Source organism: Neoarius graeffei, chromosome 11 (assembly GCF_027579695.1).
Source record: "Neoarius graeffei isolate fNeoGra1 chromosome 11, fNeoGra1.pri, whole genome shotgun sequence".
Taxonomy (NCBI): Eukaryota; Metazoa; Chordata; class Actinopteri; order Siluriformes; family Ariidae; genus Neoarius; species Neoarius graeffei.
In genome coordinates, this window is record NC_083579.1 from 30706269 (window position 1) to 30850447 (window position 144179).

General features: G+C 41.1%; 2 protein-coding genes and 1 long non-coding RNA gene across 6 annotated transcripts in view; 1 reads left to right on the forward strand and 2 right to left on the reverse strand.

Moving 5' to 3' along the window:
- Positions 1–36250: 36250 nt before the first annotated feature.
- On the reverse strand, positions 36251–105553 carry bcl11ba (BCL11 transcription factor B a). 4 transcript variants are annotated; one of them, XM_060933707.1, is made up of 4 exons: positions 104545–105553; positions 83015–83398; positions 40022–41719; positions 36251–37438 (listed from the first exon to the last, which is right to left on the reverse strand). In XM_060933707.1, exons 1-4 carry the CDS (start codon positions 104615–104617, stop codon positions 37380–37382), a joined length of 2214 nt encoding a protein of 737 aa, XP_060789690.1. In that variant the 5' UTR covers positions 104618–105553; the 3' UTR covers positions 36251–37379. The 4 variants fall into 4 exon arrangements, with proteins under 4 accessions (XP_060789690.1, XP_060789691.1, XP_060789689.1 ...); XM_060933708.1 differs by having other exon boundaries at positions 36251–38314; XM_060933706.1 differs by having other exon boundaries at positions 36251–38314; positions 39866–41719.
- On the forward strand, positions 98471–100925 carry LOC132894204 (uncharacterized). The gene is made up of 2 exons (XR_009655631.1): positions 98471–98890; positions 100130–100925. It is a non-coding gene; the product is annotated as an uncharacterized LOC132894204 (long non-coding RNA).
- A 36027-nt stretch (positions 105554–141580) lies between the features above and the next one.
- setd3 (SET domain containing 3, actin histidine methyltransferase) overlaps positions 141581–144179 on the reverse strand; it is an 88787-nt gene continuing 86188 nt past the window's right edge. Inside the window, 1 exon segment of the mRNA XM_060933709.1 lies at positions 141581–144179. This exon segment is cut by the window's right edge and continues 847 nt beyond it. The gene's annotated coding sequence lies outside the window, so the exon portion shown is untranslated.

Consider the following 144179-nt stretch of genomic DNA (forward strand, 5'->3'; position numbering starts at 1 on the left):
AGAGGAGAGACCACTTTGTAGGTGCCCAATGTGCCTGTGAACTTCTCACAAAATGCATCTAAATCTTTGCAGTTTGAACATTCTTGGGCCATGAATGCAACATAAATCCACCTTCTGTCATGTTGCTGCACCTGCCAGCAACACATCTACGTGGCATGGCGATAAATTAGCTCAAAATGGAAGCTCGAAGTTGCAGTCAGCTCTGTGTTTTAGTATAGCGGAAATGGTGATGAGATCAATAGCCTTCCTGCAGTGACGTCAGAAGTCATTCACTCAGAACGCTACTTATATGAATCATTTTAATTGTAAAAATGACGATATTAGATTTATTGTTAATGCTTAAAACTATTCCTGTGCCATCCTTGAGGTCTCAAGGCATTTATAAACAAAAAGTGAGGCCATGGTTCTGCGTATCTACTTTAAGGACCCAACAGAGGGGCTCTAGCAGTATTGGGATTTGAACTCTTTCAGAATCTTCTAGTGCTAAGTTACCACTTCTAACCCTCAATCAACTGCTCAACCAGAACCTCTACACTCCAGCCAAACTCTTCCAATGTTCAATTCACATTTTAACGTTTCCATTAAAAATTATTTTACGACACAAAACTCTGCTTAATAAAGCCGTTTGAGAGGTTAATGTTGGGAAATTGCACAGAAAACGACTGGACTGTCTCTGTATATGCCTCATGGATGTATTTTGCATATGTTTGTGTTCCTAGAGGGAGCATTTATAATAACCCACAGTTTTGTGGGCCTTTTTATCCAGTCTCCAGATTGAGGTCCTGCTTTAAGTTTACACCACAGGTCAGGATGGATCTGTTGTTGGAACTGTGTCCAAAAAAAAAAGAAAGAAAGAACATGGACATGCCATACGAACAGGCAAAATGAAAATATTATGCTTTCTTTCTTTATCACCGACACATTAATTTGACTGTCGGACCCTGCAATCAGGCAGCGCCGGCTCCGAAGGGGGTCAATGCCCAAACCTATCAACTGCTGTGATGTGAAATTTGAAAATGTGACAAGCGCCAGAGAAAGCATTGACTCTCTCCAGAGCACGAGCTTACCCAGCCCTTTGAATGGACCACAGGAAGCCCCTTCATGGCTCCAGCAAACACAGTCATCCACATGTTTTCCGACTGGCTCTGAGTGACGCAAGCTGACTTACGAGATAGAAAGGAGGGAAGTTTCCCCTCAGAAAGCCATGACAGAGGCTCAAAAGGCAACAGGGTGTAGAGGGTTGACCTAAATAACAAGCCACAGTAAAACCAGAGCCCTGTGGAGCCCAGTGTTCTTCAAGCCTGTGGCTCAGGATTCAAACTCCGAAGGCCTGTAGGGCGCGCGCGTGTGTGTGTGAGGGTGTGTGAGAGGGAGTTGACAGGGCCTGCTTGGCTCAGCATTCTGTGTCAAGTTACCAAACACGCCTTACATGGCCAAATTCTCCGACCAGCCTATGATCAAAAGTCCACCAAATGAGAGAGAACTGGCAGCTGAAGTTCAAGAGCTGTGATAAGTCAATGTTCATCCAAAATGCAGAGACAAAGAGATGGCAAGATCAGGGCTGAAAGCTGGGTGGCCAGGTCTGAGAGACAAAAAAAATATTAAAACCTGCCAAAACGTGATTCCAATACCAGAATTACATCTGTCTCATCTAAACCATATACACTTCTTTTAAAATCCAGAACAATGACTAGATTTTACTGGAGTTACCATGTACCAGTAACGCAATACTATAAGTGAGGAATAAAGCACTTGGAGTATGCTGCTTTAGGAAATTAATCAGCAACAGAGTGGTGTGATGACTCTTAGTGCCCTTATTACACCACATCATGAAGTGTTTTTATACCTCATATACAACACTCATTTCTCAACTATTTGATTATATCCTTATTAAACAAAAATGCATCATAATTTTTGTCTGTTTATAGTTACTTTTTTTTACATGTTTTGGAACATCCAAGAAACAAGTAATCGCTTACATTCTCGCAGCAAGAAACAGTCATTTCCTCGGCAGCTGACAGTGGAGACTCCGTCCATAAATGTTACATAAATATGTTAAATTCATGTGTAAGTTGTGACTATAGAAACGTATTTGTATTCAAATGAGCTCATTAATCAACACCTTCTGACCAATCAGAATCGAGAATTTGACATGGCATTGAGAAACTAGATCAACAATATGAGGTAATTATTGAATTTGATATAAAATATGATTTTCCTAGGGGTGGCACGGTGGTGTAGTGGTTAGCGCTGTCGCCTCACAGCAAGAAGGTCCGGGTTTGAGCCCCGTGGCCAGCAAGGGCCTTTCTGTGCGGAGTTTGCATGTTCTCCCCGTGTCCGCATGGGTTTCCTCCAGGTGCTCCGGTTTCCCCCACAGTCCAAAGACATGCAGGTTAGGTTAACTGGTGACTCTAAATTGACCGTAGATGTGAGTGTGAATGGTTGTCTGTGTCTATGTGTCAGCCCTGAGGTGACCTGGCGACTTGTCCAGGGTGTACCCTGCCTTTCGCCCGTAGTCAGCTGGGATAGGCTCCAGCTTGCCTGTGACCCTGTAGAACAGGATAAAGCGGCTAGAGATAATGAGATGAGATGAGACAGTAATTTCATAAAAGTAATGTTATTTTTGAAATTATGGGAATGATCAAACATTTTGGATTGATCATAAACAGTGCAAAAGGCAAAATTCTTGTGCAAGTATATGTAAGATATTACATGGTGGCGTGAAGATATGAAGTTTATCTTTGAGTGGTGAACATAATTTTCAACATTAGAAAATAAACTTCATATCTTTACACCACCGTGTAATGTTCTTTATATTATATGGACACATCCACACACACAAAAACCCACAAGTTAATCAAAAGAAGTTTAATAATGAACTGGTTCACCATTTTGACAACAAGTGTCTTGTGAGCAGGAAAACACTGGGAGTGATGTCATCAGGGAGAAATATGAGGAAATATTATACATACAGGAAACTTTTTCCATGAAATAAAAACATGTTCTATTCCCTTCTAGCGGGTTTCATTCATTTGGTTTGATAGCTTACAATATTGTTAGCATATCACTTATCCTACATATATTACGCCACTCTACCCAATGGAGAATGAGCATGTAATATTGTTACAATTTTGGATGTTGTCAAAACAACATGATGTCACATGTCAGAGCATGAATATCCAATGACAAAACTTTACTGCTGTGCATGTGCATAATCATTTCTTTGTCCGCCGGGAAAGAGAAAAGACGAGGCTAATCCAGTGCTACTGCTAGGATTAGCTACAGTATGTTATAATTAAGCATTAAATAAATAAGCTGAAAACTGAAACTAAAAACACATTGAACACCCGAAAGACTACCAAAACTTCATTAGATGTTCTTCACGCATATTTACAAGAGAAAATCATACCAACGGACATCGGAAAACTGGAAAAGAGACACATCGGAGATGTAAAACTTCTGTTCTAGCAAGTGACTGTGACAATTTGTAAACAAACATGGCCACCAGGTTTGCTTCATTAAAAGCAGAAGATTTTGAGAGATTTTTGGCTGCCAGTTCGCTCCATTGTGTGTAGTTGTTGATGTTGATTTTAAAAGTAACTAAGTAAATTACAGAGAGAAATGAATACTTAAGTCTAAGTGAAAAATACTATGGTGAGTGTGCATGGAAGAAGACTCTGGAGACAGAAATCTTAGTTTCTCAGTCGTTAGCCTGTGCTACTTGCTCTCGATAGCACTGGATTGACTGCGCTAGCGTTGGCCTTTGCTAACACTACTGCGGAATGCTATACTGGCTGGAAGGTGGCTTCACTTCTGCGCTAACAGCACTGAGTCATGGCCTCAGTTAGCGTTGGCCTTTGAGAATGCTGATATGAAGAGAGTATGTATAATAATAATAATAAAAAGAAGATAGGCTGGCTTTTTCATGGTATATCAGATATATTCCATTCAGCTAACACATCTTCAACTCATTCAATATCATGCTAACTGAATGGAATATATCTGATATACTACTCAAAGCCAACCAACATTATTTAAATATGTCACTCAGATTCGCGATGTATTTCGTATGAAAAATACAAGGTTTTCAACATGAGAAGATAAACTTCATATCTTCAAGCCAACATGTGATTTTCTTTTTATTATATCGACACATTCACAAACAAAAGGTACCCAATTTTATCAAAACAATTTATCAATTTCCTCATGAGTAAAGATATTGGAAAATATGTTACTCGATGTCTCGGATGTAGTTCGTATGAAAATTACGAGTAGCGTATTTCCCAGTAAAACATGCATTAGGGTGACCAGACATCCCGGTTTTACCAGGACAGTCCCGATTTGGGGTTGTGTGTCCCAAGTCCCGACAAAAGTCTGTCGGGACACAGATATGTCCCGGTTTTCACCACTCGCGAAGTTTGCGACTGAGCAGCGTGGGAATCGGAGAAATGTCTGCATTTACTATTTTGATGAATTGACAGGAATCGCAAACTTTCCTGGTTACTGCCCCCTGGCCCTGTGGCATGGGTGTTTATTTAGCCACATTATTCCAGACAACAGAACGTGTTGCCATGCAACAATAAAATAAACATTAACTGGCGCGAATGTTCTTTGTCTAGCAGCTAGCAGCAGTAATGCCGCAGCAATTATGCCGAAAAGAAAATGTACCTTTTCCAAAGATTTACAGGGCACCTACCCCTTCCTCCGAGAGGTGCAGAACAATGCGCACGAAGCCTACTGCACACAATGTAAGTGCTTTGTTCTTGTACTGAGTTGGGTAGCCTATGTTGCAAATGCTATGCACTCCTGTGGGGGCTTTCCTCGGGCTGTCGCCCCTCTCCTCCTTTATTGCTGTTTTGTTTGAGTGTATATTTACGGAAGCCGCAAGAGGCCCTTCATATAATCTTTTTTTATTCACCTTGTTATCCCGAGATAACGACATAATTAATTCAGGATCTCGAGAAAACAACACAATTAATTCGAGATCTCGAGAAAACAAAACCGTTATTCCGAGATCTCAAGAAAACAAAACCGTTATTCCGAGATCTCGAGAAAACAAAACCGTTATTCCGAGATCTCGAGAAAACAAAACAATTATTTCATGATCTCAGCTGGATCACTGTATCTCCGTCAGTAGAGACGAAGACGGGCCAGTCTTCTGCGGAGGTGCCGTGGACTAATTTTGAAATTATCCCTTATTAAAAGACTTAATGCAATCTCTCCCTGTGTCAACCCCTGATCAAAATATTGCCTTATTAGGTGATCGATTATTCCAGACATTCTAATGACGAAAGTTGCGTCTATACAGAATGAGAAATAGCCCCAAACTCAGCATATCACAAGTCTCTTGGCGCACCTGAATGAACCATTTCTCAGCTGTTTTCTCGAGATCTCGGAATAAAGGTTTTGTTTTCTCGAGATCTCGAATTAGTTGTGTTGTTTTCCCAAGATCCTGAATTAATTACGTCGTTATCTCGGGATAACAAGGTGAATAAAAAAAAAGGATTATACGAAGGGCCTCTCTCGGCTTCCGTAGTATATATTCTCAAATCACTTGTCTCTTTTTTGTTTCTGTTTAACATACCATTCTGACAGTTTGGCCATATTGCTGCGTTGAACAGCTTGTTGCACCTTCCATTAAAGTGTTCACTTTTGTACACACCTTCTTGCTTTATTCATTCAGTTGTGGGGAATGGTTAGTAAGGTTGAGTCTGACCTAGGCTATGTTGAGGTCACATAATTATCTACTTTTTAAGTTCATACTATAGTGCATACAATTTTAGAGATATAGCCTACATGTGCATATGCATTCTTCTTGGTGTTCTCACAAACAGGTGAAATAAATCAGTTTAAATTTGGCCTATGGACATAGCCTGGCCTATTCTCAGCCATTACAAAATCTGTTGTCTGACCATAATTTAACTGATCTGTATACCACTATGCTACTAGATAACAAAATGCCTGTTTGTTTTATTTCATGTGAGATGTTGATAAATGTGAGCTTCAACAAAATGATAAGAGCACCTCTCTGAGTGTCACGTTTACGTAAAAAAAAAGGTGCGCGTGCACGACCATGGTCGCACACAAAAGTGTCCCGGTTTCAGACTAGGGAAATCTGGTCACCCTAACATGCATGTCAATATAAAAAAAAAGTGTCGTACATCAGATCATACACACTGAAGTAATTCCTCATTAACACTGAGATCACACTAGTGTTTCATGGGCTTACTAGTTACAGTGTGTGTGTGTGTGTGTGTGTGTGTGTGTGTGTGTGTGTGTGTGTGTGTGTGTGTGTGTGTGTGGAATGAAAGGAGATGGCAAAAGTTTTGGTCAGGGTGCCATCAGCCCACGGCTAAAGCTCTCCGGTGTAGAAGTGGGAACGACAGAAAATTAATAGACAACAACATTTTTTGTATGTATTTTCTGCAAGACAGGTTTACGCTTATCAAGGCCATCTGGTCTTAATAGAACATCAATTGATGTGAACAGGAACAGAGAACAATTTGTTTTCTCGCTGGGGGGCACACACACACACACACACACACACACACACACTTTGAGCAAAAGAAAAAAAAATATCAGTTGGCAGTGCAGTATGGTGGTTTGTCAGTAGGAAGACCAGAGGCTACCTGGATCCCGTGTGTGTGTGTGTGTGTGTGTCCATGTCCTCTTGGGTTGCAAGTGAATGAAGTGGATGCATTCTGTTAAAATGGCAAGCTGACTTACTCAACATAATTAGCTAAGCAAAACAGTTAGCTAAGCACTTCCTTGTGCTAGTGTTAGTTATTAGTGAGTTACCATATAACTAGCCGACATTAACTAAGTAGTTACTGTAACTAAGTTCTTTAGCTAATGTTATGTTATATTCCATTGTATAAGACTCCTAGAAATTAAAAAGAAAATCATGGAGCCTTTTAAGAAATTAAACAAAAATGCTAGCAAGCTAGGAAATGTTAAGCTATAGCTTGGCTAGCCATGTTTGCTAGCAAGCTAGCTGATGTTAGGTAAACTGTTAGGGCCAGATAAGAATATTCACTTACAGTTAGCACTTGGATGGTGTGTGTGTGTGTGTGTGTGTTTATACTTCTGTTCATTTGTGAATTTCAAATTAAATCTGTGTACAATGTTGATTTATATATATATATATATATATATATATATATATATATATATATATATATATATATATGTGTGTGTGTGTGTGTGTTCGTTCTTGTGCATATTTGCACGTGTATGTGTGTCTGTTCATATGTAAATATGTATTTGTCAGTGTACACACTTTTTTTTGTTTGTTTGTTTGTTTGTTTGTTTTTATATGTATATATGATGTGTGTGTGTGTGTGTGTGTGTGTGTGTGTGTGTGTGTGTGTGTGTGTGTGCACATCCAGGCGTCTGCTGAGGCGCTTGGCATTGTCTGAGGGTGTGTGTGTGTGTTGGGGGGTTGAATACTCTCAGCCAGCTGGCATCCCGAACTCTTTGTACAGCCTGGCTTTTCATATTGTCTGCTCAGTTTACAAATAAACATGGCGAGGGACAGGGCCTACAGCAAACACATCACTGTCCCCGTTGTCCCCGCTGTCCCTGCCATCTCCACCGTCAATTTCCAGAGCTTTCTTTTTACTTCTTTCTGATGTCCAAAAAAAAAAACACACACACATGAACATCCTGCAAGATGGAGGGCGATACTTAGGATTCAGGCTCGTGGTTTATATTGCGTTTCTACCACAGTGCTGTCGAAATCTCAATTCTGATTGGTCAGAAAGGGTTGATTTGTTTTCTGTCACAGCAGCTCTGACAGTAGCGCAGTAATTCAAACATAGGTTTATATTAATGTGCACATTATAATGTAATATGTTATTGTTTCTATCATAACAGCTCATTCATACAGACTTGTATGGAAAAGAATTTCTGACTAATAACAAAGATTGTTCAAAATGTGATGTTATTTAACAAAGATACAATTCTGTGTTTCTGTGTCTCTAGTGTCAGTGTTTTGCAACAGTCAGTAAATTTTCCTACATGGGAACATTTTCTTTTACTCACTGTGGTTTCTTTGTAACATAAAAGCTTGGTTTTTATTTTTTATTTTTATCTTTGTCTTATTAACGTCAAGAGAGAGGGAAAGACTGTTTACAGCTGCTGTGAGTGTTTATAGGAACTAACTTGTCATGCTACATTAAATGTAACAATAAATGGATAAAAAGTATGACGTGCCATTCAGAAAAAATTATAATCGTTAGGAGAAATTAAACATGTGCAGTTATAGTAAAATAATCAACTTCAGGGCAGTAACAGTGACTCTATTTCATCACACTTTGATTAATTTCTTATTACAGCCCAATACAAAGTGTTTTATTTCTTACTTTGGTTCCGGGTCCTCAGATAGCACTACAGCAAGACCATTAATGTCCAGATAGGACTTGACAAAAGACCTTTTGATTCAAACACTCTCCTTTAACCTACTCCAAGCACACACACACACACACACACACACACACACCTTTTGCTATACAACCACACACACAGCTTTTTTTAAAGTGAAATAATAGATAGCCGGGTGCATGGTAACCAAACGAGCTACTTTGCCTTAATTACCCCAGGATGAGTGAGTGGCCCCCAAAGCAATCATCTTTGTTTGTTAAAACAGCCGTTATCTGCTTCGGCGCGGCCCATAAATAAAACATGGCCGAGATTACAATGTCATGTTACAGAGGACTCCAGACCCTGGGAACTGATCGCACCAGAATGAAGAAAAACATCCCAAAGCAATGAGAATGTACGCACACACACACACACACACACACAGACAAGCTTGTGTGTTATCTGATGGAGGCGTGTGGCTCCTGTCAATGCTGACGCTCACTGTGTTTCTGCACATGTAAATAACCTTTTTGCGGTTATTCAAGTTCACTCTCTTGCCATTTGTTTATTTTATTACATCGGACTGAGGGATGGAGCGTTGCAGGGATGGAGGGATGTCGGGACGTGTATGGCCTCCTGCTTCAGGCGGGGAAAAGCAATAAATAACGACCTTTCATCTGGAATTAGAATCACCAAAGTGTTTCCATGGCTCGACTCCGCCGCACTTATTTATCACAGCAGGGGGGTGTCACGTCATATGCCGGACATATGGATCCTGGATTCTGCCCTGGTCTGGGATGCAGGGAAAGTGTGTGATAATGCAAAAGGGAGGCTAAAGCTCATTTGTCTTGTTTTTGTTGTGAACAAAGAGAAACATATGACTTAAATATAAACATTTGTGAAACTGAGCCGAGTGTCGAGTAACACAGACAAACACATGAATGTTTAGCTGTTTTCATTCATTTGCTTAGGAAAACTAGCCAACATTCATAGTTAGTTCGGTTTTTCTTTGTTAAGTATTATTATATAAATATGGTTGTTTATATTTACTTACTATGAGACTTGTTGAAAATATTTCTATGTCTGTTTAATATTGAAAGCTAACTCACAGCTCATTTGTTTACACTGTTGCTATTAAAGGAAAACAAAAAAATTGTTCATCATCAAAATAATGAGAAATCTATAATAAAAGTAGTGGAGACATTGGTGCAAATGCTGGACTCAAAGGCTCAGAATCCAATGGAGCTATAAGTATAAATACTTTTATTCTATCCACATTCACTGGATATGAGCAATTGCGTGCTCTGATTGGCTACTCTGCTACTAGGATATCAGATCATATACTATGAGTAGAGAAAAACAAAATGGTGGAGTGCATCAAGTCAGATATATCACTTTGTTATCAAGTATTTAAAAGAAATAGAAATAGCTCAAAGAATATTGTTTTATCCTACCAGTATCTCCTGTTCCACACTCCATCCCAGTTGGTGGCAGTAATGCACCTTTAAGTTGGTTTGCCAACCACCAAAAAAAACCTAAAGAAGAAGAAAAAAATGGCCGACTGTGTTGCTGAACTAACTGAGGATGAAATAAAAACTCTACTCGAAAATAAAAAACCCAAAAAATAAAAAAGCAACAAAATATGGAATGAAAGTATTTGATGGTAAGAATGTATCTTTTTTATTTTTCAAAAATTATTATGATAGCCTTTTTCACAAATTGCTCCTGTCATTTCACCAGTTTGTTTACATTCTAAGCAGAAATTATTTTGTCGGATGTTTTGTATAAAGTTTTTATTTGTCAAATTTGCAAAAAATAAAAATGCTCTGTTTCTCAAAATCCAGTGAATATGGATAGAATAAAACAGTTATTCCACACAATCTCATCGTACATGACTTATAGCTAACTCGGTGCTACCCGCCTCATCGGCTATTAGCTCATGTACGACTCGATTTCATGGAATAACTGTTAAATATATGAGTATTGATATATTAGTATCTTTGTGTGTAGTGCGTTGTGGCTGTTAGAATTTATTGTGAATTTCCAATAAAAAGAGAGTCACAAAATTTCTCCATTTTCTCATACCTGAACCTTACATAGATCAGGTTCTAAGTTTTGTCAAATATGCTAATTTGCACTTTCATTGCATCCCATTTATTAATATTCCATATGAATAAATATTTTTGTACATCAAACTATTTGCAAACTAACCATACAAAAGTTCACACTGGTTATGCTGATTTTGCACATCATCATGTACATATGCTGATCATTTAAATTTGCAAGTATACTCACTGTGCTAGCCACACCCACAAAACTCCATAAAAGACAAAGCTCCCAGACAGTAGCGATATAGATGACTTGCAACCACATGAACAAAATGTGCTACATCATGAGTGTCCGCCATGATGGTGGATATACAAGCAACTAGGATGGCAGCCACTGAAAGCATGTTTGCAAACAATGCTGAATTTTCTCAGTATTACCACAATTTGAATGGTCGAGCAAAGAGTCAATAAAAAGAGAAGATAGATATGTGTGGTTTTGACCCATATTCTTTAAAAACGTCAGACTTTTCTGAAGATAAAATGCTTCTGGGTGGCACGGTGGTGTGGGCGGCACAGTGGTGTAAGTGGTTAGCACCACTACATTCGAGGTTTTCCGCAAAATATGATTTGCTGATGCACTCAATCATGGTGCAAATGCTCAGAAAAATCAATGAAAAAAAGTTACTTTTTCTATGGGAAAGTACTTATGACAAAAACAACAGTTCACAAAATATATCAACATACAAATTCATCACATAAAAAAAGAAAAATGCCCCTGGTGTGTAAACGCCTTAATGCTTCTTTTTATAGGGCGCCATTACTTTTGTCCTAATTCAATGGCAAGTCTTATTTATCTTAATTTATAGATTTGTTTTGGATCACTTGGTTTCAAGTCATTAATTTGAAATGACTTAGTTTCACAAGATTTTCCTGAAACTGGTACGTTATTGAAATTAGTAAGCGTTTGAAGTGTGATGGCACCATTTGCATTTGCATCGACTACGCCTGATGAGAATTTGAAACTGGTCGAGGTTGACATTAGTGAGTCCTGTTATTTAGGAGTGAACTTCGTGAATGCTCCTGTGAACGATGTTACGAAGAAACCCCTTCATATCCAGCTTGATAAAAAAAAAAGACCCAGTGGTTGTACATCAAACTGACTACAACCTCGTGCTAAAAACATTTCTGCATTGTAATCAGTGTTTGAAAATCTGCATTGCAGATTTCGGTAACTTGATCAAAATGGCCGTCGGTGGTCAGATTGCGGAAACAAGCTCCAGCCTGTGATGTGCTGTAAACCGATTCACAATCACAGTGGATGAATCCAATCAGTGAGGGGTGGTGAAACAATCTAGGTCACTTTTCAAAATGACTGCCACAGGCAATAAGATTAAGGAGCGCAGCAATTCGGGGGGAAGATGCTGCACTAACCTCGGCCTGAAAGCACGACTTTGTGTCTGCTCTTGCTCTATCTCTTGCACTCTCTCTCTCTCTCTCTCTCTCTCTCTCTCACATGCACTTATATTTCCTGCTCATCTCATTTTTTTATGATGATGACATGAAAACGAGGGCATTATGTATCTTTGTATCAAAAGTAGATTGATTTCAAATAGAAAACTTTTTCTTTCCTACTTCCACACACACACACTCTCTCTCTTTTCTCATTTCTAAAGCTTAACTTCATTGTCTCAAAAACCTTTTTTTCTTTCATCTTAAGACAAAGATTTATGTAAATCTTCAGGCCCGGCGTTAATGCGTGGCGCACTGTGAGAAATAGCATCCCTAAATCGCCGTATTGTTGTTGAAAATGACAAGGCAGCCTCCTAATCCCACAATGCGATCATCCAAATGTGTCATAATGCTCTGTGTAGGCAGGCGAATCTGAATATCAAAAAGGCACCTCGCACCTCGTCGGTGCCTTCGGTTGCTCACAGATGTGTGTGTGTGTGTGTATCTGTGTGTAAGTGTGTTTTTAAAGAACAGAAAGCATTTTCACTTAAGGAGAGAAATAAGTGAATTTTGACTCACTGCTATGGTGTAATCTGAAGAAATTCTTTTCAGTAACTTTTCAGTGACACTTTGCTACTCTCTCTATGTGGAGTTTTGCATGTTCTCCATATCCATAGAGGTTTCCATCTGGGTTCTCCGGTTTCCTCCGACCTTACAAAAAGTACTTGAATTGGCAACATAACATTTTGTTCACAGCAGTTTCCTGACCATTTTTTATTAAAGAAAGACATGTTACACTTTTTATCCAGTTATACTTCCATTTAATGTTATGGAACGTCCTCGAGACTTGATAGTTCGTGTTACCGCTTATGTTACAGCAGCTATAAACAGCTGATAAACTGGAAAGCATAAACTCATCTGTGTGGAAGATATGGAAAAGTTACAGTGGTGCTTGAAAGTTTGTGAACCCTTTAGAATTTTCTATATTTCTGCATAAATATGACCTAAAACATCATCAGATTTTCACACAAGTCCTAAAAGTGGATAAAGAGAACCCAGTTAAACAAATGAGACAAAAATATTATACTTGGTCATTTATTTATTGAGGAAAATGATCCAATATTACATATCTGTGAGTGGCAAAAGTATGTGAACCTAGCAATTAATTTGAAGGTGAAATTAGAGTCAGGTGTTTTCAATCAATGGGATGACAATCAGGTGTGAGTGGGCACCCTGTTTTATTTAAAGAACAGGGATCTATCAAAGTCTGAGCTTCACAACACATTTGTGGAAGTGTATCATGGCACAAACAAAGGAGATTTCTGAGGACCTCAGAAAAAGCATTGTTGATGCTCATCAGGCTGGAAAAGTTTACAAAACCATCTCTAAAGAGTTTGGACTCCACCAATCCACAGTCAGACAGATTGTGTACAAATGGAGGAAATTCAAGACCGTTGTTACCCTCCCCAGGAGTGGTCGACCAACAAAGCTCGCTCCAAGAGCAAGGCGTGTGATAGTCGGCGAGGTCACAAAGGACCCCAGGGTAACTTCTAAGCAACTGAAGGCCTCTCTCACATTAGCTAATGTTAATGTTCATGAGTCCACCATCAGGAGAACACTGAACAACAATGGTGTGCATGGCAGGGTTGCAAAGAGAAAGCCACTGCTCTCCAAAAAGAACATTGCTGCTCATCTGCAGTTTGTTAAAAATCATTTGGACAAGCCAGAAGGCTATTGGAAAAATGTTTTGTGGACGGATGAGACCAAAATAGAACTTTTTGGTTTAAATGAGAAGCGTTATGTTTGGAGAAAGGAAAATACTGCATTCCAGCATAAGAACCTTATCCCATCTGTGAAACATGATGGTGGTAGTATCATGGTCTGGGCCTGTTTTGCTGCATCTGGGCCAGGACGGCTTGCCATCATTGATGGAACAATGAATTCTGAATTATACCAGCAAATTCTAAAGGAAAATGTCAGGACATCTGTCCATGAACTGATTCTCAAGAGAAGGTGGGTCATGCAGCAAGACAACGACCCTAAGCACACAAGTCGTTCTACCAAAGAATGGTTAAAGAAGATTAAAGTTAATGTTTTGGAATGGCCAAGTCAAAGTCCTGACCTTAATCCAATCGAAATGTTGTGGAAGGACCTGAAGCAAGCAGTTCATGTGAGGAAACCCACCAACATCCCAGAGTTGAAGCTGTTCTGTATGGAGGAATGGACTAAAATTTCTCCCAGCCGGTGTGCAGGACTGATCAACAGTTACTGGAAATGTTTAGTTGCATTTATTGCTGCACAAGGGGGTCACACCCCAGATACTGAAAGCAAAGGTTCACATACTTTTGCCACTCACAGATATGTAATATTGGATCATTTTCCTCAATAAATAAATGACCAAGTACAATATTTTTGTCTCATTTGTTTAACTGGGTTCTCTTTATCTGCTTTTAGGACTTGTGTGAAAATCTGATGATGTTTTAGGTCATATTTATGCAGAAATATAGAAAATTCTAAAGGGTTCACAAACTTTCAAGTACCACTGTACCTCTGTTACAAAGTGCTCATAATGGAGACTCTTTCCATAAATGCTCCAGTAGCCTTGCATTAGCATAAACTACAAAAGGTGCTGCTGTAGAAAATGAATCAACACCTTCTGACCAATCAAAACAGAATTGTGGTACACTAATTGAATATATTGGGTGGTACAGTGGTGTAGTAGTTAGCACTGTCACATCACAGGAAGAAGGTTCTGGGTTGGGCGGCACGGTGGTGTAGTGGTTAGCGCTGTCGCTTCACAGCAAGAAGGTCCGGGTTCGAGCCCCGTGGCCGGCGAGGGCCTTTCTGTGCGGAGTTTGCATATTCTCCCCGTGTCCGCGTGGGTTTCCTCCGGGTGCTCCGGTTTCCCCCACAGTCCAAAGACATGCAGGTTAGGTTAACTGGTGACCCTAAATTGAGCGTAGGTGTGAATGTGAGTGTGAATGGTTGTCTGTGTCTATGTGTCAGCCCTGTGATGACCTGGCGACTTGTCCAGGGTGTACCCCGCCTTTCGCCCGTAGTCAGCTGGGATAGGCTCCAGCTTGCCTGCGACCCTGTAGAACAGGATAAAGCGGCTAGAGATAATGAGATGAGATGAGATGAGGTTCTGGGTTCGAGCCCCGTGGCCGGCGAGGGCCTTTCTGTGTGGAGTTTGCATGTTCTCCCCGTGTCCGTGTGGGTTTCCTCCAGGTGCTCCGGTTTCCCCCACAGTCCAAAGACATGCAGGTTAGGCTAATTGGTTGCTCTAAATTGACCGTAGGTGTGAATGTGAGTGTGAATGGTTATTTGTCTCTATGTGTCAGCCCTGTGATGACCTGGTAACTTGTCCAAGGTGTACCCCACCTTTCGCCCATAGTCAGCTGGGATAGACTCCAGCTTGCCTGTGACCCTGTACAGGATAAGCGATTACAGATAATGGATGGATTAATGGATGGGTAGCACAGTGGTGCAGTGTTTAGCACTGTCACCTCACAGCAAGAAGGTTCTGGGTTTGAGCCCAGCAGCCAACAGGGGCTTGCATGTTCTTCCCGTGTCTGCATGGGTTTCCTCCAGGTGCTCCGGTTTCCCCCACAGTCCAAAGACATGCAGGTTAGGTTAACATGGGGTAGCCATATTCAACCCAGTTGGGCTGAAGTGCCCTTGCGCAATGGGTACCTAACCCCCAACTGCTTCCTGGGTGCTATAGCATAGCTGCCCACTGCTCTGGGTATGTATGTCTGCTCATTGCTCACTTGCATGTTCATGTGTGTGTTTACTGTTTCAAATGGGTTAAATTTCACTCTGTGTTTAAGTCTGTGCTTGAATGTATGTGTGACAAATAAACGCTTCTTGTCTTGGCTTCTTCCAATTGGCACCAATTAGATTTTTGTTGATTGTTAGTGAAAGTCAGATTGTTAAGAAAATTTAGTCACCCTGCTTCATATCATGCCTTGCCAAGCAAGAGTATCACTACTACTCCTACATGTGGTTGTTGAAAACCTGTCGAAATCAGTCGATGGAAGACACTCATGGGTTTTTTTTCATTCACATCAGCAGTCGTTTTTCACAGCTTCAGTTGGAGACGGCACATTCGTCAAGGCCTCAAATTGATTTGAATGTCTTTGATTAGTTTTCTTGTCATTTGTCATGCTGTCAGACGGAAACGAAGGGAAAAATGAGGGGAGAGGGAGAGAGAGAGAGAGAGCTTTTTTGGAAACAGCCATGAAACAGCCATGCCAATCAATTGGACAAGGACAAGTTGGGTGAATAATAGTGGTAATAATTACAACCCAAGTCTGGGGATTCCCCTGATTCGCCATGACTCCCTCATTGAACCGTCCTCCACTGAGACTCTATTTCTCTCCCAGCGTAATTAGGTGAGTCGTCTCATCGTCAACGTCATTCCATCTCCTCCCCCTCCTCCCCCCCGATTTTTCCCCTACTATCCACTTTGAGAGTACTTTTATTTACTCACACTCTCTTTGAAAAGGCTTCCCTGTCCAACAGTAAATTCCTGCGCCGTCGCTTTTTCAGGCCCGCTGGGGGATTTTGCGCAGGAGAATAGCCACGTTGATCTGGATGTCTTAAGAAGTATCGTACCTGTCAGCACACACTCTCTGTAAACCAAAAAGAAAAAAAAAACGGGGCACTTGAAGTTTTCTTTTAATGAGAGGGGAGGTCTGGTACGCCATCACGGCTCAGCACGAAATAATTCCATACCGTCTGAATGCGTCGCACGTGTGACTTTTAATCCTGCTGCTGTTTATGTAATGAAAGCAAGCAAAAGCAGGTTAATGAGAGGCTGGGTTACATTTTAGACACACACACACATTTCAGTCATACTATAGGTTACACATGTGAATGGAGAAGCAGTGTGTACACACAAAATAGTCTGCCAGCATTATTTCTTCACCACACACACACACACACACACACACACACACACACACACATATATTGCCTCAGTTTGACACTCACTTTTCTTGTTATCATGTGAATGGATAGACTAATAGAAATACAGGCCTCTTCGGTCAGATTAAATGAAATATTAACAGCCTCAGTTCACTTTTCCTCGCCTATCACATTGCCAGATTTGACAAACACTTCTTTCCTGTGTGAAGATACAGTCACAGTTATTGACCTTATATTGCACCCGGCTGATTTTTTTTTCTTTTGTCATGGTTGAAAAACATTTTAATCACTGCATTTCATGCTCATAGCCTTAATCAGACACGTATTTAATTTATTTTTTATTATTGGCCTCATATGGGGGCGGCATGGTGGTGTAGTGGTTAGCACTGTCACCTCACAGCAAGAAGCTTCTGGGTTCGAGCCCAGTGGCCGGCGAGGGCCCTTCTGTGTGGAGTTTGCATGTTCTCCCCATGTCTGCGTGGGTTTCCTCCGGGTGCTCCAGTTTCCCCCACAGTCCAAAGACATGCAGGTTAGGCTAATCGGTGGCTCTAAATTGGCCGTAGATGTGAGTGTGAGTGTGAATGGTTGTTTGTCTCTATGTATCAGCCCTGTGATGACCTGGTGACTTGTCCAGGGTGTACCCCGCCTCTCACCCATAGTCAGCTGGGATAGGCTCCAGCTTGCCCACGACCTTGCACAGGATAAGCGGCTATGGATAATGGATGGATGGAATGGCCTCATATGGTACATCCATTGTAATTTTATAATCTCACACTTAATAATAAATGCACAACAATTTTCACGACTCAATATGAAAAGATACACAGGTTACAGTTAGGGTTGGGGAGTTGTGTTCATAAATCTAATCATTCTAAATTTTCCCCCCCCAAAAAGGCTCATTATGTCATTTCAAAAAGGACTGTTATAAATAACCAACCTTTTTCAATAAAAGAAGAAGCATGACATGTTCCCTAAGAACAACCAGAGAATAGCCACATGTTGATTTGAATTACTGTCACCATACTGAACGTGATTATTTTCCAATAACAGCAGAAGGGTTTTATTCCTCTTATACTATAGCGATGTGCTTTTACAGTGGTTATGATTAGTTATTTATTTTAAATTGACACACCATGCATTTTAGCGATTTATATACTCCCCGGCCACTTTATTAGGAACACCCATGCACCTGCTGTTGTATGCAGTTCTCTAATCAATCAATCCCTTGATGCATCAAATCCTGCAGATAAAAATCAAGAGCTTCAGTTAATGTTCACTTCAAACATCAGAATGGGAAAAACTGTGATCTCAAAGTGTGACTTTCTTTCACTGTGGCATGGGTGTTGGTTTGAGCCAGATGGACTGGTTTGAGTATTTCAGAAACTGCTGATCTCCTGGGGTTTTCACACACAACAGTCTCTAGAGTTTACACAGAATGGTGCGAAAAACAAAAAACACTGAGTGAGTGAGTGAGTGAGTGAGTGAGTGAGTGAGTGAGTGAGTGAGTGAGTGAGTGAGTGAGTGACAGTTCTGTGGGTGGAAACAAATGCCTTATTGAAAAGAGAGAGCAAAGGAAAATGGCCAGTGGTGGGTTTCCCAAAAGCCTCTTAATGCATCTTAACTAGGAGAGAGTATTCATTGTGCTGCTCGCTCTACCATTTAATGATGATCTTTGTGCTACGATGCTTTTGGGAAGCCCACCCCTGATTGGTTCAAGCTGCCAGGAAGGATATCCATCCATTTTGGCATATGACTACAGTGATGTGGCCACTCTGATGGCTTCAGCCATCATGGTGTCTAGGGAACATTACAGTAGTGGTTTCCCATTGCCTTCTACTGGATTATTATAGAGATTTTTTCCTCTCAACTATTCACATGCACATTCACACCTATGGACAATTTAGAGCCACCAATTAGCCTAACCTGCATGTCTTTGTACTGTGGGGGAAACCGGAGCACCCAGAGGGGACCCACACAGACATGGGGAGAACATGCAAACTCCACACAGAAAGGCCCCCACCAACTGCTGGGCTCAAACCCAGAACCTTCTTGCTGTGAGGCGACAGTGCTAACCACTACACCACCATGCTGCCAGGAAGGATATAGTAACTCATAAAATCACTCTTTACAACTGTGGTGAGCAGAAAAGGATCTCAGCCTGCAACAGCAGAAGAACACATTGGGTTCCAGTCCTGCAGCCAAGAACAGGAGTCTTAGAATCAACAATAAGTTCCTATTAAAGTGGCTGGTGAGTGTAGTTACATTTAATGTTGTGGAATATCCATGAAACATTACTTCCTTGCATTATAGCAGCTATAAACGGTTGTTCCTTCACCACCCTCGCTTTTATTTCTATCTTTTAAAGTTAATCAGACAAAAAAAAAATCCAGTTTGTCATGATACTGAGAAATCATGTCATGTCATGTCATGTCATGTCATGTCATGTCCGGTGCCAGACTGCATTTCCGAGCTAAGCTTCCAGACTATGTTTCTCAGAGTGCACCGCAGACTGCAGACACCTGGCTTTATCTTGCTTGGTGAGTATCTCATGGATAAAAGCCTGAGTGTTCCATGTTTCTTTGTCTCACCTTCACCAATATCCATGTCATTTTGCCAGTGATCATGACCTTGTTTCCTCCATGCCATTTTGCCCATGCTTATGCCTTAGGTGGTGTTTACATTAGACCGTATCCGTCTCGTTTTCGTCGCGGATGCACTGTCCATTCACATTAAAACGCCGGGAAACGACTCCACAGGCGGAACAACTTGAATCCGCCAGGGCCCACGTATTCAACCCAGTTCGTATCTGATCCGGTGCTGTGTAAACATTGAGATACGAGGAAACGCAGTGCTGAGCTCTAGCTGACGTCGTCATTGGACAACGTCACTGTGACATCCACCTTCCTGATTCGCTGGCGTTGTTCATGCCACGTTGGTCATGTGACGCGACTGCTGAAAAATGGTGAGGACTTCACTTCCTGCTATTGTTTCCGCCTTGTATCACCTTTTTGTTTTTCATTAAAGAGTATAAAAGTATGAATATAATGCTTTGCTTTGTCATTCTTAATGTTGTTCATGGTAAGATGAAAATACTGCCCATTGTGTAGTTATGATTGTCTTTTGGCTTGCCATCCTTCCACTTGCAAGTGGTGAGTGACTTGCGCATGCCCGATATGCACTGGAATCACACACACAGCGGCTCAGTCCTGAATCACTGCTCGTGCGCTTCACTCGCGCGCTCTGTGAGCTGCGCAGGGCCGGAGTGCGCACCCTCCAGAGGGCACTCGCTGTTCAGGGCGGAGTGATTTGGAGCACAGCCGCTGAGGAGGAAGCGCTGAGCCGCACTGACACATTTCAACTTGCGTGCCGTCTAATTAGTCATGTGATTAGCGTATCCATGTATTGGCGTTGCTGTGTGCACGCGAATCGTGTATTGGCATTGCTGTGTGCACGCGAATCGTTTTAAAAACGTTAATCTGATGATCCGCTGATACGTTCTAATGTAAACACCACCTTAGTTTATTAGTTTTCATGTTTACTTGATGTGTGTACTTTAAATAAGTACTCTGCATTTTGCATCCCCCTCCAATCCTGACACCATAAAGCGGAAACTCCACCATGTCCTCCACTGTGGACCTTCCCATGTCTTAGGGGTTTTTTAAGGAAAACTTATTGACCACTGCATTGATACAGGAGACTCCTTTTTAAAACGTGAAACCAGAGGTGGACAGTAACGAAATACATTTACTTGAGGACTGTACACTTTTTGAGTATCTGTACTTTACTTAAGTATTATTTTTTTGAAAATTCTGACTTTAACTTCATTACATTTTAAAGACAAATATCATACTTTTCACTCCACGACATTTCTGTCAAGGTCGTCGTTACTCATTACTTTGAAGCAGCTTTGAAAGTGAGTGTTTTTACTTTTCTTTTCTAAAACGTGATTGGTTTTTTCGCAAGTGACACTGAGACAGCGCATCAGTAATCACTAGGGTCACATCACATCCATAGACTGTATAAAATCAAGTTCAGTGATTTTCTCAGCAGCGTTATTTAACACGATCAGTTGATGGCAGAATGGAAGGAGGCGGATTTTCTGGGGAATGCACGCACTCATTGCTATAGCTGTAACCCATGTTTCGGTTTTCTGAAAGGATTAAAGATAGGTTTTGTTTTAAATGTTTGCTTTGTTTACCTAAAACGAACCACATCACATCCTACAAAAACTTGCCGTCTATCCTGTGGAAGCATATTGAGATATGTAAACATTTTATTCCAAGAGAAAGCTTGCAGTGAAGTTGTCTGTGCTTTTAGAGCTAGCGATAACGTTGCAATAACTATGCAGTCTGGTTAGTCAAATGACTTTCTATGGATTTGCCTGCCAAGTTGCCGTAGCCTTGTCTACAGCTAACGTTAACACATAGCTAGTTAACTTGGACACTGTTAGTTAGTATGTAAACACGGAGTTACGCTAACATGAATAATGTTAACTTATCTGAAGTCCTTTCAGAAATACGTTTTAGCATAATCTTGCCAAATAAACAATGTAGAAATCTTTCTTTTCTTGTAACATTAGATACCCAATATGATTTAGAGTATGAAAATAGTTTGCTAGCATGTCAGGTGGAGCGTCACTGACTAGCTAGCTTAACATAAACCACTATGATGCACAGTATGCATTCCCCCCCCATTATCTCTAGCCGCTTTATCCTTCTACAGGGTCGCAGGCAAGCTGGAGCCTATCCCAGCTGACTACGGGCGAAAGGCGGGGTACACCCTGGACAAGTCGCCAGGTCATCACAGGGCTGACACATAGACACAGACAACCATTCACACTCACATTCACACCTACGGTCAATTTAGAGTCACCAGTTAACCTAACCTGCATGTCTTTGGACTGTGGGGGAAACCGGAGCACCCGGAGGAAACCCACGCGGACACGGGGAGAACATGCAAACTCCACACAGAAAGGCCCTCGCCGGCCACGGGGCTTGAACCCGGACCTTCTTGCTGTGAGGCGACAGTGCTAACCACTACACCACTGTGCCGCCCCACAGCATGCATTAAGTTTGTGAATTCACAAAATAATCCAGTCAGTTGCTTCAGAGGTTTTGTAAGCGTTGTGTCAACAATACAACAATGCGTTGACAGAAAATATACTTTTAATACTTAAGTATTTTTAAAAGCAAGTACTTTAACTTAAGTAAAAAATTGACTGTACAGCTTTCACTTGTATCGGAGTAACATTTGACCAGTGGGATCTGTACTTTGACTTAAGTAATGAACTTGGGTACTTTGTCCACCTCTGTATGAAACACAGAATGTTGTTTGTTGTGAAATAACATCACATTTTTAAAAATCAGTTTATTATTAGTTATACAAGTCCCTGTGACTGAGCTGTTACTATAGAAACAATAAGCTTTCCCTCTGTGACAAAGTGCTAACACTGGAGACTCCTTCCATAAATATTAAATAAATGTGAACCCACTCTCAGAGCTGCCATTATAGAAAATGAATCAAGATCTGAGCGATCAAAATCGAGAATTCTGTAGAAAGAAAGTGGATCAGACAACACAACGAGGACTCTGAGTTCCTCTGCTCACTTGGACTCGTCCTGGTGCCTACTGGCTTACACATGACTCGAGTGGAATGTGAGGAGAAAGCCAGATTCGCCCTTTCTCACTCTCTCTCTCTCTCTCTCTCTCTCACTTTACTGGGAATAATCCCCCCTATGGGGCACTTCAAAGTGCAGGCCAGTCAGGGATAAGCTTAATTACCCTTTTGCCTTGAAACCGATGCCAAATCAAGACTCGTCCTGATTCTCGTTTCTGTCTCAACATGCCTCATTTTGAACCTGGCTTCTATTTTCCCATGTTTGTTTTTGGAGGTTGGGTAAAATAAAAAAATTTTTTAAATAATAAACTTGACCTCAAATCCATCACAAAGGATTTTCACAGGTGTCTTCTCATTTAAGAGTGCCTTTTGTTTTCATTGAATTAAAGATTTGCGCCTCTCGTTCTGTTGATTTATGAGAAGCAATTTTCCAGCCAACGATGAAGTTAGAGTCAATAACCAGAGGGGAAAACTATTTTTTTTTAAATTAAATAAAAACATAACTGTATAGGTGTGACAGTATGATGTGATTTATGACCCACAGTGCTTTTGTGCTTTTTAAGATGAGAAAAAAAAATGGTCTACTTTGGTATGTCAAATTCTTCTCTCTTCCTCTCCTGTTGGATGAGAACGTAGAACTTTTTTTTTTTTTGCTGAGTGAAGTGTGAAAGCCCAGTAGGCTAAGCTGGGATGATGTTTGATGGCTGACCAAGGGGAACGGCGTATTTAACACCGCCGAGAGTTGAGCATGAACAGGGGCTTAATAATAGGATGAGTGCTAATTCAGAGCCTGCCAGCCATCGGGCACCTGCAGAGCCCAGCGTCACTCAGAGAAGATCCATGTCCCTCCATCTCACACTCACACACGAGGTACTTTCTACAAAATGGCCTCAGAATGGCTCTCATGCTCTGTCAATGAGTGTTAACATTTCAAATGTTGTTTTTTTTTCTTTTTGCTTCGACCTCAGGAGGGTTCAGTTTGTGAATTCCAGAAAAACATCACAACACACACACACACACACACACACACACACAAGATTCATCCCAGCTCTGCTCTGCTCACTTTCCCTTATTTATATGTTATTGTCTCCAAAGTAACAATTTACACCGGTGTACAGCGAACACTCCATACACACCTACTGGCAACTTTATTAGGAACACCCATCTACCTGCTGTTTCATGCAGTCATCTAATCAGCCAATCCCTTAACAGCAGCATAATGCATAAAATCATCCATCCATAACCCCTTATCCTGTTCAGGGACGTGGGCAAGCTGGAGCCTATCCCAGCTGACTATGGGCGAGAGGCGGGGTACACCCTGTACAAGTCGCCAGATCATCACAGGGCTGACGCATAGAGACAAACAACCATTCACACTCACATTCACACCTACGGTCAATTTAGAGCCACTAATTAGCCTAGCCTGCATGTCTTTGGACTGTCGGGGAAACCGGAGCACCCGGAGGAAACCCACACAGACACGTGGAGAACATGCAAACTCCACACAGAAAGGCCCCCGTCGGCCACTGGGCTTAAACTCAGAACCTTCTTCCTGTGATGTGACAGTGCTAACCACTACACCACCATGCTGCCGTTACCAAGAAACCACAAAGTTCAAACTTTCTGAGTGGAAAACTTACGAACTCCTATAAAGCACTGATACTGGAGACTCATTCTATCTATAGATGTTAAACAAACATTTCCTTAGAGATGAAAAATTTACCGTATCAACAAAAACACAATTGTTTATTGAATAACAACACTTCAAACATCTGAATGGGAAAAGTTGTGATCTCACAGTGTGACTTTCACTGTGGCATGGGTGTTGGTTTGAGCCAGATGGACTGGTTTGAGTATTTCAGAAACTGCTGATCTCCTGGGGTTTTCACACACAACAGTCTCTAGAGTTTACACAGAATGGTGCGAATAACAAAATACACTGTGTCAGTTCTGTGGGTGGAAACAAGCGCCTTGTTGATAAGAGAGGTCAGAGGAAAATGCCCAGATTGGTTTGAGCTGCCAGGAAGGATATAGTAACTCATATATAATCACTCTTTACAGCCGTGGTGAGCAGAAAAGCATCTCAGCATGCAACAGCAGAAGAACACATCACGTCACATTTCACGTCAACTACTGCACAGAGCTTTATAAATGATCTCCCAGAGTTATCAACTTTGATTGGGTCACTGTCAACCCCCTCAGAACTTCATCAGGCAAATGAATGCTTAGAGTCAACGTTCCGCTATACTTTAGATAATGTAGCTCCTCTTAAAAGGAAAATGATTAGAGAGAAAAAATTAGCACCCTGGTATAATGATGACACTCGCACTTTAAAACAGACCACTCTTACATTGGAACGTAAATAGCATCAAACAAAATTGGTAGCATTCAAATTAGCGTAGAAGGAGAGCTTCCTGAAGTATAGAAAAGCTCTTAGTGCTGCTAGATCCACATATCTCTCCTCCCTAATAGAAGATAACAAAAATAATCCTACATTCCTATTTAATACTGTATCAAAATTAACCAGGAAAAAGACCACTATAGACACCTGCAGTATGTTGTAGCAACAACTTCATGAATTTTTTCATTGACAAAATTGAAAATAATCTCTGACAAAAAATTCAAATTACTAATTTAAGGTCAGACAATGTAAGTGACAAGTTAAGTAACCCTGTAGATAACACTATAACTGTATCAGATCAGCAATTAGAATGTTTTACTTCCCTTAGAGAAATCAAACTAATTTCATTCATCTCCGCATAAAAATCCTCAACTTGTATACTAGATCCCTCACCTACACATCTATTCAAACAGATAATACCTGAAGTAATTGAGCCGCTTCTAAAAATAATGAATTCTTCTCTAAAGATTGGCTACCCAAATACTTTAAACTAGCAGTTATCAAACCCCTGATTAAAAAACCTGACCAAATTATCGGCCAATATCAAACCTCCCCTTTATCTCCAAGATTCTAGAAAAAGCTGTCACACAGCAGTTATGCTCATATCTACATAGGAATAACATCTATGAAATGTATCAGTCAGGATTTAGACCTCATCGTAGCACAGAGACAGCACTGGTTAAAGTAGTAAATGACCTACTGTTGGCATCTGATCAGGGCTGTGTCTCGCTGCTTGTGTTGCTTGATCTTAATGCAGCATTTGATACCAGTGATCATTCCATTCTCTTGGATAGACTAGAAAATGTTGTGGGAGTTAAAGGAATGACTCTCTCCTGGCTCAGGTCTTATTTAACTGATTGTTATCAGTATGTTGATGTAAATGGTGATTTTTCTAGACATACTGAGGTAAAGTTTGGTGTTCCACAAGGTTCTGTCTTAGGCCCACTGCTTTTTTCTTTATATATGTTACCTGTGGGTGATATTATTCATAGGCATGGTATTAGTTTCCACTATTATGCTGATGACACACAGTTGTATGTTTCTGCAAAACCAGATGAGACACGCCAGCTTAATAGAATTGAGAAATGTGTAAAGAACATGAGACACTGGATGCTTGTGAATTTCCTTCTGCTTAACTCTGACAAGACAGAAGTACTTGTACTAGGACCACATGCAGCTAGAAGTAGGTTTTCTGATTACTCAGTAACTCTGGCTGGCCTTTCTGTTTCTTCACGTGCAGTAGTAAAAGACCTCGGGGTGATTATTGACCCCAGTCTTTCATTTGAAACTTATTACCCGGATAGCTTTCTTTCATCTTAGAAATATTGCTAAGATAAACAATTTAAGGTCACTACACGACGCAGAAAAACTAGTTCATGCTTTTGTTACCTCCAGGTTGAATTATCATAATGCCTTACTGTCTGGATGTTCCAATAAGTGCATTAACAAACTCCAGTTAGTTCAAAATGCAGCAGCAAAAGCCCTTACTAGAACTAGAAAATATGACCACATCACCCCTGTCATATCCACACTGCATTGGCTCCCAATCAAATTCCATATTGTTTATAAAATACTATGACTGGCCTTTAAAGCACTGAATGGTCTCGCACCACAGTACCTGAGTGAACTTCTGGTCCTTTATGACCCGCCACGCCTACTTAGATCAAAAGGTGCAGGCTATCTGCTGGTACCTCGTATAGTGAAGGCTACATCAGGGGGCAGAGCCTTTTCTTACAAAGCCCCACAGTTATAGAACAGCCTTCCAAGTAATGTTCGGTAATCAGACACAGTCTCAATGTTTAAGTCTAGGCTGAAAACATATCTGTTTAGTCAAGCCTTTTGTTAATAGTGTTTGAGGTAAAGGTGTAGATCTGAAGGGTCCTTAGGCATAGAGTGTTTTGGAAAACTGGGATGTATGGATGCTGTCAGTCCCCCACTCACTTGCTCACTCGAGTTTGTTGACAGTGTAGTGGCTGGCTGCTTTATGTCCCGGGGCTCCCTCATGGCTGTGTTGCCTTCTGGCTCTCCCCTTTTAGTTATGCTGTCATAGTTAGTTTTGCCAGAGTCCCTATTTGCACTCAGCGCAAAATGTATCCTGTTCTTACTCATCAGGTGACACTGGGCATACCTAACAACCTGCGTTTTCGCTCTCTTTCTCCCCTCCCCCACACTCTGTCTGTCCCTCTGAGTTACATGTTGATCCTGAGACCGAGATGCTGACCTCTTCTGCTCCTCAGACCTGTCTCATCCATCCTGATGCCCTACGTCTGGCTGGAGTCTCATCATATCACTCCTGTGGAGGACAGTCCCATATGGACGATTGAAAGTCACACTTGGAAGATGCTCTGGACGCTTACAGTAATGCTTTTGTGGCTGAGGACTACAATTAACTTGCTAACTTTAGGACTGCAGTTGTCATGAACAGTTTTGCACTCAAGTTTCCATCAATGAACAGTTTATAACTTCAACAAAACAGACTTAATGTTAAAACTGTTAATGTTATAATCATCTTATCATCCAAATGAGGATGGAACAATCTCCCTAAAGAGATAAAGAGCTGTTCAAGTCTGGGTTTATTTAACACTATGATTAAGAATCATAAATTTGTATTGTAATTTTCATTTAGGCTTTGCTTTTAATTTACATTAATTTGTTTTTTTTTTATTTGAGATTTTATTTTGAGGGCCATGTGTAAATTATCTACAGGTATTTAGTGCTACCCTCAATAAAGAAAGAATAAAAAAAAAAGATGGGTTCCCTTTTGAGTCTGGTTCCTCTCAAGGTTTCTTCCTCATGTCGTCTGAGGGTGTTTTTCCTTGCCACCATTGCCACAGGCTGCTCATTGGGGATAGATTAGGGCTAAAATTAGCTCATGTTTAAAGTCATTAAAATTCTGTAAAGCTGCTTTACGACAATGTCTATTGTTAAAAGCGCTATAAAAATAAGTTTGACTTGACACATTGGGTTCCACTCCTGCAGCCAAGAACAGGAATCTCATCTCATCTCATTTTCATTATCTCTAGCCGCTTTATCCTTCTACAGGGTCGCAGGCAAGCTGGAGCCTATCCCAGCTGACTACGGGCGAAAGGCGGGGTACGCCCTGGACAAGTCGCCAGGTCATCACAGGGCTGACACATAGACACAGACAACCATTCACACTCACATTCACACCTACGGTCAATTTAGAGTCACCAGTTAACCTAACCTGCATGTCTTTGGACTGTGGGGGAAACCGGAGCACCCGGAGGAAACCCACGCGGACACGGGGGGAACATGCAAACTCCACACAGAAAGGCCCTCGCCGGCCCCGGGGCTCGAACCCAGGACCTTCTTGCTGTGAGGCGACAGCGCTAACCACTACACCACCGTGCCGCCCCAGAACAGGAATCTTAGACTCAAAAACAACTTCCTATTAAAGTAGTCAGTGAGTGTTGATGTACATATACATTGGATATTTTCTGGTGACTTTTCTGTAAGGACATTTACAGAAAGAGTCTCTAGTGTCGGCGTCAGTAAAGCAGTAAAGTTTTATATTTTCAGAATGGAGGCATTTACACTTTATATGATAAGCTGTGCTGTTTTTTTGTATTATAAATTTATTATTAATTTGCTGAAAAAGAGACTGAGATGGTTTTTAGCTGCTGTAATGTAAGTGAGAACAGGCACTAACATGATTCATGGATTTAAATGTAACTATAAATGCATAAAAATAATTCATTCATAAAAAATTTGCTGTGCTATCCGAGAAATAAAAACTTCAGGATGGAACTCTGCTTTGCATTTGGTTGCATCACACGACCGTTTGTGTTTTCTTTCAACAGCAGGCCTCTCTGTGTTTTATTCCTTAGTGATGTGTTGCATCAGTCTCTGGACAGTATGTGTCACTTGCTATCAGCATTGGAGTGTAGTGTTTTTGTTATTTACACTATAATAATAACTACATTTAGCCACTATTTAGTGAAGACATGTACTGCACGCTCCTGTCTGGGGCTGCATCTGTATATGCACACTTCCATACTATTAGGACACAAAAAGTATGTAGGGTGTCCAAGTACTCAGTAGGTATTTAATAGTAGTCAAATGGTACCTAGATGATCTACTACATCTGTAGTATGCAAACATACCACATTACGCTATCCAATAATTCAACTGGAGCCTCCGAGTAACCAAAGAAAAAGAATTCCCCTAAGGAAAATAGAAAAAAGCAAATTCCTTGTACAAATGTAGCAGGAATTGTTTAATCACTTCTGCTGTTGCATTTTTTTTTCCACATCATCTGTGAACATCCAGGTCAAAGGATAGGTAAGATGGTGGCAGAGTACATCCGAATTGTGTCTTTACGCCTCGCTTGCATACTCACAGAACATATTACAGTTATGGTCAGGTGGTAGGTACTTAAAGGGCTGATGACACGAACATGACTCTCTATGCAATTTCTTAAATAAACTATACAACATGGCAAACATGTTAGATTTCTGTTATAATTACATGAAAAGAAGCTGTTGTTACGCGAATATCCAACTTTTAATTGCACAGCACAAGAAAACTGGGTCCGTGGCTCGCAGCCATGCTGTGACTTCAGCGGAAGAACACGCTGCGGTTCACTGGCTGTTCTACTCAATGGAAATGGCGCATGAAAACGCCGGTGAACTCTCTAGTGCTAGCTCTTCCTCTGAACAAAAGAACAACCAAATACTGGTACTTTAAGCAGTGATCATGATGGCATGATTTTATCTGATTTTAAATAAATGAGATTGATAATAATGTGAATGTTCACAACTAGTACATACAAACTCTGCAGCTTCTGATTCAGCAGCTGCGTCATACTCCGCAAAAACATCAGCAAGAACCTACAATATAAATGGAAATGCAATACACTAAGCTCAAATGACTTTTGGAAAGTATAATTTCTAAATTTTTTCTACATATTCTTGAAGTCGGTCATTGGGGTACTTGCTACCGTTCCCTAACAACGCATGGCAAAGGGTAAAGTGTAGTGTTGCTACGAGTACTTGCTAAAGCCTCCGGTGGAAGATCCTCAATGTGCTGATAAGACATACAGTTCTATATAACACACAAGTGTCACGATAATCACAAAACAGATGCAAATTGTTAAAATACCTAATTTTTAAGCAATCATGTATTGATCTCTTGCGAACAGAATCTATGATAGCCTACCCTCTTTACCCTTTGCCTCTCGTTGCTAGGCGGCAGTTACATGAAAGCTGCAAGCTTTCACAAGCAAATACATGACTGATATCATGCCAACTTTATGATTACATTTATGATTATCATGAATGTGTACTCTATGATGTGTACTCTATGAGCGCTCTGGAGCGAGTGACTTCCAAGATGGCCGCGCAGACCGCATGGTTACTATTTTTAGCATCATGTCGGAGCACTCTATAGCTCTACGTACCTTTATCTTATGTCATTTCTCAACACATGTTCTGACAGGAGGACTGTCTTTGGAGGAGTCGCCTTGTCCCAGGCGACTGCTGGATCCGGCATAGCTACTAGTAGACCCCCTCCGGAATACTGTAGGCACTGCTGATGGTAGCAACACACGTTTGTGCTGAACTGAACACCCAAGAGATTCTTTTAAGCTGGGAAGGGTGTCAAAACAATCCAAATCGAAGTGTTCAGAGCACAGGACGGATGTTGGTGAGGGCTCCCACTTGTCACGAGTGCGCCTGACTTGCTTCACCCACTTCGCATGCAGCTCGGGATCTCTGGGAAACTTGAATAAACTTATCCCATCCTTGTGGGTTTTGGAGCAAAAGCCGGCAACACAACGCGAAGGCATAATAACTATATATATATATATATATATATATATATATATATATATATATATATATATATATATATATATATATATAAAATGTATAATGTATAATAATAATACTAATAATGATAAACTGAACACCTGTCACATCAACAACAAACTGGTAAGTTAGGAGGAAGATTCTTTCGCTGACGTCATATAGCTCCTCCTCCTCATTCGTCTCCTGGGTGCTGCAGCCCCGTCAAATTTGCCCAAATAGCCGCGTTTTTTATCATAACTTGTAAAATAGGCGCCTTCGTGAATTATTATATGGATCATCGGGAATTACTTTTTATGTTATAAAACATCGCCAAAGATGTCAAAAACGTGTCATCAGCCCTTTAACAATCTTCAGTACATACTGAGAATCAGATACAGCCTATGCTTCCAGACTATATTACCCATCAGCCCCTGCACATCACATGGGTTTGTCTCACTTAGCCACCCTCACCCATGTCTCATTATACCTCATTCAGCACCTTATTTACATTCAGTTCACAATAGGTTCCTTTGTCTAGCTTCTGTCCTTCTTTGTCATCTTTTACTTATGTCACGGTTTTTGTTCTTGAATTCTTTCTTGCTCATGGTCAGAGTTTATCTTTGTTCGTTTCACGTGTTCAGCAGCTTCTTATTAAAATATTCTGCACTTGTTTCAACCTCCATCTCCGTCTCCACTCTACTTACCCAACAGATGCCAGTCCTGATGAATCACTGTTGAAATTTTCATAAAATTATGATTAAAACATTCAATGTATCTGTGTTTTTAGTATCTTGCCATTTGTTCATTTGTTGGTATGTTCGAGTATTTACATGTTATTTTACTATGGCTGTAGAGTATAATATTATCTACAGGCTTTTTGTAAAATGTAATGTATTTTAGTGGAAGAAAGATCCATACTTAAAAGAATATGGTCATGGAGCGGCCTGATTTTCAATGGCTTTTGCGACTGTACGACATCTGTACATATGTGCATGTACCACCAAAGGGAACCCGATCATAAGTGCCAGGAAACGTATCTCATAAACACTTCACCACCTGACAGCAAAATTTATATCTTTATTTACATAAGATAAATGGTTTTTTATCCAGCATTTATTTTTAACTTGCTTTTTAAAAAAATAACATGGGATTATTTACTAACACATTTTACACTCATCGGGAACTCCACTTTTAGGCAGTGCCTCTATATATTCTATCCACATTCACTGGATATGAGTAATCGTGCTCCCTGATTGGCTGATCTAGTACTAGGATATCAGGTCATATACCGTGAGTATAGAAAAACAAAATGGGGGAGCTTGTTGCTGAACCAACCGAGGACAAAATAAAAACTTTACTCAAGGCCGTTTTGGATAAAGTTTTTATTTATTGAATTTGCAAAAAATAAAAATGCTCTGTTTCTCAAAATCCAGTGAATGTGGACAGAATAAAACAGTTATTCCACTCAGTCTCATCGTACATAGTTTGTAGCCAACTCGATGCTACATGACTCGTCAGATATCAACTGATGTATGACTCGATTTCGTGAAATAACTGTTTACACACACACACACACACACACACATACACACACACCATATCAGTCAAAAGTTTGGACACACCTGATTCAATGGTTTTTCTTTATTTTTATGAATTAAAAGTCACTTCATGCCTTATAGTAATGATGGATGCTGTTTCTCTTTACTTACAGTTGAGCGGTTTCTGAAATAATATGGATGACTACAGCTGTGGAATAGGGCTATTTACTGTATTTTTATTATTTACTATTTACTGTTTGGTTTGAAATGCATTCAGAAGGCAAGAAACTGCATTAATTAACTTTTGACGAGGCACCTGTTAATTGAAAAGCGTTCCAGGTGACTACCTCATGAAGCGGGTTAAGATAATGCCAATAGTGTGTAAAGTGTCATCAAGGTAAACGCTGGCTACTTTGAAAAATCTAAAATATGAAACGTATTTTGGGGTTTTAAACACTTTTTTACTCTGTGTGTGTGTGTATACAGTAAAAAAGTATGTGTATACTCATGCAACTCAAAAAATTAGAATATTGTGAAAAAGTTCAATTTTTTAAATTTGATTCTATATTCATTACATGTAAATTGAAATATTTCAAGCCTTTTTTGTTTTAATTTTGCTGATTATAGTTTATAGCTCATGGCTTACAGCTCAAATCCAGTGTCTCAAATTATTAGAATATTTCATTTCGAGTTTGAGTAAAATAGTATAAATACCATGTATCTCAGTCTAGTTCAGTACATGCAACTACAATCATGGGGAAGACTGCTGACTTGACAGTTTTCCAGACAATGATCATCGACACCCTCCACAAGGAGGGTAAGCCACAGAAGGTCATTGCTGAAAAGGCTGACTGGAAAAGGTGCACAACCAACAGGGATGAGGACAGCCTTGAGAGGATTGTCAAGAAAAGTCGATTCAAGAACTTGGGAGAGCTTCACAAGGAGTGGGCTGAGACTGGTGTCAGAGCATCAAGAGCCACCACACACAGACATCTTCAGGAAAGGGGCTACAACCGTCACATTCCTCATATCAAGCCACTCCTGAACCAGCGACAATGTCAGAAGTGTCTTACCTGGGCTAAGGAGAGAAAGAACTGGACTGTTGCTCAGTGATCCAAAGTCCTCTTTTCAGATGAAAGTAAATTTTGCATTTCATTTGGAAATCAAGGTCCTAGAGTCTGGAGGAAGAGTGGAGAGGCACAGAATCCAAGGTGTTTGAAGTCCTGTGTGAAATTTCCACAGTCTGTGATGATTTGGGGTGCCATGTCAGCTGCTGGTGTTGGTCCACTGTGTTTATTCAAGTCCACGCAGCTGTCTGCCAGGTGATTTTAGAGCACTTCATGCTTCCATCTGCTAACAAGCTTTATGAAGATGCTGATTTCCTTTTCCAGTAGGAGTTAGCAGCTGCCCACAGTGCCAACATTACTACCAAATGGTTTGCTGACCATGATATTACTGTGCTTGATTGACCCAGCCAACTCGTCTGACCTGAACCCCAGACAGAATCTATGGAGTATTGTCAAGAGGAAGATGAAAAACACCCGACCCAAAAATATAGACGAGCTGAAAGCCGCTATCAAAGCAACCTGGGCTTCAGTAACACCTCAGCAGTGTTACTGAAGGCTGATCACCTCCATGTCATGCAACATTGATGCAGTAATTTATGGTAAAGGAGCCCCAAAAAAGTATTGAGTGTATAAATGAACACTAAATGATACTTTTCAGAAGTTGGACATTTCTGTATTGTAAATACTTTTTTGACTAATTTTAGGAAATATTCTAATAATTTGAGATACTGGATCTCTAATGATTTTCATGAGCTATAAGACATAATCATCAACATTAAAGCAAAAAAAGGCTTGAACGTTTTCACTTTAGGTGTAATGAATATAGAATATATGAAAGTTTACCTTTTTGCGTTAAATTACAAAAAAATTAACTTTTTGAAGACATGCTATTTTTTTTTATGCGTGTGTGTGTGTGTATATATATATATATATATATATATATATATATATATATATACACACACACACACACACACACACACACACACACACACAGAAGTTTACATACAGTGACATGAATGTCATCTTGGATATGAATGTCATGGCAATATTTGGGATTTCAGTAGCTTCTTTGAACTGTTCCTTTTCTGTGGCAGAATGATTGTACAGTATGCATCTTTAATTTAAAAAGAAACACTAAAATTTGGTGCACAAGTTTTAATTTAATTTGGGTTTTCTGAAATCAACACATGGTCAAAATTATACATATTGGGTCAAAAAAATACATATACTCACTTAGATTATTAATTCAGAGGTGCTGAAACTTCCAAAATGTCTTTTATCTTGCCAAGGCTGAGGTCTCTTAACTTCCTTTTAGTGATCATGATTGACTACAGCTGGTAGCTTCTCTGTGCCTTCATAAAAAGGGTTTGTTTACAGCACTCATTGGATTGACCAACACACAATACAATGGGAAAGTCCAAGGAGCTCAGTGCAGATCTGAGAATGAGGATCGCAGATGTACATAACTCCAGAATGTCTCTTGGAGCCATTTCTAAACAACTGCAAATTCCAAGATCAGTTCAAACAATTGTATCCAAGTTATTGTGAGTTGAAGTCACTTTACCAAGCCAGTTTCCTTCAAGAAAACCCAAACTGTCACCCTCAGCTGAAAGGAAATTGGTTTGGATGGTCAGGAACAACCTGGGAATCACCATGGCACAGCCCTGCCATGAACTGGAAGCTGATGGATCACTGTCTACAGTTCAGTGAGTTTTACATCATAATGGACTAAGAGGCTGCTATCCAAGAAATAACCCCCTGCTCCAAAATTCACACCTTCAAGCTTAACTAAAGTTTGAAGCTGACCACACGGACAAAGAAAAAGCCTTCTGGAGGATAGCTGTATGGTCAGATGAGACAAAGATTGAGTTGTTTGGCCACAATGACCACCATGTACAGAGGGACACTATACCAGCTGGTGGTGGTGGTAGGATCATCATGCTCTGGGGCTGTTTTGCTGCCAGTGGAACTGGTTCATTGCACAACGTGGATGGAATAATGAAGAAGGAGGACTACCTCAGAATTCCTCAGCATAAACCATCAGAAACTTGAACACGACTTGGGACTTGGGAGTTACAACAGGACAATGAACCCAAACACACATCAGAGCTGGTTGTGGAGGATAAAACAGGCTAACATTAAGCTTAAAACAAGTCCTGACTTCAACCCTATTGAAAATATATAGATCGTGTTTATAAGTCAAGTCCATGCCAAGAAAAAAAAAACCCTTAATTGAACTCTACCAATTCTACCATAAAAAGTTGTGAAATATCCAACCAGAATTCTGCCAGAAGCTTGTTCATGGTAAACAAAAATGTTTGGTCAAGGTGAATCTTGCAAAGAGACATTTTACCCAAATATTAGGTGTGCTATCTGTATGTTTTTGACCCTGTATGTATAATTTTGACCCTGTGTTGATTTCAGAAAACCCAAAGAAAATTAAAACTTGTGAACCAAATTCTAGTGTTTTTTTTTTAAATTAAAGATGTATACTGTACATTCTGCCACAGTAAAAGAACAATTCAAAGAAATTACTGAAAGACCAAATATTGAAATATTGCCATGACATTCATATCCAGGATGACATTCATGTCACTGTATGTAAACTTCTGACCACAACTATGTGTGTGTGTGTGTGTGTGTGTATGTGTATATATATATATATATATATATATATATATATATATATATATATATATATATATATATATATAGGGAGACATACCCATGCCATGACTGATGTTTCTGTGTGAGTGTGGTCGGTGTGAGTGACTCCTCATTGTCTCCTCTGGTTCAAGGCAAAGACTTTCATTGTATGTAGAAGTAAATCTCATAAACTGGTACATGTATATGTGCCTATGTCTATGTCCTGTAAATCAAATCTATTGTTCTACTGTATTCATAGATCAATAGAGAGATAGAGAGATCTTGATATCAGTCTGTCTAGACACCCGCAAGTGTGCATTGAGTGAGTGAAGTTAAAGTGTTTTTTACTTGTTGGAAAGAAAATGATGACACAAAAGAGCAAAAATGAGTTAGACAAGTAAAACAGTTTGTATTTGTGCTCTATTCTTCTCATGCTAAGAGAGCTGCACGTTGCAGGCTCCGTACAGAACCGCATTTTTACACTCAGAATCGAACACACAGGGCTGGGGGTGGAGGGGCGAACAGGTAAAAGACAGGCTGCTCCCTGGGCCACTCCCAACACACACAAAGAAAAGCAAAAAGCAAAAAGTCTGGGTAAGCATTTAAAAAAAATATTTACAACCAATATAATAGTGAGCAAAAACATTTACTGTCATATATGCAGCTACAGTAAAAGGCTGTTGAACAACCTTTTAATCCCTTCTTTACAGATTTCATATTCAGAAATGTAAAATGCTTCCCGTTTTATCCTGCCGAACATGTAAAAATGGATCTACCGTGGCAGCTCGGGGGCGACGTCGCATCACAAGGTCCAAACATTTCAAGCCCCGTTACAAAGACGTATATTGTCTTTAAGAGAATCCATTCCAACTTAAATAAAAACATACAGATAAAGATTGTTTGTTTTTTTTTCCTGCAAAGTATTAATGTTTGGGGGAATCATCCAGACATCATCATCATCATCATCATCATCACAGGCCCCTCAGCCTATGAGCTCCATTTTTGCAGTTCACTTTTTAATTAATTTGTCTTTATTTTCTCACACCCAAGGCAGAAAGCTACGAAAAACTCAAGACTTTTACAGTTACAGTGACAAAAAAATAAAATAAAATAAAAATAAAATAATCGAGACCCACCGTTTAAATTGGACTGCAAAATTAAACAAAAAAATATTTTAAAAACTTTTTTTCTTTTTTTTTTTTCTTTTGTAAAATGCCCAGGCATTCTGCAATATTACAAATACTGGTATACTTTTACAGTAAACAAGAAAAAAATGTAATATATATATATATATTTATATTTATATATTTATATATATATACTAAAACCCCGTCACCAAAAAACCAATATACACATAGCCACTGTGGCAATGAAACTTTATAAGCAAAAAGAAAAAAAAGAAAAACAACCAAAGACAAAAAAATACTTGTTTGTTTAAAACACAAATACACAGAAATATCATTTTACCCTTGTACTTGTTTCAATACTGTAAACGTATTTTAAGACAGAGTGCACTAAAGTCTTTTTTTTTTAGTTTCTGTAGTTCCTGATGTTCGTCCAGTCTCTTCCTTGTCTATTTGTAGCAAAAAAAGAAGGAAAGAAAAGAGAAAAAATGTGTAAAAAAAAAAAATTCCGGAAAACAATGTACAGTTTTTACCAAGGGATTCCATTGTATCCTGAATTGAAGAAATATACATATATACGTCTATAATGTGTGTGTGTTTGTGCTATATGTACATACGCATATATATCTCCAAACACATACACATCACTATTGTGCTGTTTACTCTTTATCAAGAATCTTTTTTCAAGAATTATGTATGATCGCTGATTCGTTCATTTTTTAGAAGCAGATTACATCTACGGACGTTAGTTTTTCTTTTTGCACAAAAAAACGTTGCATTTTGTCTTTTGCGAGACAATAAATAGGAAGATCAGTATTCAAGGCACACTCATGTCAAATTGATCCGGCAGTACAAAAACCGTCCAAATAAATTAATTTCACTTTTATAGTGCCAGTGCTGTGAAAGCCAAGCCTTGCAACACGGGCACTTGAATCTCAGATGATCCTTTTCGCAAAACTAAAAATCCTTTTTCCGCGTAATTTCTTGCTCAGAAGCCGTTTTCTCCATGAAGTCGTGAATGCACAAAACAAATCATAAAGTGCGGGGACGAACTGCAAAGAGATGCGGCTGATTTCTCTCTTCTTTTTCTTCTTCTGTCTTTTTTTTTAACCATGATATCTCCTCGATTCTATAAATTGTTGGCCCTTGTGTGGTAATATAAGAATCGAGGGTGTGATTTAGCTGATGGGAGTGATCGTTGAGGAAAAAAAGTAGGGGAGGAAGGAAAGGAAAGGAAAGGAAAGGAAAGGAAAGGGGAGCTTTAAAAAATTCAGCTGCACATTCTTTATGCGTGTTGCTACTTCAACTACACATCACAGGAAGTCCTGAATGAGAAGAGAGAAAGAAAAAAAGTCTTACTGTTTTCGCTTAAACATATTAAAACATTTTTTTTTCCGTGCATACGACTTGTGTGTGTATGTATTCACCTTTACAGTACATTATAAATTTAATTCTCAAAATGATTGCAAATTGGTATATACATAAAAATGCACTTTGACATATAATTAATGAGTGTATGACTGAATCTTTCCGCTAATCTGGCTAAATCAGTTCAACATTTCGCTCGAACGTTCATCAACGTACATTAAATCATTAGAATCATCAGAGGTGCTAGCTAAGGTAATAAATAGTATTTCTCCTGCATAATCTTCGATATCAACCCATATAAGACCGTATGGCTATCTGTGGAATGTCAGTGTGGTTATAATTAGCCACATTTATGTAAAAACCTGGCGGTAATCATAGCTAGGTAGGTAGTCGTGTTGATAGTCGGAGTTCGCTCTAGCCATCCTGCTCAGGAAATGTCAGAGCAAACGACTCGGAGAAACGAGCAACCAAAGAGTCAATATTAGAAAAGAGAAAAGAAATAAACCTTTTGTCATTAATTAAGGTTGTACACCTTTAGCATCTGAGCAAGAACTGAAGCAATTTTTTTTGCTTGATTGGTCTTGTCTGGATTGGTACTTAGTACCAGAACTACCTTCCCTCTCTGCATTACGTAGAACCCGAGCTCCACAATCCCCCAGATTTACCGTCACGTACGACATTCAGTGCTACATTTCCAATTAGATTGACACGTATGAAATCAGTTCATGCTACAAAGTCGAAGGATTGTTGTCCGCTTATATCCTAATATGAATAATCAAACAAACAAACAAACAGCAAAAAAAAAAGCTAGCTTTCTCAGTTTCTTTAAAAATCGAAGATTGAACCCGGCTTCTCTTCAAGAAATTACATGTAGCTTAAATATACAATTTCATGAGCAGCGGCCTAAAGATCTCTCAAATTGTACTCTGTTGTGGATAAAAATTAAATCTCAGATTTTTGTTTTGTCTGGGTTTAAAAACAACATTTTCAAAAAATCACAGCATTTGAATTTAAAAATAAGACAATTAACAAAATAAAGGAAAGAAAAATGCACCTGCACATGCCAAAACATTACGAAATCCAATAAATACAGAAATTATTGCACAGTTAAAGGCTCCATTTAAACATCATCTAATTTGTCCATTGTTAGACTGAAAGACTGAAAAAAAATGCCAAATTAGGCAGTTTAGACCCGCTCCAATTTCCCTTAGCTTCTGTCTTTTTTATTCTCAGATGGCAGTTTCTTAGGCGAATCTAATTCAAATTATTATTATTATTATTATTATTATTATTTGAAAAGAAAAACAAACAGAGTATCCAGCTACCCTTTTTTATATTCAAGAAATTGTGAGGCAAAATGGGTAATCTGGCTTAGCTTCTCTCAGCTTGTTCAATTTTGACCTCGTTCGTCATCAAATGTTCACCATGCCACTTTTTCATGTGTTTCTCTAGCGTGCTGTAGACGCTAAAGGGCATTTGGCAAATGTCACAGCGGTACACTTCCTTACCGAGCTGCCCGTGCGTCTTCATGTGGCGGGTGAGCTTGCTGCTCTGTGCGCAGGCATAGTTGCACAGCTCACACTTGTAGGGCCTCTCACCCGTGTGGCTGCGCCGGTGCACCGTCAAGTTGCTGCAGTTCTTAAAAACCTTGCCACAGAACTCACATGTGTCGCTGCGCCGGCTCTCTTTAGAGCTAGGACGTCCTGGTCCCGGGCCCCCAGACAGATGAGGCGTGCTACCACCACTGGCAGTGCCACTGCGTCCAGAAAGGCCCCCATCTAACAGGTCCCCAGGAGGAGTGGAGAACCGCAGGCTGCCGTTTTCTGACGAGTGCTCGGAGGAGGTGGCAAAAGGCGATTGTCTGGAATCGGTGAAGCCGAGGAAGGGGTCTTTGATGAAGTGCCGTGATGCTGCATAACCCACCAGCCACTGGGAGTAGACGTTCTCTGAGGGGATTAGAGATGCTGGGGGCATGTCCAAGTCTTTCTCTATTTTGATCCTTTTGGAGGAGTTGGAGAGGCTGGGACTGGTGATAGGGGTGGGCTTGCGGGGGAACAGGCCTGAGAAAGAATCGCCCGAGCCACAGTTCCTGCCATTCACAGTGGCCCGCGCCACGTGATCCATTTCCTCCACCACAGAGTCCTCATCTCCTGTGTCTCTCTGTCCATCAGAGCCCCTCTTTGAGAAGGGAAGCCTTTTACGATTGTCAACAATCAAGTTATTGTACTGCTGAATAGAGTTCAGCCCCACATTGTCTACCATTTTACCCAGGGTGAGGCTCTTCTCATCATTTGGAGGTTTGGAGCCATTCTCCCTGTTACGACTTAACTCTGAGTCCATACTGAAGTTTGACTCAGGCCTACTCTCATTCTCCAGTTCCTCCTCCTCTTCATCCTCTTCCTCTTCTTCATTGTCTGGCCCTAGTCCCTCACCTTGGAAGTCACCATCCCTGTTCTTCATGGGATCTCCTGTGACATCGCTAGTGCCTGGCTCAGGTGAACTGGTGGCAGAGAGACCATCATCTGAGCGACCTGTCACTGAGCTGGGCTTGTGCATGTGTGTCTTCATGTGGCGCTTCAGCTTGCTGGCCTGAGAACAGGCGTGATCACACAGCTGGCACTTATAAGGCTTCTCTCCTGTGTGGCTTCGCCGGTGCACTATCAGGTTGCTCTGGAACTTGAAAGTCTTCCCACAGAATTCACAGGATTTGCTCTTGTCCTGTGTCTGAGGTGGTGTGGTGCTGTTTGGGGGCATTGGTGGCAGTGGAGGGGTGTTCAGGAAGGGTGACTTGCGGTTAGGCTGGAAGGGGTTAGGATTGAGCAGACGGTGCATAGGGTTGGCACGACTGGGTGAGAGTGGAGGGGTGGAGTTGTTGCCCGCCAGTTCTCGCAGACGGCGCGAGAAATCCATGGACTGGGTCTCCATGGCCATGGGTGTCAAGCGCATCACTCTCTCGAAGGCACTGGGATGCTGGGAAATCAAACCCATTTCCTCAGCGCTAAGGCGTTCCAAGCGATGGGGATCTAGGTGGTGACGTGGAGGGGGGCTAACAAAGGGGGGTGTGTTTGGGAGACGGTTCTCAACGAAGCTCGGTGTGGGTTCTCGGAGCAGCGGCCCTGTCATCCGGAGCAGATGGAAGGGGTTGCTGTCCCCTAAGAAGTTGGTCAGAGGGGACTGTGATATTGACTCAGCACCAATAGGAGGAGGAAGAGTGATTCGTGGAGTAAGTGAAGTGTTGGAGCCATTGGGTTCTAGGTAGATGCGAATCCCATGGGTGTTCTGGGCGTGTTGCAGGAGGAACCAGGCGCTGGGGAAGGGTTGCTTGCATGTTGTGCATATGTAGCTTGAAGGTTCATCTCTACCTGCAAGCAAGAAGAAGACAAGAAAAAAGAAGCTTTTAGTCATTTGTATCTAAATGAAGAAGGATTTAACAACACTGTTAAACACTGAAAAATTCTGTGTGTGCTAGCACGACTTTGAAATGAGGTGTGCGGTCTCAGAGCAAAGCCATGGGATGTTTCAAAGAACAAGCTTTGCTCTGGGGCATTTGACATGCTTCAAAATTTGCCTCATACCCTGGGCAATAGGCATGGTCTCACTCATCCCGCTGCCCTGTGAAGAGCACTGCACACACTTGACAAGCTCATGACAAGAGCATTTCCATACTCGGGCTCTGATGGGTTAGCACTGTGGGAACATGACATCTCCTATAGCAACTCGTCTTTAATCTTCCCCCTCGCAAATGACGGAATTATTAGTGCTGCACGTTCTAAACTCGGAAACCCCTCAGAGCATCGAGGCCGACCTAGGATGCCAAAGTAATATGGCACTAAATTGCAAAAGAACAACTTAAAGTGTGATTTAAGGGACTCTTATCACTATCAAACAAATAAGCTTGTCCCCTCTAGGAAACAAATAAAAAAAGACCAAGAAAATGGGTCCATCAAGATAAATGGTTTCTAATAAAGAAGGGAAAATACTTGCTGAGATTTAAGAGGCATGGGGCGGGGGGGGATTCTTGCTAAGTTTGTTATTCAGTGTCAAGGTCTTTGGCATTTAAAGTAGCTTAAGGGTATTATTTACTCTTCCATTAAGAATTTCTTTGATTTTTTTTCTGTTATTGCTTCCTCTGAAAAGACGTCCACCCTTTTAATAACACCACATTAGCGGAACTTTTTAACCAAACACGCTGTTCTCTTGAGTATAAAATATTGCTCGGAAACAATTCCTCGGCATGGTGTGGAATGGCAAATTAACCAGCAAATTGACCTCACACTCTTCCTTCTAGCATTTTAAAAGCAATTATTTGTTAAAATTAAAAACCCCAGTCACAGTGTTTTGATGTGTTTTTGCAAAACGGTTGCATTCCAGTAGGGGAGGAAAATCATGATCAGATCTTTAATATGTGTGTATGTGTGTGTGGTGTGAGCATGTTAACAGGGGCACTACTAGCCCCCTTCTGCACCTTTAACTACACATGACTAATTGATGAAGGTGCAGGACGAGTGCACAGGTCCACCATTGCAAAGGGGACTCGTTACAGCGGCAGCACAAACAAGGCCTCTGTAGCGAGCGTACAGTGAAAAAGGATGCTAAACAGTCAGGCTCACTCCTGAGGGACTGCTAAGGGGGAAAAAAGGACACACAGAGTGGAAATGGTAATTGTGCGCCCGGAAACGAGTTCCATTTATTTACAAAATGAAAGCTTGGTGTTCTGACCTAATGCGCCAATTTAATACATGCAGGAAAACATATGCTGCTGTAATTGTTCGGGTGTTTGATTCTGCGTGCGTGTTTATGAGTGTTTTCCTTGAATGCACTACTCTCTGTGTGTGTGTGTGTGTGTGTGTGTGTCTGTGTGTGTGCGCGCACGACCAGAACAATAGGACCACAGTGCACACTCAGCTGAGAGGAGTAAGGACAGGGCTGGTTGACTCAGATCCATTGTGCAGGATCAGAAAGAGCAGATCAGCTGAATGGCTCGGCTCTGGCCTTTTGCGTTCCTCTACACGCCGCTTGCAAACAGCGAGAGAAAACCTGACATGCCACTACAATACAGGTTTACGACCCTGACATTGTGTACGTCATTTGAGCAAGAAAGAAAAAATGAAATAACAGAACATTTTATGTACCAAAGCTTTTCACCTAGGATAAACACATAATGATGTAAAAGAGTGTTTTAAAGATAAGTATAAGCAATATATCCTGTATAAAATATGAAGAAATGTTACTTTAAAAAAGTGCTATTTTCAATAAATATCATGCAGAAATTATATATTAGTTTATAGGAACTATTCTATAAAATATTCCTTTCTACTTGTAAGTAGATTTTTTTTTATTGACATTATACAGAAATATTTCTTGAAAATGTTGCATTCTCTTGAACTATAATGTCATCATTATCTGGAATTTTACTCCGTTTGTATCCTTGACTGAGAAATGAAAATGAAACGCAAAAGTTTTCCAACTCATTATGTGCCCGATTAGTGTTAGGGAGAGTGAAGAACACAGCTGTTCGCCTCTGCAGTGTGTCCTGTCCTCTATAGAGTTCGACTTAATTACAGTGGACGGAGCATACGCTTACACACAAAGGCCATCTTTTCTTTTTTTTTTCTTATAAGAATCACACACACACACACACACACACACACACACACTTGAAAATTCACACACTATTCAGCTATTCCGCCTTCTTGTTGTTTTATGGCTGAGGCTTTGAAAAGATAATACTCCATGTAAAGGAGGCCTGGACATCTTGAAAACAAGCTGTCTTTGTATCTTGTGTGTGTGTGTGTGTGTGTGTGTGTGTGTGTGTGTGTGTGTGTGTGTGTGTGTGTGTGTGTGTTTCATAAAGCACTTAGTTATATACTACTAGTTTAACTTCTTTCAGACCAAACAGAAGTCATCAGGGAGCCGAATGTTCATTTTTGCCCCACAATTAAGACGAATCAGCGGCCGCTGCCTGCGATGGTAGTTTTGTGGCCACGGGTTTATTGAGGAGTGTTCAGCGTCTGCCCTCCCGGGGGGGAATCGCAGTCCGACGCAGATGGCAAATAAAGTATGCAGCCTGAGGCGAGAGCACATTATGCTAATTCTAATGTCAGCTGTACTTTAATATACAGCTCTATTTAATCACCCCATTATTTCGCATTTCCATATGAAAAAAAGAAAAGCGGAGAGAGGGAAAAACCTGCACTGCATCCTGAAGACCGCATCGTCTCCCCGTGGTCTTTGTGTCAACACACGGTGCTGTAATTTTGTTGGGTTTTTTGGGGGGTTTTTAACCACCCAGTCTTGTACTAACACACCCACACCCACCCACACACCCACATACACATATATATATTATGCATAAACATGCAAACACATGCAGGAACAAATGCACTGACATGCATATATATTCACCTGCATGTTCTACGTTTATCCAGGATGGAAGCAAAACCTGTGTGTGTGTGTGTGTGTGTGTGTGTGTGTGTGTGTGTGTTATATATATATATATATATATATATATATATATATATATATATATATATATATATATATATCACAAAAAACAGTATATAGCTTCCCGTTCAGTTCTATAATATGACTGGGCACCATGCACTTCCTTGAGTAATGAGTGTTGTTTTCAGGTATTTTAACTTCTTTTTTTTAGCATTAAAAGCATAAAAACAAAATGAAAAAAGCAAACGAGCTCCTTTCTACTCCTTAGCTCTAAAAAGCAAAAATCAGAAGAAAGAAAAGATTGACAAGATGGAGGCCAAGGCGCTAATTCCTCCTCCTAGCATCACAAACATGGGATCATGATAACGGAAGTACCAAGACGCCATTTGCATTTCTCAAAAAAAAAACCCAAAAAACTTCACTTCTTCTATGTAACTCTGGCTAATTATTGGTATGATTTCCACTGCCTTGTTTTTTGTTTTTATAAAATTAAGATGAAAAAAAGACACCTGCCGATATGCGGCTTGCTCACTGATTGTTGTTTATATCAGACATAATAACTAGACTTTAATAAATGAGATTTTTTTTTTAAAAACCCTGAAATTGTTACTGCATCCAAATTCAATCGCTGATCCAAGACCGAGCTCGTGAGGAAGGTGTTTTCATTTTCATTCATTTGCCAGATTGTTGTATATTGTAATAGTTTTGGAGAGAGAAAAAATGGAAGGGATTTGTAACGCGAGGACAAAAGAGGAGAAATCTCCTGGAATTTCAGATTTCCACACAATGAAGCCTGCTTCGAAACTGAATAAAGAGGCGGAGGGAAAAGGGGATATAGCATCCTTTAATGAGGTGCTCATTGGCTGACATTGGTTTTTACTACGGGGACTTCATTTAGGCTGTCATTAAGCTATTATCTAGCGTAAAGAATTTCGCCGTGCTGTAAGTAGCGTGTTGGGTCTGGAAGCCTTTTCTCTCTCTATTAGTGGAAGCGTGCCGCGCTGGCCTGGACTGCTGCCTGTGTTTTGTTTGGCTGTGGTTCACACACGGCTTTGGCAAGAGCCTCGTTGGACGGCTTACAGAGAAAAGAGGGAAAAGCGAGTGCAGGAGAGAGAGAGAGAGAGAGAGAGAGGATTTCTCAGTAGCTCGTTGGACCTATAAGGGAGCTGAGCTTCCTGCTTTTGGCATTTACACTTATGGCATCCAAATTTCCAACAGAAACGCCTGTACAGTAAAAACAGATCCATGCCTCCGAGAGAGCTGCCTCCAAAATACAAGTGCTTCATCATGGTTCGGTTTCATTTTCATCTATTTAAATGGATTTATTTATTTATTTATTTATTTATTTATAAGATATGCATCAGGATAAGGTGCTAATGTCATTGTCATTAAAGATCATTTGTGAAAAAAATTAGTTTAGCAAATCATCATACTATAATTGGATATGCAATAATAATAATAATAATTCCTCTTATCAAGGCAGTTATTAATAATTCACCATTGTGTTTACATTTAATCGTTAAACCAAAATTATGTTCAATCAGCAATCGCAGAAATGACTCAGAAAATGTTTTTTGGATTATTTTGTTGCCAAACTTGAGGTTGAAAAAATGTTCAGAAAAGAAACGGAGTTGGAAAAAGTAACTTGTTGAGACAGGGTGTGTCTGTGTTCCCCATTACTTTTCCATGATATTGATGATGTTGAGTAGCAATAAATTTAAACAATTAGCTATGTATATAGCCTATGTCACATGATCTTACGGGGTTTTTTTTTACATGATAATATGTGATCACGTGAAAAGAATGTGAAGATACATTTCAACATGTCAGTCGAATAATTAAAAAATACATGTAGCATACGGTATTAGTGATCGTGTGAAAAATGACCATGTAAAAATAGAATCATGTCAGGAAACCAAATGTGGAAATAAATGTGTGCAAAGCATCACATATGGAATAAATGAATCATGTGTGTAGAATCACACGTGGAAATAAATGAATTGTGCAAAGCATCACATATGGAATAAAGAATCACATGTGGAATTAATGAATCGTGTGCAAAGAATCATTTGGAAATGAATGAATCGTGTGAAGAATCGCATGTGGAAATAACTGAATCATGTGCAAAGAATCACTTGTGGAATTAATGAATTGTGTACAAAGAATCGTGTGGAAATTAATGAATCATGTGAAGAATCACGTGGAAATAAATGAATCGTGTGCGAAGAATCGCATGTGTAATAAATGAATTGTGTGCAAAGAATCACATGTGGAATAAACGAATCGTGTAAAATAAAAATAACTTATTTAAAATAAATAAATAAAACACACCATTCTTGTGGAATTAAATGAATCATGTCAATTATTTGGGAACATTTGAAATACATTTGAAAGTTCCACATGAAAAAGTGAAGTGTCTAAAAAAAAAAAATCACGTGTGAATCATGTAATTATTTATATATGTGATTCACGACTGGAGCTAGTGTAATGCAGAATGAGGGAGGTGTTTTTTTTTCTCTCTCTCTCTCTCTCTCTCTCAGGCTGTTTTGTATTGATTAAGTGCAGTCTGCGGCCCTTAATGATCATTTACTGTGATTCCTCATCACGAGCCTCTGGATGACTATAGAGCCGAATTATTATTAGTGTGGACACTGTGCTTGGAAATTAAGTTAGATTCTCCTCGGACAGATGTGCAGAAAGACGCCCGTCCCGTTAATTGGGCTGAAGCTGCTGTTTGTTGTGTGAACAGACACCACAGCAGCAGCCCAGATCTCTGAAAATTGAAGAGTCTACTTTGAGACAAAACACTTGTGCATCATGGTTTATTCCTAGCCATCTCCTTTCATTTTGAGCTAAACAGTCGAAGACTTAATTGCTGTTCTTCCAAGGAGTAAAAACGAAAACGCAGGTAGCAAGTCGAGTTGATGTTGCGACTGCAGGGTTTCCGCGCTTGGCACTTCACTCGAACGCTCTCGTACTATAAGAGAAGAGGTGGGTGGTGCGCGTCGACACCGCACGGCATTGTGGGTGCTCCCCTGCTGTTCCTCCCCGGAGTACTGTGATGTGCACTCTTCAAAAGGGCTCGTGTCACCGTCGCTGCCTCATTTAAAGTCAGACTCCCCTGCATTTGCATCTCACAGCGTCTTACAGGACGTGCCATATGTCGTCCAAAAAAAAGACAATGCTCACAAATAAATTGGCAGCACTACCCATCCCCCTATTCGTGCTGAAAAAAAAAACGTGTCTAGGAAGAAGAAACTGTTTAAAAATTGTGCACTTCAACTCCAGAATACTTAGCATTCATTTTGCGAGTTTCACTCAGGCCTCGTGCCTCATGCAGGGACGTCACACCACCTCACAGCCCTGTCTCATAGTGCAATAACAAATAAAAAAATGCTCATTACCAAATGATTTCAGTTTTCTCTATGATTCAATTTGTGGTAATTACAGCGGCCCGTGCTAATAAAATTACGCCACAGAACGCGAAGGTCAACTACCAGTTAGGCGTGTTCATTTTCATCTCGGTGTATTCATCCTCGGCGCCTAATGGCCCAATTTTCTCCCCTCGCTCTTCAATAAATATTGCTGGAATTACAGGTTAAATAGCTAAATTAAATCATGCCTATTATGGTAGGCTGTACGGCTCGGTGAGGGAAACAGGCTTAGCACTCCATGGACAATTACCAGGGAAGTGCCAATCGCCAGACAGTTGACGATTAATGTCAGGGACATAAAATTCTAACGTTCATTTTCTCCACAGTCGCCGAAAAAGGAGAGAAATCTATTCAGAGCTCTTTACTGCATAAAATCTGACTAAAAACTGAACGTCACACCAAGAATAAAGTGCCGATGCAAGATACATGCTGTTGAATTCTCCATTCTGATTGGACAATGGTCAGCTCTGACAGTCCGTCTAATACGTTATCATTTCTGTAGTAACATCAATTCACCGGGACTTGTATGGTGTACGATGTACACTAATAATAAACAGATTAAAATGTTGTTATTTAACATTTAAGGAAGGAGTCTCCAGTGTCAGAATGACTGACAGACACATTTGAGTTTGTGTTTCTTGAGAACGTGATAAGCTGTGGGGGGTTTTGTTTGTTTGTTTGTTTGTTTGTTTGTTTGTTTGTTTGTTTTTGTCTTTACATTCAAGCGAGAAGAAAAGAAAGAGGTTGGTGAAGGAATGACTGTTTATAGCTGCTATAACGTACGTGATAAGTGTTTCACAACATCAAATATATATATTATAATTTTTTTAAACAGCATATGTAACCATAAATGGATAAAAATTGATTTTTAAAAATGATACGTTTTTCTTGAATAAATTCACTGGGCAAATTGGTGTGGTATAAAACAGTTCCAGGACACTCCAGGAACAGGAAGTCTGGATTATTTTCCTGTAACTGACCACCCCGGAGTGTGTTTTATTCCTTACTTAACTAGAAGCTTAACTTCTGTAAGAAAGTCCACATATTTAGAGACATGTTCAAATACCAGGCAGTGGCCTATTTTAATTGCTCAGGATGAATTTTGTTCCATGCGCTCTAATGACCAGGGCTGCTCATGGCAGCTGTAAAAGGTGCAGGCTGCTAACAGGGCTAGAAGGTAATTCCTGTAATGACTGGCGTTACCAGCAGCCGATAGACTACTGATTTGGTGTGTTCATTCATCCCTGCTCTCTGAGCAGAGCACCAGTCAGTCTGTTTGTGGAGAGCGCCTCTCATTATCCTCCTCCTCAGCCCTTGCCGCTTAATTAATATCTTAACCTTTTGAGTTAGTTTTGGGGACTCGCGGCCTTTCATGCCAGCGAAACCAGGAAAAAGAGAAGGGGAAAAAAATTGGGCACATGGGATGGCAAACTCGCACTTCAAAACTGGACATCCTGTTAACCAGGACTTATTCAGATAACCTTGGAATTTTCCCGAGCGTTAGAAGCTCTCGTCTTTAAGGCACCGCTGTTTTTCTTTGAACTGCCTGCCGTTTGCACACCGAGGGTCTTAAATTATTAAGGTTGAGATTGTATTCATTATATTTCACAGCCTGGGAACACTAAGAAGGCTTCAAACACTCTTACTGCTACTCATGGTGGTGGATTGGGAAGTGAAAAAAGTGTGGAAAAAGCTGATCAATAATCAGAAACATATCGTTGATTTTATATACCTGTGCGTATTAAAAATAATCATCATCATAATAATAACTTGTAGATTGATGAATGATGTCCGGTGTGTGATTGAGTAGACCTGGAGGAGAAAGGAAAGGCCTGGCCACTCTCCACGCTCTCATCACGCCTCCGATGCTCCATATTTGATGGAGTCAATGTCATGACAAACTGATTTGCATTTAGAACAAAGATGACACAAGCCCTAGGCCTGCGGTGCCTCCCTGGCGTCCGCCCGGCTGGTGGAAAGTTTCCTGACATTTCTTGCATTATTAAGCCAGGGGCTTCATTACCATGTGTGTGATCTGGAAGTCTCTCAGGCCTCTAATTCCTCACCTTGAATTGCTAATGTCTTGTTTATGACTATCATAGCAAATCCGAGGCAACAATTACATGCAAATCAGTTTCGAGCCACATTGTGCCACCGTGAACAAAGCAGGCCGATTCATACACATGCCCGGTCTAATATACACACAGAGGCTGAGAAAAAAAATGTCATCAGCTTTTAGAGATGGCGTATCAATTAACACGAGTGATATGGAAAATACTGAAGGTTAAAGTTTACAGATGAGGTTTGTGAGCAAACATTCTTTTCTCATCCAACGCATCATTATTTATATATATTTATTTATTTATTTATTTTTATTCTATCCACATTCAGCGCGTGCTCTGATTGGCTACTCTACTACTAGGCTATCAGCTCATATACCGTGAGTAGAGAAAAACAAAATGGCAGAGCCAACCGTGGACAAAATAAAAACTCTACTCAAAAACAAAACCCCAAAAAATACAAAAAAGCAACAAAATATGGAATAAAAGTATTTGATGGTAAGAACATATCTTTTTGTATTTTTTCAAGAATTATTATTGAAGCATTTTTCACAAATTGCGACTGTCATTTCTCCAGTTTATTTACATTCTAAGCGGAAATGATTTTGTTGGATGTTTTGTATAAAGTTTTTATTTCTCGATTTTGCAAAAAATAAAAATGCTCTGTTTCTCAAAATCCCGTCAATCTCAATCTTGTCATACATGGCTTATAGCCAACTCGGTGCTACGCGCCTCATTGGCTATCAACTCATGTACAACTTGATTTCATGGAATAACTGTTTTATATATAATACATACAAACATAATAATAATAATAATAGCTAGAGGTAGCTGCTAACTGGCTGAATAGCAAAATATATAAACATTTGAAATATTTTTTATTGGGATATAAATGAATATGAATCACGAATTACAATTTTTTCTAAGTTTACGCCACTGAACACCAAACATTTGTGCTTACGCAACCCAGACAATGGCATAAACAGAACATTTTCTTTAATCGCAGGTCTGTCATTTGCCATTTCCGCCAATCTCCATCTTAAGATGTAGCAATATCATCCATCAAGTCCCACCCACTAGCTATTCAATCCAATTTCATTCAGTTTCGCCATTTTGAACAACAGATATTGTTACAAAGCAGCTTTCGAGGAATCCAGATGTAGATTCAGATCCAAATTAACCAGAGGAAACAGCGATGAGGAAAATCTCACAATAACCTGTGCTCTCCGTGTCAGAATATACAACGAAGACCCACTAACGGCAGACCTGCGATTAAAGAAAATGTTCTGTTTACATCATTGTCCAGGTTGGGTCAACACAAACATCCTTCAAAGCGAGTCTGAGATACGAAGGATATTGTGTTTGTTTTGTTTACGTTTCAGCATCACCACGAACATAATTGTAGCTACCCCGTGAGTTTTGCATGAGTTTGGATCTACACTCACAGAATTTTGAGATTTCAGTCAGGTTGAAACAACTGCTACATCATCCATTGTCTATCTACCACCCATCCTAAGACTCACTATCAAAGAATTCTTTTACGATGTGCGATTTTTGTTTATGATGAATCGTACAGTGTAAAGTGTAAAGTTGGCTTGATGTTCTTTTTCAGAAAGCACTTCTACCGGATTCAAACATGTTGATCAGGTGAACGCTTTTCTCAAGCACGCGTAAATAGATTCTGGGGGGAAAGGGAAAAAAGTGTCTGATACACACGTCTTTCCCTTCGTCAGATTCCTGCACTATCGGAATAGCTTAAGGGCCGAGCGTGGTAGTGCGCGACAGAGACACTCACTAGTCAGTAGGCGGATCCGAAGGGGCTCTCGGCGACGGAGCAAAGAATCATGGGTGATTTACTAAGTGTAAATGAGGCGACGGAATCTGGAAGCAGCTGTTTTTACAGCCTGTTAGACACACTAGCGCAAACTTGGAGTGGACAGCACGCAGCTATTTCCCACACACAACATCTGTTTTACATTCTCCTCCCTCCAACTGGCCAAATCCCTCGACTAGATCCGCGACTGGACATATTCACTCCGGGAAGAGCAACACACACACACACACACACACACACACACACACACACACACACACATGCTTTTGCTGCCTAGACAGTGTCTTGACCTCCATAACCACACACACACACACACACACACACACACACACACACACACCAACAGCCAGACATCGACCCTGACAGTTGATTTGCTGTCTGTTTTCTTTTTCTTCTACTTCTTTTTTCACCACAAGACTCGCTTTTCAGCTATAATATTTTTATGACCTCATTTTGTAAGATCAGACCATTTACATTTACAGCAGTATATAATTTTTATACAATACACAATAACATAATGATGCCGTTTGTTACAATTTATTGGGGTGTCGAGCTTATTCAAGTCACCACACACCCTCACCACGTCTGCTCTTTCGTTCTCTCTTTCTTTCTCTTCTATTTCTTGCTTTCATTTCTGACAGCCAAAGTGCTGGACCACGAGTGCCGACATTTATGATTGTCTACGTTAAAGCTAACAAAGACGATTTCTGTATCTTCTCTGTTTTCCCTCTTTTTCTCTTTTTTCCTTTCTTTTGAGCTGGCTCGGTCTCCTCACGTGAGATTAGAAGAGGCAGGGATTAAGCGGGAGGTGGAAGAGGTGGTGTACAGGGATGAGGGGCGTTGGGGGTTTTTTTGTTTTTTTTTTAACTAACACTGAGCAGCTTAGTGAAATCTGAATGAATTAAATTCATTACACTCGTGCCTGGTGACAGGAAAGTGGCAGAGCCGAGAGAGGAATTAAGCACCTAGACAGAAAGCTCATCGTCTGCTGGGTTACTGGGGGAAAGTAAATCACATTTCTGATCTCTATCTCGAAGTGTAGAAATAAAATTCTCAAATCACATCACGAAAATGTTTTTCATTTCACTCTTTTTCCACTCAATGTCCACCAAAAAGCCTTCAAGCTCCTATATCTATAATCTACATTCCAGTTTCCTTTATAAATCTTATCAATGCTTGAGTGGAAACATTAAATTATATCGTTCAAATAATTTTTAAAACCATTTCTTTTTTTTAATCAGATTTTTTTCTATGTTCATATCCAAAAATCCCTGTTTATGAATCTGAAATTTTCTTTAATTCAGTATGCAAATATATATGCAAATGTATTTAAGTACTAGAACTTTTCTAAAATTGCATTTGTATATGCAAATGAGGCTGTGTTTAATTAAAATTAAAACAGCCTCATTTGCATAAACAAATGTAATTTTAAAAAAGTTCTAGTACTTAAATGTAACTTTAAAAAAGACCTTGTAATTATATTAGGAATCAAGTGGCTGAGCATCATTTACCATTTTAAAAAGCGGTCCTGTTCACCTGTAGTCTCGATCATATGCGTGTGGGGGGTGACACCTTTCAACAGACTTTATGGACGTTTTAAGGGTCACTGGTTTGTACTGGAGGCCAATATCAGCAGCTTGGGGTAAAAAAAAAGGGGGGGGGGCTGTTTCATGTTAACAAATTAAACAGATTAGATGTGAAAGTGCCAGACAAGACTTAGAGACTGAGTCTTGTCAGAAAAGTGGGAAAGAGACAGGAAGTGGACAGACGGAAGGATATGGGTAGCCTTTTTTTCCTCCCTAATCCTGCCCACACACACACGCACACACACACGTTGAGCTTTGAGGCAGACTACCACACCTACAGGTCTCTACCTGCCCCATGAATATGAGCAAAAAATCAACTCAGGGCAAAAATTGCACTCATTAAAAAGTGGCTTCATGTTCTCGTCCATTTTATTATCCTATTTCCTCATTGAAAAGACGTAATTAACAAGTTCACTGTGCAGTGTACTAAATGTACTGTGATACTGTCGTGTCGAAGGCAGGGGTTAGACTAAAGTCCGGATATGGACTGAGAAACTATTACGGAACTGAGTACTTGAAAAAAATACTGCATGAGAGCCAATTAACGTAAGTAAAAAACTGACGTTCAGCAACTCTAGTATTGTAAACATGAACCAGCTTGTCTTCTCTAGGTAGATCTTCAGTTGGAGTTTAACCAATCACATTAATTTATGTAAATTATTTAGCTGAAGGAAGCTAATCAGACCAGAGACTAGCTACAGGACTACAGACATGAACTCAGACAGGGGAGATGTTTTCATTTTAGTCTTATTAGCGATTTTTTTTTTTTTGACAGAACGTTTAAAGAGGGCTGCACAGTGGTGTAGTGGTTAGCGCTGTCGCCTCACAGCAAGAAGGTTCTGGGTTCGAGCCCCATGGCCGGCGAGGGCCTTTCTGTGTGGAGTTTGCATGTTCTCCCCGTGTCCGCGTGGGTTTCCTCCGGGTGCTCCAGTTTCCCCCACAGTCCAAAGACATGCAGGTTAGGTTAACTGGTGACTCTAAATTGAGCGTAGGTGTGAATGTGAGTGTGAATGGTTGTCTGTGTCTATGTGTCAGCCCTGTGATGACCTGGCGACTTGTCCAGGGTGTACCCCGCCTTTCGCCCGTAGTCAGCTGGGATAGGCTCCAGCTTGCCTGCGACCCTGTAGAACAGGATAAAGCGGCTAGAGATGATGAGATGAGAACATTTGAAGAACCATGCATTATAAAATGGACATATCTGATCTGTTCAGACTATGTGACACTAGTCAAAAGCGGTAACGTGACGCGCCACTACGAAACGAAATGACTTGTCGAACTGTCTTATTTCTAGCTACGTAGAAGCTAATCATGAACATCTAAGACTTAAAAGGTAGTATTCAGTCATGTTTGCTGATAATCTGGATGTTTGTAAGCAAGGGATTGTATGTAACTCTACTTTAACAAATTTTAATTCAGTACCCCTGGTCTAGAGTCTAATTGCTGATAACTAAAATTTTTCCACCACTAAATCCCTTTTCCACCAACAGGGAACAAATTCCGTTGGTTCACACAACAAATTGTGAACCGTTCAGAGCATTTCAACCAAAAATAAATTGTTTCCAAACCTAAAACTTTCCCTTTGTCTGAAATCACTCACTCATTCACTACTCCCTACTCCCTATATAGGGAATTACTATGTAGAGGACTATCTCGTGAGTTCATTGGTAAAATGAAAAAATGCTTTCAGACACTAGTCCATCATGCTGATATTTACGTCATTACTGTCGCACAATTAAAATGTGCCAGATCAGTCGGCTGGTGGGTTTTCAAAATAATAAATAGATGCATGTATTTTTGTGATAAATCCATATTATACTGAGCGTATTTCCCACATTAATCTTTCAGGGTTTTTTTTTAATCAAGGCTGAATACTTTCTTCTTTGCTGCTGCCTTTTATTCAATCAAATTTGAGACTTTTAATTTGATTTCTTTCAGTGCGACCGCAATGCATGATGGGATATATTGCTTTGGTTAGCGACCATCAGTTGTACACTACTTTTCATAATGCATTGTGGGATACTTTGAGTGCAGTATATAGGGTGTAAATAATCCTCACTAAGATTTCGGACAGCACTACAAAATGGCGTCCCTACTATATAGTGATATAGTGAGTAGGGAGCGATTTTGGAAACAGGGTTTGATTCCTAGCTGGAAGCAAAAGAGAGCTGGCGAACCCTGATGACATCAGTGGGCGTATCATTAGTTTGGAGAGGAAACAAAGCACAGCAATGGAGAACACAATGGAAAAGGATAAATTTTCAGGGTGAAAAAATGGAATGAAAACAAATTTCTGCAATAATAGAGCAAAAGCTTGGAGGTAATCAATGCGCTTTGCCATCTTGCTACTACTGTTTACTCCTGTTGTGCATTGCCATATGTTCAAGACGCATCCTTGATTCTGCTCAAAACTGGTGGAAATACGGGCTGGATCGCTAGCTGGCACCAAGGTTCAAAGAATCCTGAAAGGAATGGGTTCAAGAACCCATTCCTTGTTGGTCAAAAAGGGGTGAAAATGAGCTGTATTTGTAAGTCGGGTAATAAAATTGTGCAACATGCAATTTTTCGCTCGGAAACCTGTATGATTTATTGACATTCGCTGACGTTAAGTGTTAGCCCGCAGCATCGTTTTTGCACTATCATATGCTTAAATGTCTAATTAGCCAATGGTGTTGTTTATTTTGCTGCCATTCCGTGCCATGATGTCATCCTGCAATCTAAGAAAGCTCCATAATCTGGTGAATGATTTAATCATGGCACGAACAGGAAATGAACAGATTTTTGGACAACCCACCACACCACACCACACCACAGCCCCCAACATCCTTTAGCAAGACAGTCCAAAGTAGACTGGGCCAAGTGGGAGCATCGGCACAGCATATACTGTATACGCCTGGAGTCTCTCCTCCCCTTCCTGGCTCAGCTCTCTTGCTCTGATGTAACAAAGCTGCGCTCTGTTGGCCAAACAGAACTGGCAACATGGGGGCTTGTGATAAAAACCTGTAGCGTCTAGCAATAAAACACAAGGGGCTATTTTTCATTTCATTTCATAATAACATGAATTTTGCGTTTAAGCTCCTGGGTAGATTCTGAAATTGTCAGATGCTGGAGCTAGCTGTCAGAGCGAGCTCTTCCTGAAATCAGCCACCTCTCTTTGCACTCTGATTGCTTTGTGGATTCCTCTGTGCAGTTGCGGTAAAGCGGCTCCTGCCTCTGAGTTTAAAAAAAAAAAATGAGCTTCTCAGTCGAGGCTGGGCAACGTTATTTACCCAGCAGTCAGCTGAAAGTGTAGCCGGTTTGCAGGAGATATAAAAGAGAGTGAGAGTACGAGTGAGATACGGGTTTATATACAGGATGGAATAAAGAAAAGAGTCCAGTCATCCTATAAATCTGCAGACTTCTCATTCAGTCTCCGGGTGGTATTATTACCGCTGAAGCACTCTTCATTACTATCAAACAGAGAGCTGGAGGAAAAAAAAACTGGTCTGGAGAAAACATGGCACAGAACAAGAGCCAGCTCCACCAGCAGGCCTCGATGTTTGTCATCTTATTGGCGCCTGTCCCTCTCAATTGATCTCAAGGACTTAAGGGAGGGGAAAGTGTCAATGTGTGTGTGTGTGTGTGTGTGTGTGTGTGTGTGTGTGTGTGTGTGTGGCTCGTATAAGTGTGTATGGGACGAAGCTAGGTCCGTGCATTCTGGCCCTGGTTTGTGTGTTTATACTGTGGAGACAGAGCGAGCCGTGCGGGCTGTGGCCTGGAAGAGCAGATCCAGACCAGATGAGGGTTATAGCAAAGAACCAGAGACTCAAGGGTGGGGAAGGGGGGCACCTCTGCTCCAAACGGTCCTTATAAGGCTCTGATTGCACGCAAGCCGCTTCTGAGACGAGGGACAGCTGAGGCTGCTGGACCATGAGCTTCATCATGTACACACACTTCACCCAGGAAAAAAGTGTGAGGTGCTTCCCATCATCAAACATGCCACAGTGTGAAATGCCCTTATTTAACAGGCACCTGTAAAATCAAATCAGGCATACAAAACGCTAATAACAGTGCCAGCCAGTGTGCCCGGGCAGGAAATATCATTACAAAATCACTTTATTTCCTTTGAATTCTGGTGCTCAAGACTTATTTAAAACCAAAACAAAAGTGCCTTGCCTGTGAGCTTAAAAAAAAAAAAGATCCAGCAAACCAAATCTTGTGAGGGGTGATGTAGCTAAGCAGCAAACAAAATACCGTATGAAGGATTTTTTTGCGCTGATTGTGCATGTTGTCGGAAAAAGGTGCAGGGGTCATGCCGACCTGATGGAATCATCTCAGCCTGGTTACTATTCTATTACAAGACAGAATAATAACTGCAATCGCAGCTCACACTCTCTATAAACAAAGCCCTCTATTTGTCAGGATAAAGAAAACATTTCTCCGCGCAGTGATTATGACAGAAGGCTTAAAGCTAACGTTCAGTGGCATCGATGTTAACGTGACAGGGGCGATGATCAAACACCGCTCGCGAAAATGATCTCTGCACAATGTATGACTTCGGCCATTTTCTCTCAGTCAAAAGGCATGATTTCAAAAGCGATAAAGAAGATTACAAGAGCATGCCACTCTACTTCTGTTTAATTCTCAGGCAAAGGGGAAAAATGGGCTGGGAAAAAAGGGAAGCTTGAACAGAAAAAAAAGAAAAAGTGCAGCAGAAAGCAGCGCTGGAAAAAGCATGTCAGAAGCTGTAAACGGAGGAGAGGGTGGTGGTGGTAGTGGGGGGTATGGCATTCACACAGTACGCCTGTCTCCAGTCTAACTGAAACCAGGCTCTCTTCTATAACCAGTCCAATCTGTTTTCATTTGCAAGAAACAGAGCTCTTCTACCAGCACCCCTACCCCTTCGCCACTGCCTCCTCCTCCTCCTCGTTCTCCTCCTTCTTGTTCTCCACTCCAAACCCCTATATTCAAGGGCCTAAAAACTCCACTTCACTTGCTTTGTCTGCTCCAGGGAGGCTGGGGTAGAAGCATGACTTTCTTTTACACTTGGTGTGAACGGTTGTAGAGAGCTATATAATAACGTGCGTAAAAATGATGGAACAATATGCATTCGAATTAATTGACCATGATCACTTCATACGTTTAGTGGTACAGCCAAAAGTTATGTCCCCCCAACTCTGTTGCTTCAAGCCACACTCTTTTGCTGATTCGATACACAGGTCAAACCGTGTGGCATTGTGTTTGTGCTCACAAGCCATTGGGCAGCAAGACAATGCAAAAGGATTGGAAAAATCACACTGTCAAGAGACAGAAGCGTTTCCTGGCATTGCCTCAGTACAGAACGGACTTCACAAAATTGCATAAGCTATTCATCTCATTCGAGTGGGTTTACATCAGCGAGTGGACACAGCGATGCGCCAGGGAGTTAAAAAGGCCTCTCTCCGTCTGATAGCCCTGCCGCTAAGCTACAGCAGTCTGCTTGAGCTTGGCAGAGTACACCGAGGATCCTAGAAGAACATGACACACAAAGGACATTGTTTAAAATGATTCACTCCATTTTAAAACCGCATCGACCGGAAATTAAACAGCGATCCAGATGGGTACAGACCACTCGGTATCTTAAGGGTACACTTGCGTAAGTGCTGTCCATCACCCCCCAAGGTGGGTTATCGCTCCAAGCCAAGGCTTCAGATTAGTTCTTCCAAGGACTCTGTACAGAAAGCAAGCAGACTGGAGGTCCTGGATGGAAGGAAGGAGGGAGCAATGAGGGTCTGGGTGAGCGAATTAATTACACGTGCATTTTTGGATGGAGTATACCATAATGAGCCCCAGCTGCGCCAGGCATCCAACTCCCTTTAAATGTAACTATAAAAAGCTGGGCATTCAACATCCCTTTCACAAAGAGAAGTGGGCACCATAAAAGGTCCCTGTGATGTGTGCTCAGAAACATGGCACAGGAGACATGCCAGCCAAGAGGGCAGGGGAATTTTTTTAGGCAGGAAGGGGTTGAATTGTGACTTTCCACTATTGCTATGTTCAAAAGATTCGATGTGAACAACTTCTTATGGAGCTCACAGCATCAAATCTCAAAAGTTTCTGAGGGAACCAAGCTCACAATATCTCACCACGGCATACCCCACAGGTTACCAACCCTGGCCCTGGAGAACCTTGAACATTTTAGTGTTTTCCCTGCTCCTACACACCCCATTCAACTCAGGAAGGGATGTTAATTAGCTGAGTAGGCTAATCAGATGTCTCGGGAGCAGGAAAAACTCTAAAATGTGCAGGACAGGGGGTAGTCTGGGAACCTGTAGCATAGCCCATGGATATCATTGTTTCTCAGTATGGTGTAACCCATGAAAGATTTGTTTTCTATGGATAATTACATCATAAATTTAGTCATTCAGTCTTTTCTCAAAAACTTACCAACACGTCTGATGGAAATGCTGGTATTCCCAAAAGTTCTCTCTTGTTTCTGTTGTCACTATGCCTTTACCTTGTCCATGTAAGACTTGCAAGTGAGCTAAACCTTTAATCTTAGTCATTAGCTAGCTGGGACTTGACATCCATATTTCCCAGTGGCTTACCAAAATGTTCTCGCCCACTAGAACCTTACCCACTAGAACCACTTCCATTGGGATTCAACAGAACTTGTTCAAAAGTGCTTAATAAAATCCCACCCATCAAGTCCACTTTTAGAGATCAGTGTAAGCATTGGTCTTGCTAGCATTTTAGCACTGGAGAGCAATGTATGAGCAGTTATGTTGTTATGATAATAAGATCTGCTTCCATGAAAATATTATGAAATTAAAGAGTGTGAGAAAGTAGTGCACAAAGTAATATCCTTGCTCAACTGCTAACCGCTAACTCTTGATTTCGCTGGCAGACATCATATTCATTTCACACCTCTAGCGCTAACAAGGTTGATTGGTATCACTATCATCTGATGACGTAGCTCGCACTGCTCCTCTCCATTGCTGTGCTGCTGATTAGCTTTAATGACGCTCATTTGGCCCTGGGAATCTTACCTGATTTCTAGGCTCATGAGAGGGACGTCGTGTTCAGATTACTGACTGAGTTAGAAAGAGATAAGAGACAGAGAGATAGAGAGAGAGAGATGGAGAGACTAAGAGATGACTCTGAAGCTCCAATTAGACTTGGTTGACATATTGGCTTCCATTTCTCACGCTAGCTCTCGGTTTCAGATTAGGCAGATGGCCAAAACTATGCCAGCAGAGCAGAGAAAGATGTAATGATGTCCTTTAAAAAAAAAAGGGCACCACAGATTGTACTGTAGATGGAGCACAAGATCTAGCCAAATCCCTGCAGACTTTTATGACAGAGAGAGAAAATCGCATACTAAACATCTGTAAATGATGGAAAAATAAATACAGTGGATTAAGAGCACACACACAGCCTAATCCAGCACTCACTGTTCTAATGCCATTGTGGCTTGAAATGAAAATGAATGAAAGGTTAGATAGAAACCAAGGGAACCAATGAATTGGTGCCAGTTACATTAATACCTCAGACACCCAGTCAGTCCTCTCTGTTCAGTGAGCATCAGCCAATTTTGTTGGATTAAGCGACAGGTTTCTATGGTGGCTTTGAGAGAGCCAAATAGTGATTTATTGTTGTAGTTTCTGATCAGAGGGATGTTTGTTGAAGCACAGTGGCTCCTTCTGGCTGAATTCCAACATTGTTTACAGTTAAAAAGCCCTCTAGCTATCAAACGAATTAGCTTGCCAGTGGTCCTTCCAACAGGTTGTTACAAACGACCATTTTTGTTGGGATTTCTTATGTAATAGCCAAAATCTAATTTGATTGATTTTTAGACACTAGAATCCTCAAGTGTTTTTCTGCACAGCCTCATCACATAGATCAATAACACCAGTGAACTACGATGATTGTGTTTGGGGGTTTCAGGGTGAATCATTTGATGTGTTTGGCGAGTTCGGGAGATGTTTTGAGTAAGCGCACTAAAGACCCAAACCCATAAGGAGAAACTCAATCTGCTTTTACTGCTTTTCCACGATTTACTTCACTACCACCCAGACTGCTCTGCATACCCGGTAAATAGAAAAAAAACATCTCCATAGTCACTGACATGTTGCCCCATGATGGTAGGAACATTAAACGCTGCGTGTACAGAACCAAAACAAGGCCTCGGAGGATGGCGAGATGGGGAAATGGCTTGGAAACAATCTCAGTCTCTCGCAGATAAAAGAAAAAAGCAGACTAGAGATGGAGAGCAAAAAAAAAACAACAAAAAAAAACAGGGTCTTGAGGAATGATCAAGCAGTGCCAGCTAGTGATCCTGCTCTTCGACATGAGCTTTGATACAATGTGTTCTCCAAACTCCACAGGCATGAGCAATTAGTGCCGGAGAAGCATGATTACAGGCCTGTTATATCCACATACAAGACCTGGAGATCTCTGCATTTTCAAAATGAAGTGACAGGCTGAGAGAAGGCAAGAGAGAGGAGGCAGTGACCACAGAGGACAAATATCAATATTGCCGGCAGAGTCTGGGGTTTGTGCAGAAGCCGTTAGCATGTGAAATTGGGAAGCCTTAAGCCCCCCTAAACAAGAGGATCAACCCACATTTCGTCAGGCTGCGTCACCCTCCAGCACCCTCCGAAAATCTCCCTGTTCTCTTGCCACAATTTCCATCTTCCTCAATGACAAACAAACCCTCCATTGCTTGTAATTGGGCTTTAATTCTTCAACCCACCTCTCCTGAATCATTCCTGCACCACATCCTAATCCTCAGAGCTAACAGTGAAAAATTAGTTCGAGGCTAATAGTGGCGATGCTTCCTGCTTAACTCTCGGCAACGCTCCTTTGCAAGAAAACGCTTTGGGCTTTAGAGGCTCCATTAGCCAGTTAAGGTTGAAAACTGGGAGCTGGACTAATTCTTTGAGCCATGCTGTGTCAAAAGCCCAAGGGAGCCAGGAGAGCATGTTAGCAGCGAGGAGGAACCTGCGCTAACCTGCTAATCTCATCCTGTCCACTGCTTTCTACACGCGTGTCATTGTCCGCAGCCGTGATCCGCTCTCGCCAAAGCCGCTTTAGAACGAAGTATCGAAGGGCTGGCGTCTAGGCCCTGCTGGAAAGGGCTTACAAGTCCTCCTCCAGCCTTTTCTCCCACGCTTTACAAATTCAAATCTGCATGCTTGCTCGAGTGGCTCACTAAACAAACAGTGTCAGGGTGACAGAGCTACTGTATCAACATGCAAAGGAAGGTGCTGCGGCTTAGCCTTCAAACCAGTTATGCAAAGACGTCTTTCTGGCAGGATGATAGAAAAAAAAAAGAATTCCTGAATTCCTCAACCTTAAGAGGATTTAATAGCAGTGAATTAGCCACCTTGGATAATTTTAGCGGAAGTGCAGCAGTGTGTCGGCGAGTGTCTGCTTTGCGCTACGTGTCTGCTGACAATAAAAAAAAGAAAGTGTGGAGAAGAACATGATGAGCACGAGGGCAGAAGCCACCAGCGCATGCAGAGAGCTTTGCTTGTGTTCACAACCCAAATCGGCGACAAGTTTATTCCCTGCCTTGCGGTGGAGAGAGACTGAAACGCCGTCATGCCGGTACCACAGAGTGGCACTGCAGCCGTTTGATGTCTTCATGTGGGACGCGTTAATGCCTCGCTGCCACTGAAAAGTCAGTGGTGTTTAATATGTTAGATTTACAGCAAGGCGACTTGTTAGCACTTTGAACTTCTTCATTGGTGTGCAGTAAATCAGCAGTCAAAAGTATTTATTTATAAATGCGGTTTGTTAAAGTGTGCAGTAAGGAGATGTTGAATATTTTTGGAAAGAGCCTCCAGTGTCACTAGAACAGCCAGATTGAAATTTTTCTGAAAATCTTATTAAGCTCATGAGAGAGAAAGAGAGAGCCGGGGTCAGTAAGGGAATGGCATCCTGTTGAAGGAAAATAATCAACTTCCAGAGGGATAACAGTTACTGTGCTTCATCATATCAACCCAACATTAATTACTTTCCTATAACATGTCCGAAAGTGTTTAATTCCTTCAGCACTAATGTGATGTGGGATTTTTTTTAATTAATACACAAATAATGAGCAGTTCATTGCTTTTCTTGGTACTGTCCATTATCTGCTACAAGCCCCTCCCCTTTTGCTGTGCAATGCACTTCATTTGTTCATTGGTTCGTATTTTCAACATAATCAACAATCAGATATCATCTAGAACAGGATAGAAAAGGTGTAAAAAAAAAAACCACAGGTACACATACACACACTCTGAATATATCACAGTAAGATATTCTGCCCAAAAAGAAAGAAAGCACAACTTTATTCATCATACACTTGTGAAATTTCCTCTCTGCATTTAACCCATCTGAAGCAGTGAACACACACATGCACAATGAGCACACACGCATACCCAGAGCAGTGGGCAGCCATGCTAACAGCACCCAGGGAGCAGTTGGGAGTTCAGTGCCTCGCTCAAGGCCATCCCATATTAACCTAACCGCATGTCTTTGGACTGTGGGGGAAACCGGAGCACCCGGAGGAAACCCACGCAGATATGGGGAGAACATGCAAACTCCGCACAGAAAGGCCCTCGCCGGCCACAGGGCTCGAACCCGGAACCTTCTTGCTGTGAGGCAACCGTACTAACCACTACACCACCGTGCCGCCCGGAAATTTCTACCCTGTTTCTGTGTACTTGTCCTGCATATACAGTATACAGTACTGTGCAAAAATCTTAGGCACACTATATTTTTTCCTACAAACTTTGTGACAGATTTCTATTTTATGACTTCTACATTATCAAGTCGGTACAAAAACATTTTAGAGTCCAAACGTTCGTTTTCCAGCACAGAATGAAATGTTACAGAAAAAAAAATAGTTTGTATCTGAGCAGCATATTACATCAGAGAGCACTTTTCAGATGAAAAAAGAAAGCATAATGAAGGCTGCTGGGTTTTGGTGCAAAATTACGAAGCGAGTATGACAGTCAAAGTGTCCAGAAGAACTGTGGCTGGTTCTGTAAGATGCTCAGTAAAATCTACAGCTCATTTCCGCATAAAACTGCACTCACTGTATCTCAGACTACTATTTTTTTTAAAGCAAAGGGTCGTCTCACACTAAATATTGATGTGAGACATCAATATAGCAAAACATAGCACCGAGATTGAGTGGAATAACTGTTTTATTCTATCCACATTCACTGGATTTTGAGAATCAGAGCATTTTAATTTTTTGCAAATTTGATAAATCAAAGCGTCCGACAAAATAATTTCTGCTTAGAATGTAAACCAGCCGGCGAAATCACAGTAGCAATTGGTGAAAAATGCTATAATAATAATTCTTGAAAAATAAAAAAGATCTTACCATCAAATACTTTTATTCCATATTTTCTTGCTATTTTTTGTATTTTGGGGGGGTTTTGTTTTCAATTAGAGTTTCTATTTCGTCCTCGGTTGATTCAGCAACACGCTCCGCCATTTTGTTGTTCTCCACTCACGGTATATGAGCTGATAGCCTAGTAGTAGAGCAGCCAATCAGAGCATGCGATTGGTCATATCCAGTGAATATGGACAGAATATATCACTTATTTTCCTCGCTGTCATTTCCTCTTGAAAAATTAAACACTGAGTGTGCAGTGTATTAATCCAAAGGGCACACAGCTGAAGCCTTTCTCTCACAGAAAAACAGAAAGAAAAGACGATGTGAGAGGCGCGTGCTTGGCCTCCGCTCGTCCCCTTTTGAAAGATATGATGCGAATTGGCTGATAGATCAGACGCTTTAAAGGTTTAAAGGTGGCATGCGTTTTTCTCCGTAATTATCACAACACTGATGGCACACGTGTTGGCGTTTAAAAAAATAATAAAGGCTGAACAGAGTTGCCAGAACTGTCATGCACACGCTCGAGCACTCATGTGCTGCACGTCTGTGTGAGGAGAAAAAGTAAAAAGAAAGATGGCTTTGTTTTGGACGCAGCCCCAGACTCTTCATGCTGCTCTAAAGTTCTGGGTTTAATTCTTAGATCAAATGAGGAGGAGACCACTGGATTTGGGGGAGAAAAGAAAAGAAAAAAGAGGGGAAGAAGACACGAGACACACCACACACCATACACCATACGCGCACCTATTTAGCTTATGAGAGTGCAGGCACATAATTGAACACACACACACACACACACACAGAGTGTCGTGTGATGCTTTTGCCAAACCACAAGTGAGGGGCCAAAATTCCATAGACGAACGCTTGAACTCAGCAGGGTCTCAACAAAGGGGGAGACGAGAAAAAAAAACGTCTGTGGAAAGCCAGCGTCACTTAAAGGTGTACAAGACTGACCCTGAGTTAAAGTAATCTCCTCTGTACTCGAGAGTCACAGCCCTGAAAAATCACATGGCATGAAACATAAGTGTGTGTGTAGTGTATATAAACACTGTATATAGAGAATGTTTTGTGTTCATAGAGGGAGAAAGTTGAGAAAAGTGGCACAGAAGAAGAAGAAGGACAAACCGTTCTGTAAAAATCCTCCGTTTGAATCCTGTCGTCCTATTTTCAAATCAACAATGTACACTATTGATTTGCCTGCCTTTCTGCCTTTCTGAAATTGTGCATGTTTTTTTTTTAATTCTGGGTGCTTTTTTTTTCCTGTGAGGTTTTATTACATGCAGTTCTTTTTCAAATATCACTCCTTCATTCCCTCACACTTTATTTTTCACACACCAATTACAGGAGCTGCTTTGAGCTGTACGAGAGAGAGAGAGAGAGAGAGAGAGAGAGAGAGAGAGAGCAGGCACAATAAAGCGACTCGCACAAACACGCAAAATGTGCCATCTTCTCTTTCTCTGAGCTACATCCGACGCCATCGCATCTCCTCCCTACCCCTCCTCTGTCGTTCCTCATAACCCCCACCACCACCACCCTGCTCACACACACACACACCACTTACACAACCAGCACCGGCACCGCCACCAATCACAGCCCTGACGCCAGGACATCAATTCTCGCAAGTCTCTGAAAATTACCATGCATGAATGCAAAAAAGCCTGATCAGGAGTAATTAACACGGCTTCATATGCAAATTTTATTAATGCAGAACTACAAAGTCATTATGCAAATGCAACTTTCGTCAAGCCTCTTGACAAATATTCAGAGCTCCAGCCAGAGAACAGGTTTCTCTCTCTCTCTCTCTCTCTCTCTCTCTCTCTCTCATTCTGTTTTCTCTACAGCGATGAGAACGTACAACACAAATGCTAAGTTATTTTAAAACTTGAGCCTTTCTTTGCATTTCATTTCCTCCTGCAACTTTAAATCTGAGCGTTACGCCGATGACGGCCAGGCATCAGCAATTAAAAAGCTGGCTCTTGGTAATGACTGTTTGGCTTTGGAGCGAGGTAATGAACCTGTAATTCTGAGGAAAAGTGAAGAGAGGGGGTGGGAGGAGGGGGAGGAGGGGGGGTCTGACGATATGAATATGCATGAGGCTCCCTGCCTTTGATGATTAAAGAAAATTTTAATATTTAAATGAGCGCATGGAAAGTGATTAACCGAGGCGAGCAACGAGGCAAAAATCTGGGGGGGGGGGCGGATTTGAGGATGCTAAGAAGTACATGGATGCAGCCTTTGGTTTTTTACGCTCCATTAGTGGCTCAAAGTATTTTGCCGATCTCTCTCTCTCTCTCTCTCTCTCTCTTGCTCACACACACACATTTCTCTCTCTTTCTGCTGCTGGACAGAGCTCAGGAGGGAGGCGTGTGAAGTAGCCTGGAGTAAAAAGTGGCACGTTGCTGGATTTCAGAGCTTAAGCACACAGGAGGGTGAAATTAAAGCATGTTGCACTGAAGGAAACTTCTGTAGGCCAACGTCGTGGAGCAGGAGACAGAGCTGAAGCTGGGCACCGATTAGCAAGAACCAGCCGCTGAGCTGTGTTTACATGTACGTGCAGTAACACATATCTGTTTTATACAATATCACACACACACACACACACACACACACACACACACGCATCGTTGAAGCTGTAATAGCAGTAAATTAAGGAGGTGAAGCTAATAATAAGGTCAACTTTCTGTTTTTTCTGTTCATTGGAGATAATACTTATAGTTAAGCTAAGCTTCAGGATGCATGCTAACTGCATGTCTTCATAACTGTCTCTGATTTTGATTAAGATTATGAATATCGTCGTTACCTTTTGGACTCCCCCCCCCCAAAAAAAAAACAAAAAAAAAAAAAACAATATCCATTTCTCCATACAGAGGACACCAAAACGCATTTCGTAATCTGCTACAATAGCTACTCCATTGCTAGCTCAGGTGCTACATTGCCACTCTGAGCATTCATCTTTCTGTCCACATCATCATCATCATCATCTCAGACGCACAGAAAGAAGAACACATCACTGAGGATACAAATCAAAGAAGGAGCTATTTTGGGATAATCAGCGCCGCACAATGTCATGTTAGATAGTTTTAGAAAACTCCTCAGATCCGCTCTGTCTTCCAGCTTACTACAACAAGAACAAGAATACGTTATAAATACCGACAGTGTAAGAAATGTTTTATTGAAATGTCATTCTCTTTCAAAAAAAAAAGAAGAAAGAAAGAAAAACAGTGAGCTGATGTACAAAGATGGGGGGGCTTTTTTTTAATGGTTTGTTAATTTTGTCATAACGTGAAATGATGTGTGATACAGTACCTTCAGACTGGATGATCATCCTGCGAAATTTTTCAAAAAGCCTCCAAAGTTTTTGTGTTCCTGGACATTATGGATTGAAATTGTCCCGGAGCAGGTGGTGGAAATTAAAGGACAATTTTGCTTGAGTCTCTTTGGGCATCCTTTACCCAAGAAAGAAAAATAAATAAATGAATAAATATGAGAGAGAGAGAGAGAGAGAGAGAGAGAGAGAGAGAGAGAGGAAAGCAGATAACTAGACAAAAGTGGGCAATTACCACTTCAAAACGCCTGCCTGGTCCCAGCTCTCCTGGCTTTATTGAAACAACAAAAAAACAAGAAGACCAGCAGGAATAATGGCTCGAAAAGTGCACGTTAAATCAAACGCACATTCACCTCGCCACACAATCTGCAGGCATTGATTCTGGCATGGCCTCGGCGCCCGATCCGCTTCCCCCCACCAAGCCTTTGTGAATTTTAATTGGCAAAAAAAAAAGGCATGTGTGTCATATTACGGAAACATGTTTTCAATATCTCTCTCTCTCTCTCCGTGTTGCATCATTATTTATTGAAGAGCTCTCTCGGTGATCATGTCGAGCTCAGAGACACAGAACGAGCTACAAAGACAGGCAGAAATGTCCCCTCGATTGAGATGTCCCCTCGATTCTCCAGCAAAGCCAGAGGGCTTCGAATATCCGTGTATGTGCGTGGATGAGCTTTCCTTTCAACTACATCCAACTCTGCTTTATAGCAGCATTAAAATGTCGTAATCCTGCATTTCCCTAGCTGGTGGATATACACCCTACACGGTGTGGTGCGCTTTCAAATATTCATTAAGGAGATGAGGAATGATGTAACTGAATATGTAGGCAATACAGAAACAAAAAAAGTGCAACAACATCAAATATAACAGCTATAACAGCTATAATATACCGTAGCCTAACATGCAACATTTCTTTATCAGAGGAAGATCCTAGTTCCGAGTTCGGAAATCGGAATTACAACTTGTCACCCAGCCAGAAATCCAGCACAAATAAGGAAGCAGCTTGGGAAAAAAAAAAAATGCCCAATCAAAAACAGTTTTTGTTGCTGATGGGTTTTTTTTTTCAAAAAACAAAAAGATGACAAAGCATAAAGGAAACTGAATTGACTCACTAGATAGCCAGTGAACCATGTTGCAGCAAAATACCTTAAATTAATTCAGAGGTTCAGCAATCACGTTCACATAATCTTATTTAAAATAGTCAAACTTAATTCTTACATCCATTGACGCCTTGCCTTCCACCATGTTTGTTAGTGCAATGCCCTTCTCTACATCACAACTCGGCATCTCACGGAAAAATTAAAGTATTTACGACTTTGTTTGACTGTTCATGTACTGTCCCCGGAACTGGGAATTACAATTAAGTTATTCCACAAAATCAAGTCGTACATGAGCTGATAGCCGACGAGGTGCATAGCACCATGTATGAGTGGAATAACTGTTTTATTCTATCCACATTCACTGGATTTTGAGAAACAGAGCATTTTTATTTTTTGCAAATTCTTTAAATAAAAACGTCCGACAAAATAGTTTCCGCTTAGAATGTAAACAAACCGGCGAAATCACAGTAGCAATTTGTGAAAAATGCTATAATAGTAATATTCTTGAAAAATGTTTTTAAAAAGATACGTTCTTACCATCAAATACTTTCATTCCATATTCTGTTGCTTTTTTTATTTTGGGGGGGTTTTGTTTTCGAGTAAAGTTTTTATTTCATCCTCGATTGGTTCAGCAACACACGCCGCCATTTTGTTTTTCTCTACTCACTGTATATGAGCTGATATCCTAGTAGTAGAGTAGCCAATCAGAGCATGCGATTGCTCATATCCAGTGAATAGAATAATAGATAGAATAATTTCTGATAGCACATGAAGATCGAAAAAATTCTAGCGAGCTAACATTTGAGAGATTAGAAATAAAGCTCTCGCTACTTAGGGTTTGAAGAATCGGCACTTGAGTTTTTCCGTTACCTAATTTCCTTTACGTTTGAGTTCTACTTCCTACTTCTGAAAAGAAAAAACGTCCCTCCCAGTAAATTTTTCGATAATAATGCATTTACGTATAAAGTCACAAGATGATTTTTAGCATCAGACAGATCAAGGAGTTGATCTAAACTCCTAACTAATCCACACGATCAAAAGATGAGACCTAATACCATCACTGGAGTCGAGCTGCTGCTATGTTTACACTTTATTTATCATGCTAAGTATTACCGTTCAGCAAATATGTATCATCAGACTTAGTGTTGTGCGAGCTAACGTTTGAGAGATGAGCAATAAAGCTGTTGGTGAAATCGGACCATCATTGTGTGATGTGAGGTGTTGATTTTTGTTTGTTTTCTGAATCTTTCTTCTACTTTCAAGAGTATGATTTTTAAAGCTGAGACTTCCCTCCTTTAACCAGAGTCAAAAAGCTTAACTTCAACATTTACCAGAGGATTTATTTCGACGGCATACTTGAGTAAAACGTTTCTGTACTTCCACCACAACTACTACGCCATCAGTCAATAGAGAAACTGTTTAAAACAAAACAGGAAGTCCAAAATGATCTGCGCACTCTCACTTTCACTAAACTCGATTTGTTTCTCGCTAAGGTCTGACTAACCACAGCTTTATACAGGGTTCAAAAACGTAATCAAACCAGTAAAAAATAAAAAAAACAAGAAGAGAGAAGGCATCTTTCTGACTCGGCAGTCGGATTATTTGCTCCAGGCGTTGATTAGAGCTAATTAATGATATTAAAGGCCGGGGACGCAGCTGAGGCTTCTGCTCAAGCCGTAAAGCAAAAAGGGATCTTTATATGATCATGAATATGCCAGGAAATATTCCTCTGTAGGGAAAAAGGAGAATGTATGAAAGTGAGAAATTGCAGGAGTGACAGGAACAGGGCCTCGACTCGTAAGAACTCACACAGCACGGCTGTGGTGACCACGATACGTTACACAGTACTGCTCTTACACTGTGTGTGTATGTATGTGTGTGTGGGGGGGGTTAATATGTGTGAGTGTGTGTGTTGGGGGGGCGATTTCAAGTTGTTGTTTTTTAACCATGTTTCAGGGTTAAGAACAGAATCGAGCCACATTCTAGCATCATTTTGACCTTGAATCAAAAAGGAAAAGATGTGAGATTAATTGAATCATGTAACCCACAATTTCAATCTTTTAGACGTGGGAACTATGGCAAAATTATATTCATGATAATTAAAGACCTTTTCGTGATAGATGATTTATATCATGGTGTTTCGGCTTGCGAAAAAATGTGAATAACCATATACATTTAAAAAATATTTCACATTTATTCCACCAAATCGAGTCGTACATGAGCTGATAGCCAACGAGGTTTGAGAAACAGAGCGTATTTATTTTTATTTTTTGCAAATTTGATAAATAAAAACTTTATACAAAATGTCCAGCAAAATCATTTCTGCTGAGACGGACTTCTTAAAAACCTATCGATGGCTGCACTAATTGACTTTAGTTTTGTTTTTTTTTGTAGAAAGCGCCGTCTTGGTGTCGTGCCGAGGTATAGAATCGCTTTAGACATTTTTTTTAATTCTTCCTTGGACATTTCAGTTCTGTAATTTTCAAACTTGTTTGAGCTTTTGAACCAGTCTAAAAAATTCAACAAATTTTAATGCTTAAAGATGAAGAATGTAAACAAACGGGTGAAATGACAGTCGCAATTTGTGAAAAATGCTATAATAATAATAATAATAATAATAATAATAATAATAATTTTTGAAAAATAAAAAAAGATGCGTTCTTACCATCAAATACTTTCATTCCATATTTTGTTGCTTTTTTATTTTATTTTATGGGGTTTTGTTTTCGAGTAGAGTTTTTATTTCGTCCTTGGTTGGTTCAGCAACACGCTCCACCATTTTGTTTTTCTCTACTCATGGTATATGAGCTGATAGCCTAGTAGTAGAGCAGCCAATCAGAGCACATGATTGTTCATATCCAGTGAATGTGGATAGAATGATAACTATTGTGCCACATTTAAAAAAGATGAATATTATCTAAATGTATATTTTTCAAGTTACAAGTCTGGAAGCAGTCTGTGGAATCAGCATGTTGTAATGGACACGAGAAGGTCTTCAGGATAGGTTCAAAAAGGTTCGAAGAGAATTTCATAGTTATTATTGAGACACAGTTCAATAAAATAGACTTTGTGTCAAAACTATAATTAATTTCCTGGTTACACAAGTGCATTTTTTGACCATATAGGACACATTTACTTACAGAAGTGAGTTATTTATAATCATGCTATCTGTTATCACCTAAATGATGAGGGGTTCCCTTTTGAGTCTGGTTCCTCTGAAGGTTTCTTCGTCATGTCGTCTCACCATCATTGCCTTAGGCTTGCTTTCGGGATAAATTCATATGTTTGAAAGGTTTTTTTTTTGTAAAGCTGCTTTGTGACTGTTGTTAAAAGCGATATATAGATAAAATTGACTTGATTGATTTGACTTGACTTATATTGACTTTTTATACTTGAATGTTTATGAAATGTGTATGTAATATAGTAGAGAATATGACATTTTGCAGTGTTTAAAGCTTGTACAATTTTGGTGTAATTTAGACCACATCCCTTCACCAAGCCACATATTATTAACATCAAAATCAACCCTAACCCTTAAAGGAGAACTGAAAGCAAGTTTTTTTTTATCATCAAAATTCTATTTCTCATTTTATTAAATATAGGAATGTATTTTGATAGCTATTTTGTCACTGCTATAACAAGTTATGAGTGTTTGAAATATGCTACGTAATATATCAGTCCACATGTCAAAGCAATGGCCATAAACAAGATTCGTTGAGACCTGTGCAAGACATCGTAGAACAGAAGTAAAACATACAGCGGAAATCAAAGTGACCAATAGCTGACACTTCACATTTCAAAGTCTCGCACAAGTCTCGTGAAGATTGCGTGGATAAGCAACGCCTGCCGTGGACCAAACGAACTAAATTCAACATGGCTAAAAACCGAATAGGTCGATAAGTATAATATTTAATTGCAATCGTTGCCAATACGAGTCACGATATAAGGTTACTAAAACCGAAAACGTAAATGAATAACCCGTTAATTAAGAAATAAAGCAAGTTTAAAAATGACTTCAGTTCTCCTTCAAACCTAGGATCATACTAAAGCTGTCCACCAAATTTTATCCAAATCCGTTCACTACTTTTTGAGTTACGTTGGGAACAAACAAACAAATTGAGGTGAAAACATAACATAACCTCCTCCAACAAATACACCATTAGTCTTTCTTATTCGTTCCTCTCAAAAGCCAAGCCTTCAAAACACATGAGGCAGACCTTAATGAAACTAAAATTATTCATAGTTTCAGCTCTGAGGAGATATTTTATCGAAGCATCTGCAATACGTGAAGAATGGCACCATAATTTTGCCGCCTTAAAAATCACTGAGTGCACCTTTAATGTCCAGTCAGCTTCTTGTTACAGTCAGTAACATTATAGATGTACAGTTCATCCCAGCGTCACTCAGACTTTTTTAAAAAAGCATGTTGCTTCATAATTTATTGCAATATTATTATTATATCATGATACTACTCTAGTTAGTGACCCTGTCTGACCCAGCTAAGCTTTTCAGAGCATGAGACTTCTGGATGCTTTTTTCCCCCCTTTTTTTTAGTTTTTGATACTGACTCACTCACTGATGTGTCAAGCTGAGATAGAATCCGTGTTGAGTGTGGATAACAAATCAACACCTACTACCATAAAATTGACATCCAACAGCCACATGATGCCACTTTCCCTTCACTTCTACATCAATATGAACACTTCACTGGAGCTCATGATGCATTTTTATAACTGTATTTTTTTATTCAGACATGAAAATTCACAATAAACACCATAAGTTACCAAAAACTGTCAAATAATTCCAGATCCTTTGTACATCCGCAGCCAAAAAACAGCATGATACATACATGTAATTGTATTAAAATGGCAATTTGCATTTTTACGGCCCTTTCAATAAAAACATAGGCAAGCATTCTAACTTTTGCCGTAATCACCTCCACCTCCGTTGCTGAAATAACACATACATTGTGAGTCGCATTTTAGGGAAAAAAGCACTAGGATGAGCCAATATGTTACACTTCTGGGCCAGAAAAAAATTTCAAACACAAGCGTAGAACTAAGAAACGAATCAGTCTATCACACAGCTGTATTGTGAATCACAGATTTCCGAAGGTGTCTTTGAAATAATGTGATTTGTATATCTTTAGAAACAGGTTTAAAAATTACCAACAGCACCTTTAATCATTTGAGAAAAATGATGATTAATTTAGTCAGTGTTTTTGAACCTTGCCTAGTGTGAGGCGTTGGTGATACTGCAAAAATGTCATATCGCAACACTTGTCCATGATGTCCATCATACGCAATACGTTTCGAGGTTAGCTAGCAAAGTGTTAGTTATGCTAATTAGCTCAAGTATGAAAGTAGTATCATAAGTTCAATAAAACTCGTCTTTAAACCTCATTAGAGGAGATATGTGAATCCTGACACACATACACACACAAACCTTCATCTCAACCCTGGCAGCAATTCTTGTAGCCTCTGGCTATGCAAAATGCCATATTTTATTTAATTAGCACTACTAGATATGATTACATTCTGCAGCTACCTGGTTATATGTTCTGATTGTAGAAGTGAGGAAGTGTGTATGCTGCTGATATTTACACAAAACTCTTGAGTGGTTACTGTTACCTCAAATCAGCACATCCTGTGTGTTATACATGTTTTATTTCTCTTATACCACAGTGTATGACTGTGACATAAGAGGAATAAAATCCAGCATCCCAAAGATTTTCAATGGGGTTAAGGTCAGGACTCTGTGGTGGTTAATTCATGAGTAAAAATGATTCCTTATGCTTGCTGAACCATTCTTTCACAATCTGAGCCCTAATTTTATGCCAGTGAAATCAGGGAAGAAAAAAATCCAGTGATGTGATGATAACCTGGTCATTCAGTGCATTCAGGTCGTCAGCTGACTTCATTTTATTGCCCCATAACATTGCTGAGCCTCGACCTGACCAACTGAATCAACCCCAGATCATAACACTGCCTCCAGGGGCTTGTACAGCAGCCACTATGCATGATGGACATATCGCTTCATGTGCTTTCCTTCTTACCCTGACACACCCATCACTCAGGAATAGGGTCAATCTGGACTTATCAGACCACATGACCTTTTCCCATTGCTCCAGAATCCAATCTTTATGCTCCCTAGTAACCTGAAGGCTTTTCTCCTGATTAGTCTCACTAACAAGTGGTTTTCTTATGGACACAAAGCTGTTTAATCCCAATCCTGTGAGTTCTCATCACATTATGAGTGTGGAAATGCTCTTAATTTCATTATTAAACAAAGCCATGAGTTCTACTGTTGATATTTTTTATTTTTTTTTTACGATTCGACTTCACCAAGGGCAGCACGGTGGTGTAGTGGTTAACGCTGTCGCCTCACAGCAAGAAGGTCCGGGTTCGAGCCCCGTGGCCAGCGAGGGCCTTTCTGTGCGGAGTTTGCATGTTCTCCCCGTGTCCGCGTGGGTTTCCTCCGGGTGCTCCGGTTTCCCCCACAGTCCAAAGACATGCAGGTTAGGTTAACTGGTGACTCTAAATTGACCGTAGATGTGAGTGTGAATGGTTGTCTGTGTCTATGTGTCAGCCCTGTGATGACCTGGTGACTTGTCCAGGGTGTACCCCGCCTTTCGCCCGTAGTCAGCTGGGATAGGCTCCAGCTTGCCTGCGACCCTGTAGAACAGGATAAAGCGGCTAGAGATAATGAGATGAGATGAGACTTCACCAAGCATTTAAGTGATCTCTGATCATGGTCAGTCAGGATCTTTTTCCAACCACATTTTTTCCACGAAGTTCACGGTTCATCACTATCCTTCCAGGTTTTAATAATGTGTTAGTCAGTTCTTCATCCAATTCCAGTCATTTCAGTAATCTCCTTAGTTGTTTTCTTTGCTTGACGCAGGCCAATAGTTTGACCCTTCTGAAACACAGTAACATCTTTTTCATGAGCACGGGCTACGTCTTCCAACGTATTTGTTTAAGAAATGAGAAGCTACTCACTGCATCAGTTTGGGTTAAAAGAATTGTTGCCAGCTGAAACATTAATCACTGCAGTAATTCTCCAATCAAAGGCTCTTATGTATCAGAGAACGAGTGCATTTATATAAACCTGTGATCTGAATTTGAATCAGAGTGCCAGAAGGAAAAAAAAAAACACCTTCTAACCAGATATGAGATTGAAGGTACATAGTATTATGTATTATGCATAGGAGAAATATACAGGAGCATATAGGCAGAAGTGTATATATGAAATACTTAAATGTGGCACCGGTCTTGCTGTCCAGAGCAGTTCATCATATGTGTGTGTGTGTGTGTGTGTGTGTGTGTGTGTGTGTGTGTGTGTGTGTGTGTGTGTGTGTGTGTGTGTGTGTGTGTGTGCACGGACGATGTGATGTGATGCAGGTTGACGTGTGCGAATGAATCGGTGGAGTTTAAGGCCTGTCAAAACAGCAGTCGCGTGTCGGGGGCCAGACGGAGGGAGAAAAAGATCAAACTGCAGCTCTGGGGATGATGATAATGTTGTTCTGCTCAGAATTAGCTTTTTTGATTCTGAGACACACACACACACACACACACACACACACACACACACACACACACACACTTGTCCTCCTTGGATTCTCTCTCTCTCTCTCTCTCTCTCTCTCACTCGCTCTCATTTTTCCATTTGAAGCTGACAGATGGATATATTAAAGAAAAAAAAAGCAAATTCATGAAAAATGATCTGCGCTTTGAGAGTACGAGCACCGCTGCTATGTTGTTTTTTTTCCCCCCCTCCTCCGAAACGGAGCCCGAGTGTTTTTCTGCGTGTCATTTTCTATTTCACGTAGAGAACAAATGGGAAGCGGAAAAGGTTTAGCATAAAAGAATACTTTAACCTGCTGGGAGGCAATTATGAACACAAGGCAGCGTGCACATGTTTAGCTGCACACCCAGCTGACATTCAAGCTTCTTAATCATTTTCCGAGGACATTTCATCTCTGCCTTTATTCTCAGCCAGCTCGAGAATTCTCGCTCCTTCTCTTCCGACACCGAGCTAATGAAAGGGCTAAAATTTACTCGTAGTCACCACAATATGATTTACGGAGGCAAATGTTCATCTTTCATTCCAATAACCCATTATTCAAATGGTGAAGTTTAAACAAGATTAAAAATTATCCCTCATCCCTCCCCTTCTTTTCCTTTTCTTTCTCCTCCCTTCTTCTTCAAACCAGAGCTTATTAAGAAAGCGGTTTAAAATAGAATTTGGCTTATTACGAGTAATTTAAAAGTAATTTTAAAAAATCCAGGAAGATTGAATGGCTTGCCATGATAGGTGGATATTGTATTAAATGCATATTCATATTTCTGGTCCTACACACACACACACACACACACACACACACACACACACAAGGAAAGGTATACTGATTTGGATTCCCTGGTGTGTATATGTATATAGCCATATGATCAATGACGTTTCATAGAATTTCACGTTTTTTTCCACATGATTCCTTTACTTTTCACCTGATTCACTTTTCCTTCCACATGTGATTCTGTATATGACTCAGTCATTTGATTCATATGAATCATTTTTTCACCTGTGATTTGCACATAATTCAGTTATTTCCATGACATTCTTCACGATTCATTAATTTTCCATTCAATTCATTTTTCACATATGATTTTGCATATGACTCAGTCAATTGATTCACACAATTCAATTATTTCCATGATATTCTTCACGATTCATTAATTTTTCATTCGATTCATTTTTCACATGTGCTTTTGTATATGATTCAGTCATTTGATTCATATGAATCATTTTTCACCTGTGATTTGCACATAATTCAATTATTTCCATGATATTCTTCACATGATTCATTACTTTTCATTCGATTCATTTTTCACATATGATTTTGCATATGACTCCGTCATTTCCACATGAATCATTTTTTTCACCTGTGATTTGTTTTCTCACAATTCATTTATTTCCACATGACTCATTTTTTCCACAATATTCTTCACATGATTTATTCGTTTTTCATTTGATTCATTTTTCACATGTGATTTTTTTCATGTGATTCATTTCTTTTTCACATTATGATTCACTTTTCATACATGATTTGCACGATTCATTTCTTTCCACATGACGCCTTGTTTCACTTCTGATTCGTCACAAGATTTGTTTTTCAGATGTCTTTATCCCATGTGATTTCTTCTCTTTCACACTGTTCACGTGTGCCTCGTGGTGAAATGCACCTGCACGTGTTTTCCACGTATTTTTACTCATGTTCATTACTCACATGTGATTTTAGAGTCACTGATTTAAATCACAGATATTAAAAATAGGAAGAAATGGATTTTAGGTGAATATCCGCAAATTTACATGAAGACTACCCTGATAAAAAAAAAGCCATGTGAATAATCATGTGATTCACATGTGAAATATATGTGATTTTTGCCACTAAACTCATGCTTTGATGATAAAGCCTCAGTGATGACACATGCTATGTGTGCTGTGGAGTGTAAAGGCTTTGAAATGTGAAACCGTTTGCAATGAAATCTCCACATCATCTTCCGTAATTAACACCAACAAACGCTGTAAGGCGGCTCCGCGCCATGTGGGGTTCGGACTAAATTAGGTTCCTCCTGGTTATTAAGGGTGTATTTAAATGTGCACCATGGCATGGTGGCAGCGAGTAAATTGTCTTTGATGCCGCAGGAAACCTTTGCAAACAAGGAAGCTTTACAAAAGAAAAAAAAAGACGTTATTAAAACCGGAGCCAGTGTCATAAGCCGCTCCAACTGCTTTTCCCCTGCCAACTTTGTCCAACCCTGAATATTATTTTATGAGACCCATTTCCCATGATCCCTCTGGCTGCATCTTTGTGGAGGACTCGACTGCACTATTTTGGAAGATAACTAAGTAGGGGAGAGAGAGAGAGAGAGAGAGAGAGAGAGAGAGAGAGAACTCAAGAGAGACAGACAGACAGACAGACAGAGAGGGACAGAGAGACAGTGAAGGAGACAGAGGGAGACAGACAGACAGACAGAAAGAGAGAGACAGACAGAAAGAAAGACAGAGACAGACAGACAGACAGACAGAGAATTCAAAAGCGACAGATACACAGAGAGAGACAGAAAGAAAGACAGACAGAGAGAGGCAGATAGACAGAGAAGGAGACAGAGACAGACTGAAAGACAGATAGACAGAGAAGGAGACACAGACAGACAGAAAGACAGAGAGACAGAGGGAGACAGAGAGATAGAGAACTCAAGAGAAACAGACACAGAGGGACAGCAAAGGAGACAGAGGGAGACAGACAGACAGACAGACAGAAATCAAAAGAGACAGATAAGCAGAGAGAGAAGACAGACAGAAAGAGACAGAGACAGACAGACAGAGAGACAGAGGAGGAGACACAGACAGACAGACAGACAGACAGAGAACTCAAAAGAGACAGATACATAGAGAGAGACAGACAGAAAGACAGACAGAGAGAGGCAGATAGGCAGAGAAGGAGACAGAGACAGACAGAAAGGCATAGACAGAGAAGGAGACACAGACAGGCAGACAGAAAGACAGAGACAAAGAGAGAGAGAGAGAAAAAACTCAAGACAGACAGACAGAGAGGGACAGAGAGACAGCAAAGGAGACAGAGGGAGACAGACAGACAGAGAAATCAATAGAGACAGATAAGCAGAGGGAGAGACAGACAGAAAGAGACAGAGACAAACAGAATCAAAGACAGATAGACAGAGAAGGAGACACAGACAGACAGGCAGGCAGACAGAAAGACAGACAGACAGAGAAATCAAAAGAGACAGATACATAGAGACAGACAGACAGACAGACAGACAGACAGAGAAAGGCAGATAGACAAAGAAGGAGACAGACAGACAGACAGACAGACAGACAGAGAGACAGAGGGAGACAGAGAGAGAGATAGAGAACTCAAGAGAAACAGACAGAGAGGGACAGAGGGACAGCAAAGGAGACAGAGGGAGACAGACAGACAGACAGACAGACAGACAGAGAAATCAAAAGAGACAGATAAGCAGAGAGAGACAGACAGAAAGAGACAGACAGACAGACAGACAGACAGAGAGACAGAGGAGGAGACAGACAGACAGAGAACTCAAAAGAGACATACATAGAGAGAGAAAGACAGACAGAGAGAGGCAGATAGGCAGAGAAGGAGACAGAGACAGACAGAAAGGCATAGACAGAGAAGGAGACACAGACAGGCCGACAGAAAGACAGAGAGACAAAGAGACAAAGAGAAAACTCAAGACAGACAGACAGAGAGACAGCAAAGGAGACAGAGGGAGACAGACAGACAGAGAAATCAATAGAGACAGATAAGCAGAGGGAGAGACAGACAGAAAGAGACAGAGACAAACAGAATCAAAGACAGATAGACAGAGAAGGAGACACAGAGAGACAGGCAGGCAGACAGAAAGAAAGACAGACAGAGAAATCAAAAGAGACAGATACATACAGACAGACAGACAGACAGACAGACAGACAGACAGACAGAGAAAGGCAAATAGACAGAGAAGGAGACAGAGACAGACAGAAAGACAGATAGACAGAGAAGGAGACACAGACAGAGAGACAGAGGGAGACAGAGAGAAAGAGAGAACTCAAGAGAAACAGACAGAGAGGGACAGAGAGACAGCAAAGGAGACAGACAGACAAACAGACAGAGAAATCAAAAGAGACAGATAAGCAGAGAGAGACAGAGAGAGAGACAGACAGAAAGAGACACAGACAGGCAGAAAGACAGATAGACAGAGGAGGAGACACAGAGACAGACAGGCAGGCAGACAGAGAGACATAGAAGGAGACAGACAGAGAGAGAGACAGACAGAGAAATCAAAAGAGACAGATACACAGAGACAGAAAGACAGATAGACAGAGAAGGAGACACAGACAGGCAGACAGAAAGACAGAGAGAGACAGAGAAATCAAATGAGACAGATACACAGAGAGAGAGAGACAGACAGAAAGACGGAGACATACAGACAGAAACACAGACAGAGAGAGGCAGATAGACAGAGAAGGGCACAGAGACAGACAGAAAGAGAAGGAGACACAGGCAGACAGAAAGACAGAGAGGGAGACAGAGACAGACAGACAGAAAGCAAGAGAGAGAGTGAGAAAGAGGGAGAGAGAGATCTCACCCTGCAGCTGGACTGAGCTAAACTGACTCTTTACCCCAATTCAATAGCAAACTGGCTCTTTTAATCCTTCTCTCTCTCTGTCTCTCTCTCTCTCTCTCTCCCTCTCATTTTGAGTATTTGAATTTTAATGAGTTTTTCACCTTTTTAAGCAGATGGCTCAGGCTGGATTTCTCCATGAAAGTGAGCGCTGAGTTCTCTGTCACGTTTTGCACAATTTGTTTCAACTACCAGAGTCCTTCAGGGGGTTTAGAAAAGGGGTGGTGGCATGTGTGTGTGTGTGTGTGTGTGTGTGTGTGTGTGTGTGTGTGTGTGTGTGTGTGTGGTGAGGACTGTGGGGGAGCGTCGAGTCCGTAATGTGATGTTTCACTCGGCGCAGCACAGGCTCCCCTAATGAAATCAGCTGAAGGAAAAACAATCTCTCTCGAGGCCTCGGAGATGAGCACTATCACAATCACGACAGGATCCTACAGAGGGAAATGAGCGCACTTCCCTTTGTCTGAAAATGCTCCGTGTGTGTGTGTGTGTGTGTATTATTCATACTGTGATCAATTCCTAACCAATTTAATCCCTTTAAAGTCTCATAACTACACAGCTTTCCTGTTCACTTCACTGTCATTCCTGAATTCTGGATTCTGATTGGTCAGGAGGTTGATTCATTTTCTAGAACAGCAGCTCTGTCACTAGTGCAGCGTTATATTAATGCACAGCTCTGATATATTAATGCCTTCTTTCTGATACCTTATCGTTTCAACTGTAACAGCTAATCCATTAAGGAATTGTATGACAGGAAACAGATCTGTCGAGACGGTGAGGTTTGTTGTAAGGAGATGTTTATTTCACATTTATGGATTTATGGAGTCTCCAGTGTCAGCGCTTTGTAGCAGTCAGTTGTAAGGCTGTGACTGTTCACGGCAGAAGATTTTCCCTTTAATGGATTCGTTCAAAGCTGTATTATCAGTTTGAGAAAGAGAAAAATGAGAGCTTGTTTCCTGAACATGGGTTGTAACTAAAAACAGATAAAAAAGTATAACATGTCGCTGTTTAATAAATTTTTTTAAAGATTTGCATTGACAAATTGCATCGTGTAGGAGGATTAAACACTTGTGTGATTGATTAATTTCCCAGTTTGAGTCCTACATGCCTGTTGTTGTTTGTTTTCAGTCTTCAGGCTCTCACTCCACAGCCTCCTATTTATAGTTTACGGACTCATCAAGTACGTTATCGTGTTTCCTGAGTAACACATTTTAGCTGAGGTCGTATTAAATCTGTCACACACCAGCAAAAAGCAAAAGCAGAAAGGCCTTATTGTAGGTGTTAAAGGTTTGAGGTTAGTTTGTTCTAAGACACTGACACTCACCTGCCAGGCCGCTCTCTTGCTTCGGGCAAATTCCTTTCGGAGGCGTCAGCAGTCTCTCGTCCTCGTCCTCAGGTGTCACCTGGATTCCGATTTCAACCGGTTCCTCCACCTTCCTCAGCTCGGTGCGCGGTGGCGAGGGGCTGCTGCGGTCCGCCATCTTGTCATAGCAGCCGTGGGTGCCCTGGCACTGCTTCTTCTTGTGCTCGATGAAGAGCAGGATGTGGCCCAGTGGGAAAGTCTCCTGGCACTGGCCACACGTCAGGAGGTCGTGGTCTCCAAGGCCTGGGGGCAGAGGGGCGACCATGTTGGGGTCCAGCAGCATGGGGGTGTGGTGACCGGCGAGCTCGGCCAGTGACAAATCTGCATCCACATGCTCAGCTTCAGCTGTGGGGACACACACACACACACACACACACAGAGCACACTGTTTTATATATACACAGCAAAATAATGTGCCTAAAGAGCAGCAGTGCACTACATCATGTGTGTGTGTGTGTGTGTGTGTGTGTGTGTGTGCGCGCGTGTGTGTGTAAAAAGTGTCATGGATTCTCCCTTTGTATGACTGACCTGGACTGTATATATATTTTTCTCTTCTAGTCTGCAGGGCTTTCGCTGGTCTGTGAGCTGTTTATAATGAACTCTTATCTTATCATCTTGTGTATCTGCTCTTCCTGAGTTTCACCTTTTCGTCCTGTTTCATGATCACACATTTACACTTGTTGATCTTTGCCTGACTGTATGGATATGATCAGCATAATAATGTAGACACCCTCCCTGGTGTCCTGCATCTCAAGTCTGGAATCTCCAACGCACTCCTGATATCTCACAATGCACCGTAGCAGGATAAGATCTGAACCATGTCGGGAATGCAGAACGAGTTTTCGGATCATTTCGGAAATTTAAAACAGTTGTATATAAACAGGAAGAGAAGCACGTTCGAGGCGTTTCAGATTAGCAATTAGGGATTGAGGAACAGTTTCTCACTCTGTTTTTAAGAAAGAAAGAAAGAAAGAAAGAAAGAAAGAAAGAAAGAAAGAAAGAAAGAAAGACTGAGGGAACATGTAAGAAAGAAAGAAAGAAAGAAAGAAAGAAAGAAAGAAAGAAAGAAAGAAAGAAAGAAAGAAAGAAAGACTAAGGGAATATGTAAGAGATGAAGAAAGAAAGAAAGAAAGAAAGAAAGAAAGAAAGAAAGAAAGAAAGAAAGAAAGAAAGAAAGAGGGAACATGTAAGAGATAAAGAAAGAAAGAAAGAAAGAAAGAAAGAAAGAAAGAAAGAAAGAAAGAACATGTAAGAAAGAAAGAAAGAAAGAAAGAAAGAAAGAAAGAAAGAAAGAAAGAAAGAAAGAGCATGTGAGAGATGATGAAAGAAATAAAGAAATGCAGGGAAGTAAAAGAAAGGAAAAGGGGAATGGAAGGAAGGAATTCTAGTAGTCCAAAATGGTTGTCTTCAGTAAGAAAGAAAGAAAGAAAGAAAGAAAGAAAGAAAGAAAGAAAGAAAGAAAGAAAGAAAGAAAGAAAGAAAGAAAGAATAAGGGAATATGTAAGAGATGAAGAAAGAAAGAAAGAAAGAAAGAAAGAAAGAAAGAAAGAAAGAAAGAAAGAACATGTAAGAAAGAAAGAAAGAAAGAAAGAAAGAAAGAAAGAAAGAAAGAAAGAAAGAAAGAAAGAAAGAAAGAAAGAGCATGTGAGAGATGATGAAAGAAATAAAGAAATGCAGGGAAGTAAAAGAAAGGAAAAGGGGAATGGAAGGAAGGAATTCTAGTAGTCCAAAATGGTTGTCTTCAGTAAGAAAGAAAGAAAGAAAGAAAGAAAGAAAGAAAGAAAGAAAGAAAGAACATGTGAGAGATGAAGAAAGAAATAAAGAAATGCAGGGAAGTAAAAGAAAGGAAAAGGGGAATGGAAGGAAGGAATTCTAGTAGTCCAAAATAGCTGTCTTCAGTAAGAAAGAAAGAAAGAAAGAAAGAAAGAAAGAAAGAACATGTGAGAGATGAAGAAAGAAAGAAAGAAAGAAAGAAAGAAAGAAAGAAAGAAAGAACATGTGAGAGATGAAGAAAGAAAGAAAGAAAGAAAGAAAGAAAGAAAGAAAGAAAGAAAGAAAGAAATGCAGGGAAGTAAAAGAAAGGAAAAGGGGAATGGAAGGAAGGAATTCTAGTAGTCCAAAATAGCTGTCTTCAGTAAGAAAGAAAGAAAGAAAGAAAGAAAGAAAGAACATGTGAGAGATGAAGAAAGAAAGAAAGAAAGAAAGAAAGAAAGAAAGAAAGAAAGAACATGTGAGAGATAAAGAAAGAAAGAAAGAAAGAAAGAAAGAAAGAAAGAAAGAAAGAAAGAAAGAAAGAAAGAAATGCAGGGAAGTAAAAGAAAGCAAAAGGGGAATGGAAGGAAGGAATTCTAGTGGTCCAAAATGGTTGTCTTCAGAAAGAAAGAAAGAAAGAAAGAAAGAAAGAAAGAAAGAAAGAAAGAAAATGTGAGAGATGAAGAAAGAAATAAAGAAATGCAGGGAAGTAAAAGAAAGGAAAAGGGGAATGGAAGGAAGGAATTCTAGTAGTCCAAAATAGTTGTCTTCAGTAAGAAAGAAAGAAAGAAAGAAAGAAAGAAAGAAAGAACATGTGAGAGATGAAGAAAGAAAGAAAGAAAGAAAGAAAGAAAGAAAGAACATGTGAGAGATGAAGAAAGAAAGAAAGAAAGAAAGAAAGAAAGAAAGAACATGTGAGAGATGAAGAAAGAAAGAAAGAAAGAAAGAAAGAAAGAAAGAAAGAAAGAAAGAAAGAAAGAAAGAAAGAAATGCAGGGAAGTAAAAGAAAGGAAAAGGGGAATGGAAGGACGGAAGGAATTCTAGTGGTCCAAAATGGTTGTCTTCAGAAAGAAAGAGAGAGAGAGAGAGAGAGTCCACGTGGTGTAGGCCCACAGTAAAGAGCCTGTATGTGATATAATGTGAGCTGTATGGTGCTGTTTGTTGTCGGCTCAGGAATCTGTGCGTCTTTAACTCATTCCTCAGCTTGTTAAATAAAGTGAAGGAAATAAAAGCGGAGCCTGTTTCGATTCCCCGTGTCCCGTGATAGCGGCTCTAAAGTCGGAGAGAATAAAGGAGACTCTCCACTTAATCATCACACCGGCCACACACAAGGCAGCGCTCTGCGGCATGTTCCATCCTGCTCCGGGCCAAACTCCTGATAAACATCCATATGTGGGGCCGAGACCTGAGCGCGCGGCACTGTTATTAATACACAATGCGTCACTTGTGAGGCTGAGCGCGAGGAAAAGCAGGACAGTACATGAGAGGGAAGAGACCAAGTGGGTGAGGGATTGGTTTAAACATGAAGCAGTGCAGATCTCAGAGTAAAGATAAACCGCAGCCACACCGGACACCCTCGGCCTCCTGGACGCCTCCATTTGGAAATATCGGCCCACGCTGTTCAAAGCGCGGTCGCAATCGCACCTTTGTAGTGGAGAGCTGTGGAGGAACTCGACGGAGGCCTGATCGCGTCCTCAGCTCTGTTGATGTTACATGTGACAGCTTCTGCTTGTGCTGTGCTAATCATTAAGATCTAGACAAACACCTTTCAGGCTGCCACTTCGCACTCCTTAGCTTCCTGTCACCGCTTTTGAGCTTAACGCTCGACGCTGCACCACACACAAAAAAGGCAACCGCTACTACGATATATTAACACCATGAGTTACGCAGAGAAATTAGCAAACTGTCATAATATCGGTCAGCGCAAATACACCATGCGCACATGCTGTGTAAAAGGCATCATCAACAACAACAACAACAAAAAGCTGCCTTTTCTTTTTTTTTTTTTTTGATAAAGCAGACACCCTTATCTAGAGCAACACATCCTTATGCTAGCACATTAGGTCAGGCTCTAAGAATACCAGCATGAAAATCACACCTCGCGAAGGCTTTTCTTCACACGTTACCGAGCACACGTGAAAAAAAAAGAAGACCAGAGATAGAGGCTGATGCGACTCGTTGCATGTCACGCAGGTAGCCATGTTTACAGCTCCCAAAGGACTCGCTAATTTTAGATGATAAATTACTCAAGCAGGCTGCGCATCCATCTGCAATTTATCAGCGCAGCCAATTACCAGCGCAGACGCATTTGTAACGTGTGATAATGCTCGCGCAGGCGATGATCGACTTTTGAACCAGAAATATGAACGAAATAACAGCTACAGAAATGCTTGAAGTCGGATACAAGTTATTCACCCGCTATAAGAATTCTCCAAGCGAATGCAGATATACCGTACACGTGCTAGCTCTAATAACGTAAAGTGAGCAATAATTATGAACGATTATGTACAGCATTTGTAGTTATTAATATATATTTTCTGCTGTCGCATGCTGAGATGCTTTTCTGCTCAACACGGTTGTAAAGAGTGATTATATGAGTTACTGTATCTATCCTTCCTGGCAGCTCGAACCAATCTGTCCATTTTCCTCTGACCTCTCTTATCAACAAGGCGTTTGTTTCCACCCACAGAACTGTCGCTCACTCACTCAGTGTTTTTTGTTTTTCGCACCATTCTGTGTAAACTCTAGAGACTGTTGTGTGTGAAAACCCCAGGAGATCAGCAGTTTCTGAAATACTCAAACCAGCCCATCTGGCTCAAACCAACACCCATGCCACAGTGAAAGAAAGTCACACTTTGAGATCACAGTTTTTCCCGTTCTGATGTTTGAAGTGAACATTAACTGAAGCTCCTGATTTGTATCTGCGTTGTGATGCATCGTGCGATCGGCTGATCAGAGAACTGCATAAACCAGCAGGTGGGTGGGTGTTCCTAATAAAGTGGCCGGTGAATATATATATATATACAGGCATGTGAAATTCAACATGATGATGAAACAAACATTGCGCTGCTAAACTTGCATAAACATGAGGATCTAAGCAAGTGTCATGTTCACTAAGGATGCACCTGCGCGTGAGCACGTGTGTGTGTGTGTGTGTGTGTGTGTGTATCATGGGATCTTGCAGCACCAGCACGGTGCAGTAGATAAGGCAGTGAAAGCTAAGCTGTGTGTCATCAGCGTAGTTTTTTTTCCCCCCAATCTCCCAATTTTACAATGCTCAGGAAAGTTTTGAAAGTTTTTGCCCCCTCCTCTCTGTAGCCTGTGCAGCCGTTACACTGTGTGAGATTGTGGACGAATAGAAGGCGAGGAAGGGAAAGGGGTTAGTTTGATGAAGTCACAACTCTGAACTGGGAAAAGAGAGAGAGAATCTCTCTGTCTATCTATCTACCCCACCTCTCTCTTTCCCTCTCTCTCCATCTCCCCCCACCTCTCTCTCCCTCTCTCGCTCTCTCTGTCTCCATCTACCCCACCTCTCTCTCTCTCTCTCCATCTCCCCCCACCTCTCTGTCCATCTCCCCCCACTTCTCTCTCCCTCTCTCTCCATCTACCTCCACCTCTCTCTTTCCCTCTCTCTCCATCTCCCCCACCTCTCCCTCTCCCTCTCTCTCCATCTACCCCACCTCTCTCTCTCTCTCTCTCTCCATCTCCCCCACCTCTCTCTCTCTCTCCATCTCCCCCCACTTCTCTCTCTCTCTCTCTCTCTCCATCTACCCCACCTCTCTCTTTCCCTCTCTCTCCATCTCCCCCACCTCTCCCTCTCCCTCTCTCTCCATCTCCCCCACCTCTCTCTTTCCCTCTCTCTCCATCTCCCCCACCTCTCTCTTTCTCTCTCTCTCCATCTCCCCCACCTCTCTCTCTCTCTCTCTCTCACCCTCTCTCTCCATCTACCTCCACCTCTCTCTCGCCTTCTCTCTCCATCTCCCCCACCTCTCTCTCCATCTCTCCCACCTCTCTCCATCTCCCCCACCTCTATCTCTCTCTCCCTCTCTCTCCATCTACCTCTACCTCTCTCTCCCTCTCTCTCCATCTACTTCCACCTCTCTCTCTCCCTCTCTCTCCATCGACCGCACCTCTCTCTCTCTCCATCTACCTCCACCTCTCTCTTTCCCTCTCTCTCCATCTACCCCACCTCTCTCTCTCTCCCTCTCTCTCCATCTCCCCCACCTCTCTCTTTCCCTCTCTCTCCATCTCCCCCACCTCTCCCTCTCCCTCTCTCTCCATCTCCCCCACCTCTCTCTTTCCCTCTCTCTCCATCTCCCCCACCTCTCTCTTTCCCTCTCTCCATCTACCCCACCTCTCTCTCTCACTCTCCCTCCATCTCCCTCTCTCTCCATCTACCCCACCTCTCTCTCTCTCTCTCTCTCTCTCTCTTTCCCTCTCTCTCCATCTACCCCACCTCTCTCTCTCTCTCCCTCTCTCTCCATCTCCCCCACCTCTCTCTTTCCCTCTCTCTCCATCTCCCCCACCTCTCCCTCTCCCTCTCTCTCCATCTACCCCACCTCTCTCTTTCCCTCTCTCTCCATCTCCCCCACCTCTCCCTCTCCCTCTCTCTCCATCTACCCCACCTCTCTCTCTCTCCCTCTCTCTCCATCTCCCCACCTCTCTCTCCCTCTCTCTCCATCTACCCCACCTCTCTCTCTCTCCCTCTCTCTCCATCTCCCCACCTCTCTCTCCCTCTCTCTCCATCTCCCCCACCTCTCTCCATCTCCCCCACCTCTCTCTCTCTCCCTCTCTCTCCATCTACCTCCACCTCTCTCTCTCCCTCTCTCTCCATCTACCTCCACCTCTCTCTCTCCCTCTCTCTCCATCTCCCCAACTCTCTCTTTCCCTCTCTCTCCATCTACCTCCACCTCTCTCTCTCTCTCTCCCTCTCTCTCCATCTACCCCACCTCTCTCTCTCCCTCTCTCTCCATCTCCCCCACCTCTCTCCATCTACCTCCACCTCTCTCTCTCCCTCTCTCCATCTACCTCCACCTCTCTCCATCTACCCCACCTCTCTCTTTCCCTCTCTCTCCATCTACCCCACCTCTCTCTCGCTTTCTCTCTCCATCTCCCCCACCTCTCTCCATCTACCTCCACCTCTCTCTCTCTCCCTCTCTCTCCATCTACCCCACCTCTCTCTCTCCCTCTCTCTCCATCTCCCCCACCTCTCTCCATCTACCTCCACCTCTCTCTCTCCCTCTCTCCATCTACCTCCACCTCTCTCCATCTACCCCACCTCTCTCTTTCCCTCTCTCTCCATCTACACCCACCTCTCTCTCTCCCTCTCTCTCCATCTCCCCCACCTCTCTCCATCTACCCCACCTCTCTCTCTCTCCCTCTCTCTCCATCTACCCCACCTCTCTCCATCTACCCCACCTCTCTCTCTCTCCCTCTCTCTCCATCTACCCCACCTCTCTCCATCTACCCCACCTCTCTCTCTCTCTCTCCATCTCCCCCAACTCTCTCTTTCCCTCTCTCTCCATCTACCCCACCTCTCTCTTTCCCTCTCTCTCCATCTACCCCACCTCTCTCTCTCTCTCCCTCTCTCTCCATCTCCCCCACCTCTCTCTTTCCCTCTCTCTCCATCTCCCCCACCTCTCCCTCTCCCTCTCTCTCCATCTACCCCACCTCTCTCTCTCTCCCTCTCTCTCCATCTCCCCCACCTCTCTCTCTCCCTCTCTCTCCATCTCCCCCACCTCTCTCTTTCCCTCTCTCTCCATCTCCCCCACCTCTCCCTCTCCCTCTCTCTCCATCTACCCCACCTCTCTCTTTCCCTCTCTCTCCATCTACCCCACCTCTCTCTCTCCCTCTCCCTCCATCTCCCTCTCTCTCCATCTCCCCCACCTCTCTCTTTCCCTCTCTCTCCATCTCCCCCACCTCTCTCTTACCCTCTCTCTCCATCTACCCCACCTCTCCCTCTCCCTCTCTCTCCATCTACCCCACCTCTCTCTTTCCCTCTCTCTCCATCTACCCCACCTCTCTCTCTCCCTCTCTCTCCATCTACCCCACCTCTCTCTCTCTCTCCCTCTCTCTCCATCTACCCCACCTCTCTCTCTCTCTCCCTCTCTCTCCATCTACCCCACCTCTCTCTCTCTCTCTCCATCTCCCCCACCTCTCTCTTTCCCTCTCTCTCCATCTCCCTCTCTCTCCATCTACCCCACCTCTCTCTCTCCCTCTCTCTCCATCTACCCCACCTCTCTCTCTCACTCCCTCTCTCTCCATCTCCCCCACCTCTCTCTCTCTCCCTCTCTCTCCATCTATCCCACCTCTCTCTCTCTCCCTCTCTCTCTCCATCTACCCCACCTCTCTCTCTCCCTCTCTCTCCATCTCCCCCACCTCTCTCTTTCCCTCTCTCTCCATCTACCCCACCTCTCTCTTTCCCTCTCTCTCTCTCTCCCTCTCTCTCCATCTACCCCACCTCTCTGTCTCTCTCCCTGTCTCTCCATCTCCCCACCTCTCTCCATCTACCTCCACCTCTCTCTCTCTCCCTCTCTCTCCATCTCCCCCACCTCTCTCTTTCCCTCTCTCTCCATCTACCCCACCTCTCTCTTTCCCTCTCTCTCCATCTCCCTCTCTCTCCCTCTCTCTCCATCTACCCCGCATCTCTCTCTCTCTCTCCATCTCCCCCACCTCTCTCCTTCCCTCTCTCTCCATCTCCCCCACCTCTCTCCATCTACCCCACCTCTCTCTCCCTCTCTCTCCATCTCCCCCACCTCTCTCTTTCCCTCTCTCTCCATCTACCCCACCTCTCTCTTTCCCTCTCTCTCCATCTCCCTCTCTCTCCATCTACCCCACCTCTCTCTCTCCCTCTCTCTCCATCTACCCCACCTCTCTCCATCTACCCCACCTCTCTCTCTCCCTCTCTCTCCATCTACCCCACCTCTCTCCATCTACCCCACCTCTCTCTCTCTCTCCCTCTCTCTCCATCTCCCCCACCTCTCTCTCTCTCCCTCTCTCTCCATCTATCCCACCTCTCTCTCTCTCCCTCTCTCTCCATCTACCCCACCTCTCTCCATCTACCCCACCTCTCTCCATCTCTCCCACCTCTCTCTTTCCCTCTCTCTCCATCTACCCCACCTCTCTCTCTCCCTCTCTCTCCATCTCCCTCTCTCTCCATCTACCCCACCTCTCTCTCTCCCTCTCTCTCCATCTACCCCACCTCTCTCTCTCTCCCTCTCTCTCCATCTCCCCCACCTCTCTCCATCTACCCCACCTCTCTCTTTCCCTCTCTCTCCATCTCCCTCTCTCTCCATCTACCCCACCTCTCTCTTTCCCTCTCTCTCCATCTCCCTCTCTCTCCATCTACCCCACCTCTCTCTCTCCCTCTCTCTCCATCTACCCCACCTCTCTCCATCTACCCCATCTCTCTCTCTCCCTCTCTCTCCATCTCCCCCAACTCTCTCTTTCCCTCTCTCTCCATCTCCCCCACCTCTCTCTCTCCCTCTCTCTCCATCTCCCCCACCTCTCTCCATCTACCCCACCTCTCTCTCTCTCCCTCTCTCCATCTACCCCACCTCTCTCTTTCCCTCTCTCTCCATCTACCCCACCTCTCTCTCTCTCTCTCTCCCTCTCTCTCTCCATCTCCCCCACCTCTCTCTTTCCCTCTCTCTCCATCTACCCCACCTCTCTCCATCTACCCCACCTCTCTCTCTCCCTCTCTCTCCATCTCCCCCACCTCTCTCCATCTACCTCCACCTCTCTCTCTCTCCCTCTCTCTCCATCTCCCCCAACTCTCTCTTTCCCTCTCTCTCCATCTCCCCCACCTCTCTCTCTCCCTCTCTCTCCATCTCCCCCACCTCTCTCCATCTACCCCACCTCTCTCTCTCTCCCTCTCTCCATCTACCCCACCTCTCTCTTTCCCTCTCTCTCCATCTACCCCACCTCTCTCTCTCTCTCTCTCTCTCCCTCTCTCTCTCCATCTCCCCCACCTCTCTCTTTCCCTCTCTCTCCATCTACCCCACCTCTCTCTCTCCATTTCCCCCACCTCTCTCTCCATCTCCCTCTCTCTCCATCTACCCCACCTCTCTCTCTTCCTCTCTTTCCATCTACCTCCACCTCTCTCTCTCTCTTCCTCTCTCTCCATCTACCTCACCTCTCTCTCTCTCTCTCTCTCTCTCTCCCCATCTACCTCCACCTCTCTCTCTTCCTCTCTCTCCATCTACCTCCACCTCTCTCTCTCTCCCTCTCTCTCCATCTACCCCCACCTCTCTCTCTGTCTCTCTCCATCTACCCCACCTCTCTCTCTCTCTCTCTCTCTCTCTCTCTCTCTCACTCATTCCATCTCCAGGAGGAGAGAACAAGTACAAAAAAGTGTGCAGCAGCTCAAATTCTCTATCTCTCTATCTTTCTCTGTGTCTCTCTGTCCCTTTCTCAACCAGATTCAAGATGGAAAGAGCAAGAAAATATATCAAACGATTGCAAATTCTCTCTCTCTCTCTCTAGCCGTCTCTCTCTCAACCACAGGAAACACTGCTAGCATGCAACACTGTATGCTGTCACTGTGCACTTTCAAAGAAAATATGTAACCCCCCCCTTCCATTCCATTCCCTTCACACACTCACACACACACCACACGCCAGGTGTTCTAATCAGGTATTTCACTCATGCACATTCAGTTAGTAATCCTGTGATATATGTAAAAAAAAAATCTTTCTCCACTTTGTTCAGAGATGAGAAAATGAATCAAGTTCTGTGTGTGTGTGTGTGTGTGTGTGTGTGTGTGTGTGTGTGCGTGTTCCCTTTCACTAGTCTAGACAAACAGCAGGGAGTGTGCCATCCCTTACTCACTCACTCACACTCATTCACACACACACACGCGCACACTTCTCCTCCAGTGGTAACAATGCTGTCACCAAGGTAACATTACAGTTCATCATTTTCTCTGATCCTTCAACAAATACTCTGTATAATTCTATCAGGGAGGCGGAAATGTCAAATGTTATTTGTCTTTATTGAGACGGGCAGAAGGATGGAAGTGGAGGAGAAGAAAAGAAAAGAAAAGAAAGAGAGTTGGGGTTCCTACAGACAGGATCCGTGTGACACCGACTACGGAAGAAGATCTGAAAGTTTAAGGATAATTATTTATGAAGATAATTGAATGTATTATAATATTATATCATGTTTTAAATTAAATAATATTTATATCATATGATATTCATGTGTTGTTGTTTGTTTGTTTGTTTGTTTGTTTGTTTGTTTGTTTGTTTGTTTGTTTGACTGAGATTTTTCCTGTTTGATATTGGAGCATTTTAATCATAAATTAATCGTGAATTATCCACACACAGAATAAAACAACACTTTTTTGCTGTCTTTATCAAAAATTACATTTATATTCGAGTTCTCAGGTCAGGATTAAAATACAGGAAATAAATCATTACTGAAACAGCTTTGCTAGTATGATTCGTTTGTTTGTTGTTTAAATCGTATTAAATACATCAATTGCGTTTGGGGTTTTTTAATTTTTTTTAGAATTGTATTTATTATTAGTAATCGTATTTTTTTTTTATTTTATTTATTTATTTGTTTGTTTAAATATTATTAAATATGTGACTTTTATTTAATGTTTAGAATATTATTATTATTATTATTATTATTATTGTTTTTTCATTTACTTATTTATTTAAATATTATTAAATATATGGCTTTTATTTAATGTTTAGAATTTTGATTATTATTAGTAGTAGTAGTAGTAGTTTTGGAATTTATTTATTCATTTAAATAGTCTTAAATAAATGGGTTATATTTAGTGTTTAGAATTTTATTTATTTATTGTTATAGCCATAGCAAGAGCTAAATAATAATTTTTTTATTTATTAGTAGTAGTAGTTTTAGTTTTTCTGTTTGTATATTTATTAAAATAAAACTGAATAAATTGTTTTTTTAAATGTTATTATTACTAGTAGTATTAGTATGTGACATTATTATTATTATTATTATTATTATTATTATTATAGTAGTAGTATATTATCTATCTATCTATCTATCTATCTATCTATCTATCTATGTAGGTTAGTTAGTTTGTTTGTTTGTTTGTTTGTTTGTTTTTACACACCCCTAGCTTTGCTTGCTGAACTCCTGAAGGTTCTCTGGTCTCACCTGAAGAACCACAGCCCCGTGTCTCGAACCCTGCAGTAATGTATGGCGTCAGTACAGAGCTGTAGTGCTGTTACTAACACAACACTCTCTCAGCATGACTTCCACCTTATAATCAGTTAGCTTGATGCTACTACTGAGGCCTCTCACACACTCAGAGAGAGAGAGAGCGTTGTAAATGATTGACACTGGCGGTTCCTGACGACGTCCTAATTTACCTAATAAGGCTCAATGAGTCAGAGTGAGCTCTAATAGGATTTCCGTTGGTGGTGTAAAGCACAAAAACGAGAAAAAAAGCAAACTGAGCATCTAAAAATGAACGATGCACGCGTGCATGCACACATACACACACACAAAACACGTTTCCATTTTAAACTGTGGCGAGGCCTGTGTAATTCCTGTCACCTCCTCAAGGCGGAAAATTGCGTTAATTTACTTCTCACAGGTATTTTATTAATGGGAATCTGATTGAAAAATAAAAAAATTATAAGGTGTTGGTGTAAAGAACTCACACACACACACATGCCATCATTACTCCTCACATCTCTTTAGTTATCAACAATCTGATAACATCTAAACTTCTTCATGACGTTCCTCACCGCTGAGACTCTCACAGCCTAATTAGATGACACATAACATTTTTTTTACAAATTTCTTTTTTTTTCTTTTTTACAACCTTCATAAATTTCCCTGTTTAAATCTTGAAAGCTTTTATAATGCCGTCCAGATATAAACATTTACCCTGCGCCAATTAAAGCCATTCAGAGCATTGGCTGTGTTGCGCCAAGGGGAAAAGAAACGTCTGCGGGGGGAATGAAAGCCATAGCAAAACTTTAATCAAACAATAAAAGCTGGAGTTTACTGTTTGTGCGCGGCTTTCCTCGCCTTCTCCGTCCCGAGAGCAGAAAGAGGAAAGGGGAAGGGGGGGTAATTCTGTGAAGCTAAGAACGAGACGCATCAAAACAGAAGGAAAAGCAGGCAAACAGGACGGCGGAGAGATAACAAGGCAACTCGTTCCCTTTTCCACGTGGAAGTCATGTGCGTGTGTGTGTGTGTGTATGTATGGAATCAAACACAGAACCTCGCTGGTGTCTATCAGGAATTAATTAGGCCATCATTAATCCATAACCTACATTAGAGTCAGAGTCTCCGAGTCAGAGCAGCTGAGACGCTTCGTGATCTTCCTGAGTCCTCACTCCTGTTCTCTCACACGTATATAAAAGAAAAAAAAACAAAGAGTACTAACTGGACCTGTGCTTATCAGTCAGGTGGAAACACTTTTAGTATCGACATTTTGGAGCAAGGCATCTTTAATTTTTTTAATTATTATTATTATTTAAAAGACTAGCATGTGCATGAAAGCTGGTACACTCTCAGAAAGGGTACTAAACTGTACTTGTGCTTGTTGCTCAGTTGGTACTAACTGTATTTATTTGTGGTACATGTTTGGTACTTTTAGTATCCACATTTCAAGGTGAAATTAAATCCCTGAAGGCGTCTTTAAAATAAAAACAAATACAAATAACAAGTCACGAAGACCAACACATGCATGAGAAAAGCAGGTACGCTCAGAGAAAGGGTACTAAACTGCACTTCTTGTGCTTGTGGCTCAGATGGTACCATCAAGTGTACACTTTTGATAGCTTTAGTATCCGTGTTTCAGGGTGAAAAATACATTAAAGCTCTGGAGGCATCTTTAAAATAAACAACAACAACAACAACAAATGAGCCACATGCGCATGAAAGCAGGTACATGTTTGGAAAAAAGGGTCCTAAACAAGTGGTACCATAAAGTGTACACCACTGGTACCTTTATTATCCAGGAAGAGAAATACATTATAAGGTAAAATGGTATCTCAGACAGCATCTTAAAAAAAAATAAAATAAAATAAGTCACATGCAGGAGAAAAAAAAACAAAAAAAAGAAAGCAGCAGGTGCTCGGTCAGAAAAAAAAGGAAGTGTAGTAAAGGAAGGGTACCTGTGCTTGGTTGGAACCATCACGTGTACACTTTTAGTGTCTCTGTGTCAAGGTGAAAGTTACATTAAAGGTACAAAAGGTGTGAATCGAAATGTCAGAGCGAGGGAACACGCCACAGCTCAGCCTGTCGTGGAGGAAAAGAAAAGAGGGGCCTCAAAGAGTACTTTTTACCTGGAACTGTGGACATAGAGTACCTTAAAAATAAAAAAAAGATTTTCAATATGTATAACTGGATGGTTAATTTATTTTAAAAGGTTAGCTTATCGACAAATAAATAAAATAAATAAAAAATGCAAAAGTTGTATGCTTAAGAGTACCACTCCAGCGCATGGAAAGGTACCGTACTGTTCCGGTACCATTTTTTTTTTTATGTGAAGACAATAAAATGAAAAAAAATGAAAGGAAATCAGTCGTCATGCAGGTAAAATGAGATTAACACAACGCCGTCTACAGGGACCGTGGCTACGCTTTGCTAACTCTGGATCAGGAAATCTCATAACGTTATTACTCAGAGAGACGTTACCTAATATTTTCACTCCGTATTAGAAATGAGAACAAACGTGTAAATGCTAAAACACTAAAACACGTCCTCATGTAAAGGCAGCCATGTTGATGTTTTGGGGTGGGTTTTTTTTGTTTTTTGGTTTTTTTTAGTGAACACGAGAGGAGGAGATGTAGAGCTGTAGAGGAGGACGTGTATAAAAATTATACATAATAATTGACACGCTACAGCATTTCTTCTCTTTAACACACACACACACACACACAGTGTTTCCATGCTCAGGGCCACTCTGATTCAAGCCAGCTGTCGGGCGTCAATCTATTAAACACAGACGAGCGATACGCTTCTTGTTGCTTCGCATGACATCAGAAAGAGAAAGCACAAAAAAGTGCGCGCACACACACACACATAATTTTTTTTTTCTCCATGCAAATAAAAGGCACGTGAAAACCTACAGGAATTTGTGAGCATATTAATCAAAATCGCCAGGCAGAAATTTGGCCATTGTTCGAGGGAAAGCCTACAGGATCTCTCTCTCTCTCTCTCTCTCTCTCTCATTTTCGAGTCACATTTATTTATTTAGATAGAAAGAACAATGAGGCCTCCGTCCATAAAAAAACGCCCTCAAGTTTCAAGCCTCTACTTTATCATTTGTACAAATCATTCGAGCATGAACAAACACTCGAATTTTCAGAAATATGTGCGTTTTTAAATCCTTTCGTATCTCTTAAGAGAACAAACGAGTGGAGTTTGAGCACAGAGAGAGAGAGTGAGAGAGAGAGAGAGAGAGAGAGAAACAGGAAGAAAGAGAAAGATTAAAATACACTGACACACACTTAGAAGTGTATTTACATTATTTACAACCTTTCATATTCTTTTTTATTTTGAGAGAAACATCTGAAACAAGAAAGGACAAAACAGAGCGAGCGAGAAAGAAAAGAAGACAGAAGACAAGCAGCTGCTTCTTTATGACGTACGCTACATGCTCTTTAATAAATCTGCTAATTGTGTAGCAAAGTATGTCAAAGCAAAGAGAGTAAGAGAAGAAGATTTTAAACCATGTGAATGTTTGTTTGTTGTTGGTGGTGGTGGTGGTGGAGGTTTTTTTTTTTACGTGTTAACGTCGAGGTGATCCGAAAGCATCGACGCGTCGAAAGTTAGGAGTGTGTAGCCTACATCACGCTTTTGCCTTATTAGCACATCGCTCATTCTTGGTTCCTCGGCTCTCGAGAAGGAAAGGAGAGATGGAGAGGAAGAACCGTGTGAGGTCTTGAAGATGTACACAGGTCATGTGTGACAGCGGAGGAGAAACCAGAAATATGTAAAGAAAAATACAGCACGGAAGAGAAACTGAACGTGAGGGGGGTTTCCGTCAAGCTGTCAAGCTGCAAACTGAAGACGTAAAAACGATGATTTTTGGACGTGTTGACCCTGATGGGATGCAAATCGTCCAGGCAGGAAACCTTATGAGTGTGTAACATGTTTATTACACATTTATTAATGTTCATTTCAAATACGTCAAGAATTGTTTAGGATGTTTTGACACTGAATACTGGAGAGAGAGAGAGAGGGAGAGAGAGACTGCGAATTAATTTAAAATTCGATATATTATGTATTATGTGTTACACATTTATTACATGCTTATAAATGTTTATTTTAATTATCTCATTTAATGAAGGCATTTATTCATTATTTAGTGCTCACACTTATTTTCTCCTCTTCTATCCATCCTGAAGGTAAAGTTTTGTTTCTGTTTTATTAAACATACAAGCAAAAAGATAAATGACTGCAGAGAGAGAGAGAGAGAGAGAGAGAGAGAGAGAGAGAGAGCTTTGGAGCTTTCAATTTAGAAAAATGAATTTTTTTTCACGTTGACGCTGATATCTTCAAAATCTTCCATATGTTCAAGCTTTATAAGCTTTATAAGCTTTGTGCAGTATGTATTACACATTTATTACACATTTATAAATATTTATATTTGAAGTACGTCATGGTTGAATTCGGATCATTTGGATTATTTTCGCCTTTCGCTTCAGGATGAGAGCAATGTGCAAAAGTTTAAAAGAAGGAGAAGAAGAAAAAGGTAAATGCAGGAAGAGGAAGAGAGAGAGAGATTTTAAAGAAATATAAACCGAACATTTCTTGATCTTCTCAATGTGTCAAGCCTTATTTATCTAATATTAAGTAAATTTTATATTTATATTCAATGAGATGTTTATTACACATTTATTATAAAATAAGTGTTTAAAACTATTTCGTTATTTATGTTGTCCGCTTTCTCATCCATGTAAATATGGAGAGAAATGTTTTGCAAGTTTCCTGAGAGGTTTTTTTAAAGGCGTTTTAATTAAAAAATGATAATTCGACTCGTCACTAAACGCGCCCTTGCATCCAAACTCATGAGCACGTACAGCAGCTTATACGTTGACAAGACCTTTTTTTTTTTTTTGCAAAAAATATCTCACGCTATGCCTGTCGTACACTTAATTTTGTCTTAAGAACGTAAACGTGCAGACAAAACACGAGGGGCTGGAATAAAAGAGAAGGAAAGTGTTGAAAATTCAAAGCGATGATTATTAGTAGGAGGAGCATCATTATTATCACATTTGTTTAACGAGGGGACGTTCAACAATGCCGACAGTTTGACGTCTTCATCTGTTTTTGAATTTTTTTTTTACTACTTCTGACTTCCACTTTTTTATGGGACAGATGAAGAAGAAGAAGAAGAAACAGAGAAGGATGGACAAAATTATAAACAGACAAGGAGAGAGAGAGAGAGAGAGGGAGAGAGAGAGAGGGAGGATGAGCGGCGTGAGAGCAGCTGCTGCTCGGAGACGTTGACAGTTTGCTGTGAACTCTGCGTGTTGATGTCGATATCATCTGAAGCATCTATGCAGAGTCGTCAAAAAGCCACCGCCTAGAAGTTCAGCCAACTTACCCCCTCCCCCACCCCCACCCCTCCTCCTGCACCCCGTCCTCGTACACGGCGTTTAGGAAATATGTTTTTATAATGTTTTTCTGCCCCCCTGTGACAGACTCAGAGCTCCCCCTAGCAGCACACAGCCACAAAAACAACACCAAACACACAACACTCTCTCCTCACGCTTCTCTCCTCCTCTCTCGATTATTCTCATCTCCACCGGGAGAACGTCGCTGCAGAAAACTCACTCTCTTGCTCCAGCCGAGCGGCGGCAGGCTCAGGCGTATTAAGACATGCTTTTGTGTTGTTGTTCTTTTTTTCTTTCTTTCTTTTTTTTCTGGTCTCGTGCCAAATGATTTCAAAAGTTTCTGACCTACAAGATGGTGCAAAGTCTTCTTTTATGGTTTATGGTTCGGAATTCATAGATTAGTCTTTCTGTGTGTGTGTGTGTGTGTGTGTGTGTGTGTGTGTGTGTGTGTGTGTGTGTTCTTGTATGATCTCTCACACACAGACACACACACACACACACACACGAGTACATTTTAAACTGTCGTATTTGACATTAAAGTGGATTTATGACCCAGATTCAGGAGATGTGTATTACTTTTTAAAAATAAATTAAATAAATAAACTACAAATTAAAAGTACAAATCTTAATTATAAATAAATTATGAATACGCATGCAATGGATAGATAGATAGATAGATAGATAGATAGATAGATAGATAGATAGATAGATAGATAGATAGATAGATAGATAGATTAGATATTTTTATTCCAGATTATTAAAAGGCAGATTGAAATGGTCTCGCTTTCGCACGAACGGTAAAAACCAAAAAAAAAACCCCAAACTTTAACACCTCAAAGACAAACAGAATCCGATTTGCACGTCTCGAGTTCCGCTGTCCGACGTCACAGTAATAAAAACATCACACTTGTGTGTTTTTCACTTGTCAGCACTTGAGAAATCATTCTATACATAATGAGACGCACACACACACACACACACACACACATGCACGGAATAATGAAATGTAACATAAAAAGACAAAAAGCAAACATGATGCTGAGTTTAAATTCAAGAGCAGTTTACGCTTGTAAAGCATGAACGCTTACAAATATTCATGTCTGAGTATCTATATGTCGAGGTAACTCAAATCTCACACACACACACACACACACACACACACACACACACACACCCTTAATGAGGCCACATTGTATCATCCTGATCTACATTATCGAGTTCAGCTAAATGTATTTCAACCACATAAACACACTTTTTCACACACTCCCTCTCTCTCACACACACACACACACACACACACACACACATTCTCTCTCTCTGTCTCTCTCTCTCTCTCTCTCTCTCTCTCTCACACACACACACACACACACACACACACACACTTCAATATACTCATATAAGTGTACACTGTACATTAAAGCTAACTCAAATGATATCTTGTACACTGAAGGCACTTGTGTCTCTCACACACACACACACACACACACACACACACACACACACACACACACACACACACACAGTAGAGTAAACCCTCAGGAAGAGCTGAGCTCCTAAACTGTGATGAGTATCTGCCAGCACCTGGCCAGTGTAACGGCACATCTCAAAAACACACTGTTTACTCGCTCTCTGGATGTCTGCTAAAGGTACTAAAGGTACTACAGACACTAAATGCAATAATAAAACATGTAGAGTGTATGAGAGTCTGAGTTCTGCTCTCCCAACCCCCTCTCAGTCAAAAAAAGAAAAAAAGAAAAAGGAGGAAAGGCTGATGGTTGGTTTGGTTTGGTGAGTATCACGGTGTGTGTGTGTGTGTGTGTGTGTGTGTGTGTGTGTGTGTGTGTGTGTGTGTGTGTGTGTGTGTGCTACTTTGAGCAGCACTTGTACACCGTATAATGCAATAACAGACAGTACACATTACTGTAAAATCGAAACACAGAGAGAGAGAGAGAGAGAGAGAGAGAGATGTTTTAATGAATTTCTGCAATATGTAACGGACATTTGTTTGTATTTTTCAAGCCAAAAAAAAACACGCTAAGAACCTGACATTGATTAATTTTGCAAAATATCTGACAACACGCTCGACACACAAGACACAACCTATTATATCTCACTCTCGTGTTTAAAAGTTGGCCAAAAAGCTAGAAAAAAAAGTAAACATATCACAAAGATCAGATCACGCAGCAGATCTGAATGTTCACGAATTAAACCATGAACTTATTTTACCATCTATTTATTTCATCCCAAAGGTTTTTGGCACAAAAAAGAAAAATAAAGCACAAGGTGGCCCTGCTACACTACACATCCATGCTGTGTCCATCCCAGAGATAGAAAAGTGCAATAAATCATTAACATCTGGCTACAACTGCATTTATAACATCTCTGTTTCCCAGAAGCAAACTCAAATCATTTACGGTATGGTTTCCTGAGCCTGCCTGATGTTTGTAAATCCTCCACGTGGGGTTTAAGGTCAGCAAAAGTCACTAAAGACACTACAAACTCGTCGAGCACTTCGTGACGTTCGACTGCTTTGCGGAAATGTGAAGAAAATGGTGTGATCTGGTGGAGCGTTAGACGTAAATAAACTGACATTTAAACCCACGAAATCAAGAAAGAAAGTTGATGAAATTGAATTGAAAATGAAGCCCAGTGATGGAGGTTGTTTTTTTTTTGTGTGTGTATCTGCTCTATATTACAAAAACAAACTGATCTTCACTGATACACTGATACACGGAACACATGGACTCCAGCTGTATATCTGACTTTGTATATTTAATCTGTTTGTAACTAAAAAAAAAAAAAAAAATCACACTGAATGCAAGATGCAAAATGCCCCAGTAGCTGCATGAAGCTTTCACAAGCACGGCTTCTGCGAAAGATGGAAAATAAACAAAACGTTCAATAAATAAACGACTCGTGCTCTGTGAAATGGCTTCGACATCAAATCTAGTCAGAGATAAAACATTAACAGATGAAAACACGCCACATTAGTGCAGGAAAGCATTTTAAAACAGAGCTGGATGTCAGAGATGTGAAGCACGCTTGCTTCATGAGCCGTGTTTTATCACCTGATGCTCCTCGTTCATTAACGTGTCGATTACATTTTACATCATTTACATATTTTACAGCCTGACCTATTTACCTATAAACACCGAGAAAATATGCAAAGCATCAAGCAACATTTTAATTATAGGAGCTCCTGCAAAAAGGGGGGAAAGACATTTTTTATTATTATTATTATTATTATTATTATTATTATTATTATGACATGCTTGAAAAGATTACAGTTTGACAGACTCTTACTTTACTTCATGTACAACTCTTTGCAGGCCAGGATTCATAAATATCACAATTATTGTGTTTTGCAGCATTATATCAGGTGCATTATAGTAAGCTACAAAAATACTAAAATATATATATATATTTACATATAAGTAAAATTAATTAATTATGAAGTTCTGCTCGTTCCTTGCTCTTTATTTCATCCTTTTGAAAATATTATTTCTTCACATGCAAGTTTGTCCCGCTCTCTCTCTCTCTCTTTCTTTTTTCTTTTCTCAACTTCTTGGATTTTGTTTTGTGTGTGTGTGTGTGTGTGTGTGTTTTGAATAACTTAAAACCAGTGAAATAAACTGGTGTGCTCGTACTTTTGCACTGTTTTAACGAAACACTGATCCAGACAGACATCATATCTTCTACAGTTCCAAAAAGTTCATCTCTATATCATATATGGCATGCTTTTATTTTGCATGTATAATGTTTGTATTATAGATTATAGATTATAGCTTATGGATGACCAAGTGTGTAAGATTGTAGTGTTAAGACGCAAGATGAAAAGTGGCATGGGTTTCATGTTCTTTGAGTTTAGATGTAAATGTGATCTCAGCAGATCGGAACATTCCTTGATTGTGGGCTTGATTTTGGAATATTTGGAAGTGCAGAAGTGGATGAGAGAGAGAGAGAGAGAGAGAGAGAGAGAGAGAGAGAGAGAGAGAATGTGTACTAGATGTGTGTGCACAAACTAGGAAAGTTTTTCTTTTTATGCATTTGTGTTTAAAAAGCAGCACAGATAGATAGATAGATAGATAGATAGATAGATAGATAGATAGATAGATAGATAGATAGATAGATAGATAGATAGATAGATAGATAGATAGATAGATAGATATGACTTACTGCTTATAATCTCCCTCTGTGATAGATGCTGAGGGTTTCCCTGCTTGCGACGGGACATCGCCCTGCCTGGCATCTACACTGGCATCTACACTGGCAGCTACAGTGGCAGCTACAGTGGCAGCTTCAGTGGCATCCCCGGAGTACTCAGGTTTCTCCGTGTCCTTTTGTCCCTTTCTTCTTCTTCTTCTTCTTCCTCCTCTTCTCTCTCTCTCTCTCTCTCTCTCTCTTTTTTTAGAGGAACTTTTGGACTTTCTTGTCCACTTGCCCACGCTTGGTTTCAGGCTCTTGTGCGCTCAGGTGAGGATGAAGGTGAAGACAAATGCACGAGATGAACAAGATGAAGAGTGCCAAGTGTTTGTCCAATATCCTTTAGAAAGATTTTTCTTTTCTTTTTTTTTTTTCTTTTCTCTATTTGAGGACTAGAAGAAGAAGGAAGCTCAGCTGCTCCGGATCATGCCTGCACGTGCGCTTTGCTTAGAAAGAAAGAATAATGCAATCATGTGATGATCCCGGTGTGTGTGTGAGTGTGTGTGATCCCGGTGTGTGTGAGTGTGTGTGATCCCGGTGTGTGTGTGTGTGTGTGTGTGTCCGCGGCAGAGCGCGAGCTCAGTCCTGGTGCGGTGGGTCCGACTGCGCGCGCCTCCGGCTCCCTGCGCTCTGCTCCTCTGCGCGCTCTGGACACATCAGGCTTCACCTCCTCCTCCTCCTCCTCCTCCTGCTGCTGCTCCTCTTCTCTTTCTCTTCTGATTTATATTATATCTTCCTCTTTCTTTTCTTCTTCTCTGCAACAAAATTAAAAAAATAAATAAATAAATGCACCGGGACACCTGCGCTCTCTCTCTCTCTCTCTCTCTTTTCTCCCCGCGTTCCTTTTCTCTTAATTGCGTCCTGTTTGTCCGGGAGCTCTCTGTCTCCTCTCTCTCTCTCTCTCTCTCTCTCTCTCTCTCCTCTCTTTCTGTCTCTCCGCTCTGTGTGTCTGTGGCTCCCTGCGATGGGATAAAAATTCAAGTTCATGTGCGGACGTGACGTTTAAGTCCAGCATACAGTGGTGGTGGTGGTGGAGGGAGGGAGGAAGAAAAAAAAAGAAAGGAAAGACAAACTGGAGAGAGCAAGAGCACTGGGGGCGACTAGTGGTGGCTTTACACACAGCTAGGGGAGCAGAGACAGAGGAACCAGCAGTGGACACACACACACACACACACACACACACAGAGAGAGAGAGAGAGAGAGAGAGAGTCTTCTTCACTATCCAGCACTTTTCAGTTTATACAGGCTACTTATTTATTTTATCACTGCATTTAAATCTCATCTCATCTCATTATCTCTAGCCGCTTTATCCTTCTACAGGGTCGCAGGCAAGCTGGAGCCTATCCCAGCTGACTATGGGCGAAAGGCGGGGTACACCCTGGACAAGTCACCAGGTCATCACAGGGCTGTGCATTTAAATCATTAATTTAAAACAAACTTACTGAACACAGAATGGATCAAATATCATTTAATAAGCTGTAGTGCAAGGAAAGAAGGAAAATATGACAATTAAGGTGTGCTAATTAAATAAAGGGTTAGATATAATTTCTTCATATATATATATATATATATATATATATATATATATATATATATATATATATATGAAAATAATCGGCCCGACTTCTCTTTCTCATCATAAATCCAGCTTCAAAACAACATGGGGCTTCATGTTTCATTCTTCGTCTCATACATTATAGATTTCTGAGTGTGTCCATGATATATCAGTGATGTTATAGTGATATAATAGTGATATTACATGGCACTTTCTATTTTACGCACCAAAAATGATCCCACCAAAAGAAAAAAGAACAGCTCCTAAAGACTCGATCTCAATCTCCATGATGAAGAACAGACTTTTTTTCCATGTTTGTTCTTTTCTTGTTCTTTCTTTGTGATGTTAAGGCCTTGAGAATAATAATTTAAAAAAAAAAAAAAAAAGCTCCTCGGAAGAATGAACCCGGTTTGCTTCACACTTCTTCACAGGGAATTAACGGGGCCGTTATTTGCGTGTCGGGTCGCAAAAAGTTGTGCAGAAACCTCACTCAGTCAGCAGAAGGAAGGAGGGTTTGTTTGGGGGAGTTTTATGGATTTATGGATTTTATATAAATACTGTTTAGCATTAAATTGCCTATGTGACTAACTGTGGTGCAAAAGGAGGAAAAAAAACCTTCATACAATCTCTGTTTGTGGATCTGACATGATACAAACGCATGACGCATTTTTATTTATTTATTATGCATTTATTTATTTAAAAATGTTTGCAACTAAAATAAGCTATTGGTGCGTATTGCATCAATGCACTGATTATGCATGCATTTATTTATTTATTTATTTATTTATTTGTTTGGATTAGTGATTAAAAATGATTTAGGAGCCTAGGGTTAGTATGAATCATAATCCTGTGTGCACATATGTACACATAAAACATAACACTAGAGGAATTCTACTACTGTGTGAAATTATATATATATATATATATATATATATATATATATATATATATATATATATATATATATAATGAAGCTGCACTCAAAGTGGTGATCATCAGATGGAAGAGGAAAAAGGAATGAAGAGAAGGTGAGAAGATGCAGCTTCTCACACACAATACACAGGCTGATTTCTTTGTGTGTGTGTGTGTGTGTGTGTGGTGAGTAAAAGCTGTTGTAGATACTGTAGACTATGTATCTGCAAAAAAAAAAAAACTCTATCTTGTTAAACTGCATGTCTCCATACACATTGTGTTAACACTAATACATTTAAGTGTGTATCTTTCACACACTTTCTATTTTCAGCTCGATGGATGACTGGGAGAAGTTGAGCAAGAATGGAGTATGCAGATGACGTGTGTGTGTGTGTGTGTGTGTGTGTGTACCCACTTCCTATACTCCATGATGGACTGATTGTACACATCTATGGATGGAGTGTGTCTATCATCCTTTTGTGTTTATTTTTAACCTGTTTAAAGGACATCAAACAGATGGAGTGCTAACTTTTGCTCTCCTGTTGATGGCATTTTTATGTCGAGACTCTGTGCTGATATCAGATGCCATGGGATGACTGGATGACAAATATTAAGCCTCTCTCAAATGAGCAGTACCTCCTTTCATTGAGCGTTTCTGCGACCACCGAATCACTAAAATGTGAATGCAAATGTCTTACAGCTGGGAATTTTATCAAAGAGAGAGAGAAATTCTTGGGTACGTTTCCAAATTGTCCATTTTGACCCATCACGTCAACCCGTCTCCACCTTCTGTACAAGTTCAATACAATTGAAAATCAATGTGAATTTGGATTTGTTAAACATTCAGGTTTTGAAAATAGCCCCCCCTCCCCCACCTTTGTTTGCTAATGAGTTCACCAAATTCATCCTTGCTGTATTAAAGTCATTTAAAAGAGATGAAATAACAGTGTACAGTCTGAATACGTGATATAATTCATCACTCATGATGTCTTTTGGTTGATGAGATTCAGGCTACAGTACATAATCACAGAAAAGGTTGAAAGTCTTTCGCAACGTCAATGATCATATACACATTTGGGTATGTTGTATGTTATTAAAGCAAAAAAAAAAGTGAACTTATTGAAAAGAAGTAAAAGCAGACTTGTAATCGAGTTCCAGTCAGATGATTGCTGGTGAAGATGTGGCGGCATTGGCCTTTCAGGTGTACTTGACTTGTAATGCAACAGTACCCTCTGTTGGCTAGCTGCATGTCAGATGTGAACCACAAGACTGGCTGGAACTACACACACACACGCTGCTCTTCATCACTTCACCCCCCACCTATACCTAATAAATCTCGAATCGTGATCTAGTGTGCATTATACTGTTCTGTATTATGTCAAATAAAATATATATTTTTTTAAAAAGCTAGATCAGGATCATCCATTAAATTACTTCACTGTTAGATTACATTGTTATTGTACTCTGATAGAGCCTGAGTGATCTGTTTAATGTACACATCTCTATTACGTTGGTGTCTAATACAGTCACCTGCATTTCCGAAGCCTGAGCCGGCTTATAAACAACTAATTTTAATACATTAGTATCCTAATATTTAATATGATAGGAAAGTCCCAGCAAAAGTGAAAGGTAAGATGTATAAGATGGTAGTGAGACCAGCTGTGATGTACGGATTGGAGACCGTACCCTTAACGAAGAGACAGGAGGCAAAGTTGGAGGTGGCGGAGTTGAGGATGTTAAGGTTTGCGATGGGAGGTTGGACAGGATAAGGAACGAGCACATCAGAGGGACAGCACATGTGGAGAGCTTGGGAATGAAGCTAAGAGAGATGAGATGAGATGAGATGAGATGAGATGAGATGGTATGAGCACATCCTGAGAAGAGATGCAGAGCATGTGGGAAGGAGAATGTTGAGGATGGAGCTGCCAGGCACACGAAAACGAGGAAGGCCAAAGAGGAGATACATGGATGTGGTGAGAGAGGACATGAAAGTGGCAGGTGTGGTAGAGAAGGATACGGGAGACAGGGAGCGATGGAGACGAAAGATCCGCTGAGGCGACCCCTAATAGGGAGCAGCCAAAAGAAGAAGAAGAAGAAGAGTAGTAGTATCCTGATATTTCAATCTTAGTTCAGGATTTGAACGCATCACTTCCTATAAACACTATACATGTTCACTGTGTGACCCTAAAGAGTGTTAAATATATGTGTAAGTATGTATGTGTGTAAAATGACTGCTTTTTAAATCAATCACTCACCAATAAGTTCATAAATTTCACTGACTGAAGGAATGACCATCGTCATTTATCGTTTTAGATTTCATTTCATAGGAGTGTGATGAATAAGAGTGCGAAGTGCGTGATGAGACTTACAGAAAAAATATCACACACTGGACACATGATGCGATGATGTGATGTTTTTCCACGTGATTATGTGAGCAGGTGGTGTCATGGTTAGCGCTGTCACCTCACAGCAAGAAGGTCCGGGTTCGAGCCCCGTGGCCGGCGAGGGCCTTTCTGTGTGGAGTTTGCATGTTCTCCCCGTGTCCGCGTGGGTTTCCTCCGGGTGCTCCGGTTTCCCCCACAGTCCAAAGACATGCAGGTTAGGTTAACTGGTGACTCTAAATTGAGCGTAGGTGTGAATGTGAGTGTGAATGGTTGTCTGTGTCTATGTGTCAGCCCTGTGATGACCTGGCGACTTGTCCAGGGTGTACCCCGCCTTTCGCCCATAGTCAGCTGGGATAGGCTCCAGCTTGCCTGCGACCCTGTAGAACAGGATAAAGCAGCTACAGATAACGAGATGAGATGAGATTATGTGAGCAATCAGAGATCAGGTGGAAGAAATAATGAATCAGGTACTAATTCAGAGCTAATCAAATCATCTGAAAAATGGTCTTCTGAGAGATCATCTGAAAAATTAACCGTGAAACCATGTAAAATCTATTAATCTGTAAAGATAAATGACTCACAGTTAGTGCAACACGATACGAATAATCACGTGGAAGGAAATAAATCAGGTGAGAGAATCACATATAAGAAAATGAATCGTTTGAAAACGTGAATCATTTGAAGGGGTGAATGAATCATGTGGGGAAAAAATGAATGTGAAGGGAGTAGGGGAGAGAAATCACATGAAAAATGAATTGTGAAAATAAATGGAAAAAATCACGTGCAAAAAAAAAGAATCATATGAAAGGAAATGACTCGGGTGAAAGAAATAATGTGTGAGAAATGAGTCTTGAATCCAGTGAAAAACATCACGTGAAAAATGAGTCGTGTGGCTGGATAAGAAATGAACCACGTGGAAAGAAAACACGTGACAAAGGAATCTTGTAAAAATAAACAAATCATGGGAAAAAAATCGAATACAAACCATGAAATCATATGAGAGTAAATGAGTCAAGTGAAAAAATGACAATGAATCTTGAAAAATCATAGAAACATACAGTATGAAAATAAATGGGGGGGAAATCACGTGTTAAAAAAATCACATCCACTCAGATGTAAAAATGTTCCTCACATGTTTCTTGGATGGTTCTGTCTGTTTCAACTTTGAATCGTTTTTGAAAAGGAACCTCTGTTCTAGGGTTCTCCCTAAGACTTGAGCAGTGCATTGTGGGATTTCTCAAGTGCAAATCGTGTTTTCTTCACATTAAAGCTGTGCTTTCAAAAAAGCACACTATAGAGTGAACAGTGTGCAGGTTTAGGCATAAAAATGTATTAAATCAGGACTCTCTTGTTCTGTTACGGTACAATAAATCACCGACGAGGTGCTGTGAAGAAGCAGGGTCACCGTGAAGTTGATTATTTTCCTGCAACAGCATGTTCCAAAATGTTATATGCCTTTTTGAACAGAGCAATTTATTAAGCTCTTAATTTATCGATTGTAGAACGTGATGTCGTAGTCTTTATCCATTTCTAGCTACATTTCATGTTGTTGAAAGTCTGTGAAATGAGTTCCTGTCATCAGGTACGTTACAGCAGCTGCAAATAGTCGTTCCCTCACTAGCCTGTCTTTTGTTCTATTAAAAAAAAGTCATAAAGTGTCAACTCAAACATTTTTTCTATGTTAATGTAAAGCAAACGTGTGCATAAATATAATATAAGCTGTGATTTACAGCTGCATTACACACACACACACACTTAGTCAACACCTTCTGACCAATCAGAATCAAGAATTCAGCACTGTGGTCTCATCTCGTTATCTGTAGCTGCTTTATCCTGTTCTACAGGGTCGCAGGCAAGCTGGAGCCTATCCCAGCTGACTACGGGCGAAAGGCGGGGTACACCCTGGACAAGTCGCCAGGTCATCACAGGGCTGACACATAGACACAGACAACCATTCACACTCACATTCACACCTACGCTCAATTTAGAGTCACCAGTTAACCTAACCTGCATGTCTTTGGACTGTGGGGGAAACCGGAGCACCCGGAGGAAACCCACGGGGAGAACATGCAAACTCCGCACAGAAAGGCCCTTGCCGGCCACGGGGCTCGAACCCGGACCTTCTTGCTGTGAGGCGACAGCGCTAACCACTACAGCACTGTGGTATAAAATAGAATATTAGAAGAAAGATGTGTGTGATAAGGAATCCTGACAGACTATAATGGCCTCTTAGCTGCGTTCGTCCCCTGTCTGGCAGCCATTTTAAAACTGAAGTCCCTCTCGGCGATGCCTTTCGGACAGAGGTGCCCACTTTTTCAAGCACTCAGTCACTGCATGTGATCGTTCGAAAAGAAAAAATGGCAGCAGAGTGTGACTAAATCAGTTTGCTTGGCAGTCGGGGTGCAGTTTCGATTCTGTCAATCCTCAAGAGAAAAGACAGAGAATGCAGCTCGCAAAACCTGGCATCAGATCGAGAAGTTGAATGCTGCCAAACACACGCATTTACGACGATTAGCTACCTTTTCAGCCCTGGCCTTTTTTCTCTTATCCGTCCCATAGGTGGTTATCTAATCGGCTGTTTTTGTTTAGCGGAACAGCATTGTTTGGAAATGGTGCCAGGCCTGACATCACTTGAAGCGAGTGAGCAGCTTGTGAGGAAAAAATATCAAGAGAGAGAAATATATAAAATATATAGAGAGAAACTAGTGTAGGTGAGGGGCATCCTATCAGAGAGACTAATCAGATAAGCTGGGATGCTGGGATACACTCACTCGCAGAACTTTATAAGCTTTTAATACTTCCAGCTCCATCTACAAGCAGAACCTCCAACATGTAAGCACAATCACACTGTGCCGTTCACTTTCCACTCTCACACCAAGGCTCGACGAGATCTACACACTAAGAGCTGGAGCTGACAACTCACACTGATTAAAGCACCGAGACGAGATGTGCAGATCTCCAGCAGAAATGCTAGCATCTTGTGTGATAGTGTTTCATCATAGTTTGGGTTTTGAATCTCTAACATTCGTATAAGGCTCTGGAGAAGAGACAGAGTGTATGAGTGTGTGTGTGTGTGTGTGTGTGTGTGTGGTTGAATCGAATCGTACACTGAGATTCAAACTGTATACACAAAATACGTTGCTTAACGTTCTGAGGTAGAAATTAAAATAAGTTCAAATCTCAGATATATAGGTTACACCATAAAGAACGAGATAGTAAAGTTGCAAGAAATGGACAAAAATAACATATTGATATACGAAATAATGGCAATCACCATGCTCACAATTTGCCACACTGTATATTAAAACTCTCTCAAACACGCTTTTACACTTTTTTGTCTTCAATTTTCTGTACTTCCATTTATCTATCTATCTATCTATCTATCTATCTTGCTCTCTCAATCTGTCTTGAAGTGGCTTTAATTTAAAAAAAGAATCTACTAACAGTCTTTATTGTCCTCTGAAAAAGCATGTGGTTGTGGTGTTAAAAAAAAAGAAAAGAAAAAAGTGAGAGAAAACTAATTACTGGCTGGTAGTATATTGTGCTGTATATTATTATAAAAGAAATAAAAGGAAATAAAGGAAATTAATATTAATTGAATTATGAAAGTTATGATTATGAAATGATTAAACGATCTGTATAAATAAATGTCTTTTTTTAATAAAACTATTATAATACTTTTTGAAATTGAATTTTAATTACTAAAATATAATAATTAAATTAAATTTTCTGTTGAAAAATATTACTTTTAAAGACAAATATTGTATTTAGCAGAAACCTTGCATGGAAAGATTTTTGAATAATATATTTATAATTTATTTATAAATGCTAATGCATTATTATTATTATTATTATTATTATTATTATTATTATTATTATACAAAATGTAATAATATAAATTAAACCAACATTGAGTTCTTATATATAAAGTAACACAGCTGAAAAGTCATAACATGAGCCCTGATTTGTTAAAAATAAAAATATAAAAAATTAAATGAATGAAGCAGTCCTACAGCCTGCAGGATGATCTGCTGCCATGAAACAATTATTCATACAAAATATTCAAATTTTAGGGGCGGGGCTGCCACAATGGTGATGCTGATGTCATCTCAGTGCTCCTGACCTTACTTACTTCCGCATTTTACAGGGAGTCAATGAACACAAAGTAAATCAATTTTTAAAATACATTATCTTTCTTTAATTCACCTTTTCCTGATTTCACGTGATACCCAATAGGATGAGTCTAATTCGATCATGTGATTTAGAGGTCATTAAGAGTGGTTAATTACGGAGAAGCAGATATTTACAAAGTCCCTTAAAAGCTAGACGGCCTTTCGATTTCATTCAGTCGATGAAATTTAGTTCCCTCTGAAATTTGGTCATTGTGATATATGTTTGTCTCTGTAATATCTAAAATCCAGGCCATTCTGTAGCTGGGAAGTTATTTAATTTGAGGGGACTCCTGAGCAAATAACGCGCATGAAATCACTCGCTTCGTGCAGTCAAGCAGCCAGAGGAAGTCCGTGTGCGCATGCTCAGGTTTACCACCTTCTTCTTTTGGGTTTTACGGCAGCTGGCATCCACAGTGTTGCATTACTGCCATCTACAGGTTTATCTTGACCGTGCACTGACCGTTCAATCATTCTGTCGCTAAACGAACTGCTGATCACACCGAGGTGCTCGCTGAGCACCGATATTTATTAGTTTGGTCCTGTGTTTCCTTTCCTTCCCAACATAACGTCTTTTCTTCTCGCTTTCCGTTACTGTAGTCAGTCTTCCACGTTTCATTCACACACTCACGTCCTCCATTTTCCTCTCCTGTTTCAAATTTGTATCCCACAATGCCTTGCGCGAACGAGGAAAGCCCACCACGCGATGCATGACGTAGGATCTTGTATTGGGTCATGGTGAAGCAGGAAAAAATAGCAGAGAATTTCGGGCCACGTGGAGATAAATTCATTAATTGTTCCATTTAAAAAAAAAAAAACGAATAAAATTGGAAGTCTGTGATTCAAATTCAGTAGCTTTTGGTCCACTAAACAAAAATAATTGGGTGTCGGGGAAAATTCTTTTTATGACCTGAACTTGAAAAATCTGAAAGGCAGTCTAGCTTTAAGGGTCATGGTGGGGACATTTAGCGATTTTTGTTTTCCCTTGGGAATAACCTTTAAGGGGTTCCATAGATATTTGGCAAAGTTTGGGAATAAATTGTGGTTATAAACGTAAAAACGGAGCCTAAAAGCAAAGAGAAAGAAACTTTTTTTTTTTAAATATACCTGGACTTTCTTTGATAAACAACTCTGGTTGGTAAGTGGAATAACATCATGACCAGCTCAGTAAAACCTTCTAACAAGTTAGTTAACATCTTTAATGTATTATATTTTATTCTGTTTTGCTGTAGCTGAATTAAATGTGAATATTTACTGAAACCCAAGTCAAAATAGTCAAATAACAGAGTCACGTGACTGATTTTGCTCCTGTCATGGCTGCCACGCCCGTGTTTCATGTTTTTGTGTGGGAATGACTTGTCGCTTGCCTTGATGTGCTCAAGGTTAAGCAGGTGTACACAGTAAACTCCACCTGCCATATCACGGAAAGTTTCTTTGGGTTTTTTTTTTTTTTTCGGCCTACATTTTTCTGGCCCTGAAATAAACCCCACCAGCCAAAACAGAGCTGCTTATTTCCACAAATGTTACCTCAAAAGGCAACTCATAAAGTGTACATATTTTAGATACAGAGAAAAAAAAAATTGTTCCTGCTTTCGTTGCAGTTTTATTGCAGTTCATTTTACAGGCAGCAGAGGGCTCTAAAAAATACATACTGCTCCTTTAAACACTTCTGCTCTCACTGTGTGTGTAGATTAGTGCTTTTTGGGATTCATAATACATAAAGAAACACATGTTTGCACACATGTAGGCGCGAGTACATGCACACACTGGCTTTTATCCAGACACACTCGCCAATGTTGAATAATGGTGTCCGCTTTGGGAAGCGGCAGTTCCGGCCTTATTGCTTCCCATCCAGCTCCATCAGCACTTTAGAAGATTAAGTTCTAGCTTCCCTTATCGCCTCCAGCTCTGTGCTTCTGGCTGTGCGTTGGCTTTTGCAGACCCGGCCACGTCCCCCTTTCTCCGCAGCTGCCTCACCCCGCTGTCTCCACAGGACCTTAATTCGGCCTCTTCTTTCGCTCCTATCTGCTTGTTTCACATTTTTTCCTCTCCAGCTGCTCCATTCATCACGGCAGGATCAGAGGAGAAGGGCCCCGCCGTCACTGAACGTTATCAGCCATCTCAATGTCGTCCCTGGTGCAGGACACAGAGCGACAGGAGGTTTATAGAGAGATGTACAGATCCCTCAGTTGACCTTTTCAGTTTGGAAGCATGCAGCATGTAGTGGAAATATTCTGCCGCGCATGTTAATCCGTTATCAATAACATACCTGCCCTTAATTATGCAGAGGTGACTGATAAATTAGCGTAGGCGGAATTGCCATTATCTCTTCAACCTGGCCTCTATCTGGAATTAAAATCAATGGCTCATCAGTAGATTACATGATGCACCGAGTACAAGTCCAGAAGGGTGCGAACACACGCATACAGCATGCACACATCACATTATAGCATATCGTAGCTCGCAGCATATCCATCATATCTCCTCCCAAAACAAGATTACAGTGTGATTAAATTCAGCACATTGACATGGCACAGCTGCCTGCAGCTGGAATCACATTTCGAGACGTCGTGTGTAATGACCAGTTCATGCTCAGAGTTCTCCGTCCCTGCTGCTGAGGATCACGGGTCAGTCACATCTCATTAATTATGCTCTCATATTTTAACTGCCCACCACTGCCCTCTTCTGGCTGAATGATCACCTCTACTGAGGTTTTTTTGTGTTTTTTTTTTAAAGAAAAGAAAATCAAGGAAAGGTCGAGTTCAAATCTCAAAGTTACCAGAAATCCACTGGTAAGCACTTGAGCAAGAACTGTAACCTTTTAACTGCTCAAGTATACACTTAGGATTGATAAAGCAGCTGATAAATGGATGTATATGAATGGACAGAGGGCAGTGGTTCCTTCTCTCTCTCTCTCTCTCACCCATATAGATCATCCATATACGGCACATAATACATCTGACTTAAGAGTAAAAATTAGCAAAAATGTTTCCCCCCCCCCTCTCTCAAATCATTCCATTTATGTGAAAGCACTAAAATATTAATAAATTATTAATGAACATACACGACATTCATGGCAAGACTGGTACACACGTCTGTGTATGTTTAGCTGGCACCATTTTGTTTCTCCTCTTCACAACATTCCCATTTGGAAATTCATTTAACCCTTCCATGCATAAATGATCATGTATTATTTAAATGATGAACATTAAATTAATGATGAAACATCCAGTTTTGCCAGAAATCTTATGTTCTACACAGAGTAGTAGCTTTATTTTGTTTTATTTTATATGTGAGCGTGTAAGTAAGGCTCAACTTGGATGAAGAATAATTTCACCAGGAGATACTCCGGTGTCGGAGAGCATCTTCATCATCCACTCACGCGTTCCCTCTATCCTGACCTAAAAACAAAGTTGCATGGTGTTCAGGCTGACCGGTGCAGGAGTGACAGGAGCGGAGGAGCTGGACGCTCAGGTGGACACACCACGGAGGCGAGTGGAGCGCGAGACGAGATGGGTTGTGGCACACTGGATCTCCAGTCGGCCAACTAGCCTCGCTGTCAGGACGATTGTCTGAAGATCACACTGAGCTAAAAGAGAAGAAGAAGAAGAAGAAGAAGAAGAGGGAAATGTAAAGGGGGGGGAGGGAAGAGGCTCATCTATAAACCCCTTTCGTACATGCAACAGAAAACGTTCCAGCAATTTGTAGAACACGATGAGCTGCAGTCAGAATAGGAGGAAGGTTCCTTCAGCAATGTTCCGCCTGAATTCATAGTCAATAACCAGAACAATGTTTTATCCAGGTCAGATGTAGCAGTGTGTATTACAAAGTGCCCTAGCTTTATCTTCTGGGTCTTTTCTGCTTCTACTGTAGTGTAGTTTATCATGCTTTTCAAAGTCCCCAACACATTTTTTCAACCCGTCTGTCGAACTAAATCCGCAGTCAATCAGTAAGTTGACAACACATGCTGCCTTTTCAATACGGCGACCCAGAGCTGCACAACACATTAGCAAAAAGACCGGAAACAAAGCTTCGCGGAAATCCTGAACGTTCCCAACAACACATGCTCCGAACCACTAGGGGCAGTAATAAGCTACATATCTATTATGGTTAGGTCCCTGGCTAGACACGACGATGCATTTTCATAATAGATGACTTGCAACCACGTGATCAAAATGTGCTACGTCATGAGCGTCCACCATGATGGTAGATATACAAAGCGACTAGGATGGCAGCTGCTGAAAGAGTGTCTGTAAACAATGCTGAATTTTCTCAGTATTACCACGATTTGAACAGTCGAGCAAAGATTCGACACAAAGAGAAGATAGATATGTGTGGTTTTGACCCATATTATTTTAAAAAGTCAGACTTTTCTGAAGATAAGATGCTTCTAACAACCATCGAGTACCCAGATATCACTTTCTATCTGGTTTGGCTGCCGAAGAATCAAGTCCAACCTTGGACGAAACATAGCCCATGTTCTGAGTGGGTGTCCAGTCTGGATTGTTTCTATTGTATAATTTTGCTGACGCTTCTAGAAGCGAAATGGTAACACACGTGTTTATAATTTTAACTCGACTGAGTGAACTACGACAAGAGAGAACTCATTTTATAGCAAAATTCTTGCAACACGAAATAAAATTCTTCCATGATGATATCGAGAAAGCTTTTGAATCTCACCGGAGATAAAGTGATTACTGCAAACACGAGCTGTTCTGGTTTTAGCCTCCGTTAGATCAGCCCTGCCGATGTTGTTCAGCCGTGATCGTCTCCTCTCCATACTAAGCCTCAGAGTTTCCTCGCCTTCTTTCCAAATCACGGACGGGGTTCTAAAAAAAATCGGAACGTGCCACGATCACGAGTACTGTTGTGACCACGACCATATACAGCACAAAGATATGGCAGAGCTAAAAGAACGCTTAAAGCAGTGGAAAAACAAAGAGTTGCATACATGTCAACCTATACGGAATGTCTGTATTTTATACAGATTTGATTCAATAAACGTAGTATACGGGCGTATAAATAAAGTTATACGGATTCTTTAAAAAAAAACTTCAATATTTATTTAGAGCTATAATCAATTCCCACGATGATAAAAGAGCGCATAACATTTACAAACGTACTGTACACCACAGACAGCCAGTAAAGAGTCTTATGAAATTGCGCGTTATCTTGTGGTAGCGAGACTTCGTTCCACTTTTGATCATGCGCACACCACATTGCAAGAATCCCGCCAACCGGGAAGTCATAGAAACATAGACGCCGCCTTCTGCGTAGAATCATACGTCATGCTCGCCGCCATATTGGATGTGGCAAAGTGGAGATTCTTCAGCCGTCTCTGGTATAGCGTCTAGACAGTAGCCGAGAATAAAGATGCCTCATTCATGTGCTGCGTTTAACTGTACCAACAGGTTTACCGTCCAAACGAGATCACATGGGATTACCTTTCACAGGTGAGACTGGAAAAATATTTTTCATTGTATTTGGTCATTATAACGTCATTTTACGAACAGATTTTTCTGACTTTGTGGCTAATATGAAGTCTCGCGCATAATAGCCGCTCGGTGAAACCTGTCTCCAAACAACGAAGTATTTCCTTCATAACTACGCTGATAACACTGTTTTTGTCAAACATTGGAGCTTTGTATTCATTCTGAAGGTTTATTGTTATTAATATTGAATAAAAAGTAACTGGGATTATCATTGTTAATTATCATTCAAATTTTAGGTAAATTATTTTAATTTGCATCTTATACGGATTTTATAAGGGAAATACGGATTTTGGAGGTTGGTTATACAGGTTTGATTGACCAAAGGTTGACATGTATGGAGTTGCGCACTCGTGACTGTTTTGTACAGAATGTCGCTTGACCCCCGCATTTGTATATCCACCAACATGGCCGACATCTGGGTTTCTATTTTGCTGCTTTGATGTCACTTGCAAGTCAAGGATACTGCTTCCTCATTTCCTTTGTTTGCTTCCGGTCTTCCTAGGATGCAGGGAAAGGAAATAAGAGACACTGATGACAAACGTTTTTTGCTAATTGAGACGTCTTTGCTGAAGGAAGCGTCACTTTAAAGTGACATCACTCATCAATGACATGATGTACAGGGTACACGTGTTTTATTGTCGTGTTCAATTGTTCATCACATCACGCACTACAATAGAAGTCGGTGAGCAAAAAAGAGAAAAAAAGCTGCGGCAAAGGAAACCTTTTAAACAAGTTATTTATATCTATAATTATGTTATCCTTTTTTTTTTTTAAGTGCCAGCTCAGATGTGTGTGTGTGTGTGTGTGTGAGATTTTTGTGATTTCTACTCGCACTTCGCAAAGGGCTGTCTGATGTTTTCTGTCGCCATATTTCTGACCAGTGAATGAGAATTTTACGAGGAAATTTAACATTTTTGATTTGTCTAATTATGTGCAATCAGGGGCGGCACGGTGGCGTAGTGGTTAGCGCTGTCGCCTCACAGCAAGAAAGTCCGGGTTCGAGCCCTGTGGCTGGCGACGGCCTTTCTGTGCAGAGTTTGCATGTTCTCCCCGTGTCCGCGTGGGGTTTCCTCCGGGTGCTCCGGTTTCCCCCACAGTCCAAAGACATGCAGGTTAGGTTAACTGGTGACTCTAAATTGACCGTAGGTGTGAATGTGAGTGTGAATGGTTGTCTGTGTCTATGTGTCAGCCCCGTGATGACCTGGCGACTTGTCCAGGGTGTACCCCGCCTTTCGCCCGTAGTCAGCTGGGATAGGCTCCAGCTCGCCTGCGACCCTGTAGAACAGGATAAAGCGGCTACAGATAATGAGATGAGATGTGCAATCAGACCAAAGAGTAAACAAATCAATTTTTTTTTCTGATTCAGATTCAAGAAATAGACTAATAGGTGTGAATGTGTCCTAAGAGCACCTACAGGTCAGTGTGTGTGACTGGAGTGGGTCAGTAAAAGGTCAAGGACACACACACACACACACGTTCTATAGAAATATTCAGGTTTTAAACGTGACCTTTTGTCTAGTCTGTACCGGTTGTCCAGTATAATAGTGTTATATTACCTTATACAATTTACATATAAATAGGAGTTTTGTATACTGAAAGAAAAGTGTGCAGCGGGTAACATCGCTGCCTCACAGCTCACCAGTTCAGGGTCACCGGTTCAGTCACGAGCTCATGATGTACTGGCTGTGTGATGTGTGGCTTTCCTCCAGGTTCTCTGGTTTCTTCCCACCTCCCAAAATCATGCAGACGACTCTGTGAATGATCCATGAATCAGGATATCAAGTGAAAAGATCAAATGATTTGATTTAATGATAAAACAGGAAGTAGGGAACAGCCGGCAGGGCTTGAAGTATACTCTAAAGAACGAGCCTCTCCACACCCCCTGTGTGAGTTGTTTTGTTCATGTGCAAGTCAGAAAACTCCAGCTCGTACGATGTCAAAAAACCAGACACACGCTTCCAAATATTGTGTCTCACCTCTCCGGCATGCCATTTTCTGTTTCATCCTCGTATATATATTGATCTCAAGATAGACACAAATTCATTTTTCCCCCTCTGTCTGTGTACAAGTGAAGAGATTGTAATTCTCTTTGGTTATTAGAAAAACACACAGTGTAGGAACAACGACTGCGCCGGCTCTGAACACCGGCCAGAATCCTATTACAGGAAGCCCGCATCAGATACAATGAAGTATTTTCAAGGGATTTCGAGACAACAAAGTATATAAAAATGCCATAAATAAAAAATATCAGACAATCTTAAGAGCATTAGAAGTTTGATCCACTTCAAGGCAAAGCCACCAGGGACTTTCATTCCACTAATTATTCATAAAAATGAAATGCCGTATTAGTTTGTCTCAATCTAATTTAATTTGGACTTCGATGAGGATTTTTTTCCCTGATGAGGCAGTTTGGCAGGAAAACGGTGATGGATTTTTTTTTTGTTACATGGCCCTTCATAACGATACAGATGGATGGAAGACTTCTGTACATACACCGAGTTGCTTTTATTTCACCTGCCTGCAGTCACCCTCAAAACTGGCCCTCTTTTGCTCATCCTAGAGGTTCACATACTTTTGCCACTCACAGATATGCAATAGTGGATCATTTTCCTCAATAAATAAATAACCAAGTATAATATTTTTTGCCAGACTGGTAAAAGCAAGAGCAGCATTTCATCAGCTCGAGTTCATCTGGAAGTCCAAGCAGTACATCCGCAAGACCAAGATCTGCAACGTCAAGGCCAGCCGTCTATATGGGAACGAATGCTGGAGAGCCACCAAATCCAACATGGAAACACTGTCCAGTTTCCACCCTGGGTGTCTCAGGAGGATAAACAATACTTTGGCCCAACAAGATCTCCAACAAAGACCTCCTCCAGCTCAGCCAGACCACATGCATCGTCAGCGAAATACAGCATAGACGACTTCGATGGCTAGGACATGTGCTGAGGATGCCACAGACAAGCACTGCAAGGGTTGCACTGCAATGGACCCCACAAGGCAAGAGACCAAGGGGCAGGCCAAGGAACACCCGGTGAAGGACAGTTGAAGCAGAATGTAAGCAAATTGGGATCACCTGGAGTGGGGCTAAGACCAAGGCAAAAGACCATGCTGGATAGAGGGATCTTGTGGAGACCTTATGCTCCAGTGGGAACGAAGTATAATATTTTTGTCTTTAATTTGGTTCTCTTTATCTACTTTTAGGACGCAAAGCAGATTCTTCATTGCAAGAAGCTTGAGCGACTGAGACTGGCAGTCAGTCTGCCATCTCTGTGATCTTGGGACCCTCACCGCTCCGATACTACAGACATTGGTCATGCCAGTGATCAAGTGAGCCACAGATGAAGCAGCCATCTTGGCGCTGTCGACCTCTTCCACAGCCCCTTCCGTGTCCTGCTCCACACTGCTTGCGTAACTTGCACCATTGTAAGCATGGCCTTGTGAAGAGTGGTGTAGTGTTAACTGGTGGGAAAAAAAAAAAAAAAAAAAAAAAAAAAACTGTGCCAGGGATGTGATCAGGATGGCAATTTACTAAACTTACAGTTGACTCCCTATGTTTAGCACAGCTTTAGGCACAGGGCAGACATGACATAGGGCTGATAAAGGGTATTAAGCCAGTGATCACCTCAAAATCTGATTTCAGACCCTGCAAGTCCCAGTAGGGTGGCACAGTGGTGCAGTTGGTTAGCACTGTCACCTCACAGCGTAAAGGTTCTGGGTTCGAGCCCAGTGGCCAACAGGGGCCTCTCTGTGTGGAGTTTGTATGTTCTCTCTGTGTCTGCATGGGTTTCCCCCACAGTCCAAAGACATGCGGTGAGGTTAACTGGTCACTCTAAAATTGTCCATAGGTGTGAATGATTGAGAGGAGAAAATCTCTAATAATCCAGTAGAAGGAAACGGGAAACCACTACTGTAATTCTTCCCTAGAGACTTTGATTGCTGAAGCCATCAGAGTGGCCACGTCACAGTAGTGATGTGCCAGATATCTAGATCAATAGAAGTCCCAGTATCCCCTGAAACCCAAAGCGATAGAGGGCATTAGGCACATTTTCAGTCATATTTATGCAGAACTACAGAAAATCCTAAAGGGTTCACAAACTTTCAAGCACCCCTGTACTGTAGATAGTTCTTGTTGCAGAATCAAATGTCCATGGCCTGAAGATGGACTTGATCCAATGCCACCTAGAACCTCTAACTCACAAGACGTGAACAACAAACACCAGGCCGAAACACACCCATTGGACTTTTGGTTCGTCTCCAAAACATAGGAATTGAATCAGGTCTGACTCCACCCCTTAGATTTCTTGGTCTGCCACAAGGGCTACTTGAAAATATGGAAGTGTATAGTTTGTTTTATTATAAATTATTTCTAATGAATTAAAATGCATTGTTTTAAACTGCAAAATGCTGGTTTCAAAAGTATTGGCACCATCAGAGAGGCTTTGAAATTATTTCTTCCCATAATGTTTACAAGATTATTGAACACAATAGACCTTTCTTCATGCTCATTTCATGCTCATTCATCTCATCTCATTATCTCTAGCCGCTTTATCCTGTTCTACAGGGTCGCAGGCAAGCTGGAGCCTATCCCAGCTGACTACGGGCGAAAGGCGGGGTACACCCTGGACAAGTCGCCAGGTCATCACAGGGCTGACACATAGACACAGACAACCATTCACACTCACATTCACACCTACGCTCAATTTAGAGTCACCAGTTAACCTAACCTGCATGTCTTTGGACTGTGGGGGAAACCGGAGCACCCGGAGGAAACCCACGCGGACACGGGGAGAACATGCAAACTCCGCACAGAAAGGCCCTCGCCGGCCACGGGGATCGAACCCGGACCTTCTTGCTGTGAGGCGACAGAGCTAACCACTACACCACCGTGCCGCCCTCATTTCATGATTTTTTTTAAAAAACATTTTCAGTGCATTTACAGTACATGCATATGCATGCTGTATTTAATTTAAAACGCAGGCTTTTATTTAGGAGTAAATGTGGAGACTGGAATGATCACTGCAGAACAATAATTCTGCATCCTGGAACTTATTCTCTATTGATTTTGATGTTGAAGGATTCATCTATGGGCAACTTCTAACCTCCTGGCAGATGGAGCCATGTTTTAGGCTGGATCTTGGCAAAATGTACGATGCTGCCAATCTTCAAGCAAGCCTCAACATATCCATGATCCATCGTCTTGTATACAGACTTTCCACGCGTTTTATTTATTCCTCTTATACTACAGTAGTTTGCCAATAAGTTTTATTTTTATCGAATGACACCGTACTTTCAGTTTATAGTTCCATTTAATGTTCTGGAACACCCTAGAACCAGTGCTTAATTTGTGAAGTGGGAGGTCCCGGAAAGCAGGAGGTGTGTGGGTCCGGCGACTCAAAAAAAAAAAAAAAGGCGGGGGGCGGTTTACTATAACTTTACGCACACACGCCTATTGCATGACATGTATTGCAACAGCACCAGTTATCAAATCCTGGACAACAATGGACAACGCTCAGAATGTTCTCCAAACAGGCACTCAAATTCACTCTCGCTCTCCACACATACGTTAAGGCAGGGGTCGGGAACCTTTTTGGCTGAGAGAGCCACATATTTTCAAATACATTTTCATGAGAGCCATATATAAAAAGTGATGCTGAATACAACTAAAATGCATTTCTATGTATGACCAACAATTTGAGTGTAATATATTCTTTTTCATAATGAAGAGGCTCTTGACATGCCGTCTTCCTCCTGTCCCCCACTGAATATTTTGACGCAAACGTAGCTTGGCGTGTTTCGAAGTGCCGCTTTATTTCATTGTTTCATCGATGCAATCTTGTCATTGTATAGGCCTATTGGACACAAAGCAGAACCCTCTCACCCCACAAAGGTGAATTCCTCTGTCCATTCCTGTTGAAATGTATGGTAGCCTACCAGTCACCTTTTTTCCCTTTTTGCCATGTTCTTTGTCAAAAGGCTTTGCAGTTGGTGCGCCAACATTTCTAGCTTCACCGCCATCATCATTCTTCTCGTCTTCTTTTTGATCGTTCCCACGGACTGGTACACTTGCAGCAGGTGCTGGTGCAGTGTCACTGTGTCCAACGTCGTCCATTTTAGGTCGTTTAGGATCCGGCTGTCCTGGGACCTTGAAAAATTTTAGTAAGCCTTCTTGTTTTTTTTGCCATTTTTTCCCACAGCGCAAGCTAACGGCTACAAAAAACCCAGTGCTCTATTGAGCGGAAGTATACACCCCATGTCCCCTCCCTTCCCCTTTTGCATAGATTTTGTGGATGTCATAGGAGAGAAATCAACAACAGATATCAAAATCAAAACCGAACACTAAACAAATTTTTATTTACGCGTACTTATTTAATTTATTGTTTGATTTTTTTCCCTTTGTGATGGTCACGGAGGTGATCTGATCCATTTAAATAGCTGCCGGAACACCGAATGAAATGAAAATAGCTGCCGGATCCGACGACGGAGGTTACGGATCTTGTTCCGTCATGTTCCGGCTCAAATTAAGCCCTGCCTAGAACAAGTCAGCTCCTGTTCTTACTTGCGTTATAGCAGCTATAAATAGTTATTCCCACACCAGTCTCTCTTCCTCCTCCCCCCCTCTTTTTTTTTTTTTTTAAAACAGTTAAGACCACAAAATAGCCTCAATGAGGCTGTAGCTCATACTGGCCAAGACGCCCATAAAATCGTAAGTATGACAGGTGGTGCCACCATCTTGACCACTTTTATGTACATCCACCTGGGGAACACCGTATGCGAGTTTGATCGAAAGCTGATCAATCTTGTAGGAGGAGTAGCGATTTTTGTAAATTGTGGATGGATGACGGACAGATGGACGACGCATGATCGCATAAGCTAATCCAGCCTGGCCTGCGGCCAGATGAGCTAAAAACTAGTTTGTCATTTTACTGAGAAACAAGAAGGACTTTGCTGCGTTGGAAAACTTTGCCTCTAACTGACTGCAAAATGCTGACACTGGAGACTCCTTCCATAAATGCTGAACAAACATATCCTAAACAGTAAATCTCAACCTATGAACAAGTTTTTAAATAACATCCCTATGTACCAACAAAGGGGAACCGTCAAGGCCTTTTAGGTCTTCAAAGAGGCCCAAACATATCAGCATTTCAAATATTATATTTCATTTCTTTCATGATTTCATTATAATTATTCTCTTCTAATTTGGCCTCATTTTCTATCAAATGGAAGGGTTACTGTCCTGAAAATGTTGAAACAGAGTTACCCAATGAAATTTTGTTGTTGTCTCTAAGCTGAGAAGAGTTTAGAGCTAGCTCGCTCGTTGGTTCGGACTTCATTGCCAGGACAGAAGGCCATGGCAGTATATGTTTATGTAGGAAGTGACAGATGAATTAACTCAGGGCTTTTCAAAGTGTGGGGCGCGCCCCCCCTGGGGGGCGCCAGAGTTCTTCGGGGGGGCGCAACGTGAGGAGCCTTTACCAGAGACAAAATGGATCGATTTTTAGTACCTAAAGCTACAATGAGTGAGGAGACAAAGTCTGGGCCAAGCTAAAAAACCCAGAGCCTCCAGGATGTTGCGATTTGCAACTTCAGCGCAAATTCAACCAATCCCCGCGAATTCAGGGCGGTGTTACAATTATATCCAATCACCGCAACTTTCCCGCAAATTTGACCAATCGTTGGCGTCGTCTTGAGGTGACGTCGACAAACTACCTTCCGCCTTACTTCCGTGTTTACGTTCAAGAGAAGCAGCATGCGCGCAGTGTTGCCAGATTAGTTTTAAGTGCATTTTGGCGGGCTTTGAACATATTTTGGGCTGGAAAACATCAGCAGTATCTGGCAACATTGCATGATGTGCGAGTCAGTTTTTATATAGGCTTAAATTCTGTTACTGAAAGTGTGTGATGTTTACAGTGAAGCACTGTGTGCACTTTATTATTTTTTTTTTACTAAATACAAGAAAGTAATGGGTGCCAACATTTTTGCCAAAATGGTATTTTATTTTCCATTGTTTAGGCAGCTTCAGCATCATACTGTGAGATTCTGTTCAAATTGTTTTTTTTCTTCTATGAAGCCTGAGCCATTTATTTTATTAGTTTATAATTATTGTTTAATTTAGTCTTCAGGAGAGACTGCCTGCACACAGTACTAGTATTAATAGTTTTTTTTTCTTACATGAAAGCTGAGGCATTTATATTATATTTTAAGGTAACTTCATGTTGTGCTGTGAGGTTCTCTGCACTTTAACTTTTGAACCAACAGGTGCATTTGGATAAGTAAAGCCTATTTTTCTGCATTTTTGTAGTCCTGCTAATCTTTTATATTGGTAAAGTTGTTTATAGGACCATTTCTCAGTGTCTTTGTTTTTTAATCAATAGTTTTTCAGTAATAACTTAATATTTAACATATCACTCAATTTTAATCACAAAAAGAGAAAATCGCAACAATTTCTCGCAACTTTCACTTCCTCCCGCAATGTAATCGCAACAAAAACCTAAACACTGCAACTTTCATCGCAATTTTTTTGGAAAACCCCCCGCAACATCAGACATTTTAGCCCGCAACAATCACAAAAAAAGGCCCGCAGAATCCTGGGGGGACTGAAAAAAAGAAGGAAGTATGACCACGATTATTTAAAGTTTGGATTTTCATAGACTGGATCTGAAGATGCTCCACTGCCACAGTGTGTTGTCTGCCAAGAGGTGCTAGCTAACGATGCTATGAGATGTTTAAAACATGTAAAAAAAAGATGTTTTAAAAAGCACAGATGTTTAAACTGTGAAAAAGAAAAAAAGAAAAATGTGTACAACAACCATTTTTTAAAAATATGAATGGAACATTAAGTATAGCAACAACAAAAATTGTGTGTGTGTGTGGGGGGGGGGCGCTGTTGTTTATTTGCTCTCCGAGGGGGGGCTGACTCTCCCACACTTTGAAAACCCCTGAATTAACCAATCAGATTTTGAATGTATAGTGGGAGGGACCAAAAATTGATCACCCTCAGCCTTCTGGAAGGCCAATGCGAGATTAAAAGCGAGTCCGAGAGCAAGTAGCACAGGTTAACGACCAAGAAACTAAGATTTCTGTCTCCAGACTCCTCTTCTATGCACATGTAGCAATGTCAGAATTTCATATCAATAAAGTTTTGGGTTTTTTGTGAACATCCCCAAATCCCTCTATTGTAAAATATGTTGGGTTCCGTTAATGGTTCCTCTGTTGTTTCTGACGGGGCATTAATTAGCGTAACACCTACGGACATTATCGTGCTTAGATTGTCTGGAAAGGTGTACACTGGCTTCGTGAATCCTGCATGGACAATATTCATTAAACACAGTATGTGTATATATTATCCCCCCAAGATGTGTTTATTTTTTGAACGTTTTTACGCACAACAGCTGTTCGTATCGGATCAAATATGTAAATTAAACGTAGCAAAATGCTGTGTGAAAAGTAGCGTTTATCTGATTAGCCATTTGGCTGGGCGCTAACTGGTGTATTTTGTTGGGATGCCAGAATTCAAAATTTAAATTACCGTGCTTGGGATGCCTGAAAATGGGGATGCCAGAATTCTTTCCAGAGACTTTTAGCTACTATTAGAGTAACTGACTGGTTATAAATCAGTTACACACACTCACCCCAGTATTTTTCACTCAAGTATGTATTTCCCTGTGTAATTTACTTAGTTACTTTTAAAAATAAACATCTACACACAACGGCGCGACCTGGCAGCCTGCCGCTAACCCCTTGCAAAATCCTTTGCCCTGTTGCTTTTTTGGCGTGTCTGGCTGAGCTCAAGCCCGAGCTCTAATAGAAACGGTTCGCCACTGTGTATTTACTATGGTGGTGTTACTATAGAAACAATATTAGAACAAGTGTATTAATATACAAGTGTCGCTGAACCTACTGAATTTGTTGCTATTGCAGAAAATCAAATCAACACCTTCTGGCCAATCAGATCACATAATCAGTTATTTTGTTAACGATCAGCAACCGTATTTCACAAAGAATGGAAAACGGCCCAGTTCAGCTGATGGAAGCAGAACTCTACGCGTGCAGGCTCTGACAGGGAGGGAGAGGGGACTATGAACTGCCGGAGATGTCCTCCGAGTCTCAGACACACACCTTGTTAAGGCTGTTAGGATCAACGCGGTGATTGATCTACATGTCAGATCCTTAAGTGAAGCTCCAGTCTACAGCTCATTTTACACCCCGAGGTCAATTAAGAGCTGCAGAGGTGAAGGAGGAAGTCAGGCTGGTGCCTTTGTCTCGTGCTTGGACCCTCTCCGAGAGCGGGTTTCACCCCACCACCCACCTTTACGCATCCGTGCTGCCTCATTTGCCTGTCCTTCTTCACTCATCATGGGGGAGGGTTTGGCCCTCAAGGACAGCATTATGTATCTTATGTATCGTGCATGCACGTGAAGCTGGAGTCAGGGCAGATATACATGCATACCAATGAGGGACAAGGACGCTCGATTTTGAACATGTTTCTTTCCCATTAGCACATGCAGAATGAGCATGATGATAATGCAGAATATTAAACAGGAATAAACAGATTGTCCTGCATTAGCCTATTTAAGGGCACTCCATCGCTGACAGATGGAAAAGAACGTTTTCAGGTCTTCACGTCTTCCTGGCATTAAATATAGATGCTGTCGGATTAACATATCACAAGAGAGCATGATTAATGGGAAGTTTGACTCACTAGCGCTGCTCCTTATTCTGTCACTAGCAGGCTAATGGGCTTTGATTTCGTTCAGATCATCCTTTACTCATCAACCTAACCATCCGCTCTTAACAGGGAGAGGAGTTTTCCCACCACGCCACCTACGTCTACAGTCTCGGAGTACAAATGAGAGGAGTTTGAAGCATCTTGGCTTTGAAACCTGATACAAGGCGTGATCATGATCTCTTGACCAATTTTCATGTCAACCATTTATTTTATTTCGCCTTGAATTTGCATCCCCAATCAATGGCATGTTGATACCATCAAACCTCCTTCTTCCTCCTTGAAAGAGATGGCTGGAAAGGGTTAAAGCCCCTTCCCCCTGACTTTGCCTCCCTCGCCATCTAGCCCTCTCCCTTTTTCTGTCTCCCTGCATCCATTTGCAAATGATCTCGCTTGTCTGCATATTGTCACTTGCAGCCTGCCCGCACATTCATCAACTGTCGGCCAGCGCTCGGCGGCGCCCCCCCGCGCCCTCCACACTTAATTGTTCCTACTCTGACCTGCGAGAATAGAGAATGATGTCCCTCTCTCTCACGCCGGTGCAGGGCGACGAGAATTAACAACTCTGCAGGGATGGACGAAGCCCGTCGCAGTCACGTAGCCTTGCTTTTCACGTACCACCCCCCACCCCCAGCCATGTTTCTGGGGCATAGTCCTCCCCCTCCATTACTACATAACTCAGGAGGCACACAAAAGAGACAATGCCTAAACCACAGAGTTGAGAGAGTCTTACAACATCTTGGGTCTTTGTGTTCCAGATTTGGATGGACAGTCTCCATTTTCTCCCCCGCCATGAAATGGCTTGACGGCAGGGATTTGATTCCGCATATTGAGACATTTCCGTTATAAAACAGAAAGAATAATTTCACGTTGAAGTGTTTGACAGCTTGTAGTGCTTGAGATACTCAACTTCCCTGCTGAATCTAAACATACTTGATAATAGTTTAGCAAACAAGCTAAACATAAAGAACAGGGAATAGCTTAGCAAGACTTTTTGCTCAACTGTGGAGTCTTTCACACTGCCACCTTCACCTATAGAGATCTTGCATGAGACGTCACAGCCGATCCAGATTGTAACAGACGCCATCTTGTCGGTCAAACGCCATATTTCCGCCTTCTACTTCCTTTTCTTCTGGAAAACCCTACTATATACAATTCTACTACAATGGCTGCGGCTACAAGCTCTCCCCACCTGTGCACGTTTATGTTTTTTGTGTGTATTTTTGCATGTTGTTCGTCTGTACCGGACTTCAATATCCACTACAACCATATGGACTTACTGGACATTGGTTTCCAGCAGAAAATGACAGTTTGTAGCGATTTCCATCGCATGCACAACATTCCGGACGAGATAGCGAGACCAGCGGGGTCTCCGTGGATTGTTATTGGGTCTGGCAGGCAAAGGAGGCGGCGCCGGGAGCGGAAGCAAAAGCGAGGCTGTTGACTAAGCTCAGAAAACAGCCACTCAAATCTCCACTGCCAAGCCTCTACCTCTCCAACGTCAGATCCATGGTAAACAAGATGGACGATTTGGAATTACAGCTGGAATTACCTTATTCTATTATCGGCTGGTCAGTGCTATACTAGATACTACTGATATATCTAGTATCAGTACTAGTAATACTTAAGTGACTTACCCGTCCAATGAGGATTGTTATTTTCTTGTTTACAAGATGCCACATCTGAGGGCGGCTGACAAATCCTGAATTTCTGTAAAGATAACTGTGCAGAGATTTATAAGCACGCAGTGCTTCACCACTGAACAGCGAGGGAAAGTTAATGAGGTAATTATACACGTCTGGGTATTCCACCTCTGGCAGTTCAATATCCACCGACACGGTCGTGAAAACTACGTTCGGTAAGCGATAAGGGTCACTAATCTGTAGGTCGTTTATTTTAGACATATATCTAGTTATCTGTTCATTAGAAAAATGAGCCGTGTAGTCCTTCGGTTGAAATTTATCCATTTTGTACACGAGTGCAGCAGTATTCAGCGGTGTTTTTTTACTGACAAGATGGCGGCTGTGTACTTTCCAGTCACGTGACTGCAAGATCTCTATTGATGAGCCATCAAAGACATTCTCGTCAGTGAGAATCTCTCCCAAACTATCCCCCCCCCCCCCCCCCAAGATATACCATTATATTGGTGTCTACCATGGATGTAAGGCACCATGTGGGCATGACATCTGTATGTACGTGGAATCACATGGCTCAGGGCTTGTTTCCTTCCAGGTCGAGACTCATATCTGATGTTCTCCAACGCATCACAGCAACTTCTAAACAACGGTGCCGCAATACAGCAAGGCATCAATTATAAATGGTTTCACTGTTGCAAAATACTAGTTCCAGTTGCCTTAAATGGGATTAAAAATTAAATGCTACTGAAAAGGAATAGGAAAGCAGCTTGAACTCCTACTACTTTCAAGCAGAACTGCTCAGGCCAGTGGGGAGCAGAAGAGGGATTGCTTTTAGGCGAGAAATGTTCATGCAAGGCCACATGATGCCAAAAATCCAAACCTTTGATGGCTGGTCTCTGAGCAGATATCCAGCAAATATTTACCCAAGTTAAGCCTGCAGTGCATAAACAAGCACTGCTTAAAAAAAAAGTCAAAGTGGGAAAGTGAGCAGGGGAGTAGATCATAATTCACTAGGAGCTGCTGTTAGGAAGCGCAACTTGCGTTAAGATACATGCCATGAACTGGGCGGAAGAAAAACTCACGTTCTTGTAGGTATTAGTTCACCTTTTTAAATCTTAAACAGGGAAAAAAGAGCAAGTGCAAGTGGTGCAGGATGAATCTTCCAGTCTGCTCCTTTTCTTTTTTTTAGTTTGAAGTCCCCATGTAGGATGTCCAACAGTTGACAGCCAAGGCACTTCATTAAGGAGTTGTTTATTATTGGTAGTACATATAATTCTACATTCAAACATACATTGTGTCACACTTCATAGCCGAGTCTTACACTAATTATGTGGCACTGAACTATGAGGTGAAGGCAAGCCCTGCAATGACCTCTTGGTTCTTTGTGTGATCCATATAAATGAAGTTGGAAGGAAAGCTACAGCTACTAACCCCACTGAAATGGTTGGACGGATGGCTGGCGGATGGGTGGGTTGTTTGGCTGAATAGATGACTGGATGAACAGTTGATTGAAAGAGTGGGTGGTCGGCTGGCTGACTGGATGGGTGGGTTTTGGGTAGTTGATTGGCTGTATGGATGGATTAAATAATGGATAGTCAATGGGACTTGTGGATGGTTGGGTAGTTGGCTGGCTGGCTGGGTGAGTGGATTTTGGGTATATGGATTAATGGACGAGATGATGGATAGTTGATTGGATTTGTGGATGGTTGGCACGGTGGTGTAGTGGTTAGCGTGGTCAGCTCACAGCAAGAAGGTTCTGGGTTCGAACCGACAGAGGCCTTTCCTGTGTGGAGTTTGCATGTTCTCCCCATATTTGTGTGGGTTTCCTCTGGGTGCTCCAGTTCCCCCCCCCCAGTCCAAAGACATGCAGGTTAGGCTAATTGGTGGCTCTAAATGGACTGCACGTGTGAACGGTTGTGTCTCTGCCCTGAGGTGACCTGGCGACTTGTCCAGGGTGTACCCTGCCTCTCACCCATAGTCAGCTGCGATAGGCTCCAGCTTGCCTGCGACCCTGCACAGGATAAGCAGTTACAGATAGTGGATGGATGGGTGGTTGGTTGGCTGGCTAGCTGGATGGGTAGATGAGATGATGGATAGTTGATTGGATTTGTGGATGGTTGGTTGGCTGGCTAGCTGGACAGGTGCGTGGATTTTGGATAGTTTATTAGACAAATGAAAGAGCAGATAGTGGATAGTTGATTGGATGTTTCACCGAATGATTGGTTGGTTGCTTGGATGGATATTTGGACAAGTGATTAATGCACTCCGGTTGCATGGATGGATTGATGCATTTCATCTCTCTTTGTCTTAAACATTTAATTCTCATGACCTCTCACTCACACAATCATGTAAATACAGACATACCTGCACTCCCCCGCCCAATCCCTCAAAACACACACATTCAGTATTGGCCTTGAATAAATTCACACTTTACAGAAAAGCAAAACCAGCTTTTGAATGTTTGTTTATAAACGGTGAATCATTTCTGTACATGGTAGATGTTTAGAGTAAACCTCATATCTCCTGAAAACTTTCTCAAGCGAAAAAAAAGGTGGTGATGAGCAGGAGATGAGAGGAAGTACGATGCTTAATGGTGACCACTTCAAACAAACAGTCAGCAGGTGCCATTGCAGTTCAAGCGCTTTTTATATGTTACCGTTAGCATGAGAACCATTTAAACGGTCTGCACAGAAACCACAGGCTGTGTACAGTCCAACAACATCTCAACTTTACAGACTCATAGAGCCGCCCAAAGTGAAGAATGCTCCAACCGCCTGCAGCACTCTCAAACCTACATGTGGCTCAGTGCTATTAAGGGCTGTACAACTGTTCTCAGTGTAAACATAACATTTTCACTAGTTTAAAACACCAAATTTAATCACACGCAGCCTGATATGTGCACTGGAGCAATAATACACACGCGCGCGCACACATTTTTCTCACTCAGACAGTGATGGCACCAAAAGCGGCTAGCTATAATGAAATACAAGCAACATAACCTCATGATAACTTTGTACCTTTATCTTTCTTTTTTTTTTTTATTAAAAGCACTTTCAAATGCTTGAATCTGTTTGATCAGAAGGCTGTAGTTTTAGCTATAAGCTTTATATTAATGTGCTCATTAAATAAATTAATAAATAAATAAAAAAAAGTTATGGCCGACATACTGTACATGATGACCTGACATATCCCCTGTTGGTGCAAACAGCCCTGAACTGCAGAAGAACTTCCATTAATACACAATGCTGTGAACTTTTTATAAATTCACTCAATGAATCACTCAGCTGTCAGATCACACTTTGTCAAAACAGGGAATCTGATTCATATAAAAACACGTACGCTCAGGATTCTGTCCAATACCAAAGAGCCACGCCAACCTCCGAACCTCCGCCACAACAGCTTTGCATTGTCGGGCAAAGGACGCGAGACATATTGGTAAATACGTGCATGACAATAGGGTTTCCATTTGAATGCACCGAGATCCATTGTATATTAATAGCGCGGGTGTTTTATTCATGAGCCAGATTACTTTGGCGCAGGCCGAGGAAGCAGCACACACTCCTGCTCTCAGATCTGACACGAGAAATCCTAACCACACCGGACAAGTGCAGCCCTGCCTGCGTTTACCACTGCCCACCCTTCTGCCCATTATAATAATCTATTCAAGGATTAAAGGGAGTTTTATCTCCAAGCCCATGAATAACGAATGACATATTTCAAAATTTAATTGCCCCGAATTAAATGATTCAAGATAATGTTTCTTTTATAAATGTGTAATGGTGGTAAGGGGCAAAAATACATTCGATAAAACCCAAACTCATCACTGGAGGACGACGATGGACAGGTGACCTGACGTCGTCATCAAACGAGAACATCTTCAGGTGAGGGATTTTAACTTGTTCATCAGTTTCCCAAGAGGCTTCTCCATACTGTCGAAGGAGTCCACCAAGGATCTGAGAGAGAGCGCGCAGGAGTATAGACCCTCAAATGCTATAAGACTAAAAACAGCAAGGAATTAACGTAAACAAGGTGTAATAGAAATAGTAGACATTTCCACATGCGTAACGTACATGACCAATTTTGAAGAGATCTTCTGTCAGGGCAATGCAAGAAGCTAAAGCTAGCTCGCTACATGGCAAAAGTAGCAGATGAGTGTGTGATTGAGATTTTATATTATACACACACACACGTCCATAAATATTTGGACAGAAGCAACATTTTTTTCTAATTTTGGTTCTGTACATTACCACAATAAATTTTGAACAAAACAATTCAGATGCAGTTGAAGTTCAGACTTTCAGCTTTAATTCAGTGGGTTGAACAAAATGATTGCATAAAAATGTGAGGAACTAAAGCTTTTTTTTTTTTAAAACACGATCCCTTCATTTCAGGGGCTCAAAAGTAATTGGACAAATTAAATAATTGTAAATAAAATGTTCATTTCTAATACTTGGTTGAAAACCCTTTGTTGGCAATGACTGCCTGAAGTCTTGAACTCATGGACATCACCAGACGCTGTGTTTCCTCCTTTTTAATGCTCTGCCAGGCCTTTACTGCAGCGGTTTTCAGTTGCTGTTTGTTTGTGGGCCTTTCTGTCTGAAGTTTAGTCTTTAACAAGTGAAATGCATGCTCAATTGGGTTGAGATCAGGTGACTGACTTGGCCATTCAAGAATATTCCACTTCTTTGCTTTAATAAACTCCTGGGTTGCTTTGGCTTTATGTTTTGGGTCACTGTCCATCTGTATTACGAAACGCTGACCAATCAGTTTGGCTGGATTTGAGCACGCAGTATGTCTCTGAATACCTCAGAATTCATCCGGCTGCTTCTGTCCTGTGTCACATCATCAATAAACACTAGTGACCCAGTGCCACTGGCAGCCATGCATGCCCAAGCCATCACACTGCCTCCGCCGTGTTTTACAGATGTGGTATGCTTTGGATCATGAGCTGTACCACGCCTTCACCATACTTTTTTCTTTCCATCATTCTGGTAGAGGTTGATCTTGGTTTCATCTGTCCAAAGAATGTTCTTCCAGAACTTTGCTGGCTTTAGATGTTTTTTTTTTTTTTTTAGCAAAGTCCAATCTAGCCTTTTTATTCTTGAGGCTTATGAGTGGCTTGCACCGTGCCGTGAACCCTCTGTATTTACTTTCATGCAGTCTTCTCTTTATGGTAGATTTGGATATTGATACACCTACCTCCTGGAGAGTGCTGTTCACTTGGTTGGCTGTTGTGAAGGGGTTTCTCTTCACCATGGAAATTATTCTGCGATCATCACTACTGTTGTCTTCTGTGGGCGTCCAGGTCTTTTTGCATTGATGAGTTCACCAGTGCTTTCTTTCTTTCTCAGGATGTACCAAACTGTAGGATTTTGCCACTCCTAATATTGTAGCAATTTCTCGGATGGGTTTTTTCTGTTTTTGCAGCTTAAGGACGGCTTGTTTCACCTGCATGGAGAGCTCCTTTGACCGCATGTTTTCTTCACAGCAAAATCTTCCAAATGCAAGCACCACACCTCAAATCAACTCCAGGCCTTTTATCTGCTTAATTGAGAATGACATAACGAAGGAATTGCCCACACCAGCCCATGAAATAGCCTTTGAGTCAGTCAATTGTCCAATTACTTTTGGTCCCTTTAAAAACAGGGTGGCACAAGTTAAGGAGCTGAAACTCCTAAACCCTTCATCCAATTTTAATGTGGATACCCTCAAATGAAAGCTGAAAGTCTGGACTTTATGACCATGTCCATTATATAACTATAACCTGAATATGTTTCAGTAAACAGGTAAAAAAACAAAAACAATTTGTGTCAGTGTCCAAATATATATGGACCTAACTCTGTGTGCGTTTTATATGAGAGAGAGATAGAGAGAACGAGCAATAGATGGATAGAAAAAGGAGAGGGCACTAGATTGATAGCTACATAGAAAAAGGAGAGAGCAATAGATAGAGAGAGAAAGATAGAAAAAGGAGAGAGCGTCATTCACCTGTACATTCAGAATGCAGATTTGAACAAAATTTAATTCTACTGGCTTACGTCAATATAACTGCTGCATATAACTATTGCACACAGTCCGGTAAACAAAATATCAAATTTTACAATTAGATACTTAAAAAAAAAAAAACTTGAATAAAATATACTAACTATGCTACATATATTAAATATATTGCACAATAAAGGATTTATAGCAGCATGTAGGATATTGCACATATTCCGGATCGTGAGGTTCTTGTCCAGATATATACGGTAGGGGATTATTTCGAGTTCAGGAGTCTGATAGCTTGGGGGAAGAAGCTGTTACAGAACCTGGTTGTTCTGCTCTGGGTACTGCGGAACCTCTTGCCAGAAGGCGGCAGGGTGAACAGTCTGTGATGCGGATGGGTGGGGTCTTTTATAATGTTCTGAGCCCTGGTCAGACAGCGCTCGACTGCAATGTCTTGGATGATTTATGATTGTCAAAAGATATCAATTATGAATAAAAAGAAGCAACTTAATTTGGCAGTTCCAAAATAATTCATTTAAAAAAAAAAAAGAAAAAAAGAATTAACATAGTGTGTGGTCCTTCTTAAGAATGATACTCCTGGATTGAAGTAGTTGTGGCAGTAGTATTGCTAATGAAGATTAGCTAATGAAATTGTCTTGTAGTGATGTAATTCGTTAAAATACTTTCATTCCCAAGTAGAACTAGTGCTGATTAAGTGAAAAATAACCCACGACTGACCCTGCTGTTCTATGAAAATAATACACGTGCGGCGGGGGGAATATGATGCAGCACATCGTGCAAGTGGAGTGCCGCTACCCTCCACAAAGTGTATCATTTTCATACAGCAGCATGGTCTGGAGTGCGTTATTCCACTTGTATCACAGTAATTTGCCAGTGATAATGTATTAATGTACAAAACATGTATTTTAAGAAGGTTTACAGTTTAAATTTAATGGTCATGGAACATCTGAGAGGCGGCATGGTGGTGTAGTGGTTAGTGCTGTCGCCTCACAGCAAGAAGGTCCGGGTTCGAGCCCTGTGGCCGGCGAGGGCCTTTCTGTGCGGAGTTTGCATGTTCTCCCCGTGTCCGCGTGGGTTTCCTCCGGGTGCTCCGGTTTCCCCCACAGTCCAAAGACATGCAGGTTAGGTTAACTGGTGACTCTAAATTGAGCGTAGGTGTGAATGTGAGTGTGAATGGTTGTCTGTGTCTATGTGTCAGCCCTGTGATGACCTGGCGACTTGTCCAGGGTGTACCCCGCCTTTCACCCGTAGTCAGCTGGGATAGGCTCCAGCTTGCCTGCGACCCTGTACAGGATAATCGGCTACGGATAACAGATGGATGGAATGTCCAAGAGACATCGCTGTTCTCATCTACATTCTATAAATGTTCACTACAGTTATAGGTTTTACTTTAACTGTAAAAGTCCGTGTATGAGCTGCTACTATAGAAACAATAAATGTATTATGAAGGGTATATTCCTATTAGCCTGTCCTTTCTGTTCCAGCCTGGACCCTCATAGGAAAATACTCACACCTTCTGACCAATCAGAATTGAGCATTCGACCATGCTGTGGAATAAATAACGCTTGGTGCATGGGGGTTACAGGAAATGAAGAAATTATAGGACTGAAGTAGTTTGTCACCGTGTTGTGATCAACCTGCTTAATACACAATTCGAAGTTGCAAACTTAATGAGTAATGGAAACCAATTTAGAAAACTCAAATATTGCAAAAAAGTTTATGCTCACATGAGGTTTTTTTTTTTTTTTCCAGACGATGCAATCCGAAAGTCTGCAAATCAGCATTTTGCAAAATTGAAATGGAAACAAAAACTTTTTGCACGTCATGACAAAGGACATAGGGAAACGCTACATTTTTGAAAAACGTGTTCTGGAAGAGCTATTGCAAGAGGTGAAAGCCCACCTTTAATCACATCACATCACTCAATGGAGAAACAGATCATTCGCAGTTATGTTGAAATTTTTTAAAAATACTGAAATGGAACCACAACTACTTTTACCAGTCTTTTATTCCCCTCACGTCACTGAGGCTTACCAATTCTTTTTACGAATGAATACCACATAGCAACCACTTACAGTTAGGTTTAACATTGTGGAACGCCCAAAAAACAAATTTAGTTCCCGCTTTCATTCGTTAGGTTACGTTATAGCAGTCTTTCCCCTTTCACCAGCCCGCCCCCATGAAGTTAATAAGAAACCATCAAACTTAATTTCCTGTCCTGAAGACTTCTCCGTGTCAGAAATCTTTTATCTTCAGTCCTTAAATGTCAATGTCTCCTTACACACACACAAAAAACCCCCATCCCAACAAGCAGGCTTGTAGTACTCGACTCCAACTCATGCCTTAATTTTAACAACTCGTGACTCGACTTGAGCACTGATGACTGACTCAAACATTAACTGCATTCGGACTCGTAAATTGGAGACGAGGACTCGGATTTTTTCTTTATTTTTTGTGCCTAGTAAACTAGACCCACCCGCCTAGCGGCCAAAAATATTTTTGCCTACGAGTGGGTCTAGTCTCACACCATATCAACAAAACACCCCGGGCATCAAATCGTGCCCGCCAATCACAACACAAGGTTTTTGTTTGGATTCTTTGGTCGGGCTTTTGCAGGAGTGACGACAAAGCTGCGCGACGCTGGAGAAAGCACAACAGGAAAGATGGCTACGGCTAGTGAACAGCTCGCGTTTGACTCCGCTTTGGAATCAGTTTTAGAAGAATTAGACTTGGAGCTTTCGTTGAAACATGAGCAGGAAGAGGCTCTCCGCTCATTCCTTTTCAAGAAGGACGTTTTCGCTGTTTTGCCGACCGGCTATGGCAAAAGTCTGATCTACCAGCTGGCTCCCCCACTGCTTTCTGTCGCTCTGACTACGTCACAGTCACTGTCAGAGCGTTGGCCTATACGCACAGAGACAGTTTGAAAGACAGCGGGTTGTTCCTACCCACACCCTTCAGAAATGTCTACGACCGAGACCAGACTAAATATTCACATTTAGTCTGGCTTGCCAGGCTATATTTTTTGTAACATGCCATAATAATTTGGCATAAGATATTTATATCTACATTAATTTTTGTACTAATTTCGTGCAAGAGTGTCACACCTGCACGCCTTGGCGCGTTCATCAGATAGACTCTCGGGCGCGCTCCGGACAGCGCACGCACCAAGCTGACTCTCGTGCGCGCTGTAAACAACTCATACCTACACAGGATTAAGGCGCAATCAGTGTGCCTATATAAAAACTGAAAACGCACTTACTTTGCGAAGTATTGAGTTGCGTTGCGGACACATTACCAAGCCTTGTTTGGTTTCCTGATCCCCGATTTCCTGTTTCTCGTCTTTGATTCTGCCGAGTCTACGATAGCCCGTTCGTGCCTCGCTCGACCGGTTTCACGATTTCACCTGCCGTTCTGGATTGTTTACCGTCTTCACTTGTATTAATAAACACACCTTCTGCACTTACATCCATCTCCCAACCATCTCTGACCGAATACTTCACACTCCCTGACAAAGAGACGCACATTCACCTGTTCATATGTCATGTTCAGGAACAAGCTAATGTTAATGGAGCTAAAACAGCCACCGTCAAATGGTACAGTTGGAGTTTTGTTCTTGGACTCTACTCAAATTTTTTTTTTTTTTAAATGACGAACTTGAACACTGGGGACTCGAGACTGGACTCGAGGTTTAGTAACTCGACTACAACACTGCTCACAAACACACTAAAATAAAACCCGTAATTGTTGATTATGTTAATGTTTTTTTTATTTAATCTACCCGGTGTTTGTTTATATGTAGCCTGCTGTACAGGTCACTGTGAATAAGCTGATAAAGAAAAAAAAAAAAAATCAAATCAACAGCTTCTGACCAATCAGAATCGAGAATTAAATAGCTGATCAAAGTAAGCTGATCACAGAATTTGGTCTTGTTAAGAGCGGAAATGTACAAAAAGCAGCCACCTAACTGATCAAGTTAAGAAAAATCAAATTAACCCAGTACCCATGTACAAATATAGGTACTATTAGTTAATCTGGATTAACTAATCGCTACACGTTCTGTGGTCCAGCCCAGAGTGCGTCATCCACAGTGATGACTTCCTTCACAATAAAACCGACCCAACACTTCCATCAGGTTTCAGTAAGTCTTTTATTGTTATTAAAGCTTGCCTTATCCGTACATCTCTGCATGTCTGACAGGCCGCGATCCAAAACACACTTTATTCAACTTTCCCAAAGCGAAAAACAGTGAAATAAAACACAAAAGGCTGCTTCACCGTTGCAAAGATCTGGAATTTGTGATCCGTCGATATTCATCAGGCTCCAGCTGTAACGTTTAAAAAGCAGCTCAAAACTCATCCTTTCACTTCAGCTTTTAACGATCCTTCATCTTTTCTCAAAAGGCGTCATCAGCAATTTTATTTAACTCCAATTTACAAAAATTAGCTTCTTCACTTTGAGTACATTTTATTACGGTATATACCCATTTGTTTTATAGTAAAGAACTATTTGAGCTGTGTTTTAAATGCGCGAGATGCACTATATAAAAATTATTATACGAGGAAAAACAGTACAAAAAGCCTAACTTTGGAACCTGTAAGTGTTGCGAGTGCAGAAATCCCGCACAGGAAACCGTTTTAAGGCTTAAAGACAACCACAGACCGAGATGTGATGAGTTTGGCTTCTGATGATGTAAACAAACTGAACCTTAAAAACATGGAAAAAAGTTATAAATTCTGTTCTAAGATCTCAGCGGCCGAGACGGCCATCATGAGGACGTTATTATTAAAGTCAACAGATCTATTCAATACGACGAAGCGTTTCGAACTACATTCATATAGCAAGACTACTCTCAGTCATTCTAAAGTAATCAAGCTTGTAACCTTCGTAAGGTTCGATCAAATATCACAGTATGTCGAACAATCCAAACTGGGAGAGAAATTAAAAAAAATAAAATAAACCCACACACTGACTGTTCCTGAAGTGCAATCAAACCAAAAACACTCTCAGCAACATCTTAGTCCTTTTCTAGGATAAATATCTTGCTGAAAATTAAATGATTAATCCAGGAGCAAAGCACAATCCGGAACGAAAAGGAAAATGATTGTCTTGCAAACACGTGAACAGAACAAGTGTTATGGAACGTAATAGCTTCATGGAGGGGGAGGGTACACAATTTTCACTTATATCAAATGTTGCCAATTAGCAAAAGACATGTTTAGTGTTTGATGTCCGAGTTGCTGCTTTTTTTAATATATATAAACTTGAGCTGTAAGGCTAAAACGTAGCTAATCATACACGTTACAACAGAATAAAAAAAAGTTTTTTCCAGCTGTGGGAAGGAAAAAAAAAAAAAAGGGGCGGGAATCCACACAGTCACTGAAAGGGACATGACGCAGGACATGCGAGTCCTATTTACAGCTAATTTCATGTAGTGCACAGACTAATGTAACTCTAACCCGTGAATTTGCAAAGTTCTCCATCTTCTGAGCCAACGGAAAACCAAAGCGAGAGAACTACGCACTGTGTTGAATACCAGGTTATTCAATAGTAAAATTATAAACACGTGATAAAATGCATTATTTTAATACCCTATCTGCATAGATAGATATACTTCAGGTTATTTTATTTATTTATTTTATTTTTTAAACGTACTGAGGTTTTTGTTTTAATTATTGAGGACAAAACCTGTCCGGATCACTCTCACACCATCTACTGTAAACTTCTCCATAGCTCCATGTTACACAGCAGCTATCATACTCATCATTTTTGGTATCATTCTGCAAACAAACAACTAGGAGGCGGGGCTTAATCTCCAAAGATCGAGGGTGGAGTTTTGTAGACCACAAACAAATTTCAGTTCAGTTGTACAAAACCAAGCCATTTAATCTGGATTAAACCAATGAATTCGTTTCAAGGTGGGAGTTTGAAAAAAGTGTTCCGTACGGAAGCCGCGAGAGGCCCTTCATATAATCTTTTTTTTTTATTCACCTTGTTATCCCGAGATAACGACATAATTCATTCAGGATCTCGAGAAAACACAACTAATTCGAGATCTCGAGAAAACAAGACAATTATTCCGTGATCTCGAGAAAACAGCTGAGATTTCTAGCAGAGCTGCGCCCCCTGTGGGTCAGACAATGAAGACTTAAAAATTGGCGGACATGTAACAGAGCAGAAATGGCTTTTTACGATGCCTTGAGAGAGAGAGAAGGGGGCCAGCCTTCTGCGGAGGTGCCGCGGACTAATTTTGAAATTATCCCTTATTAAAAGACTTAATGCAATCTCTCCCTGTGTCAACCCCTGATCAAAATATTGCCTTATTAGGTGATCGATTATTCCAGACATTCTAATGACCAAAGTTGCGTCTATACAGAATGAGAAATAGCCCCAAAGTCAGCATATCAAGTCTCTTGGCGTACCTGAATGAACCATTTCTCAGCTGTTTACTCGAGATCACGAAATAATTGTTTTGTTTTCTCGAGATCTCGAATTAGTTGTGTTGTTTTCTCGAGATCCTGAATTAATTATGTCGTTATCTCGGGATAACAAGGTGAAAAAAAAAGGATTATATATGAAGGGCCTCTCGCAGCTTCCGTAATAATCTACGGCTTTTTTTTTTTAAACTGCAGTTGCACTTCACCATGCATGCAGCAGTAAACATTACTCACTGCCCCTTTAAACAAAGCGCATACACTGCGCAGTGCCAACCTCGTGTATATAAGCTAGT

Coding starts and splice junctions, on each gene's coding strand:
- bcl11ba (XM_060933704.1), bottom strand. CDS start 104,617: ATGCCAGGCAGGGCGATGTCCCGTCGCAAGCAGGGAAACCCTCAGCAT. Junction 83,399..104,544: donor ACAGAGGGAGATTATAAGCA/GTAAGTCATATC, acceptor GTGTCCCCACAG/CTGAAGCTGAGCATGTGGAT. Junction 41,720..83,014: donor GCAAGAGAGCGGCCTGGCAG/GTGAGTGTCAGT, acceptor TCTTGCTTGCAG/GTAGAGATGAACCTTCAAGC.